Raw genomic sequence first — 121,896 nt, 5'->3', positions numbered from 1 at the left:
AGCCACACCCCCTTCAGCACCTCCCTTTCCCTAATAATTTATTTAATGTCCTAACTAGAGGCGATGTGCCTGGATATATGTATTTCCATATCAATTATCTTGCTAGGCATGAACTTTCTACCGTTCTAAGAACAGGAGGCAGTTCTTTAAAGCAAAACTTGACATATCCTCAATAGTTTTAAATGATAACAGTCTCCTACTATAAGAAAACAATGGTTCATTCTCTTTCAGGAAAGTTCTGTTTATGGGAGAACTCCAACCTCATCTGCATGAGCAAGCACTCCTATAGGCTGCAAGGTTACAAATGAAAAGTACAATGATGATATTACATGAGGCTTCTTGACTGACCACTTCATTTGTAAATTACTTTGTATCATGCTTTACTTAGCCTACAGGGTCTGGCTTTGCACAAACACAACATAAGGTGTAAAATAATCATACATTTCAGATATACGTCAGTTTAGAACACTTAAATACATCCAAAAACATGAGGTATTTTGTTGGTATATGTACAGGGCGCCAAAACAAATACTTATAGTTTAGGGAGAAATCTCAAGAGGCTTATTTAGTAGTGCATTGGGGTGTCAAACTCGATCATGTAAGAGGCCAAAATCTAAAACATAGTCTAAGATTTAACATTTATTAAACAGTCTCAAAATGGCATAACTATAACAACCATGGGGGCCCTGCTCCTCCTCCTTCTGCAGAATACCGCAGTGGAGCAGTTTAATATTTACCTGTTCCAATGCTGCTTAGAGTCTCCTACGATCTTCCTGTCCGCCACATGCTTTATGCTGCATACCTCAGGCTCCTGAGGCATGTCACATGATCGGGAGTTGGAGGTATGGAAGCACAAAGTGTGTGACTACCAGGAAGAAGAGAGGAGACACGATGCATCGCTGTTGCAGGTAAATATTACACTGTTCCTCTGTACATATTACACTGTTCCTCTGTACTACACTGCTATGTGGAGAGATGGTGTCAGGGGAAGGGGGTTGGATCCCAGTTCAGGGCCCCATGCTAGTTTTGCTGGGGAGGTCCCGTAGGTTGTTGCTGCACCCCGGCTTAAACTTACGTTTCAATCAGAAACACTGTCACCAGTGTGATCCTCTGGATGGGAAGGCAGTTTTTTTCTACTGCTTACAACGATGCACACTGGAAGCTCTTGAGGGCCACATAAAATGGCAAGGATGGCCGCATTCAGCCTGCAGGCCCTGTGTTTGAGACCGGTGGCTTAGAGTATTACTTTGCAGTCACAATAGCAGCAAGTCAGACTTCAGCCCCTTTAACTCGACTATAGAAAGAGCATTGAAATTGTTCTTATTAACTGGCATGCATGACTGCACACATATATAGTTGCATTTTACAACATCAGCCCATAAATGGATAGTAATAGGTTTCATGAATCAGCAACTCCACAACACCTTTACTTGGGAAATGTCCAAACGAGGAAGAGGTGGGCATGATTAAAATGTCTGAACACCAGTAGTAACTGTACTGAATGAGATTATATTCTATTGTCCTGTATATGAAAACAACACGCAGTATATATGCAATCTTTTTGGTTTTCAATGTTGTTGGTGTCTGTTAACTGTTGTCCCTGTAGTTTCTTATCAGCAGATAATTTAGTCCAATTACTGTTTCTGCAAAGTCCACCAGTTCTACAAAATCTGATGTAATGATGTTGACACCCATGGCACCTGGTCTCTGCGTCTTCACCCAGTTCAATATTAGTGGGAGATTCCTATGAAGGAAAATATTGGCACAGTTATGTTCGGAATCGGAATCGGAATCGGAATCATCTTTATTATCGCCAAGCACCCCAGAGGAGTACCCGGAATTGCTTGTGGTTCACATGGCAAGAGTAAATCAGGAACATATAACAACACATGTTTGCAAACATAGCGAAGGCAAGCAGGACATACATACATTTAAAGCATCCTAGTTTCAATTAGAGTCCTGGGGGGCGGGGGGGGGACAGGGATTGCTGCTGTAGGAGTCCAGTTTCAGTCAGAGTTTACAGCTGAGAGGAGGGGATGTCTGGGGGCTAGAGTGTCCCCGGGATGTAGGGCGGGGGGTGAGTTTTGAGTTCAGTGAGTTCAACAAGAGAACTGCTTGGGGGAAGAAGGTGTTCATGCGCCTAGTGGTCTTGGCGGGGATGGATCTGAGACGACGTCCCAGTGGGAGGGTCTCAAAGTATCGTCTGCCCGGGTGGGAGGGGTCGAGTAAGATTTTGGAGGCTCTTGTCTTCATTCTCGTGGAGTAGAGGAGATCTAGTGAGGGCAGTTGGGCTCCAATGATCTTTTCTGCTGTCTTTATCACTCTGTGGAGTTTATACTTGTCTTTGGCGGTTGCTCCTGCGTACCAGACGATGATGGAGCAGCAGAGGATGGATTCGATGGTCGCGGAGTAAAAGCTGGTGAGCAGGTCCCGTGACATTCCAAATTTTTTCAGTTGGCGTAGGAAGAAAAGCCGCTGTTGAGCTTTCTTCTGGGTTCTGGAGGTGTTCTGCTCCCATTTGAGGTCACTTGTAAGGGTTGAGCCTAGGAACCGAACGCTTTGGACTCTGGAGACCTCAGACCCATCGATGTACACAGGTAGGGGGGCCGGAGGGAGTTTCCGGAAGTCCACGATAAGTTCCACAGTCTTTGCCGCATTGAGAACAAGCTTGTTGGCCTTGCACCAGTTACAGATCCTCGCAACTTCGTTTCGGTAGTTGTCCTCTCCGCCGTTTCTGTCGATGAGGCCGATAAGCGTGGTATCATCTGCGAATTTGATAACTTTGACGGAGTCTGAGGCTGAGGTGCAGTTGTTCGTGTACAGAGAGAACAGGAGAGGGGACAGCACGCAGCCCTGCGGAGCACCGACGTTAGTGGTTCTTTCGCTGGAGATGCGACTGCCAAGCTTGACCCGTTGAGTTCTGTTGGAGAGAAAGTCCTTAACCCACCTGCAGAGGAGGGAATCTGCCCCAAGATGCGCAAGGTTGTTGATCAGAATGTCTGGACAGATGGTGTTAAAGGCCGAGCTGAAGTCCAGGAAAAGGACCCTAGCATAGGCCCCTGGGCTGTCGAGGTGTTCCGAGATGTATGCCAGGCTGACATTGATGGCATCGTCCACTGATCGGTTTTCCCTGTAGGCAAACTGGAATGGTTCGAGGAGGGAGCTGGTGGAGTGCTTCAGGTGGGCCAGCACCAGCCTCTCGAATACTTTCATGGTGATGGGGGTCAGGGCTACGGGTCTGAAGTTGTTGAGTTCCGTGTTCCCTGGTTTTTTGGGGACTGGGATGATTGTGGACCTTTTGAAGCAGGAGGGGACCTTTCCTTCTGATAAGGATCTGTTGTAGAGGGAGGTGAGGATGGGAGCTAGTTGGATTGCGCAGGTTCTCAAGCAGAGTGAGGATACCCCATCCGGGCCCGAGGCTTTCCTGGGATTGAGTCTGCGGAGGAGTCGTAGCACATCCTCTTCCTGTACTGCGGTCAGAGCGGGGATTCCACTGGCCCCTGGGGGGCCCTGGGCATCCTCTGTCGCGGATGCCATGAAGTCTGGAGCTGGCTGGGATGCTGGGGCCGCAGGCTGCTTGGATTGGAGGTCAAACCTACAGTAGAACTCGTTGAGATCTTCCGCCAGTTGTGAGCTGGAAGCTGCTTGGTGAAGGGGAGGTTTGAAGTTTGTTGCCGCCTTGAGACCCTTCCAGACTTCCCGCGAGTTGTTGGACTGTAGGCTGTGGCCTACCTTATTAGAGTAGGACCTTTTTGCTGCTCTCAGTTCTCTGTTCAGGGTATTCCTGGCCTCCCTGTACTCTTCTGGGGTGCCCGACTTGTGAGCCTCCTCCTTGATCTTCCGGAGACGTCGTAGGTTGCTGTTGAACCAGGGCTTATCGTTTGGGAAGACTTTGAAGGTTTTGGTTGGAATGCATGCATCCTCGCAGAAGCGGACGTAGGAGAGGATGTTTTCAGACCATTCCTCCAAGGTGGGTGCCTCCAGGGTCGGCCAGTCAGTGCATTCCAGGCATGCCTGCAGCCTCAGTTTTGCTTCCTCGGACCACTTTTTAACAGTTCTAGTGATGGGCTTTGTCGTCTCCAGCTGCCTTCTGTAAGTGGGGATCAGGTGGATCACGCAGTGGTCTGAGTTCCCTAGGGGAGCGCCTCGAGAGGCCTTGTAGGCGTTTCTGAGGGCCGTGTAGCATTTATCCAGGGTGTTGCGGTTCCTGGTGGGGCAGGTGATGTGCTGCTGGAAGTGGGGCAGTTCCTGTCGCAGGTTTGCGCTGTTGAAGTCCCCTAGGGTGATGATGAGGGCCTCAGGGGAAGCAGTTTCCCACCCCGAGATATAGTCGCTCAGTGTTCTCAGGGCATTCCTGGTGTCGGAGTCCGGTGGGATGTAGACTCCTATTAGGATGAAGGAGGAGAACTCCCTAGGTGAGTACCTGGGCCTGCAGTTGATGGCTAGGAGTTCAACGTCAGGGGAGCAGAACTTGCTGAGGAGTGAGATGTTGGTGCACCAGTCGGAGTTAATGTAGAAGCATATGCCGCCTCCTCTCGTTTTCCCGGAGAGGTCGCGGTCCCGGTCTGCTCGGAAGAGGAGGTAGCCTGGCATCTGTACAGCGTTGTCCGGGACGTTTCCGTTGAGCCAGGTCTCCGTGAAGCAGAGCACAGGGGTGTTCTTGCTTAGCGAGGGTTTGCGGCCGAGCAGTAGGAGAAGTTCATCCACCTTGTTTGGGAGTGAGCAGACGTTCGCTAGGAGTATGGCCGGTATGGAAGAGAGTAGTCCTCTTCTCTTCAGCCTCACCCTAGCCCCTGCCCTTCTCCCCCTGTGGCGGCGATTCTTTGGGCCCCTGGCGCTACTAGTTAGGAGCGCAATGTGGGAGCTGACTGTCTCCCGCAGGATGTCTCCAAATGGCCTTTCGCAGCAAACACGGGGCTCCCATTCCAGGAGTTCGGTACGGGATAGGAAGCGTACGGTTTTTGTCCCCCGTGAGGGTGGTTCCCCCGCGCTCCTGCCTAGGGCAGCAGCTGGGGCAGTCAAGCCTGGGGGGGCAGTGCGGGCAGCAGGCACAGATGCCCTATTGTGTTTTACATTTTTCATAATGGCTATAGTGTTTAAAGGGATACCTGATTGATTAAAAAAGGCAATTTTACTTACTTGGGGCTTCTACTGGCTCCCTGCAGTCGCCCTGTGCCCACGCCGGGTACTCAATGATCATCCAGTCCCCCGCTGTGGCTCAGTTTCACTTTTGGCGACTGAGCCTGTCGTCAGCCACTGCTCTTGCTCAGCCCTGGCCGTGTGCGTCCTCGTTCATGCTTTCATTGCCAGGAGCGTAGTGGCCGCTGCCCGGTGACAGGAGCGTGAACGAGGATGTGCACAGCCAGAGCTGCGCATGCGCAGTGGCTGGCGACAGGCTCTTTAGCCAAAAGCAAAATTAAGCTGCGGATTGTGGAGTACCGGCGCGGGCACAAAGCAACTGCACATTTCTCAATAGTGTCTGAAAGAAAATCTAGAAATTTCTAGAAATCATGCAACTGTCTCAAACTTCTTAAGCAGATGCAATTTCATTCTAAAACTGTTCTAAAACAGGAGGGATAAGTAGGGTTTTCAGAATTGATGCGGTCTGTGAGAGACCCCTCTGACTGAGATAGGATGTATTGTTTAAAAACACACGATTGGTTCACACGATGGCCAGGGGCCCCGGACCCCTCTCACTGGCCGGGGCCCCAAGGCCAACACACGATACCTGGAGGGGAGTGCAGGTGGGCCTGACGAGCACCTGCTGACCAATTTCAAATGTAGCTGGATGCATGTACTGCTGTGTTCTATTGCTTGTGTGTGTTGGATTTAGCATTCAGTATGGAGGCAGGGTTTTCTGGATGTGAGAGGTCCAGAGCCTGGGTGTGAGAGGTCCAGGCCCACCTGCACTCCCCTCCAGGTATCGCGTGTTGGCCTTGGGGCCCCGGCCAGTGAGAGGGGTCCGGGGCCCCTGGCCATCGTGTGAACCAATCGTGTGTTTTTAAACGTTTTCTTTCAGCTCTAGGACATGGCGGACAGGTGAGCGGTTAGGGAGGGACCCCTGTGGGAGGAATGCCTGCACGGGGCGGTCCTGCTAGGGACGCAATCTTGCGATGGCGTCCAACTGAAGCCTCCCACCTGAATGCTAATGGCTGCTAGATGTGGTATGGCAGGTAAAGGGTGTATGACAGTGCATCCTGATTGGCTGACGAGCACTTGCTGACCAATTTCAAATGTAGCTGGATGCATGTACTGCTGTGTTCTATTGCTTGTGTGTGTTGGATTTAGCATTCAGTATGGAGGCAGTGTTGGTGGGTTTTCTGGATGTGAGAGGTCCAGAGCCTGGGTGTGAGAGGTCCAGGCCCACCTGCACTCCCCTCCAGGTATCGCGTGTTGGCCTTGGGGCCCCAGCCAGTGAGAGGGGTCCGGGGCCCCTGGCCATCGTGTGAACCAATCGTGTGTTTTTAAACGTTTTCTTTCAGCTCTAGGACATGGCGGACAGGTGAGCGGTTAGGGAGGGACCCCTGTGGGAGGAATGCCTGCACGGGGCGGTCCTGCTAGCGACGCAATCTTGCGATGGCGTCCAACTGAAGCCTCCCACCTGAATGCTAATGGCTGCTAGATGTGGTATGGCAGGTAAAGGGTGTATGACAGTGCATCCTGATTGGCTGACGAGCACCTGCTGACCAATTTCAAATGTAACTGGATGCATGTACTGCTGTGTTCTATTGCTTGTGTGTGTTGGATTTAGCATTCAGTATGGAGGCAGTGTTGGTGGGTTTTCTGGATGTGAGAGGTCCAGAGCCTGGGTGTGAGAGGTCCAGGCCCACCTGCACTCCCCTCCAGGTATCGCGTGTTGGCCTTGGGGCCCCGGCCAGTGAGAGGGGTCCGGGGCCCCTGGCCATCGTGTGAACCAATCGTGTGTTTTTAAACGTTTTCTTTCAGCTCTAGGACATGGCGGACAGGTGAGCGGTTAGGGAGGGACCCCTGTGGGAGGAATGCCTGCACGGGGCGGTCCTGCTAGCGACGCAATCTTGCGATGGCGTCCAACTGAAGCCTCTCACCTGAATGCTAATGGCTGCTAGATGTGGTATGGCAGGTAAAGGGTGTATGACAGTGCATCCTGGTTGGCTGACGAGCACCTGCTGACCAATTTCAAATGTAGCTGGATGCATGTACTGCTGTGTTCTATTGCTTGTGTGTGTGAGATAGGATGTATTGTGGCAGCTTTATTGGGAACCAGAGGCGAGAGGGATATGGAGGCTGCCATATTTATTTGCTTGTAAGCAATACCAATTGCCAAGCATCTTGCTGATATTTGGCTGCATGTCTGAATCCCACACCTGAAACAAGCATGCAGCTAATACAGTCATACAGTCAGACTTCAGTCAGAAACATCTGATGTACATGCTTGTTCACGGAGTATGGCTAAAAGTATTAAAACTGGTTCATGTGATGCAATTTTTCCATCAGACGGATGATCGATAATTTCTGGCATGTCCAATCTGCTCCTGATTGAAAACTGGATCAATTTTGTGCAGTACTGATCTGAAAATAGATCCCATTCTAGATCAGAAGCTGACCGGTCATGCTCACCCGTAGATCTGATAGGAAAATTGTATCGTATGTACCAGCCTTTAGAGGCAGATTGTCAGCAGGACAGCCAGGCAGCTGGAACTGTTTAACCACTTAATGACAAGCTGACATATAAAAACCTCCTGCTATAGCCTCTTAATGGCTCCAGGACGTTTTTATAAGTCAGACCGTGCTGCTGCCGCTGTGCTGTGTAAAAATAGTGAAAAAAAAGCCACCAAAGAAAAACTACATCTTTATTTCCAAATGCTATATTGTCACCATACTTTGTACTAGGGGCATAATTGAAATGTTGTGATAACCAGAACAAATAGGCAGATAACCCCAAAAAGCCCAATTGGTGGTGAAAAAAAAAACCAAGCTATAGATCATTTCATTGTGATTAGTAGTGATTAAACTATTGGCAAATGAAAGGGATGAGCACTGAAAGGTGAAAATCGCTATTATCTGTTAGGGTAAAAACGCCTTTGGGGTGAAGTGGTTAAAATGAAATAAATATGGCTGCCTCAATATCCCTCTCACTTCAAGTATTCAGAGCACTTGAGGTAGAAATAATGTAAATCAATCTCCTGCTTTCATGAAATGTGGCTCTCCTATCTTGCACTATAGCTACTGTCTGGGCTTTAGAAGCAAGAGATGTGACTCACAGATGTGAAATGGAACTTTAGTCTAATCATGTCATGTTGGGAATTAAACAACACATACTGTACAAGATAACAGTTTAATCCCCCAGTGTGGCAGCTTTGCTCAAGTTTTAGAAGTAGTATAAACCACTTCTTATTTCGACGACAGTTTTGCACTGTTCTACCACTACAACATTTCTAGAAATTCATACAAACACCCTGTGTTACCTCTGCCCCCGTGTGTCCCGCTGTCTCCCTGTGCCTCCTTCTGTCCCCTTCTGTCTCCTTGTGCCACCTTCAGTCCCTCTGCGCCCTTGCTGCACCTCCCTCTGTACCCCTTTGGCTCCTTATATCACCCTTTGTAACTCCTCCTTGCCCCTGTGCCTCTTTCTGTCCTACTGTGCATCCCTTTGTGCCTCCTTCTGTCCTCCTCTGTGCCTGCTTCTGTGTCCTTTGTGCCTTCTTCTGTTCCCCTTTGTGCCTCCTCTTGTCCTCCTTTGTGACTCCTTCTGGCCCCTGTGCCTCCTTCTGTTAGCCTGTTTTTCTTTCTGTCCCCTTTTGCTACCTCTGCCCCCCTTTGCATCTCTCTATCCGCCTTTGTGCTTCTTTGTGTCCCCTTTGCCTCTTTGTGTCCACCTGTTTCTCCTTCTGACCCCTTTGTGCCTCCTTCGGTCCCCCTTTGTGACTCCTTCTGGCCCCTTTGCCTCTTTCTGTCCCCCTTTGTGCCTCCTTCTGTACATCTTTGTGCCTTCTTCTGTCCCCCTTTGTGCCTCCCTCTTTTCTCTTGTGCCATTATCTGTCCAAATCCACCTCCTGCGCTCCCCCAGCCCAGTGTGTAAAGGCAGAGTATAACACAGTAGAAGCTGTGCTCTCAACTCCCTGCTGAAGTCCAGCGCTGTGCCTGTGCGACCATCCTGTTTCCTGCACCCTCTATTACAGACACCTCTCATTTACACAGCCAGCTGGGGGATTACAGGAAGGGGTTGTATAAAGAAATGTGACATGATTGATGAGTTGTTTGTATCTCAGCAGCGGAGAGGCAGAGCTGTGTGAAGAAATAAGTCGCTCCTAGTACTTGTGGTAATGTGTGCCCTAATATACAGTATTAAAAAAAAAGTTGTTTTTATCGATAGTTGTCATTTATGTTCAATTCTGCTTTAAAGTAATATATTCCAAATTTGTCTTGGTCTGTCTTATAAAGTTGAGTAGGTTATATATTTTACCCATGCTGACTTGAATTTACCTGTGCACAAGGGTATTTTTTAATCCAGACTTGAATCCTCTTACAATGGTTTTAACTTGTGGTGTGAGAATGGCCTGTGATACATGGAAAGTCCCTCGTTTAGATCGTTCCCCAAGAGTTGTTTCTAGAAATTGAAGCAGCTTTTGAACGTTCGTTGTGTTTGCCCATGGTGCTGGCATTTTATTTCCTGCCCACAAAAATGGGTACTCATTCCATATATTGTAGTGGTAGAAAACCAGAACCTAATAATATATTAAAAAGAAAATGAAAACATGTTAATAGTAATAAATTCATACATATTTAACACAAGAAGCACATTTTATCTAATGGCATGAGCACAGTTGCGCACTTCTGTGTATTTTTCAGCAATACATCAATGTTACAGACTGATATGGATTGCTGAAAATGCAGAGGCACACAAGTGTGTTTAAAGACTACATAAGGAAAAACTAAAACAGAAGAGTTTTACTCACCTGGGGCTTCTTCCAGCCCCTAGAAGTCTGCCAGGTCCCACGCCAAAGTTCAGGTGTTCCTCAGTCTGCTGCTGTCCCCTCCTTAAAATTGCGAACAGCGGCTGTGTCGTGGTTTTCTGTGTATGTGCACCGGGCACCTCTCATTAACTCACCCCAGGCCACACACTTGGAATGCCCAGTAGAATAAAGCCTCTTTCACATGTGCATGGCAAATATGGATGTGCTCATATATGGGCCAAGAGCATGTCCGCTAGAAAGCTATTCGACTGACCCTGAGTCAAATAGGTAAAGAGGGTTCCTATGATGAATCAGTGGGCTTCAGGAGAATCCAGGAAGCCTCTGGATATCCAGAATCTTCTCAATACTAAGGTATGTAACTTTTCAGCATGAAAATGTTATCAGCAGAGTTTTCTGGGCCAGATAAAAGTGTTTTTCCTTCTAACTATTTTTCAGGACTTTGAACTATATTGGACTTGCTTTTTGACAAGCTAATTTGCCTAGATAACAGCTATCGTTTTTGAACACATAAAGTCAGGAAATCAGAAATGGACTTTAGACCATTTTACAGTAGGACTAGTACTACATGTACCTATGTTTATCTCATCATGTCAGTACAGGTACGCTATTAAGCCATGCCCCCCTTTTTGTAAAGGTACTTAGGAAATCATTTGCTTCCCTTCCATAAATAATGCTGGGAATGTCACTAGTGGCAAGCAGGTTCGCTGTGAAATTAGTTTATGTACTGCCAAGAGAAATATTCAGGGGGGAATAGGAGGTGAAATACAAAATATTATAAATGAACATGCTGCTGACTTTACTGGCAAGTTTTAAGCCCAGGAACCATTCTTTTTTACTGGTCAGCAATAAATACTATTTAAGTTAGTAGGTGGAACATAATACATAAAAGATACATATATTTAAAGGCTACATATTCCTTTTAATACCCTAATGCAAAAAAAAATCTCAAGCGTTATATCACATTAGTCCTGATTTAGTTAAGTTTTCCCCAAAGACATGTTTTCTCATCATGGACCCGATTCAGCGTACTAATATGTACGCTGCCAGTGAGCTGAGCGCAGGTGAGCCGAATGACGACTTACCCTGCTGCTGCTTAAATCCTCAGCGGTGTAAAATACTATTCCCTCAACTCGGAGGAAGATGAAATTCCAGTGATTGACAGAGCCACAAATTACCCTGACGGGCCCCACGCAGTACTGTATAACATTACTGCTATGGGGTGCCAAGTTTCGGCGCTGAGCGCCGTTCGCCAAGACCATATACGTCCATCGACTTCAACCAGAAAAAGTACAACACCAGCCTGCTCCCTCACATATCCCTGTTGATCCAGGGAAAGGCAAAAAACCCTTACAAGGCATGGTCCCAATTAGCTCCAAAAGGGAAAAAAAATTCCTTCCCGACTCCAGATGGCAATCAGATAAAATCACTGGTCTGGATCAACACTTCTGGGCAATACCTAGTAATTATAGCAATGGATGTCTTTCGACACAAGGAAAGCATCTAAGCACCCTTTAAATGCAGATATAGAATTTGCCATAACTACTTCCTGTGGCAATGCATTCCACATCTTAACCACTCTTACTGTAAACAGAACCCTTTCCTAAATAAATGGCTAAAAAGTTTTTTCTCCATGCGCAGATCATGTCCTCTAGTCCTTTGTGAAGGACTCGGGACAAAAAGCTCATCTGCCAAGCTTTTATATTGCCCTCTGATGTATTTATACATGTTAATTAGATCCCCTCTGAGGTGTCTTTTCTGTAGACTAAATAAACCCAGTTTATCTAACCTTTCTTGGTAAGCGAGAGCTTCCATCCCACGTATCAATTTTGTAGCTCGTCTTTGCACCTGCTCTAAAACTGCAATATCTTTTTTGTAATGTGGTGCCCAGAACTGAATTCCATATTCCAGATGTGGCCTTACTAGAGAGTTAAACAGGGGCAATATTATGCTAGCATCTCGAGTTTTTATTTCCCTTTCAATGCATCCCAAAATTGTATTAGCTTTAGCTGCAGCGGTTTGGCATTGGCATTATTTAACTTGTTGTCGATGAGTACTCCTAAGTCCTCCTCCAAGTTTGATGTCCCCATCTGTATCCTGTTTATTTTGTATGGTGCTAGACCATTGGTACGACCAAAGTGCATGACTTTACATTTTTCAACATTGAATTTATCTGCCATTTATGTGCCCATATAGCCATCCTATCCAGATCCTGTTGCAATATGTCACTATCTTTCTGAGAGTTTTGTGTCATCTGCAAAAATAGCAACATTGCTTTCTACTGCATCTACTAGATCATTAATAAATAAATTGAAGAGCACTGGGCCCAGTACAGACCCCTGTGGTACCCCACTGCTAACGGTCACCCATTTTGAGTATGATCCATTGACCACAAATCTTTGTTTTCTGTCCATTAGCCAGTTCCCTATCCATGTACGCACTCTTCTCCAGTCCTTGCATCCTCAACTTTTGCACCAGACATTTGTGTCGAAGGCCTCTGCAAAGTCCAAGTATATCACATCTACAGCATTCCCAATATCCACGTTAGCGTTCACTACCTCATAAAAGCTGAGCATGTTAGTCAAACAGGACCTGTCTTTAGTAAACCCATGCTGATGCTGATAAATAAGATTATTTTCTACTATGAAGTCTTGTATAGTATCTCTTAGTAACCCCTCAAATAGTTTGTATACAACTGATGTTAAAGTGAACCTCCGGACTAAAAATCTACTCAGCAGCACTGGAAAGGCCTGGTGTTTCTTTAACAGTTTCACAGCATCAGAACTTTGTTTTTCTTACCAAAGCATCATTTTTAGCTGCATTTTTACCTAAGCTCCACCCATCAAAGAAAAAAAGCCTGGGCTTTTTTCCCCTGATGCTGTGCAGAACATGATGGGATTTCCTATGTTGTTATTCACGTTGCCTAGCAACTGGGAGAGGTGCTCAGGACACAGGACAGTTGGAACTGTGTCTCATGCTCCCTGTCACCTCCTTTCAACCAAAAAGATGGCTGCCCCATGAAATCACAAACATTTGCCTGTTCTTTTAAAACAGGGTGGGTAAGAGATTATATTACCTATCTATTTTAATTAACTTAACTAATGTAACTTAATGACAGTATGTTTGTTTAGGCTGAAGTTCCTCTTTAAGCTTACAGGTTTGTAATTTCCTGAATCTGATTTTTTGCCCTTCTTAAATAATCGGAAAACGTGGGCTATATGCCAATCTACTGGGACTCTGCCAGTTGAAAGTGAGTCATAAATGAAAAGATCAAGGGTTTTATTGATAACTGAGCTTAATTCCCTTAGGACCCGAGGATGCATGCCATCCGGGCCAGGTGCCTTGTTTATTTTTTATTTATTTAGTCTTGGCTTCACTTCTTCCTGCGTATTTAATATTGCAATTGGAAGATTGAGACTCTTCTGCATCTGTAATTTGCAACAGTGATGTTTCCCTTGTGAAGACAGAAGCAAAGAAAGCATTTAATAACTCTGCCTTACCTTGGTCATCCACCATTGAGTTCCCACCCTCATCCTTTAGGAGTCCAATACAGTCAACCTTTCTTTTTTTTTAGAGTTGATGTACTTGTAAAACTTCTTTGGGTTAGATTTGATATCCCTAGCGATTTGATTTTCAGCTTCGATCTTTGCCAGCCTAATTTCTTTTTTACAATTTTTATTGCATTCCTTATAATTGCTTAATGTAGCCTCAGCCCCCTCATGTTTTAGGACCTTATAGGCATTCTTTTTCCACTTCATTTTATCTCTAACCTTTCCATTCATTCATAGAGGCCTTTTTTATTCCTAGACATTTCCTAGTTGTTTCCAAATGGGATACATGTATATATATATATATATATATATATATATATATATATATATATATACTATAATATTGATTGAGAATATTGATTTGTAAGTGCTTTTTCCCCGTAAGACCCAAATCGCATAAAGTGAGTAAAAAGACTGATTCAGTTTTTAATGTAATGATTGTGCTGCACATGCAAACCTAATTCAACCTGTGCATTAAAGCAATCATGCATATTGGGGGTGATTTCTATTGTTTTTTGCAGGTTTTCTCAACCAGGGTTCCTTGAGTACTCTGCAGGGGTCCCTTGGGATTTTTCCCTATCGTGGGGGAAGTATGATAGAGCACACTATAATAGGGGGTACTGTTGAAAGGAACATTAAACTGCGGGTTCTGAATGATAATGAGCACATTAATAAAAGCACCAGAATAAGGAGACAGTATAATGAGTGGCAATGTATTAGGGGGTAGTGACATAAACAGCCACATCTACTTTTAAAGACCATGCCTCCTGCACAATAAATGCAGGAGTTTTCTTCAGATGCAAATATTATTTGCAGGGTTTCTCCAGAGTAAAAAAGGTTGAGAAAGGCTGTTTTTTTTTGCCTAATTTTCTTCAGTAACATGCATCACTTATTGCCTACTGCCTAAGGCCCGGTTCACATTAGCGGTTTTTTACAGAGCCGGTCGTACTGATGTGGCCATCAGGATCAGTTTTCACAGCCAGTGTGCTGTAAACTGTCAGTTTTCTATTTGTTACAATGTAGCTGAAAAACCTTCCATTTCCGTTCCGTTGAGCAAAACGGTCCGGAAAATTAGGTCCTGCAGCATTTTTGTCCGTTCAGAGGAGCGGACCACGGAACCGTACAGCCGGTTCCGTTGGCAAATGCAGATGTGAACCGGCCTTACTCTAAGATGTGTTTTAAAAATGTTTTTAATATTTTAATAAGTAAATAGGAACTCCCAAGGCCAGTTAAATATGATATAAAAAGACACAGTAATTTAATGTTTTAACCCTCCTGGCGGTATAAAAAAATCTGCCAGGAGGGAGCGCAGCAGTTTTTTTAAAAAAAAATTTCCCCTATATCATGTAGCGAGCCCAGGGCTCGCTACATGATAGCCACTGCTCAGCGGCATCCCCTCGCCCTCTTCGATCGCCTTCGGCGATCTCCGATCAGGAAATCCCGTTCAAAGAACGGGATTTCCTGGAGGGCTTCCCCCGTCGCCATGGCGACGGGGCGGGATGACGTCACTGACGTCGGGACGTCATTGGGAGTCCCGGGCCACCCCTCGGCGCTGACTGGCACTGATTGGCCAGGCAGCGCACGGGGTCTGGGGGGGGCATGCGGCGTGACGGATAGCGGCGATCGTGCGTGGGGCGGCGGCGATCAGTGTGCTGGCGCAGCTAGCAAAGTGCTAGCTGCGTCCAGCAAAAAAGAAATTAAACAAATCGGCCCAGCAGGGCCTGAGCGGCACCCTCCGGCGGCTTACCCCGAACTACGTTCGGGGTTACCGCCAAGGAGGTTAAAACATGTAAGTTAGGAACGTCAGAAAAATTAATTCAGAAGTAATGAGCTCAGGCAGGTCTAAACCACCTTGAGGCCAGAAACCCACTAGCAGTGATTTCTAATCGCCAGTGATTTGAAAAAGCTCTTGCTGATGCAATGCTATGGGGGGATTTTTATAAAACCACATCACTAAAGTGAAATCACACCCGTAGCATTACATTAGCAAGAGTTTTCAAATTGCAAAGCGCTCAGAAAATCGCCCCTAGTGGATTTCTGGCCTAATGAGGTCCTTATAGCCTGAAGGATGGGAAACCAATACAATTAATTAACAAGACAAAAATATCCCAGGCTGGTAAAATTTCAGTCTGATTCAGATTGCACTGAGTCTGCTAAAGCTACAATAGTAGTACTGGGTCAGAATAGTGCTGTATGCTGTAACGCTATGGAGGTCTTTGTAGTGTACACTCAGGAGCGGATACAGGCCTTCTTGTCGGATTAATGCAATGCATTTGGGAAATGGTCAAGCATTGGACAAATTCTGAACAGAGCTTTAGGGGAATATCAAAGTAGGGGTTCAAATGATTACAAATTCATATCTGCATTTGGTTTTCTTTAAAAGGAATCTGAAGTGAAAATAAACTTATGAAATAATGAATTGTATGTGTAGTACAGCTGAGAAATAGAAATAGCAAATTAATAACAAAGAAACAAGTCATATATTGTTTCCAGTAGAGTTAAGAAGCTTCAGTTATTTGTGTAAAAGAGCTTCACTGAGCTCAAGAAACAAATTGGTCGCTGATTTCTGGACCACTATACATCAAAGAAACAGTGACAGACAGCTTCAGATAAAGTTCAGCAAGACGAGAAATTCAAAGGGTCATTAACTCTGCAAACCACAGTCTGACCCATATGCACTTTTCACCTGGGTTTTCTCCTAGGAGAAAATATTTCATCTTCGATTTAAAATCATTTGAATTGAAAGGTATTTTTTTGACAAGTGTAAAAACATCACCTAGGAGAAAGCTCAGGTGAAAATGTGAATTGCATTTGGGCCTCTGTATTTTAAACTATAAGACAGAGCAAACTGCAAATATGACAATACAATGCAATGCTATAAAACCGCTATACTGTATAACTGAAAATAAAAATGAGACTCATTTCTTTGCTAGTAATGTCCTATGCCTTATCCGTACTACACATACAATTCATTTTATCATGTTTTTTTTTTACTTCAGTGTCACTTTAACCAGCTCCCGGCCGCCTAACGCCAATCGGCATAGGAGCTGACTCCGTGGGGACCGCCTAACGCGGTGGGCGGGAACGTGTGCTTGCTCGCGTGTTCCCTGCTAGTGAACAAAGCGAGGATCTGTCATAAGCCTGCCAACTGTGATCGGAGCTGACAGGCTGTAAAGTAAAAAAAAAGCCAATAAACATTTGTACAGCGCTGCGATCTAGCGCTGTACAGGGGACAGCCTAGTCACTTAACTGTCCCTCCCAACGGCTCCCAATCTAATCACATACACATAGGCTGATGCCTGTGTAGTGTAGTGTATGGATCGCAGTCTAAGGACAATTTAGGGGGGTAGTGGGTTTATTAAAAGAAATAGGGATTTTTATTACAAAAAATTAATCAATTTTAATTAGAAAATCGCAGCAGCAATTAGAGACCACCCAAAAAAAGCTATATTAGTGGCAGGAAAAGGAGGTAAAATTCATTTGGGTGCTAAGTTGTATGAGCAATATATTGTTAAAGTGGCGAAGTGCTGAATTGTAGCCAAATTGGGGGGTTCGGCATATCACGTGGGAGCTTATCCACGGGTATATACGGTAGTTATAACACACTTTAAACGACACATTCCATTGCAATTTTGTATACTGTTTCCATCTGTAAATACCTGGCAGCTTTTCTCCCAGAGGTAATGTAAGGTAATATTTTCTACACATTCAGCTATACAGAGTTTACTTCCAAAGACTTCTCGCAGCATATTGACCAGATAAATATGGTGGTCATGTTCCATGGCATAGAAGTGATTGAAGTCCAGTAACACAACCTCTCTGCGGTGATTATTCAGGAAAGTGTTTATTTCAGTCAGTCCATCCCAAACTCGGGTTCCGTATAAACCATGTATGAAATAAACCTCTCTCCCCTCCTGTGGCTTAGAAGACACACGAAGATCAAAGTATCGAATGCCCGACTCCAGCTGTTCTTTAAACGTCAAGTTCTGTGTAACAGACCATTTCTTCATCAGCTTCTTCACCAGCGAAATCTTTGCTAAACGCTTAATGGATGCTGCCTGGTCCGGCCCAACTGGAGACTTTTCATCAACCCAAAAGCTGAAGGAGTCGTGCGATCCTAAAATAAAAAATATATTTGTTATTGATCTTTCAATAGCCAGTTGTTCTATATCAAATGGCAATTGGCTTTCTTAACAGATAAAAAAACTGTAGCAGAATAAAATGTTCTTTTAAGGCTAGTCCACAGTGCTCAGTTGCTTTGCAGAATAATTTTGCGTGTCAATTCACTGAACATACAATTATATGGGGTTGTTCACAGTACTGTGTTGTAACCAGTCTCCATTGCAGTTGACATAATGCGTGTACAGTGCCAAGCATACATATAACATGTTCATTTTTTCCTTTCTATCACTCTAAATGGTAAAAATAAATACAAATAATTACAATATATATATTTTAATACTGTATATTAGGGCACACATTAACACTAGTACTAGGGGCACTTTATTTCTTACAGTTATCGCTTCTCCAATCTCCAGTCATCCCCTTAGTTCTGAGGTTTATAGTTACAGAAACTGACAGACTGAACCATTTTCTGCAAAGGAAGAGTTGTTACTAAAGGTGCCCATACACTACGTTGATTTCCCGTTGAAATGCAGCATATTTGATCACTGTAATGGAATCTGCTGTGAGATCGTTAACGCAGATGTTGACCGATCTACCGATTTCCATCCGAAATCAATTGTTTCAGTTGATCTGTCCAGGTGGATAATTTTGCTTGATTGCCAGCGGGTTGGGATCGCATCGTTAGCGGCGTTCGATACGGCGATGACCGACACAGCAGTAATATCACTTGTCCGCCGGCGCAAGTCTCCAGGTCCCTGCAGTCTCTCTTCTTCCGGCGTCTTCTCCATGTTCTCTTTACTTCCTGTCCTGTGACAAGGCGCCCTCTACTGTTTTAACTTACCCTTGTCACAGGACGGGACAGGAAGTGAAGGGGAGAACAGAGGAGGGCGCCGGACGAAGTGAGAGACTGCAGGGACCCGGAGACTCACACCTGGCGGACAGGTAATATAATCAGGGCAGTAAGGCAGGTGACAGCGGCAGCTCCACAGGCTGTGAACCGATTTCAAGCTTAAATCGATTCAAAATCTGTGTGCAGTGTATGGGCAGCCAATAGATCCCTCTCTGATCAGAGAAGGATCTATCTGTTGGTCGATCTGGTGGCAGACCACCGGTGTATGGCAGCCTTAGCTCTTCAAATTATATTTCAATAACCAACTTGCTGTTACAAATTTCTACAAGTGGTGGGAATTGGTTAAAGTTTCCAGCAATTTGTGTTCATTGTCATGATTCCTCACACAGCTCCCAAAAGAATTGTATCTTCATGGATGGCAGCATAGAGTTAGGCAGAAGTGTAATAACATGACTGTAGCAAGCAGCCAGTGAGGAGTGGTGTTTACACATCTCACTGACTGCGAGTTATATTACAGAACCTTTGGCTACCTGATACCACTCAACTGATCAGCTTAGTCATCTTGCAGCTCTCCTGAATGCTGTGAGGAGCTGATAGGATAATTATAAACAGAGAAAACAGAGAGAGAGAGAGAGAGAGAGAGAGGTGCGCAATGAACTACAGTGAGTGCACCAGAATGACAGATTATTTCCAAGCTATAAAGCACTTACCAGAGACAATAGATTTATTATTTTGTCATTGCTCAATGATATGGTATGTCCCGTCTCTCTGAGAAGTAAAATATATTAACTATTGACCTTTTTTTTTTTAATCTATCCCCAGCTTTCAGAAACTTAGTTCTCTGTCAGTAAAGTGTTTTATGGCTGTAATTCATAATCAGTAACAATAACATTAGTAAGATACATTTCTTCCATAGGACAAAACAGATATATCTACGGTGCCAAATACCATCCTTCTTGTGAGTGCCAAAGGTAAGATCAAGCTGGGCATGGAATTCAAATGAGGATCGGATGTATAAAGGATTATCTGAAAATCACAATAATGAGTGGGAAAATGTACATGCATGCCTTGATCAGGGAGGGGGCATATGAATCTGCCACCAGAGTTGGTTTTAGAGGACTCATGAGCCAGCCTTGTATGGACAGGGTTTTAGCCCAATTTGACTGCATATTGTTGAAGCAGAGAACAACATTAAATGTCTGCATGCCATGCCTACCAATTGTGACAAATGAGATCAGCATCATTCTGTGATACCGTGACTCACTGAGGGCTGGTGCACACCAAGCGTTTTTGGTAGCGTTTTCAAAATCGCTGCTGCCTGTGAAAACGCTTGCTAATCTATTTCAATGGGATGGTGCACACCGGCGGTTTGAGGTTTTCCACAAACGTGGCTCCTGCAGCATTTTTGCGGTTTGCAGATGCGTTTCTGCCTCAATGTAAAGTATAGGAAAAGCTCAAACCGCTCTGAAAAACGCTAGATCAGAGCAGTTTTCCAGGTGTTTTTGTTACAGACACTGTTCAGTAACAGCTTCACTGTAACAATATATGAAATCTGCTGCACAAAAACGCTCCAAAAAACGCTAGGCATGTTTACAAAACCTCTCTAAACATGCCTAGAATCGCTCTGAAAATCTGCTTCAAAAACTTCTAGCGCTTTGCTGATCTGCTAGAGGTTTTTGGTGTGCACTCGGCCTGAATTAGGTACAAAGCTGACAAAAAATAAAATCTTCTATGAACTCACCATACTCCTAACGGAATACCTTGGGGTGTCTTCTTTCTAAAATGGGGTCATTTGTGGGGTTCCTATACTGCCCTGGCATTTTAGGGGCCCTAAACCGTGAGGAGTAGTCTTGAAACGAAATTTCTCAAAATGACCTGTGAAATCCTAAAGGTACTCATTGGACTTTGGGCCCTTTAGCGCAGTTAGGGTGCAAAAAAGTGCCACACATGTGGTATCGCCATACTCGGGAGAAGTAGTACAATGTGTTTTGGGGTGTATTTTTACACATACCCATGCTGGGTGGGAGAAATACCTCTGTAAATGGACAATTGTGTGTAAAAAAATCAAAAGATTGTCATTTACAGAGGTATTTCTCCCACCCAGCATGGGTATGTGTAAAAATACACCCCAAAACACATTGTACTACTTCTCCCGAGTACGGCGATACCACATGTGTGGCACTTTTTTGCACCCTAACTGCACTAAGGGGCCCAAAGTCCAATGAGTACCTTTAGGATTTCACAGGTCATTTTTGTTTCAAGACTACTCCTCACGGTTTAGGGCCCCTAAAATGCCAGGGCAGTATAGGAACCCCACTAATGACCCCATTTTAGAAAGAAGACACCCCAAGGTATTCCGTTAGGAGTATGGTGAGTTCATAGAAGTTTTTATTTTTTTGTCACAAGTTAGCGGAAATTGATTTTAATAGTTTTTTTTCACAAAGTGTCATTTTCCGCTAACTTGTGACAAAAAATAAAATCTTCTATGAACTCACCATACTCCGTACGGAATACCTTTGGGTGTCTTCTTTCTAGAATGGGGTCATTTGTGGGGTTCCTATACTGCCCTGGCATTTTAGGGGCCCTAAACCGTGAGGAGTAGTCTTGAAACCAAATGTCGCAAAATGACCTGTGAAATCCTAAAGGTACTCATTGGACTTTGGGCCCCTTAGCGTACTTAGGGTGTAAAAAAGTGCCACACATGTGGTACCGCTGTACTCAGGAGAAGTAGTATAATGCGTTTTAGGGTGTATTTTTACACATACCCATGCTAAGTGGGAGAAATATCTCTGTAAATGACAATTGTTTGATTTTTTTACACACAATTGTCCATTTACATAGAAATTTCTCCCACCCAGCATGGGTATGTGTAAAAATACACCCCAAAACACATTATACTACTTTTCCTGAGTACGGCGGTACCACATGTGTGACACTTTTTTGCAGCCTAGGTGCGCTAAGGGGCCCAACGTCCTATTCACAGGTCATTTTGAAGCATTTGTTTTCTAGACTACTCCTCGCGGTTTAGGGCCCCTAAAATGCCAGGGCAGTATAGGAACCCCACAAGTGACCCCATTTTAGAAAGAAGACACCCCAAGGTATTCCGTTAGGTATATGGCGAGTTCATAGAAGATTTTATTTTTTGTCACAAGTTAGTGAAAAATGACACTTTGTGAAAAAAAAACAATAAAAATTAATTTCCGCTAACTTTTGACAAAAAATAAAATCTTCTATGAACTCGTCATACACCTAACATAATACCTTGGGGTGTCTTTTTTTTCTAAAATGGGGTCACTTGTGGGGTTCCTATACCGCCCTGGCATTTTACAGGCCCAAAACCGTGAGTAGTCTGGAAACCAAATGTCTCAAAATGACTGTTCAGGGGTATAAGCATCTGCAAATTTTGATGACAGGTGGTCTATGAGGGGGCGAATTTTGTGGAACCGGTCATAAGCAGGGTGGCCTTTTAGATGACAGGTTGTATTGGGCCTGATCTGATGGATAGGAGTGCTAGGGGGGTGACAGGAGGTGATTGATGGGTGTCTCAGGGGGTGGTTAGAGGGGAAAATAGATGCAATCCATGCACTGGGGAGGTGATCGGAAGGGGGTCTGAGGGTTTGGCCGAGTGATCAGGAGCCCACACGGGGCAAATTGGGGCCTGATCTGATGGGTAGGTGTGCTAGGGGGTGACAGGAGGTGATTGATGGGTGTCTCAAGGTGTGATTAGAGGGGGGAATAGATGCAAGCAATGCACTGGCGAGGTGATCAGGGCTGGGGTCTGAGGGCATTCTGAGGGTGTGGGCGGGTGATTGAGTGCCCTAGGGGCAGATAGGGGTCTAATCTGATAGGTAGCAGTGACAGGGGGTGATTGATGGGTAATTAGTGGGTGTTTAGGGTAGAGAATAGATGGAAACACTGCACTTGGGTGGTGATCTGATGTCGGATCTGCGGGCGATCTATTGGTGTGGGTGGGTGATCAGTTTGCCCGCAAGGGGCAGGTTAGGGGCTGATTGATGGGTGGCAGTGACAGCGGGTGATTGATGGGTGGCAGTGACAGGGGGTGATTGATGGGTGGCAGTGACAGGGGGTGATTGATGGGTGATTGATAGGTGATTGACAGGTAATCAGTGGGTTATTACAGGGGAGAACAGATGTAAATATTGCACTGGCGAATTGATAAGGGGGGGTCTGAGGGCAATCTGAGCGTGTAGGCGGGCGATTGGGTGCCCGCAAGGGGCAGATTAGGGTCTGATCTGATAGGTAACAGTGACAGGTGGTGATAGGGAGTGATTGATGGGTGATTGATGGGTAATTAGTGGGTGTTTAGAGAAGATAACAGATGTAAACGATACATTTGGGAGGTAATCTGACGGCGGGTTTGCGGGCGATCTAATGGTGTGGGTGGGTGATCAGATTGCCCGCAAGGGGCAGGTTAGGGGCTGATTGATGGGTGGCAGTGACAGGGGGTGACGGGGTGATTGATGGGTGATAGGTGATTGGCAGGTGATTGACAGGTGATCAGTGTGTTATTACAGGGAAGGACAGATGTAATTAATGCACTGGCGAATTGATAAGGGGGGGGGGTCTGAGGGCAATCTGAGCGTGTGGGCGGGTGATTGGGTGCCCGCAAGGGGCAGATTAGGGTCTGATCTGATAGGTAACAGTGACAGGTGGTGATAGGGGGTGATTGATGGGTGATTGATGGGTAATTAGTGGGTGTTTAGAGAAGATAACAGATGTAAACGATACATTTGGGAGGTAATCTGACGGCGGGTTTGCGGGCGATCTAATGGTGTGGGTGGGTGATCAGATTGCCCGCAAGGGGCAGGTTAGGGGCTGATTGATGGGTGGCAGTGACAGGGGGTGATTGATGGGTGATAGGTGATTGGCAGGTGATTGACAGGTGATCAGTGGGTTATTACAGGGAAGAACAGATGTAATTAATGCACTGGTGAATTGATAAGGGGGGGTCAGAGGGCAATCTGAGCGTGTGGGCGGGTGATTGGGTGCCCGCAAGGGGCAGATTAGGGTCTGATCTGATAGGTAAAAGTGACAGGTGGTGATAGGGGGTGATTGATGGGTGATTGATGGGTAATTAGTGGGTGTTTAGAGGAGAGAATAGATGTAAACAATGGATTTGGGAGGTGATCTGATGTCGGATCTGTGGGCGATCTATTGGTGTGGGGGGGTGATCAGATTGCCCGCAAGGGGCAGGTTAGGGGCTGATTGATGGGTGGCAGTGACAGGGGGTGATTGACGGGTGATTGATGGGTGATTGACGGGTGATTGACAGGTGATTGACAGGTGATCAGGGGGATAGATGCATACAGTAAACAGGGGGGTGGTGGTCTGGGGGGGGGGGTCTGGGGAGAATCTGAGGGGTGGGGGGTGATCAGGAGGGGGCAGGGAGCAGGGGGGGGGGGATAAAAAAAAATAGCGTTGACAGATAGTGACAGGGAGTGATTGATGGGTGATTAGGGGGGTGATTGGGTGCAAACAGGGGTCTGGGGGGTGGGCAGGGGGGGGGTCTGATGGGTGCTGTGGGCGATCTGGGGCAGGGGGGGGAGAAATCAGTGTGCTTGGGTGCAGACTAGGGTGGCTGCAGCCTGCCCTGGTGGTCCCTCGGACACTGGGACCACCAGGGCAGGAGGCAGCCTGTATAATACACTTTGTAAACATTACAAAGTGTATTATACACTTTGTATGCGGCGATCGCGGGGTTAACATCCCGCCGGCGCTTCCGTATAGCCGGCGGGATGTTGCGGCGAGCGAGCGGTGACAGGCGCCGGCGGAGGATCGCGTCACGGATGACGCGATCGCTCCGCCCATGCCCTTAAATGGACCGCCGCCTCTGTGGGTGAGGCCGTCCTGAAGGGCTCCACTTCCCCGCCGCCCCTGTGTAGTGGGCGGTCGGGAAGTGGTTAAAGCCATGCCATTACAAGAGTGCTAAGAATGGATATTAAGGTAGTCTCAGGGATTGAAGAAAATAAATGTTAACGTCATGACCACAACATAATTCTACACAATTTAGTCATACTATTTTAGGTCATGCTTTGAACGATGAGAACACAGACAGGAAACAGAATAGCGTGCTTACCGTATATACTCGCATATAAGCCGACCCGCATATAAGCCGACCCCCCAACTTTTCCATGGAAAAACAGGGAAAAATGATTGACCCCCATATAAGCCGGGGGTAGGAAATGCTGGATTGGTGCAGGCCGCGTAATCCCCCCAGTGTGTCCCAGTATAGCTAGTATAGTGCCCAGTATGGATATGTAGTGCCCCAGTATAGCTAGTATAGTGCCCAGTTTAGCCAGTATAGTGCCCAGTATAGGTAGGTAGTGCCCCAGTATGGCTAGTATAGTGCCCAGTTTAGCTAGTATAGTGCCCAGTTTAGCCAGTATAGTGCCCAGTTTAGGTAGGTAGTGCGCCAGTTTAGGTAGGTAGTGCCCCAGTATAGCTAGTATAGTGCCCAGTATAGCTAGTATAGTGCCCAGTATAGCTAGTAGAGTGCCCCAGTATAGCTAGTAGAGTGCCCCAAGTAGAGTGCCCCAGTATAGCTAGTAGAGTGCCCCAGTATAGCTAGTATAGTGCCCCAGTATAGCTAGTATAGTGCCCCAGTATAGTGCCCCAGTATAGCTAGTATAGTACCTAGTATAGTGCCCCAGTATAGCTAGTATAGTGCCCCAGTATAGCTAGTATAGTGCCCCAGTATAGCCAGTATAGTGCCCCAGTATAGCTAGTATAGTACCTAGTATAGTGCCCCAGTATAGCTAGTATAGTGCCCAGTTTAGCTAATATAGTGCCCAGTTTAGGTAGGTAGTGCCCCAGTATAGCTAGTATAGTACCCAGTGTAGGTAGGTAGTGGCCGGTATTGTGCCCTGCTCCCCCCGCTGCTATTACCTGCAGCGGCTTCCTCGTCCCCGGCGGCGCTTCCTCTTCCCCGCTCTCATGCCTCTATGAAGAAATCACAGCAGCGCGCCCGGCGCTGCTGCTCTGATGATGCAGGGGGCAGGAAAGAGCGCGGCTCCCTGTAGCGGCGATCTGCATCGCCGTTACCATGGGAACCGCTCTTTCCTGCCCCCTGCATCATCAGAGCAGCAGCGCCGGGCGCGCTGCTGTGATTTCTTCATAGAGGCATGAGAGCGGGGAAGAGGAAGCGCCGCCGGGGACGAGGAAGCCGCTGCCGAAACAAGTAATAGCAGCGGCGGCGGCGGGGAGAGCGGGCAGGGGGTAGCGGGGGCCGCGGACCACGGACCACCAGGGAAGACTCGCATACAAGCCGACCCCTCAACTTTTGACCCCCTTTTTGGGGGTCAAAAATTCGGCTTGTATGTTAAGGCGTGTACACACGCCATACTGCAGCTAACGACAGGTCCGTCAGACCCTTCTGCTGGGCGGGCGTTCTGCCGACAGTAGGACGTGTATACACGCTGTCGCCTGTCGGCAAACTGATGAAGACTGTTTCTGACAGATCTGCTGTGCCTTTAGGTGAAAAAAAAATAAGGCCCTAATAAATGATATAATATACAATCATTAGTGATGTAACTATATTAACACACAATAAGATACAGGCATGCCAATCCCTTCTGTAGGTATAAGATGCTACCCCTGCCTTTAGTGATAAAGCAAAATTCTTTGGTACCAGAAGAAATCCATCTCTCTCCCTCAGCATGGGTAGAGAGAGAGAGAGAGAGGGAAAGAGAGAGAGAGAGAGAGAGAGAGTGTGTGTGTGTGTGTGTGTGATTGCCAAAGGGTTATTTTTGAGCCCCTGAAATGAAGGGTTTATGTTAAAAAATGCTTTAGTTTTCTCACATGCAATCATTCACCACACTGAACTAGATCTTAAAGTCTGCACTCCAACTGCATCTGAGTTGTTTCATTTAAAATTCATTGTGGTAATGTACAGAACCAAAATTAGAAAAAAGTCTCTGTCCAAATGTTTATGGATCCGACTATATATCTACACTCACCTAAAGGATTATTAGGAACACCTGTTCAATTTCTCATGAACGCAATTATCTAATCAACCAATCACATTGCAGTTGCTTCAATGCATTTAGGGGTGTGGTCCTGGTCAAGACAATCTCCTGAACTCCAAACTGAATGTCAGAATGGGAAAGAAAGGCGATTTAAGCAATTATGAGCGTGGCATGGTTGTTGGTGCCAGACAGGCCGGTCTGAGTATTTCACAATTTGCTCAGTTACTGGGACTTTCACGCACAACCATTTCTAGGGTTTACAAAGAATGGTGTGAAAAGGGAAAAACATCCAGTATGCGGCAGTCCTGTGGGCGAAAATTCCTTGTTGATGCTAGAGGTCAGAGGAGAATGGGCCGACCGATTCAAACTGATAGAACAGCAACGCTGACTGAAATAACCACTCGTTACAACCGAGGTATGCAGCAAAGCATTTGTGAAGCCACAACACGCACAACCTTGAGGCGGATGGGCTACAACAGCAGAAGACCCCACCGGGTACCACTCATCTCCACTACAAATAGGAAAGAGAGGCTACAATTTGCACGAGCTCACCAAAATTGCACAGTTGAAGACTGGAAAAATGTTGCCTGGTCTGATGAGTCTCGATAGAGTCAGAATTTGGTGTAAACAGAATGAAAACATGGATCCATCATGCCTTGTTGTTGTTGGTGGTGTAATGGTGTGGGGGATGTTTTCTTGGCACACTTCAGGCCCCTTAGTGCCAATTGGGTATCATTTAAATGCCACGGGCTACCTGAGCATTGTTTCTGACCATGTCCATCCCTTCATGAACACCATGTATCCATCCTCTGATGGCTACTTCCAGCAGGATAATGCACCATGTCACAAAGCTCAAATCATTTCAAAATGGTTTCTTGAACATGACAATGAGTTCACTGTACTAAAATGGCCCCCATAGTCACCAGATCTCAACCCAATAGGGCATCTTTGGGATGTGATGGAAAAGGAGTTTTGTTCCCTGGATGTGCATCCCACAAATCTCCATCAACTGCATGATGCTATCCTATCAATATGGGCCAACATTTCTAAATAATGCTTTCAGCACCTTGTTGAATCAATGCCACGTAGAATTAAGGCAGTTCTGAAGGCGAAAGGGGGTCAAACACCGTATTAGTATGGTGTTCCTAATAATCCTTTAGGTGAGTGTATATATATATATACACACATACACACACACAGCTATCCCATTACACCAAAAACACAACCCGCACCATCCAACTTGTTTTTGCCTCCTAATAGGGGCATCGACGGGGACAAACAGGGACATATCTACATATAATGTAGTAATGTGCAAATAATATGAACTAGTGCATTAAAGACTAGCTCTAATTTGGACTGACTGTGCACAGTGGCATAACAATAGCCACTGCCAATGTTGGTAGGCCCCCCTACACCTCGATCACTGGGGATGAGGCGGCAGCTAGGGGGCCCGGGAGGTGGTCCTGTTCATTAATATGCAAAGTAGGTGGTAGGTTATATACATTACCTGCCCCCGTCCTGGTTAGTTTTCAAGTGCTCTGCATTGTGTGCAGCCAGCCAATCACCATGTGGCTTCAGTCCCTGCATGGTGATTGGCTGGCTGCACGCAGCACAAGGCACTTGAAAACTAACCAGGAAACTTAGAAGATGCCAGCACTGGGAGCAAGTAATGTATTTAACCCGCTGCCTGCTTTGCATATGATTGAACAGGACTGGGCCCCCTAGCTCAGAGCCCGCCCATGACCTAGTCAGTGGTGTAACTAAGGAGCTATGGACCCCAGTGCGAGTTTTAAATTGGGGCCCCCAAGCACTCTATACATAACAATTGATACGGCGCACTAAAACCTGCCAAGGTCAGCCACAGTGTCAGAAATGCAAGAAGGGGATGGGTAACAGCTTGTTAATGATTATTATCATTAAAAGCATTTATAAAAGTGATCATTACAAGCGCAGGACCAATTAAGAGCTAATACTGTGGTTGGGGGAGGGCCCTAAGTTGACCCTCTGGCCCAAGGGGCCCGGTGCGGTCAAGACCTCTGCAACCCCTATTGCTACGCCTCTGGTCCTAGTTGTCCTCCTAAACTCTACTATATATGAATGAGTTCAGGTGTTTTTGTCCCTTTCATGGATTACAATGAGTACCGAAAGAAAACTTCGCTTACTAACTGTAATTGCATTTTCTTATATATCCTAGCTAGCTGTCCCCAAGAAATTGAATATTTCGCAGATCCATGTATGTGCAAAGGGTATAGTTCTCTTTTTCCATTTTTGATGTTAATACTTCTAGCAATTAAGGCACCCATCTTCAATAAGCTACCTTTTCTAGTGTATCCCTGCCATGGACACCAAAAATTACGATCTGAGACCCTAATCTCAGGTTGGATTTTGGATGGAAGTTTGCAACTTCCTCCCAGAGATTTTTCACAATAGGGCCACCCCATCACATGTGCCAGGCCGTGCCATCCCCAACTTGTCATTTCCAACATTTAGAATCAGATAAAAGGTTCATCAAATTCATAGTCAGGTACCATCTCGAAATTATTTTGAATTGCATGAGTTGCAATCAATGGTCTGGCACAGCCCATACATTTTAAAGATGGGGAATGTGACCCTTCATTTTGACCAGTATAGTGTAAGTTCACATTAAGGCTACATTTTATCTCCTCACTATTAACACTAACACTGTGTTTCTTGCACTGTGTCCTTGGCTGGATAGAGTTTCCTTCAGCTGTATTTGAGGGGGAATCCTCATTACTCAAGGGTGCCCTTTGGAGACTGGCCCCTAAATATGGCCCTGGCTGACTGAAGAATCACTTGTGTCATAGACAACTATAAAAGTTAACTAAAATTCTAAATGCCACGTATATTTCCAGTAATTACTTGCAAATAGCAATACAAAGGCTTTTTTTTCATCTTTTCATGTTTTATGTGAAAAAATGACATTTACAGAGAACAGTTTTCACTGTGGGAATTACTATGGAGGACTGTGTCCAGTACATCCAGCATACAGAAACAATCTTCACTGGCTCTAATACTGTGAGTAAAATGCGTTCAGAATGATAGAAAGCAAAAATATAGCTTCAAATGTGTGTAAATAATCATCAGCTGCAGCTCTGTCTGTGTGCTACTGTGTCTTTCTCTCTGCCATGTAGTCTAAAGTAAACAGTTTTCAGCCAGGTTACAATTCAGCTCTGCTTCCCGCTCCCCCCCCCCCTTCCCCAATGCAAAATTGTTACAAACAGCTGGCAGACAAGGCATTTTTTTCACACAAGCTGTGCTGAGTGACCTCTGAAAAGCTGGCTAAAAGCTCTATAGCAGGGGTAGGGAACCTATGGCTCAGGAGCCAGATGTGGCTCTTTTGATGGCTTCATCTGCCTCACAGACAAATCAGTAGAGGTTGATTCACTAAGCTGCGCCGGTCAGAAGCGCTGCTTAGTGTGGCAGCGCAAGTATAATTTTAAAATTAGGCACGCTACTGCTGTATCGTACACGCTTCCCCCAAAACTAACAGCCGCTCCAACTGTACTTGTATTTAGTTTGAAACATATTGTATGGCTCTCATGGAATTACATTTTAAAATATGTGACGTTCATGGCTCTCTCAGCCACAAAGTTTCCTGACCCCTGCTCTATAGCTATGTGGGGTTTACAGAAAATCAGTTTATTTTATAGTTGTTCATTAAAGTAAAATTATACTGTGCCTTTGTTAAAAATAAATAATGTGTATCTGAAGTACTCAACTCATTTTGAAATGTAATGTTATGAAAGATTATTATTCTTCCATTTGAATCTGAAGCCTGGTGTGTGTACCAAATAATCGAGTAGCATTTTTTCCAAGAAAGAAATGATTTTAGTCTTTGAAATTTACTAAGTGCCCAATAAGTCCCCTCTTCCTGAATGTATAATGTGCACAAAGCAGGAAGGCTCTGAAGGAGGAGTATCGGTTGCACTGAATAGAAAACTTACACACACAATACTGTATTTTTCACTCTATAAAATGCACTTTCACCCCAAAAAGTGAGAGGAAGTGTCTGTGCGTCTTACGGCATGAATAGTGCATCAAAGAGGGCCTGAGCTAGGTTTTCCACCCAAGCTGACCCCCCCCCCCCCAGTTAATGGTGCTCCCCCGAGTCCCCAGCAGAATACTCATTGCAGCAGAGGAAACTCACCTGCCGCCTGGAGTGCTCCCTTCTGTGTCTTTCCATCTTTATCCTCGGCACCGTTCTCTGTGACCCAGTGACATCGATGCCACTGTTTCATAGGGAGCAGCACCACCAAGGATGAAAATGGAAGGTAACAGGGAGTGCGCCGTTCAGTTTGCACCACTGCCGCAAGTAGTCTTCAGAGGATCTGGAGGAGCACTGATAGCTTTGAGAGGAGACAATTTGAAGGGGGGCACCTGGCGCTGGCCTTTTTGTGACACTCCACAAGACACACATGGTTCAGAATATTGTTCCGTAAGACGCATCTAGTTTATAATACTGTATTTTTTTCTGGTTTTCATTCTCTAAACCTAGGGGTGTCATACATCTGCAAATAAAACCAAGTTAAAAAATGTAAAATACGGTTTTGAATTTCCCTTGTGATGTATAGATCTGAACTGGGAGAATTGCTTTTTTATCATCGAAAGTGGACTGTCACTTCAAATGAACCCTGTTGGATTTGTTCAGGCAGTTATTCCGATGGAAAAAAAAGCCTTGAAACACAAAAGTTATATTTGAAAGAAGAGAAGGCATCAGTTTCCTATCTTACTGACAGCAGCTGATGTGTTCCTGCACAAGCAGGAAATATAGACATCATCGACACACTCTATATATCATAAACACTACAGAACAGTTTCTAAGCAGCAGCCAAGAAATCATAGAAGCAAAGCCAATAACGCGCCAGTAAAAGGTCCTTGGATTCAGGTCATTAACAATCTGCAGTTAATCCTCTAATTAACGGATTATCATTTTAGACAAACCTCTTTAACTAATCCAGTGATGGAAATGCCACGTTCAGACACACAAATTGGAAGGAACTTCAGACAACAGAGTTTCAAATTGATTTAGTTTAATCGAAATTAAAAACTAGAGCGTTTTCACGAATAATAATTGCCCACTTAAACTATTTTACTGTTTGGTCCATTCTGAGGACATGGGCGTTGTCTGTTACTTCACTATTTCAAGCACACACCTGACTGTAGTGAAAACAGGCTACAAGAAAAATATTCCCTACTGTATAGGTTGACAAGAATTCCTCTCCTAGGCTGATATATTAAGACAAGTGAAGAAAAATAAAAGACACAAAAGTGGACAACCAGTCAGCATCTATACTTCAATTAACAACTGAAATCTGATTGCTTATCTTCTCCATCTTTGCAACAAAAAAATGTTGCCATCTGTTAAAGCATCTAAAGACATGTAGCTACACAACCTCTGTCTCCTGTCTGCTCTCAGGAAGTTGTATTTGCAAAGAATCTAAAAACATGAGATCACCGTCAGCTGGATTAGACAATTGTTATCTTGTGTAAGGAGGTGCCTACAGAGGTTGTCTCGGGCCAAGCGTTAAACACTCCCCCTGGGAGGGAGGGGGTACTTATCAGGAGACTTGAATGGACTCTGCTACACCCTCAGCAAAATTGCAGGGACAACTTATTTTGAATGCTAGATTGTATGTGTGTGTGATGACCGATATAGGCCGCAATACTAAGTGGGAAGGGCTCACTTAGTAACATGGTAAGGTTGCAAAAAGGCATTCATCCACTGCAAGCTCAACCCCTGCTGATGGTATTATACATAAACACACTGAATGCTGCCCTTTGGTATTTTCATCTATAAAGCTTACAGGTAGCTACTATAGTATGTACAAATCTGTTTTATATAGTAGTGCAAGCAGTATACTTGTTGAGTTAATCATAAATCTCCCATTATCGTTCCAAGTATGTACAGTGTATGGTGGGCAGCTGATCATAGGGGAACCACCTGGTCAATCTCTGGGCAAATTGGAATCAGAGTTTATAAAAAAACATAAATAGTTGGCTTAACTCAGTGTTCATGTTTTAACAATGCATAGGACACAAAAGATTAGCAATATGTAAGAGCTAACAACAGCAATCAGACTAATGGTACCCCATACACAGTACAATAAAAAAAACTTTCAATTTCCCGTTTTTTCGACCAAAATGATCGAATCGAATGAAAGTTGAAAAGAATATTTTTTTCAATCAAAAGTAACAAAATGATTATCCCATTTTTTTCTATAAACATCCGATCAGAAATATTGGAAAATTCTTTATATATGATCTAACGGAAAAATCGAACTAAATTATCTAATCGAAAAAAAATGATAAATTGTACCATGTATGGGAACCATAAGTCTGGTTAAAATGCCTGATTCTCTCAATATTATTTCCTCCTACATGTCCTGCTTTCCTAAACTTAACATAAACAAAACAGAACAGTCCTTTTTCCATTGTGAGATTTCACTCCTCTGCCTGACATAACAACCAATGTTGATAACGCTCCAATAACTCCTGTCCCTCCAGGCTGGCTACCTAAATGTAATACTTGATTCAACTCTCATTCAAACCTCGACACACTACTCATCTTCAGTCGCCTCCACATTAAGAATATCTCAAAATGTCACCCTTTCCTTACCCAGGACACAGTAAAGTATTTCTGCATGCCTTGATTATTTCTCACAAATGGCCTCAATTCACTAAGCTTATCTCCTGTCTTTAATAACATTTCTGAGTGGTTTCTAGTGTTATCACCATGGTTATAAGGCATGTAGGGCTTGATTCACTAAGACCAGTGGTCCTCAAACTAAGGCCGAGGGCCGAATGTGGCCCCCTGTGGCTTTTTTACCGGCCCCCGCATGTATTATAGATGTGGTCATCTACATCTTTAAATATTGGTAGTCTGCATATAGAATGAAGCCAGAAAGCAGTAATTCGCTGGTTTCCAATCAAATTCCACATCAGGTGACACTGTTGTCCAACTGGACTGCAGGTTTTCACCTGGGTATGTTTCACTGTCTGGCCCACAAAGACTTCTACATCATTTTATGTATACTCCAGCCCCCCAGCTGTCTGAAGTATGTTGACCCGGCCCTCGAACCAAAATTTTTGGGGACCCCTGACTAAGACAAATAGCATGCCTTATCAAAGTTAAGACGCCTTATCAAAGTTAAGACGTCTTATTAGAGTAGCATTACGAGCGCTATGAACCCGCAGGGGCTCAGGGAAGGACAAGTGGATTGCCAATTAGCAGGCATAAGTTCGTAGCGCTCGCTATGCTACTCTGATAAGGCGTGTTAACTTTTGATAAGGTGTGTTAACTTTGATACGGTGTTCTATTTGTCTTAGTGAATCAAGCCTGTAGTATTCATTAAACAATTTACCTCAGGCAAACCTAAAGTTAACTATTATGTCTTTAACCTCCCTGGCGGTAAGCCCGAGCTGAGCTCGGGCTATGCCGCGCAGGAGGAGATCTCAGCCCCTGATGGGGCGATTTTCACCATTCAAAGTGCTGTGCGCGCAGCCAGCACTTTGCTAGCCGCGCGCACAGCTTGATCGCCGCCACTCTGCGGCGATCGTCCGCACGCAGCGGCGGAAGAGGTCCCCCCCGCCAGAGCCCTGCGCTGCCCGGGCCAATGAGTTCCAGGCAGCGCTATGGGCTGGATCTGGTGCGCCTGACGTCAGGACATCGGCTGACGTCCATGACGTCATTCCGATCGTCGCCATGGCAACAGGAGAAGCCAAAAATGGGGAGCACGTTATATACGTGTTCCCCTGTTTGCTATTAATGCCGGCGACGATCGCACTAGAGGGACACATGCGTCCTCTAGTGGTGTTTCATGTAGCTACCACTCTGGTGTTTGTAGCATTACAAAAAAAAGGATCTTTGCCCATTTGCAAAAAAAAATTAACCGCCAGGGAGGTTAAGTTAATGAGAGATCTCTAAAGTTAACATTTCAATCCTCAAAATAACTACAGAATTCTTAAAGCGGACCCAAACCAAACATTTTTTAATTCAAAATATTTAGTTGCACCACTCTGACACATACAAAGATAAATAAACACTCCTTCAAGCCTATGAGCATTTCAGTGCATGTTTTTCACCCTTCTCTTTTCATAACTAGGGTTATACAGGTGGCAGCCATTAGCAATTCCTCCTTTGCTGGACACCACCTACTCTACCAGTTTGCCGGATTCTGTCCCGGCAATATGAAAGGAAGGGAAGGGTTCCTCCAATAAATGTAAAATATTTTATATTTGTCATCATGCTGATGAAAAAAAGTCTGCTATTTATTATTATAATTTAGAAAATAGATTTTATTTCTGAAATCTTGTATTTTTAATTTGGGTCCACTTTAAGTTAAAGACAGGCTGTTAATTGACTGCATGTGAAAATAACTACAGAGGAGGTAACTTAAAGTGAACTCCAGTGAAAATAACGCAATTAAAAAAAAGTGCTTAATTTTTACAATAATTATGTATAAAGGATTTAGTCAGTGTTTTCCCCTTGTAAAACATTTCCTCTCCCTGATTTACATTCTGACATTTATCACATGGTGACATTTTTACTGATGGCAAGTGATATCAGTGGAAGGAGATGCTGCTTGCTTTTTTGTCAGTTGGAAACAGCTGTTATTTCCCATAATGCAACAAGGCTCCCACAGTGTGATGTCAGCACCTTGGTCCTGACATCACACAGTGGCAGACGCGGATCTAGAAGAGTGCAGGCATGGCATGTGCCCCAGGCGACCTCCCTCTTCAAACATCAGGGGGGGGGGGGGGTGCAGTGCTGCTGACAGCATTCCTGAGTCTACGGCCCCGTTTACACTTGCGTTTTGCCATGCAAACGGACCGGATCCTGATCTGATCAGGACCTGATCCGGATCGGAACCTTATGGTTCCGATCCGGATCCGGTCCGTTTGCATCAGGCATGCATCAGGCTGCCATCCGGATCCGTGGACAAAAAATAGCGAAATTTTAAGAAAAAAAATGTTGGGGTCAGCAGAAGGTGCACCTGGTGCACCTGTAAAATCAGGTTCCTCCGCTGTAGGCCTCACCTCCACCTCCGACATTCTGCCAAACAGCTCCAGCACGTCTGTCACTGCTGCTCCACTCCAGACATGCTTGGCCCATGTGTCCCCATCCGAAATGGCCGCTTGGATACGCATAGGAAGTGGGGTAGAACGTCAGGTTTTTGTAGGCAGTGTGTTCTGTGCTTTCCGTTCCCCATTGGTTTCTGTGTTCCGGATGGTGCTGTCAGGCTCAGGTCCGGCTCCGGTCCGGGTGCGTGGGCCGGAGATCCGGACCCAAAAAATAGCGCATGTTGGAAAAGAGTCCAGAGTCCGGATCCGCTCCGGTACGTACGGAACGGACGCGTGTGAACGTCCGCATAGACTTTACATTGCTATGCGGAACGTACGTTCCGTTTGTACAGTATGCGGTCCGGATCAGATCCGGAAAATCCGGATAGCGAACGCTAATGTGAACCGGGCCTAAGGGAGTAACAATCATCCAGCAGCCTGACCGTCTCAGTCTTTGTCATATATCTACATTAGAGGCTATTGAGAGGTGAGCTTCAAACTTTTCCCACTCTCCCTAACACAGATCATGTCTCAGTCCCCTGAGATAGTGGCAGATGCTCCCGGTCTGGAGGTTACAAGGTCTCCTATTAATTCTCCTCTCTGGCATTCACACATTCCTCAGCCTTATCTCAGTGTGCTGTTTACTTACTTGTATTTATGATACTCTCTACACTTTAACCATTATCCTGCTGGCATCTCTGTGGCCAGTTTTAACATTTCTCTTGTACAGTGTACCTCAATAGTTAAAATTCATTATATTTCTAGCTCAGTATCTATCTACTGATATTTAATAGGTTGTCAGGCTTTTATTATGTTATAATCGTCACTGCAAATGTTTCATTGCTTTCATTCATATGAGAGTGGTGGCTGCCATATTTATTTCCTTTTAAGGCTCGTTTCCACTAATGCGAATCCGCATGCGGGCACTGCACGCGGATTCGCATAGGCAATGTCAGTGGATGGGGCTGTTTCCACTTCTGCGGGTGCGGCAGCGGTTTTTGAAGCGGCAGAAATCTGCACGGCAGAGCCGTCAGATTTCGCGTGCAGAAGGAATGTGCACGAATCGCCGCTAATGTATCTTAATAGGGAAATCGCATGCGGGGTGACCATGCGTTTTTTGACGCGAAACCGCATGCGATTTCGCATAGGTAATAATGTTAATTTACACCAGCAGTGACATGGTTAAATTCGCATATACCTTACCTATGCGGAATCGCATGCGAAATCGCGGCAAAAACGCATGCGGAATCGCACCCGCATGCGATTTCGTCCGCGGTGGAATGCAGGCGATTCCGCACCGCACTAGTGGAAACGAGCCCTTAAACAATATCAGTTGCAGGGAAATCGTGCTGTTCTGCATGGTCACCTGAAACAAGCATGCAGCTAATCTTGTCAGATGTGTTATAGACCTTTGATCTGCATGCTTGTTCAGGGTCTATGGCTAAGGCCTTTCATTTGCCTTTCAGTTTTCAGCTCGTGTTTTTCTGCATACCAAGTGTGTTTCTATGCAGAAAAACGTGTGTTTTTTTCACAACAGCTAATGTAATTGATACAGAAAACTGACAAAATGAGCAGAATTATCATGCAGAATGTCAGTTTTTTTTCTGTGCAAGAAAAACACATTTGATTAACATGAGTTCTTCTGTGCAGAAAACGCGTATGAAAACAGTCAAGTATGTTCCCTGCCTTAAAGGGAACCTGAAGTGAGTAAAAATATTTCAAATAAACACATAACGTAGCTGCAAATGAAGATTACATACTAACCTCACCATCAGTTCCTCTCCATTTTCTTTTTTTTTAAAGATTCTTCTCTCCATTTTCTTCTTACAGTGATCCCTTCAAGTTCTGACAATAGTTTGTCAGAACTGAAATATACCAGTTGCTGTCAGTTATATATCAGCAGCTGTCAGTTACAACTGAATGTGCAAGGTAATGTCCATGTTTCCCTATGGCTCAAGTGGCGATATTCCAGTTTAACAGAGTGTTGACCAGCAAGCTGTTAGGGGGTAATGGCCATTTTTAAAATGGAGGACCGAGAAATCAATTGATCACAGTGGACAACGTGGACGCAGGAGAGGAGAAAGAGATTGAGTAGTAGACTACACAGGAGGTAAGTATGACCTGTGTATTGTTATTTTTACTTTTTATTTTCAGTTCAGGTTCTCTTTAAAGTACTCGAGGCAGAGGATCAAGGATAGCCTAATTTATTTCATAGTGACTGTTACATTCTGGTATTTGTGTGTGCGCATGTGTTCTTTTTGCATGATGGGGTTAGCCTGTCCAAAAAGGTTAGACAAGATGCTGTTGATTGTAGGTGTGTGTGTGTGTCTGTGTGTGTGCGTGGGGGGGCGCAATTTTAGTATTTGCCATGGGCGCTGTCTTACCTAGATACGCCACTGCACAGGGGGAGGGGTTTCACCACAATATCAGCCATACAGAGTCTACTGGGAAATGGCATCAGCTACTGATTGGGATGAAGTTCATTCCTTGGTCACGGTTTCTCTTTAAGGACTGAAGTGATAAGATAACTCTCTCACTGTGAAAACTTATCTGTACACCTTAATAAGGCAAGCTTCTTTAGTGAATTAACACTGAAAATACTGATTGTTGTGTGGTGGTAAGTTTTCTCTTGCCTTATTATCACAAGCCTGATCTTAGTGAATTGAGGCCATTGACTTCTGCAGCACACTCCTGTGTGGATACCTGCTAACCAACTGATGCTAGTCCACCTGACCTCTGCAGTACAATTAATTTACCTTCCCTCTCATTGCTCTAATGTGACCCCTTCTAACATTCCCTCCATTGGCTACCAATCACAGAAAGGATAACATCAAGATCCTTACGCTTAATTATTTACTGAAGCCAGTGAGATAAGTGTCTTCTAGCCGGGCTCCCAGTCATGGACGAGTGCATCTGTACTTGTTGGCTACCTATACTGAGGCAGCTATACCTGACTACCTATACTGGGGGCACCTATACCTGGCTACCTACCTACCTATACTGAAGGACACACTAGCTGTGCAGTAGAGGGTAGTGGAACACAGGAACAGGAGAAACCTCTATAATAAAACCCTAACTGTCGCTGCGTCCAGCAGCTGTCCCTGTGTCCCAGGTTTTTTGCTACTGCGCAATCGCGCAGTAACGGACAGCTGGGCGGGACCAAGGAACGAGGCGGGCGAGCGAGGTGGGCATGTGCGCGCGGCGGTTGCATGTGAGGCGGGCGCATGCACACTGGCAGCGTCGGCTGGAAAAAGACATAGAGCCCGTTCTTAAACGGGCTTGGGTCTACTAGTATTTGACAATACATGTGTGGCCACCATAGCCTCTTTTAGGACACTATTTCTAGACATATTAGCCATACTAATGAATTTTGGATTTATGTTTTTGTGCCCTAAAACAGAAAGTGAATAGGTCCTGAGATCAACAACACCAAGTAAGACTGTACTGTGGATGTACAGTCTTAAATACCTATTCATTTGTATAAGTATCTATGGCAGCACCTTTTCTACCGCTAGGGCCGTGCAGACGCAGTGGCCTGCAACAGGCTCAGTCTCCGAAATCGAAACTGAGCCGTGGCAGGGGACCAGAGGATCCTAGAGTACCGACGTGGGCACAGGCTGACTACAGGGGGCCAGTAGAAGCCCCAGGCAAGTAAAACTGCATTTTTTTCCTGACTTAAAGGACAACTGAAATGAGAGGTATATGGTTGCTGCCATATTTATTTCCTTTTAAGCAATACTAGTTGCCTGGCCAACCTGCTCATCCTCTGCCTATGATACTTTTAGCAATAGACCCTGAACAAGCATGCAGCAGATCAGGTGTTTCTGACATTATTGTCAGATCTGACAAGATTAGCTGTATGCTTGTTTCTGGTGTACTTCAGACACTTCTGCAACCGAATAGATCAGCAGGGCTGCCAGGCAACTGGTAATGTTCAACAGGAAACAAATATGTCAGCCTCCATATTCTTCTCCTTTCAGTTTTCCATTAAGTATCCCTTTAAAGAGACACTGAAGCGAGAATAAATCTCGCTTCTTGTCTCAGTCAGCAGGGGCATGTGTGCCCCTGCTAAAACGCCGCTATCCCGCGGCTGAACGAGGATCCCTGACCCCCCAACCCACCCCCTGCAAAATCAACGACGAACTTGGTCGTAGATTTTGCTGCTCTTCAGGCAGGGCTAACGGCTGCAGCCCTGCCTCTCAGCGCAGTCTATCAGCGGAGCATCGCCGCCTCTCCCCTGCCCCTCTCAGTGATGGAAGACTGAGAGGGGTGGGGGAGAGGCGGAGATATGCGTTGAAAGACGCGCGTGACGCAGGGCTGCGGCGGTTAGCCCTGCCTTAATCCGGAATAGGGGATGCGCTGCTCGGAGGGGATTTCGGGGGGTAAGGGACCCCCGTTTAGCCGCGGGATAGCGGCGTTTTAGCAGGGGCACACATGCCCCTGCTGACTATGAAGGACGCATCCGGGGTTTTAAAAAAAACAAGATCTACTTACCTGGGGCTTCCTCCATCCCCTGGCAGCCTATCTATCCCTCGCCACAGCGATCGCGCAGGTGCAGAAGATGCCGACCTGACGAGGTCAGCATCTTCAAAAGAGCTAAAGGAGGTGCCCAAAGATATTCTGTTCTCTAAATCATAAAATATAGGTGTAGCTTTGGTCTTATCTCGTTAAAAGAACAAACTAATTGGTTAGATACATTTTAATGATGCACAAAAGACAACGCGTTTCACTGGTACTAGCCCGCTTCCTGAGGTCAATAACAAGTACCTAAGTCTGCAGCAGTCACGGGTATGGGCGCCTCTTAAATAAGAGACCCGTGACTGCTGCAGACTTAGGCACTTGTTATTGACCTGAGGAAGCAGGCCAGTACCAGTGAAACGCGTTGTCTTTTGTGCATCATGAACCGCTTCCTATCCAGATGACATGAAAATAAGTCTCTGCACTCTCCTACCTACAAAAGCCTAGCTAACACTGTTTATTTATATCTGACCTGATAACATCACTACAGAGTTGTAAAGTAATGACAACAAACCCCTCTCCTCCTCACAGGGAATTCAATGGTAGAGTTAATTAGTAAACAAGTCTGAAATACACATTCCAGAAGCAGACAGTAGCAGATTGTATACATTACTTAATTGTTACATCTAATACAGTATCAAAACAAATGAACTGTTTAAATAAACAGGAGAAATAGACCAATACAATTTGTGGTTTTATTGTACAATATAACTGTTTACATTAAAACTATAATGTATGAAAATGGATAAATTATGTATTTTTTTTACTTTTCTAATTTTCCTTTTAAAATGCATAGAAAATAAGGAAATTACTAAAAACAAATATCAGCCACAAAAAGCCTAATTTGTCCTGAAAAAACAACAATATATAGATCATTAAGTTGTGATAATTATTGATAAAGTTATTGCCAAAGTAATCAGAGCTGAACTGAACTGTGAAAATGACCAGGGCAGGGAAGTGGTTAAAATTTAACTACCCAATTGGTTTGTTCTTTTATGGAGGTAAGTCCAAATCTACTCCTATATTTTATGATTCAGAGAATATAATATCTTTGGGTGCCTCCTACAGTTTCTTTTAATAATAGTTCAACCCCTCGGGGTAAAGTATTGGACACCCCGTGTTTCAATTGACCAAGGAGAGTGGCCAGCCAGTAGCTGCTCAGCCAACCTGGGATACCAAATGGGAATGGTTAATTTCCCGTAGGCTTTGTAGGTGGTTGCAGGAGTACAACCCACTGAGAATATTTTATTACTCTGTTGCTTATCCATATATCTAACGATACTGCACCATCGGGCTCCTGGTCTCTCTCATTACAGAATCTTGGCGGTTGGAAACTCAACCACCAGGAGTCATCCTAAATCTGCAACAGAGGGGATCTTGGGACACTGGAACCGCAGATGTGGGGCCAGACAGATAGGCTGCCAGGGGCTGGAGGAAGCCCCAGGTAAGTAGATCTAGTTTTTGTTAAACCTCAGACCTGTCCTTTAAGGGCTCTGCCTTTGACATGGGAGACCAGGGTTCGAACCCTGGCTAGGGTTAGTACCTATTCAGTAAGAAGTCCTTGGGCAAGACTTCCTAACACTGCTAGGTAGGTATTTACATTTTTTTTTACAGATCAACAGGAACAGGAAGCCCCATGCGTCGCTGTCTCCAGACGAGCGGAGGAAGATGAGAAAAGTGGTGGAAATACCGTTTTTGGTGCATCAATCCAAAACTGTGTTATGTTGAGCAATAATACAACGCTCTGAACCCACTAAACATACAACTATATGGATCCATTCATACCAGTGCTCAGTGCATTGTGTCAGACACAGGGCGTAGTTAGTAAGCAGTAGATGGATGCCACATGTAGCTTATTACAGCTGGCCAAACATACATGCGTACATGACACTGACAGTCCCAAGCACTGCAGCAGCCTGTAAATGCTTGCTGGTTTTACAAAGTAGTTGCAAGCTATGACTGCAGTTCTATCATTCATCCATCTGAACTAGTCCTAACTGTTGCTGGGCAAGGTAACTACACAGCAGGCTAATATTACAGTGAATTAACTCTGTGTGATGACATCAACAATAAGATAGTTGTTCCATTGGAGGTAAAAAACAGACAGCATAAATCATCAGCTATTGGAAAGACGTATAAATCATCAGCTATTGGAAAGACTGGAAACAATGTAATAGGCATATCTATTACTCAAGAATGCAGGCAGCATCACATTTATTTCAAGGTTTGCTAAACATAGGTATTAAATCATTGTTCAAATCATAAATTGTCAAACCAGGCCAAATTGAATGTTTGTAGATATATCCCTTGACCTCTAAGCATGACTCTGCTGGCTGAAGACTGATTGACCAGCTGTAAATTTGTAGCTGAAGGAGATCAATTTCACCATGACAGTATAGCAGTAAGGGCTCAGCCACAGCATAAGCGCTTTTCTGAGCGCTTGTGATTGATTAGCGCTTTCTGAGCGCTTTTTAAAAATCGCACCCATTCACTTTCATTAAAATCGCATTAAAAATCACGTAAAAATCGCAGCGATTTTAATGAAAGTGAATGAGAGCAATTTTTAAAAAGTGCTCAGAAAGCGGTAATCAGACACAAGCGCTCAGTAAAGCGCTTATTGGGCTTGATTCACTAAAGTGTGATAACTGCTATCAAAGCAGTTATCATGCAACCTGCAGTGTTACTTCGCGTAATCAGCTAAGGTTTGAGAGCGATCACGTGCGCCTTTCACATGAAAAGCGCACGTGATCGCATGCAAACCTTCGCTTATCACGCAAAGTAACGATGTTCACGCGCAAACCTTTGCACGTGGCAGCTCGCGTGATAACTGCTGTGATAGCAGTTATCCCACTTTAGTGAATCAAGCCCATAGTGTGGCTGAGCCCTAAGAAAAGGTTGCAAACTCCCTCAAAGGGGCAAAAGGCATCCAGGGGCGCAGATATTTGTCTATGCAAGTTAGCCACTTCAGCCCGCGGGATGTTTTCACCTTGTCGTTGAGAAGAATTTTCACATTTCAGCGCTTTTCCCATTAATTCCCCAATAACTTTATCACTACTTATCACAACAAAATGATCTATACCTTGTTTTTTTGCCACCAATTTTCTTTGGGTGGTACATTATGCTAAATATTATTTTATTCTAAATGCATTTCAATGGGAATAATAAAAAAAAATGGAAAAAAATCATTCTTTTTCAGTTATTGGCCATTATAGTTTTAAAACAAAACGTGGATGAAAAAAAACTATGGATAAAAGCTTCACATTTTATTTGCCCATTTTCCCCGGTTATTGCAATGTTTAAATTATATCCCTAGTACAATGTATGGTGATAATATTTTATTTGGAAATAAAGGTGCATTTTTTCAATTTTACATCCATAACTATTTACAAGCCCATAAATAACAGTAGTAAACCCTCTTGACATGCATATTAAAAAAAATTCAGTCCCTAATGTATGTAGGTGTAATTTTACTATTTGGCTACAAGATGTCCTTGCGCATTATTTTCTATTAGAGTACAATAAGTACACAAACAGGAAGTAATGCGTTACTTCGGAAGTGGCGCAGGCATCTCATTGATGCTGGCGATCATGGGGACCTGAGGGGAGATGAATGAATGGGAATGAAGTTCCCATTCAGTAATGTAATGATCAGCGGCGGAAGCAAGCAAATGGGAGGGAGTGCGGCGGCACGATGCTACCAAATCTGAGAATGATCACTGTTTTTGAACAAAAACAGTGATAATTCTTGATGTACAAGAATGATTGGCTCAGGGGACTTCTATTCCCTGCCACCAATCCACCCTGTCTCCGTGACCATCGCAAACGCACGTGAACGCCGGCTTCTGCCCGCACAATCGCACAAGCAGCCCCACAAACTGCACAGATGTGAGTCTCACGTCCCCGCAGGTTAAATAGTTAATGAGAAGCGAATGATGAAAATTGCTCTGGTATTGAAATTATAACTCTAAAGATTTTTAATCATAGAAAAACACAGATTTTGATGCTATGAGGGGGTTGGAGGGGCGTGGCTAGTGGCGGCGGCAGTTACCACAGTATAGCAAGTACAGTTAGCCCAGTTAGCCAGTACAGCTAGTACAGTTAGCCCAGTATAGCTAGTACAGTTAGCCCAGTATAGCTAGTACAGTTACCACAGTATAGCAAGTATAGTTAGCCCAGTGTAGCAAGTACAGTTAGCCCCGTATAGCTAGTACAGTTAGCCCAGTATAGCTGCCCCATTGTAGCCAGTAGTTACCCCAGTATAGTGCCCCAGTGCAGCTAGGATAGGTGCCCTCTCCCCCCTGCGGCCGCCGCTCCTGTTACCTTATGAGCGGGCGGTCGCTTCCTTCCTTATATTCCCCCAGGTGCTTCTCTCCTCGGTTGCAGCATCGCCATCTCGTAATACAGCAGCGCTTCCCGCGCGGCTGCTGTAAAGAAGGGAACGAAACAGGGCAGCGGCTTCCTGTAGCGGCCATTGCCGTTACCATGGGAACCGCTGCCCCGCCCCCTTCCCTCCTTACAGCAGCCACACAGGAAGCGCTGCTGTAATACGAGATAGGAGAGGGGCTATGGGGAATATAAGGGAGGAAGCGGCCGCCGCTCTTAAGGTAACAGAAACGGCGGCCGCGGGGGGGGGGAGAGGAAGAAAGGCCAGATCCGCCGCGGCCCCCCAGAAATTTGCTCACGGACCCCCAGGGGGCCGCGGCCCCTAGGTTGGGGACCTCTGCACTACACTACACATACAGTTTTGTGCCTTCATTAATTCTATGCATAGCACAATGCAGACAGAAATGCAGTGGTTAATGGGACTTCAGGCATGGAACCCACTACAAAGTGCTATCGCTAATCGGAATCGCTATCGTTTTTAATGAGCGCTTTGTAAGCGATTTCATGAGCGTTTTCTGGCGATTTTAATAGCGATTTTAAAAAATGTAAGGTTTTTGCCAGCTATTGTGTAGCGATTTGCGATTTTAATTCTGATTGGTCTTTTCAATTAATTTTCATTTTTTCTTTTTTACAGTGTGCAGTAATTTAAAAATGCTAGCAAATCGCTCTGTGTAGGTTTTGATGAGCGATTACACCAGCATTTATACACTTTACATTGCAGAAATGCTAATGCTCAAAAATGCTGCATGTCCTGCGCAGTACAGTCCTGATGGCGTCAGCGTGGCCACGTGAGCCGCACATTGGAGAGCAGAAGAACTTGACCTGGAAGCCGACCTGGCGAAGTCGGCTTCTGCAGCGGAGAAGACCGGGAGCCACCGGAGCTGCGGCGAGGGTACAGGACAGCTGCCAGGGGCAGGAGGATGCCCTAGGTAAGTGGATTTTAATCTTTTATTTAGCCTGGAGGAATCCTTTAAAACAAACTGTTTACGGTTGCCATGGTTTCAAACAAAATTACTTTAAAATGTATGCTTCTATTACAAACATAGAGCAGCTGCAGTCTGAAGAGTTTTTTTCTTTTTTTTTGTAAAAATGGTTTTCGTAGCACTGATATTTTATATCAACAAATAAAAATGGGGTTATAAATAGCATAAATTGTCCAAATCAGGTGTCAACAACCTGTCATGATCTGCCCATGAATTGGGGTTTAGGTAATGCATGGGGCCCAGAGACGCTGTGCAACACAGATGGCCGTGCAGCACCAGCTGTGCAACACAGATGGCACCGGCTGTGTTGCAGCGCTAAGCCCATTTAGTTATTTCGAATGGGACAGCACTGTGTTGTGCACACAAATGCATGCAGCAAGGCCAAAGTGTGCCTGTCAGACAGTGCTGTCTATGCACTGTCTGATGTCACTGAGTAGCATGTACTGATACATTTGGCTGATTTAGGGTTGCAACGGTATGAAATTCCACGGTATGATAACCGTCAAAAACAATACCACGGTATGACGGCATTACGGTATACGGTTTAAAACAATTATTTGGACCCGGGGCCCCCCTCTGTAGCCAGTGGTAGGTGGCCACAGCATAGGTAGCTAGGGCTAGGTGTAGCCAGTAATAGGTGGCCGCAGTATTCATAGCCAGGGATAGGTGTAGCCAGTAATAGGCGCTCGCAGCAAAGGTGGCCAGGGATAGGTGTAGCCAGTAGTAGGTGCTCGCAGCAAAGGTAGGCAGGGATTGGTGTAGACAGTAGTAGGTGCTTGCAGCAAAGGTGGCCAGGGATAGGTATAGCCAGTAGTAGGTGCTCGCAGCAAAGGTGGCCAGGGATAGGTGTAGCAAGTAGTAGGTGCTCGCAGCAAAGGTGGCCAGGGATAGGTGTAGCCAGTAGTAGGTGCTCGCAGCAAAGGTGGCCAGGGATAGGTGTAGCCAGTAGTAGGGTGCTCGCAGGATAGGTGTAGCCAGTAGTAGGTGCTCACAGCAAAGGTAGCCAGGGACAGGTGTAGCCAGTAGTAGGTGCTCACAGCAAAGGTGGCCAGGGATAGGTGTAGCCAGTAGTAGGTGCTCGCAGGATAGGTGTAACCAGTAGTAGGTGCTTGCAACAAAGGTAGCCAGGGACAGGTGTAGCCAGTAGTAGGTGCTCACAGCAAAGGTGGCCAGGGATAGGTGTAGCCAGTAGTAGGTGCTCGCAGCAAAGGTGGCCAGGGATAGGTATAGCCAGTAGTAGGTGCTCGCAGCAAAGGTGGCCAGGGATAGGTGTAGCCAGTAGTAGGTGCTCGCAGGATAGGTGTAGCCAGTAGTAGGTGCTCGCAGCAAAGGTGGCCAGGGATAGGTGTAGCCAGTAGTAGGGTGCTCGCAGGATAGGTGTAGCCAGTAGTAGGTGCTCACAGCAAAGGTAGCCAGGGACAGGTGTAGCCAGTAGTAGGTGCTCACAGCAAAGGTGGCCAGGGATAGGTGTAGCCAGTAGTAGGTGCTCGCAGGATAGGTGTAACCAGTAGTAGGTGCTTGCAGCAAAGGTAGCCAGGGACAGGTGTAGCCAGTAGTAGGTGCTCACAGCAAAGGTGGCCAGGGATAGGTGTAGCCAGTAGTAGGTGCTCGCAGGATAGGTGTAGCCAGTAGTAGGTGCTCGCAGCAAAGGTGGCCAGGGATAGGTATAGCCAGTAGTAGGTGCTCGCAGCAAAGGTGGCCAGGGACAGGTGTAGCCAGTAGTAGGTGCTCGCAGCAAAGGTGGCCAGGGATAGGTGTAGCCAGTAGTAGGTGCTCGCAGGATAGGTGTAGCCAGTAGTAGGTGCTCGCAGCAAAGGTAGCCAGGGACAGGTGTAGCCAGTAGTAGGTGCTCACAGCAAAGGTGGCCAGGGATAGGTGTAGCCAGTAGTAGGTGCTCGCAGCAAAGGTGGCCAGGGATAGGTGTAGCCAGTAGTAGGTGCTCGAAGTATAGGTGTAGCCAGTAGTAGGTGCTTGCAACAAAGGTAGCCAAGGACAGGTGTAGCCAGTAGTAGGTGCTCGCAGGAGAAATGTAGCCAGTATAGGTGCTTACAGCAGAGGTAGCCAGGGACAGGTGTAGCCAGTAGTAGGTGCTCACAGCAAAGGTGGCCAGGGATAGGTATAGCCAGTAGTAGGTGCTCGCAGCAAAGGTGGCCAGGGATAGGTGTAGCCAGTAGTAGGTGCTCGCAGCAAAGGTGGCCAGGGATAGGTGTAGCCAGTAGTAGGTGCTCGCAGAATAGGTGTAGCCAGTAGTAGGTGCTCACAGCAAAGGTAGCCAGGGACAGGTGTAGCCAGTAGTAGGTGCACACAGCAAAGGTAGCCAGGGACAGGTGTAGCCAGTAGTAGGTGCTCGCAGGATAGGTGTAGCCAGTAGTAGGTGCTTGCAACAAAGGTAGCCAGGGACAGGTGTAGCCAGTAGTAGGTGCTTGCAGGAGAAGTGTAGCCAGTATAGGTGCCTACAGCAAAGGTAGCCAGGGACAGGTGTAGCCAGTAGTAGGTGCTCGCAGGAGAAGTGTAGCCAGTATAGGTGCTTACAGCAAAGGTAGCCAGGGACAGGTGTAGCCAGGAGTAGGTGCTCGCAGGAGAAGTGTAGCCAGTAGTAGGTGCTTACAGCAAAGGTAGCCAGAGATAGGTGTAGCCAGTAGTAGGTGCTCGCAGCATAGGTAGCCAGGGATAGGTGTAGCTAGAAATAGGTGGCCGCAGCACAGAGAGGCGGGGGAAGGGAGAGGGGACGCAGCAGCAGGGATAAATACTCACTTGCTGGCAGCAAGGTCCTTCACCGATGTATGGGCTTCATTCTACTTCCTGTTCTTGCATCATCTTGTAATAGCACCCGGGGGCGCTGTTTCAGGGAAATGTGATGTAAGAACAGGAAGTACAATGAAGCTAGTACATCGTTCAGGACGGAGCTGCTGCCTGCAAGTGAGTATTTGTATTCCCGCCGCTGTTCGTGCGCTTGCCGCTGCGTCGCATCCCCACCGCTACATTACCCCGTCCCCCGGTCGCCCCGCCCCCCAAAACGAGATTGTGCATGGTATGGTTACCGTGCACAATCAAACCGTGGTATATCATAAAACCGGTATACCGTGGCAACCCTAGGCTGATTGTGTACTCAGGCCCTTAGGCCTCGTTCACATTGGGTGCATTCAGAAAAGTATTTAAGGGAATGCGCTGATGCACGTTTCATAACGCGTTTCAGTGCATTGTAGTGCATTTTTTTAAGTGGACCCATGCATTTACATGTGCTTATTTATTCATCATGTTTTGCTTATTTGATGTAGCAGTAGTCAATAAAGATTGATATTAACCTACCGCGATCCAGCGCAGGTGCACTAGCCGCTCTTCATTCGGGTTAAGGCGGAAATAGCCAAACCCGATCGATCTGCTCTACTGTGCAGGTGCGAGTCCTTTTGCGCCTGTGCAGTAGAGTGAATACGATCAGGCTCAGCTATTTCCACATAGCTTGAACGAAGAGCCACTGCTGCGCCTGCGCTGGATTCCGGAGAGGTAATTAAATCCAGCCTTGTCAAGCTTGTCGGGGGAGGATCCAGTGCAGCCAGCGCTGTATTCCCTGAAGCTACAGGGGAGGGGGAAGCCTCATTGGGACCCCCGAGGCTTCCTCCTCCTGAGGTAAGTATCCCCCAGAGGGTTTTTTTTTTCTTTACAGAGTCTCTTTAAAAAGTGCACCCATTCACTTGCATTGCTGTGCAAATCACAGCGCAATGCACAGAAATGCATGCAACACCACGTTTCTCAAACAGACAGTAACAAAGCGCACAGATGTGAACTTGCTACATTAGACTCAATGGAAAAAGCTGTACCTAGCAAAGCGCACAGCACAATGCGCTGTGAAAAGCATGCAGAATTGTTCCTAGTGTGAGCTGCGCTGACTCTCTGTCTCCCCTCCATGCAGAGTGTGTGTAAGGAAGCAGCTGACAGCAGTTAAGGTAGCTACTATTGATCCAACCTTTGTCATCCAATTTTACCAAATCTACGTAGTATAAGGCTTCTTTCACACTAAGACGTTGCGTTAGGTGCTACGTTAAGGTCGCATAACGTGCACCTAACGCAACGCATGGTGGTGGTGGCAGAGGACGTTAGCAAAGAGCCGCGTTACGCATGCGCTGGTGGAGACCACGTGAGCGGAACACTCCGCATCCCGTCGTCCCGCCAGTGACGTCAGCACAGTGCAGTGAATATTAATTAGCCATGTGGCTAATCACTGCGCCTGTGCAAGCAGGCTAACGCGGCAAAGCCGCTCTAACGCCGTAGCATGCTGCACTTTAGATTGACGTGCAGTGTTACAATGTAAAGCAATGTGGGCACTGTGAACAGCCCATTGCAGTTACATTGCTGTGCGTTGGGGAGCGTTACAGGCTGCACTAATGTGCGCCTGTAACGTCTCACTGTGAAAGCAGCCTTAGGCTAAATTGAGTTATTGAGTTGAATTACATAAAAATAGTACGATTTGATGAAAAAGATTGGATCATTAGTGGCCACAATTAGCCACCTGATCGATCCGCCTCTTATTATTCAGCTTATAGGCCTCCTCTTCCGCATGGATTCTTCCAGATGTGATACTTCTGCTTGATTACACCATTGGGAACAGGTGTACATAACTCAGAAAGATCCAAGAGGATGATGAAGCCAGTGTTCTGGATTTAAAGAGAAACTCCGACCAAGAATTGAACTTTATCCCAATCAGTAGCTGATACCCCCTTTTACATGAGAAATCTATTCCTTTTCACAAACAGACCATCAGAGGGCGCTGTATGACTGATATTGTGGTGAAACCCCTCCCACAAGAAACTCTTAAGTAAGTACTCCTGGCAGTTTCCTGTCTGGGAACCTTGCTGAATTGTGGGAAATAGCTGTTTACAGCGGTTTCCAACTGCCAAAAAAGCATGCAGCAGCTACATCACTTGCCAACAGTAAAAATGTCACCATGTAATAAATGTCAGAATGTAAATCAGGGATTTAAAAGATTTTACAATGGGCAAACACTGACTAAATCATTTATACATAATTATAGTAAAAATGAAGCACTTTTTTATCACATTATTTTCACTGGAGTTCCTCTTTAAAGACAAGGTTTGCAGCAGAAAGGTAACTGCTTCTCAGCTTCTTTACACACACTCCGCAGATGTATGTGTGTGTGTGTGGGGGGGGGGAGAGGGGGAGAGAATGGGGTGGAGAGAAAGTACAGAAGCCACTCTAAAAGGCACTGGCACTATTAGTTGCCAACATGACACAGGTCCTAGTAAGTGGCAATATAAATGGAAAGCACTACCAGTAGACAACATAACACAAGAAGCACTATCAGGGGGCAATATAAACAAAAATCACTTAACGGGCAACTGAACAAAGGAGGCTCTATGGCACCATAAAACCCTTGAAATCACACCCTCTCTATTTGACCTCCCAAAACCCCAACCATTTAGGAAAGTTAATTTCTGCTTATTTAAAAATTACAATATATACCAATTTGGATGTGGTAAATATAGCTGCTTTGTACTGTCAGACATACCATTTCTAAACAGAGTTTTTCATTATTCCAGAGATATGCTATCAAGCACTCTTTACCTAAATGCTCTTCTTAAAATGAATTAGCAATGATCCTATCAGTCATATTCATTACTATTGCTCTACATATAAGCTGTACAGTACATGAAAACTACACCCACATGCATAATATATACCTGGTATAGCCAAGGTGGAAAGCGGTAACGTTATTAAGCACGCTGGAAGAGCTCCCATCCAGTCTTCATAACTTTTCACAGCCATCATTATGATTCTCCTCTTGTATGTCGCAGTACTTTCAACCCAATTTCAGTCACTGCGACTCGAGTATTCCATGTTCTCTGGACCTGAGAAGGCGCAGCAGCTTACGAGGCTGACAGCAGGTTGGCTTTCTGCCAGCACTTCCTGAAACATAACCTGCAGCTCTTCCGCATTGTCAGAACCAGAGACAGCTCCGTGTGTGTGTGACGGCTGCGGCAGAGCTAAGAGACTTATCATTTCTCAGCGCTGAGTAAGCTGGGCTGTACCGTCATCAAGCATGTCACACGTCTCCAATAACAGAAGCCTGACATGGCTGTAAGCACGCCACCGTGTGGTGAAATAGAATGCCTAGTTTCTAGCAAATGGACTCTGGGAAGCAGCATGCTGGGCAACCTTCATGTCCTAAAACAGTAGAGAAGGAAAAAGATGAGCACAGCCGCACCACGAACGACTATTAATGACAAAGATTAAGTTTATACCTAGGCTGGGACCACACTTGCTTAAAATGGTGAAATTACATGTAATGTTGATCAATGGTAACGCGCAAAACAAAACAAACAAATGGCCATTTTCCACAGATGCAAGCAGGGGCATAGCCCGGTGGCATAGTGGTTAGCCCTCTCTCGCCTTGCAATGCTGGGTCCCTGGTTTGCATCCCAGCCAGGTCAAAATCTGTAAGGAGTTTGTATGTTCTCCCCGTGTCTGTGTGAGTTTCCTCCGGGTAGTTAATTGGCTTCCCCCTAAAACTGGCCATAGACTAGATACATACATAGACATAAGACTACAGTAGGCATGGGCGCCTGCAGAAAATGTTCCAGCAAAAAAAGGGCGAAGAGGGGCGGTGTTGTGTGTGGCGACAAAAAATGGGGTTACGTGCCAAAAAATGGGTGTGGTCACGAACCAGAATGTGGGTGTGGAGACAAGTTTACGTGGGACATTAGATTAGGACAGTGGTGGCGAACCTTTTGAAGGTCGAGTGCCCAAACTGCAACCCAAAAGTCACTTTACTATCTCAAAGTGCCAACAGCAATTTAAACTAAATACAAACGTTTTAACTCATACACGAACATTATGGAAAATGCAAGTTGAAAATAAACTGTGAAGATAAACAATTTCATCCATCCGCCTCCTGAAAAATGTGTTCATTTTTTTTAGAACCTCCCAGTTTCATTTTCGGTTTTAAAAAGCTGAAAAAGTAGGTTTAATGCTATTGTCTCATATGATGATGATCCAGCTTTTTCCATAGTCTCGCAGTTAGCAATCATGTGACCCCCATCAAGACAAATTCAGCAATCATGAGGCCCCCAACATGACCAACTGAGCAATCATGAGGCCCCCAACAAGACAAATTTAGCAATCGTGAGGCCCCCAACAAGACAAATTCAGCTATCTTGAGGCCCCCAACAAATCATGAGGCCCCCAACAAGACAAATTCAGTAACCATGAGGCCCCCAACAAGACAAATTCAGCAGTCATGAGGCACATAAATAGACAGCATTTCACATAAATAGGCAGAGTGCCCCCTTAATATGGTAGACACCTCTCACCTGGCAGCAGTTCCCCAAAATACACTCAATCTGACAGCAGTGGTTCCCCAAAAATAGGTAGCCCCAGGTCTATAGGTGTCCCCAGAATAGGTGGCCAGCGGTATAGATGTCCCCAGAACAGGTAGTCAGGGGTAGAGATGTCCCCAGAACAGGTAGCCAGGGGTATATGTGCCCAGTATATGTAGGCAGGGGTATATGTGCCCAGTATATGTAGCCAGAGGTATATGTGCTCAGTATTTGTAGGCAGGGGTATATGTGCCCAGTATATGTAGTCAGGGGTATATGTCCCCAGTATATGTAGCCAGGGGTATATGTCCCCAGTATATGTAGCTAGAGGTATAGATGACCCCAGTATATGTAGTCAGAGGTATATGTGCCCAGTATATGTAGCCAGGGGTATATGTGCCCAGTATATGTAGGCAGGGGTGTATGTGCTCAATATATGTAGGCAGGGGTATATGTGCCCAATATATGTAGCCAGGGGTATATGTGCCCTGTAGCCAGGGGTATATGTGCCCAGTATATGTAGCCAGGGGTATATGTGCCCAGTATATGTAGCCAGGGGTATATGTGCCCAGTATATGAAGCCAGGGGTATATGTGCCCAGTATATGTAGCCAGGGGGATATGTGCCCAGTATATGTAGCCAGGGGTATATGTGCCCAGTATATGAAGCCAGAGGTATATGGCTCAGTATATGTAGGCAGGGGTATATGTGCCCAGTATATGTAGGCTGGGGTATATGTAGCCAGGGATATATGTGCCGAGTATATGTAGCCAGGGGTATATGTGCCCAGTATGTGAAGCCAGAGGTATATGTCCCAGTATATGTAGGCAGGGGTATATGCGCCCAGTATATGTAGGCAGGGGTATATGTGCCCAGTATATGTAGCCGGGGGTATATGTGCCCAGTATATGTAGCCAGGGGTATATGTGCCCAGTATATGTAGCCAGGGGTATATGTGCCCAGTATATGTAGGCAGGGGTATATGTGCCCAGTATATGTAGCCAGGGGTATATGTGCCCAGTATATGTAGCCAGGGGTATATGTGCCCAGTATATAAAGCCAGAGGTATATGTCCCAGTATATGTAGCCAGGGGTATATGTGCCCAGTATATGTAGCCAGGGGTATATGTGCCCAGTATATGTAGGCAGGGGTATATGTGCCCAGTATATGTAGCCAGAGGTATATGTGCCCAGTATATGTAGTCAGGGCAGGGTATATGTGCCCAGTATATGTAGCCAGAGGTATATGTGCCCAGTATATAAAGCCAGAGGTATATGTGCCCAGTATATGTAGTCAGGGGTATATGTGCCCAGTATATGTAGGCAGGGTTATATGTGCCCAGTATATGTAGGCAGGAGAGGGGTAAATGTCCCTAAAATAGGTAGCCAGGTGTGCCCCTAGCAGGAGGGGAGCAGCGCAGAGAAGAGGGAGAGCTATGGGCACAGTGGGAAAGGGCGGACGTCTCCCCCACCCCTTCCCTCACCTTAGGGGGCTCTCCCTCCCTCGCTGTCCCCTCCGGAACGAAGTGTCGTGCAGCGCTGGGCAGCGGGCGGAACTTACCTCCGTCTCGTTCAGGCGCCGGATGGATTTGCCGCTAGTCTGGTCTGGACCAGACAGCGGCACCAGAACTACCGGCGCTGGATCGAGACGGAGGTAAGTTCCGCCCGCTGCCCAGCGCTGCACAACACTTCGTTCCGGAGCAGACAGCGAGGGAGGGAGAACCCCCTAAGGTGAGGGAAGGGGGGGGGGGAGACGTCCGCCCTTCCCCACTGTGCCCATAGCTCTCCCTCTTCTCTGCACTGCTCCCCTCCTGCTGGCTGCACGGGCACGTGGCCAGGGGGGGCTGCGGGCGGCCAGGGTCGAGCAGATGCCCGAATTTGCCGTATGTGCAGACGCCCATGACAGTAGGGATTAGATTGTGAGCCCCTCTGAGGGACAGTTAAGCGACAAGACAATATATACTCTGTAAAGTGATGCGGAAGATGTCGGCGCTATATAAATACTAAATGATAATAGCCAGGGCTGGATTTAGGCCAAGGCCACCTAGGCCATGGCCTAGGGCACCACAGGAGCAAGGGAACCAAAGCAGCAGGCTAAACTAGAGCAGCATTTGCAAGCTTGCAAATGCTGCAATGTAGGGAGATCAGGTGAGCACCTGACAGTGGTACCCTGCTGCTAGCCGCCTGTGCAGCAGCCATCTTGCTCTCTGTGCACATTTGCATTGTGACTATGGACTTGGGCAGCATTGGAGATGGAAAAGAAGAGAAACCTTCTGCACTGGAGACGAGTGACACTTGTGGTGTGCTGTGGTGTGAAGGCGAGCTGGCAACCCATACTGAAGGTGGGTGGGAAAAGGAGGGATTAAAGAGAGTCTGAAGCCATAATAAAAATTGCTTTTTTCCTTATATTCAGAAGGGGCATGTTTGCCCCTGCTAAAATGCCGCGATCCCGCGGCATAACGAGGGGTCTTTACCCCCCAAATCCCCCCTTCTATGTCCGGGGAGCGCTTCCGTGTGAGGCAGGGCTATGGGCTGCAGCCCTGCCTCACACGCGTCTATCAGTGGCGGATCTCCGCCTCTCCCCGCCCCTCTCAGTCTGCCTTCGCTGAGAGGGACGGCGGAGAGGCGGAGATCCACCACTGATAGACGCATGTGAGGCAGAGCTGCAGCCCATAGCCCTGCCTCACACGGAAGCGCACAAGGGCAGCAAAATGATTTTGCAGGGGGGATTTGGAGGGTAAAGGACCCCCGTTCTGCCGCGGGATAGCGGCGTTTTAGCAGGGGCAAACATGCCCCTGCTGAATATAAGGGAAAAGGCCATTTTTATTATGGCTTCAGACTCTCTTTAAGGGAGTCATCTGGCTACCCATACTGGAGGGAAGGGGAGAGGGGTCATTACGCTACCTATACCAAAGGGGGGCGCATGGTGACAGTGGCCTTGGACGGTAAATAGTAGAAATTCGGCCCTGGGCGTAGCTACAAATCATGGGGCCCCCTTGAAAACTTTGGGCCCTCAATGTTCTCACACTTTCTCTTGCCTGCCTCTGGTAACCCTCACAGCCTCAAGTCCATCTTATGGTGCCCATACATGGTGCAAGAAAAATATTTCATTTTCCCATTTATTCAAGCAAAACAATTGAATCAAATTAAAGTCGAAAATAATCTTTTTTTTTTATCAAGAAAAATTAACGATTGTCCCGTTTTTTTTTCCGATAAAAAATCCAAACGGACATGTTGGAAAACTATTTGATGTAACAGAATAATCGAACAAAATTATCTAATCGAAAAAAATGGTACCATGTATGAGCTCCATTACAAGGGTCATAAATCACGAGTGGCCATCATAATCATCGCACCCATAACAAGTGTAGCCACAACAACACCTGATCTGTAGCATGGACTATCAGAGGAAGTGAAGTGGTGGTTGGGGCCCCCTTACAGTTCTGGGCTCCCTGCGGTCACAGGGGCTGCTCCCCTCTAGTTATAAGTATATAACATCTGTGTGTGTGGAACCATGGTAAATATATAATAAATATAAATGGTAAATATATAATAAATATTCAAGAAGAACTGTAATGAAAATTGCGTAGTGAAAAAAATTGTTTTTGTTTTTTTTTACAATCAATTACTTTATCAATTATTTAGTCAGTGATTACCCATTCTAAAATCTTGTTTCACCCTGATTTACATTGTGAATTTATCATAGTGGTAACATTTTGAGTCCTGTCAGATGCAGCTCTGCAGAATGTTCATTTATAGCTTTTAGATTTTACAGAGCCACATCAACCTAGCATGCAGACAACCTGTTTCTGACTTTTGGTCTTCATCACTGCATGGCAAGGATGGATATGGCTCTATTGGGTAGGGCTTGGACCATTATAAAAGAATACCCAAGCAGCTCAGGGTGACCCAGAACCACTAGGGCTAGTATAGCAGACTAAAGGAGGCCAAAAAGCCCCTGATGAGTCACAGCATGATGAAACTAGTAGGGCGGAGCCTAACAGCCGAGGAGATGCGACCTACACATGGAGACTGTTTATGATATGTGCATTTTAAACTGAAGATTGTCTCTGAACTTGATGCCACTGTCGAAAACCTGAGCGGTTCTTGTCTTTTTCATGATTGCTAACTCAGTAAAGGACCAGCCCTTAAAGCTATCATATAAATCCGGTATAGCGGGGTCTGAACCCTCTATAACAGTAATTATAGATTGACAGTATACCTTGAAATGAATCGGAGCACTCAGTATATGATTTTATATAAAAAATTGTATTTGCTTGTCATACAGCATATATACAAAATATGAACAGTTCTAAGTAGTGTTTCCTTCTAACAGTATTCCATCTCATCATGGCCTATATAGCCAAGTGATCATCAATCTTCCAAGTACATTCAAAAAAGAATCTAACAGCTGTGTTATGTAGAATAACATCAAAACTAGTCTCGTCTGTATCAATAGCTGTGTATCTAGTAGCTGTGTAAAACATGTAGTAATCTTCTTAAAGAAAAATCATAAAAATAACTTCTAAAAAAAACTTCTTGCTAACATCTTAGAACATAATGCTGAAAAATTAATAAGGTAAATCACCAGAACATTAACCACTTCAGGATTCTGCGTACGCATAAGTACGCCCCTGAATCCTGAAGCGGTTTCCATGGAAACATTCCATGTCAGTTCACGGAGGGTGTCTCCATGAACCCCCTGCGAGCCTGCGATCGCAGCTCACAGAGTAAATGTAAACAGCGGGGAACATCTTCCCCGCTGTTTACATACATACGGCGCTGCTGCGCAGCAGCGCCATAAAGGAGATTGTCGATCCCCGGCCTCTGATTGGCCGGGGATCGGCGGCATCTGATAGGCTGAAGCCTATCTGAGGCGGCGCAGGACGGATTTCCGTCCTGCGCAGCCCATAATGAAGAGGGGAGGGAGGGAAGGAGGCAGAGGGAGGAATAGCGCTGCGAAGGGGGGCTTTGAGGTACACCCCCCCAGCTAGGCACAGCAGCGTGGCGGCGATCAGACCCCCCCCCCAGCAGGACATCCCCCTAGTGGGGAAAAAAAGGGGGGGAAGTCTGATCGCCCTGTCTGATATCTGATCTGTGCTGCGGGCTGAACAGCACAGATCAGCCAAACCACCCGAAATCCGGAAGTGGTTAATCATATTACCCCTTCTCTGTCATCTCTTCAGCATCTAGAACCACGTGTGGGATGGTAGCTTCTGCCTCGTGTGTCTTCTCAGGTTGGGCTTCTGCAAACTATGAGCTTTCAGCTCCTACTTTTATAGTGATTGGATGCAATATGGCTGCCTAATCTGGAATTTCCCTAATTCCCTGGTTCTGATTGGCTAAAGCTTCCGTGCGTCAATGCTTTATCATGTTTTGAATACCTAAATCATAATATTATTGTTTATAAATTCTGATTAGGTCATTTCGGACGCAGTTAATTAAAAATGGACGTCACCAGCCATCTTGTCTGCAGGTTGACTTTTTTCCCCAGACATTAAGACTAAACAATGTCATCCATGACGCATTTCTGATAATGTCCCCTTCTGCTAATTAGTTTGGAATGTGCCTCTTCTTTCCCAGAAATAAGATTGGTCAGGTTGACACTAACACAGACCAGTAATAGTCTTCAGCAATGTAAGGCTTATTGAAACATACAGGGCTTCTAATATACTTATTTAAATATGAAGCTTATTATATAATTCTTCCTAACACAATCACATAAGATATAATTGCATATTAAAATGTAATAATATAAAATCATTTTCTGTATTTTTGCCTTTCTTATGAAGAAATAAATATAATACTTTCACCCGCCAGATGTCACCATTGAATCATCTTTAACTAATTGGAAAAACCCTGTATATTTGTTTTATATCTTTCATATTTTGACTTTCTCTGGCTGGGAAATGTTATTTTTTCTTGCTGGCTGCAATGGCCTTCAAGCAACAGAACATATAAACAATCCTCTAGCTTACAAGTTAAAATAACCTTATAAAAGTTTCACTGTCTCTATCACTGGCAGAATCCAGTTTACATGTAATTCAAAGTAATACATTCGTTTATATGTAATTATAGGTTTAACAATAACTTATTTCTTTAGGACTGTATTGATTGATATTTTGACTGTATTGAACTGTTGATTGACTGTATTGAATATTTATATTAATCATATTTATATGTAATAACTGAGCAAAGTGTATATATATGTCTGCTGCAGTAATGTGAATTTAAACTGGTTTTCTGTCTTCCACATACTGCGCTGTGTAACCTTGACATTTGAAAGATTCTTATAACAGACAAAAATGTTTTGGCTTCTGTAACCAAAATAATATAATAATTATGAGTTCCACTGTCTGCAATATGCTGAGATGTCACAGAGAAATATTTTAAAAAAGTCCTCTAACTTTACAGTTTACAATGAAATTTTGCATAGAACATTAAAACTTATAACATACACGACAGCTTTTCCTGCATAAATAAAACCGCTAGAATTCTGACACCATGATATATTGAGGATCAAGGAAAGTGGGATTACTGGTCTGTGTCAGGTCAGCCACTGTAAGGGACTTACCTCTGGGATCCAGCGTCATGGCCGTCTCTGCCAAGAGCGGGTCGCGTCCTGGCACTTCCGTATGTCGGCACTGCTGCTTTCAATGCGTGGTGCGCGCGATCGGGCGCGCGGACGCCTGCCGCCCGCCCCCCCGATCAGTGAATGGGAATATAATTCCCATTCACCGATCTAACTTCCCCGCAGAAATACCGACGCTTTCTCTCCAGAGAGCGTGGTATTTCTGCCCCCAGGAAACAACTCCTCTGAATTTTGGTTCCTGGATGCGAGATCGTTCGCATCCAGGACTTTTCTCACTGTGGCCATCTTGTGGCCAAATAGTAAACTGCACCCACATACATTTTTAATTAAAGAATTTGCTTATTTTACATGTAAAATAAGCAGTTTCCCTCCCACACCAAAAATTACCCACATACATTTTTTATTAAAAAAAATAAATAAAAAAAGACAATTAAAAAAAAAAAAAAAACATAAATAGTTACCCAAGGGTCTAAACTTTTTAAATATACATGTCAAGAGAGTATGTTATTATATTATTTAAAATTATAAGCTTATAAATAGTGATGGACGCAAATTGAAAAAATGCACCTTTATTTCTAAATGAAATATCGGCACCATAAATTGTGATAGGGACATCGTTTAAATGGTGTAATTAACGGGACAGATGGGCAAATAAAATACATGGGTTTTAATTACGGTAGCTTATATTAATTTCAAACTATAATGGCCAAAAACTGAGAAATAATGAATTTTTTTCATTTCTTTCTTAATCTTCCTGTTAAAATGGATTTAGAAAAAAATAATTCTTAGCAAAATGTAGTACCCAAAGAAAGCCTAATTAGTGGCGGAAAAAACAAGATATAGATCAATTAATTGTGATAAGTAGCAAGAAAGTTATAGGCGAATGAATGGGAGGTGAACGTTGCTCGGATGCATGAGATTTTCGGCACTGCGGCGCTGAACCGGTTAAACTTTGCTGTGACAGTTGCATGTTGCCCGTGATAGCTCTAGCTTGCTGGGTGCTCTGTTTACCTGCTGTTATTATTAGATTATCTGGACTTGGACCTCTGATTGTTTACTGGATCTCCCTTGTCTGCAGCCCAAACCAACCTATTGCCTGGATTATCGTTACGACTGTTTTCTGCCTGGTATGACCTCGGATCCGTTCTTGACTTCTCTTCTGCCTGGCCCTCCTGTACTGCGATATCTCTGTTTACCCCTGTATGATCTTGGACTGGTACTGGACTCTGCTACTCTGTATCAGTGTTTAGGCCCAGAAGTTTATTTGCTCACCCTGCATTCAGGTCCAATACCTTGCACACTAAAGGCCTGGGTGTAACCGAAGTCGGGTAGGTGTTGTCTCTCACCTATCGTTCAAGCGGGGATGCGCCACATAGGGTGAAGCGTGTGGAGATAGATTGGTGCATTGGAGCTGATTGGTGAGTGGATATCCCTACAGGCCTAACAGCCACACTGTCTGGTGAGAGGCTTTATTTTATATAGAAGTGTGTGATCACACGATGGGTGAATAGCGTTTGCTGGGAGCACTAGTGGTAAATAGGTTCTGTTTATCAAACAGTATCGCACTATTGTTGCCTTTCTTACTTTTACAAGCACTGAAGGACAGTACATCGTGGTTGGAAAGTGGATGTTGCTGGCTGGGCCAAAAGTGTTTTTGCTGATCAGTTGATGTTGGCCACGAGTTCTGGTGAGCGCATTCTATTTTATTGGTTTCAGTGGATTTGAATGAAGAGGAAACTGTTAATCTTCATTTGGGACTTATGAATGAGGCCTATGAGATGCATAATTTATGAAGGACTTTTATGCTGCTAAGTTGCTATATTCATTTCTGCTATTTGATTCTGACTGTTGAGAGCCAGACCGATTGCTTTAACAAAGAGATTTGCATATTCATTCGTGATGCATTGTGGGAACCACGGTTCCTCACTTTAAGCTGAATTATTGCATATACAGTACCTTTTGTTTTAAGAAGGTAGATTACACTCTAATGTTTTATAATTGATAATCAACACTCAAATGATTCTGCATGACTTTAGCACCCAAAACTGATAACCTAATTCTTTCTAGATAAATATGCTGAGGATTTGCACTCTAATACAGTTCTTAGGACAAAATATCAAGAAGGTTCTGTTTCTGTTAAAGTCCCTGCCAAAATATATGCAGATAAACAGAGATCCAGCAGGCACTCCAATATATTCTTATTTCAAGCTTTAACAAATCCAAGTTCCAGAACCCCAGAGAGCCCCTTTGTCAAGCACAATAAATGCCAGCTCAAATAAGGGCTGTCTTATTCTGCAGCAGCTGTGCGCACAGAGAACATCATTTGGGCTCAGTACTAGAGACAGTCCTTATTTCAACTGGCATTTATTGTCCTTGTGGCTGTAAAATACTAGAGTGGATTTAATAAAACTTGAATTAAGAATATTATAATATATAGGGTAAAGTGCTCAAAAGTTCTAAGTCTCTTTTTGTTCAGGATCTTCAGCTCTCACTTTAAATAGCATGTGGGGAATGGTAAGCCACAGGGCTTCCCCCCGTTGTGAAAGGACTCACCGGATCCACTGGCCAAACGGGCCCGTCAGCGCATCAGGGGTATTGACCACCCCTCAGCCACCACGGCAATCACAGCTGCCGGTGGCCCAGGAAGAGGGTGGGGCAAAGGTCGCTGCTGGATTGGTGAGATCGGTGTGCTGCAGTAGGTGACCTGTACGGATCTGCAAGAGCCCAGCTGTGATTGCCGTGGTGGCTGAGGGGTGGCGCTGACGGGCCCGTTTGGTCAGTGGATCCGGTGAGTCCTTTCATAACGAGGGGAAGCCCTGTGGCTTGCCATTCCCCACATGCTATTTAAAGTGAGAGTTGAAGATACTGAACAAAAAGACACTTTGAACTTTTGAGCGCTTTACCCTATACATTATAACTTTGTTTCAGCTTATCACACTAAGCAGGGAGCGCTCCACCTACTTTTGCTGGGTGTTGTTGTTCAGCATCATTGTTTAAATTTGCATTATTTGTGAGCGCCATTTATGATATTGTTTTATTGAATTAAGAATATATTGTAGTGCTGGATCACTAATTCTTTCTAGGCCACAAACAGATCAGTTAGTTAGAGGACCTAGACTCTTCCACAGAAGAGGAGGAAAACACAGAGAAACCCACCCTGTGTGTATTTAGAGATAACATGCTTAATTCTCCCTACCTGGAAGTAATCAGCCACTGTAACTTGGTAGTTCAGGTAGCAGGAGTCCCTTCTCAATGGAGTGGAGATGCCTGTGAAGAAGAGGAGACCAGGAGCCTGATGGTACAGTATCGTTAGGTACAATATATCACAGAATATTGTGGGTAGTAGATACTCACAAGAGTGGATTGCAATCCTGCAACCACCGTATGCACATGCGAAAATATAACCATTCCTGCTCGGCGTCCTGGAACCTTCAGGAACTGGGCAGTCACTCTCCTCCTCTGATCCTTTCTAAGTAGTGAGGCATTGACACCTCACTTGGAGGTGTAAAGTACTAACGGGATTTGGATTGTTGGGGAGGCGCCCAATATATAATAGGGTAGGTGGACCCTTATTCTATAGCGATATATATATATATATATATATATATATATATATATATATATATATATATACTGTATATAAAGTTAAAAGCACCCTCGCACCACACGGCTCATAGTAAAGGTTATCTGTGTGTACTGACATGAGAAAGCGGGCTGAGACCCGTGAAACGCGTTGTCTACAGCATAACATTTTTTATAATAAAGACTCCTTTTTCCAATCTACGTGAGTCTTCATTGGAGGTAAGATACTATATATATATATATATATATATATATATATATATATATATATATATATATATATATCTGTAGAATATAGGTCTACCTACCCTATAATATATTGGGTGCCTCCCCAACATTCCCAATCCCAATTGTAATTTGAGCTGTCATCTTTGTCTGATCTTTGCCGCAGGTGTGCCATTCAGACAGGCTATATGTAAACACAGGAGGTTTACAGTTTCTGTGCTCCCATGAATGCAGGAAGTAACCACTCTTCAGCATCTCAGTAGGAATTCTGTGGGCTGCAACAAATAAATGTGTTTCTTTAAGGCTGGGAATACACTAGGGGGAGCGTGAAAGGATGCATTTTGCTGCATATAAATTTGTGCAGTTTTTGTCATAATTGAAGTGCATTTTGAGTGTGTTTTGTTTCGCAAATGCATTTTGCTTGCATTTTACTGTGTTTGTGTTTTGCACATATGAATGCCAAGTGCATTTTTGTGCATTTTGTATGCGTTTTATGCAAATTTTTGGAAATGTGGCCAGTATAAAAACACATTTTCAATGTCCTCTCTGGCTCATCACTAGGAAGTAAACAGGAATCGGAAATACGTCTACAAATTTGTTTTTTTTATTTAAAAAAAAAAAGCATGAAAAAACACATTAAAAACTGAATAAAAAACTCTTTACCTCTGCGTCACCATTGACATACATTATGTGCGTTTTAGAAAAATATGCAGCAAGTTCTGAGTTTCAAAAACGCACTTTGCAGAGCGCAAACACATGCGTTTTTTCATGCAACCCTTTGCCTTACATTATGTGCGTTAACACTAGCATTTTACGCAATGTTGACGTTTCTGCCTAGTGTGTTCCTACCCCCTAAAGGTTATTATGGTGTTGCTTATCTTTTAGAGCAAAGAGGAAGTCCTGGATTTAGGTCCACTTTAAGTATTGTAAGCATTTCGGGTGATAAGAAATTCAAGATTCAAGACTTTATTAACTGCCAAATCAAAGTCTGTGGAAAAAATGTGTGCCAGACAGTTATAAGTTCAAAGCACAGACACAGAAACACATGCCAACCGTGAAATTACTAATAAGCTTAGTTCATATTGCAAAAACACAATTTTGCAATGCAATTTCCATAACGATTATTAAAGGAATGTGTATTTTGGCTTCAAATAATGATATATGTAGGAAGATTTTTATTACTTAAAAATCGAAATTTGCTGTGAGAGCAACTTCATAGGGTGACACTGCACTAACACTTTGCTGATCATCGGTAATCAGCAAACACAACTGCTCTGGTGTGAAGCAGCCCTAAGGGCCAGTTTCCACTACAAAGTGATGCGAATGCGGCTACCTAGCCGCATCGCATCACTTCCGCATCTCCTGATGCAGAAGTGTATTGGAGGAGATGGGACACGGCTACGGGCGGATGCGGCCGTGGGAGAATCTGCAGCATGCTTCCTCCTCGCCTCGTGGTCTCATTGTTCCAGAGACCACCAGCGAGGAGGAAGCCATTTGTAAGTTACAATCCACACTGCTTTTTTTTGCCCACAGCCCCCCTGATCTCCCACACCAGCCTTCATACCCCCCCTGATCACCCCAGCAGACCCCTGCCAGCACCCTTGCACCCCTCTAAAAACCCCCACCCCCCACTAACTATTGACGCTATCCCTTAGTTTAGGTCCCTAACTGCCTCCTAGTCACCCCTGATCCCCCCCCCCTACCTTTAGATCACCCCCAGACCCCATCCCAGACTACCCCCCTGTATACAGCTACCTTACCCCCTGATCCCTCTCTGATCACCTGTCTATCACCCCTCAGCACCCCCACCCATCAGAGCAGACCCTAACTGCCCCGCGGGGGCAACCGATCACCTGCCCAGACCCTCGATTGCCCTCATACCCCCCTCCTGATTACATCCCCTGCGCATTGTTTACATCTGTCCTCCCCAGCAATCACTAACTGATTTGTGATCAGTAACCCCGTGTCTGCCTCTCATCAGATCAGGACACAGTCTGCCCCGTGCGGGCTCCTGATCAACCCCCCACCCCCTCAAATCGCTCTCAGAACCCCCCCCCCTAATCACTGTCCGAGTGCATTGTATTTGACTGTGCTGTGATTGTATTCGATTGTGCTGCGATTGTATTTGATTGTCCCGTGATCTGCTTCGATTGTCCCGTGATTGTTTGATTGCCTCTGAGACCCCACTTCCCAACAACCCCCACCCCACCACCACCCCCACCAGCTTCCGAGTGCATCAGATTTGATTGTGCGGTGATTGTATTCGATTGTGCTGTAATTGTATTCGATTGTCCCATGATTGTTTGATTGCCTCTGAGACCCCACTTCCCGCCACACCCAACCCCCCCCCCCCCCCCACCACACCCAACCCCACCTTTCCCCCCACCACCTCCAACCACCACCTTCCGAGTGCATCAGATTTGCTTGTGCTGTGATTGGAGTCGATTGTGCTGTAATTGTATTTGATTGTCCCGTGATTGTTTGATTGCCTCTGAGACCCCACTTCCCACCAACCCCAATACCTCTCAAATACTCCCTTTTGCTAGGTAGGTGCTCTTTTTTTCTGGGTAGTCTCGGAGGAAACACCCATAAATTTAGCAATCCACAATGGCAAGAAGGGGGATTTCCGATGAGGAGGTATACAGGTACATGGACCAGTCGGATGAGAGCTTTTGGGAAAACTCATCCGACGAATCATCCGGGTCCGAATTTGAACCTGTGGAAAGCAGTGGTTCTCTGACCGAAAGTGATGACGAGGCTTTGGTCCCGGCTAGAGCCAGGCGTACCAGACCCCATGTCGTTAGACCGCAGGTGGCGCAGGATCCGCCTCAAGGGCAGCAGGGTGGTGCTAGCGCTGATGATAGTTTTCTTGGTGAGGCAGGCACCAGCAGCGCAGCATCTCCTGGACTTAGTACCAGTACTTCTGTAGACCCTGGTGAAGTGGTGAGCACCAGCATGGAAGTAGAAACTGGTACGGTGGCAAGTGCAGTAGTACCCCCGTCGCAGCCACCAAGAAGACGACGGGCCCGTAGTACCCATAGACTCCCAGAGGTGCTGGCACATCCAGATTGGCAATCCCCTGATTCCGCCGCACCCGTAGTGCCCCCTTTCACCGCCCAGTCTGGAGTCCAGGTGGCGACAGCTCATCTAGGAACGGCCCTAGACTTTTTGCAGCTGTTCATCACCCAGGTTCTCTTGGACTTAATTGTGGTTGAGACCAACCGTAACGCCACACAATTCATCACCGAGCACCCGGAGAGCAGCTATGCCCAGCCTTTCCGGTGGAAACCAGTCCAAGTTTCCGACATTAAATTTTTTGGGCCCTTATCCTTCACTTGGGACTAATGAAACAGAATGTATTGCGGTCGTATTGGTCTACGAACCCAGTACATCATGTTCCCTTGTACCCTGCTGCCATGTCCAGGACACGATTTGAGTCCATCCTGCCCTTCCACGACGACAAAACCTGTCATGAAAAGGGCCACCCTGCTTATGACCGGCTCCACAAAATTCGGCCCCTCATAGACCACCTGTCATCAACATTTGCAAATGCTTATACACCTGAACAGAACATCTGCGTAGACGAGTCCCTCTTACGCTTTACCGGGCGCCTTGGCATCAAACAGTACATCCCAAGCAAGCGCCCCCGGTATGGGGTGAAACTGTATAAGCTCTGTGAAAGGGCCACAGGCTATACATGTCATTTTAGGGTCTATGAGGGAAAAGACTCAAAATTGGAGCCGGTCGGATGCCCTGACTACCTGGGGAGCAGTGGAAAGGTTGTGTGGGACTTGGTGTCACCCTTGTTCCAGAAGGGGTACCATCTTTATGTGGACAACTATTACACAAGTGTGGTCCTCTATCAGCACTTAAAGTTAGAAGGAATCCAGTGCTGTGGCACTGCGCGTCCTAGTCGCCAGGCCTTCCCCCAACGGCTCGTTACCACCAGACTTGAACGGGGGCAGAGGGCCGCCTTGCGTACTGAAGGCCTGCTCGCGGTGAAATGGAGGGACAAGAAGGACGTTTACTTTCTGTCCACCATTCACACAGACACGACAGTCCAAATTCAACGGGCAACTGAGGTCATTGAAAAGCCCCTTGTCGTCCACGAATATAATGTCAACATGGGAGGGGTGGACTTCAATGACCAGAGGTTAGCGCCCTATTTAGTTTCCCGGAAAACAAGACGCTGGTATAAGAAAGTGTCTTTTTATCTGATTCAATTGGCAGTTTACAACAGCTTTGTTCTGTACAGTAAGGCTGGGAGAACTGGATCTTTCCTTCAATTTCAGGAAGAGATCATTCTGGACATCCTGTATCCAGGAGGTGCCAGCCCCCCCCCTCCCCCCCCCCCCAAGATGCAACTAGCCAAATGCATGGAAGGCATTACGCCTATCAGATTCCGAGTACCCCAGGTCAACGCATCCGAAGAAAACGCTGTCGTGTCTGCAGCAGTTCTAGAAGAAGGACTGACACCGTTTTTTATTGTCCCAAATGTCCTGACCAGCCTGGCCTATGCGTAGGGGAGTGCTTTGAGAGGTACCACGAGCAGGTACACTATTAGAACCTAGGGAACTCCAGACACAGGAGTAGGCACACACTCAGTGGTCTTTCGCACATTGTCCCAGGGGGAGGAGAGGTAAGCTTGAAAACCAAAAAAACAGGTAAGAATAAAAGTCGGAAGAAGGATCGGTTTCCATGCTTGATATTGCTGATCTGCCCTGGGTTGGCGATATAAGACAGCATGTTTGAATTTCCCTTGAGTGTGGACACCCCCAGTTTATATGTGATTTACTTTGGGCCTATGATGATGCTTTAATGCCACACAGAGTCATCTCTATTGGCAGGCATATTGCTGTATACTACAGGCATAATGCTGTATACTAAAGTTCTGAGGCCCAGTCACATAAGTTGGTGGCTCACCCTGAGTGCAGGGTGGCACGGGGTGTCTCTCTCCTGAGGTTATCACTGCCATTGATGTGGAGCAAGGTATGTTTGCCGTTCATTTTTCCTTTCAGCCCAGAGTGCATTACCCGTATACCCAATATAAGGAGTATAGCAGAAACTCCTAATACTGGCCATACATGTAATGTTTGCAAAGACCCTAAAATGCCAGGACAGACTCCACAAATGACCCCATTTTGGAAAGAGAACACCCTAAAGTATTCTGTAAGGTGCATGGTGAGTTCATAGAAAATTTTAGTTTTTGTCACAAGTTAGCAGAATTTTTTTTTTTTTTTACAAAGTCATTTTCCGTTAACGTGTGACAAAAAATACAATTTTCAATGACTTCACCATTCCCCTCATGGAATACCTTGTTGTGTATTCTTTCCAAAATGAGGTCATTTGTGGGGTTTCTTCAACTGTCCTGGCAAGTGAGCGGGGTGCTAAATTTTGAGCACCCGTGTAAAGCCTAAAGGTGCTCATTGGACTCTGGGCCCCTTAGCGCAGTTAGGGTGCAAAAAAGTCCCACACATGTGGTATCGCCGTACTCAGGAGAAGTGGTGTAATGTATTTTGATTTGTATTTTTACATATACCCATGCTGGGTGGGAGAAATACCTCTGTAAATGACAATCTTTTGATTTTTTTTTTTTTTTTTTTAACACACAATTGTCCATTTACAGAGGTATTTCTCCCACTCAGCATGGATATGTGTAAAAATACACCCCAAAACACATTGTACTACTTCTCCCGAGTACGGCGATACCACATGTGTGGTACTTTTTTGCACCCTAACTGCGCTAAGGGTCCCAAAGTCCAATGAGTACCTTAAGGGCCCGTTCACACTGCACGCGTTTCCAGCCGCGTTTTGGAAACGCGTGCAGGTGGCCAAAACGCACGACATCAGACATTGCATAGAGTGCAATGTCTGATGTTCACACTGCATGCGTTCCGGACCTGTGCGGTCCGGGAACGCATGCTGCACGCAGATTTTGCAAAAACGCGTGGCTGTCCTATTCACTTTTCAGTGATGGGATCAGCCACGCAACGCACACAAACGCGGATGGCCATGCGTTCGTACGCGTTGCGTTCCGCACGCATGGCCATCCGCATTTCTGATCTGAACGGGCCTTTAGGATTTCACAGGTCATTTTGCGGCATTTGATTTCCAGACTACTCCTCACGGTTTAGGGCCCCTAAAATGCCAGGGCAGTATAGGAACCCCACAAATGACCCCATTTTAGAAAGAAGACACCCCAAGGTATTCCGTTAGTAGTACAGTGAGCTCATAGAAGATTTTATTTTTTGTCACAAGTTAGCGGAAATTGATTTTTATTGGTTATTTTTCACAAAGTGTCATTTTCCGCTAACTTGTGACAAAAAATAAATTCTATGAACTCCCCATACTACTAACGGAATACCTTGGGGTGTCTTCTTTCTAAAATGGGGTCATTTGTGGGGTTCCTATACTGTTCTGGCATTTTAGGGGCCCTAAACCGTGAGGAGTAGTCTGGAAACAAAATTTCTCAAAATGACCTGTGAAATCCTAAAGGTACTCATTGGACTTTGGGCCCCTTAGCGCAGTTAGGGTGCAAAAAAGTGCCACACGTGGTATCGCCGTACTCGGAAGAAGTAGTATAATGTGTTTTGGGGTGTATTTTTACACATACCCATGCTGGATGGGAGAAATAACTGTAAATGACAATCTTTTGATTTTTATTTTTATTTTTTTACACACAATTGTCCATTTACAGAGATATTTCTCCCACCCAGCATGGGTATGTGTAAAAATACACCCCAAAACACATTATACTACTTCTCCTGAGTACGTTGATACCACATGTGTGGCACTTGTTTGCACCCTAACTGCGCTAAGGGGCCCAAAGTCCAATGAGTACCTTTAGGATTTCACAGGTCATTTTGCGGCATTTGATTTCCAGACTACTCCTCACGGTTTAGGGCCCCTAAAATGCCAGGGCAGTATAGGAACCCCACAAATGACCCAATTTTAGAAAGAAGACACCCCAAGGTATTCTGTTAGGAGTATGGTGAGTTCATAGAAGATTTTATTTTTTGTCACAAGTTAGCGGAAATTGATTTTTATTGTTTTTTTTCACAAAGTGTCATTTTCCGCTAACTTGTGACAAAAAATAAAATCTTCTATGAACTCACCATACACCTAACAGAATACCTTGGGGTGTCTTCTTTCTAAAATGGGGTCATTTGTGGGGTTCCTATACTGTCCTGGCATTTTAGGGGCCCTAAACCGTGAGGAGTAGTCTTGAAACGAAATGTCGCAAAATGACCTTTGAAATCCTAAAGGTACTCATTGGACTTTGGGCCCGTTAGCGCAGTTAGAGTGCAAAAAAGTGCCACACATGTGGTATCGCCGTACTCAGGAGAAGTAGTATAATGTGTTTTGGGGTGTATTTTTACACATACCCATGCTGAGTGGGAAAAATCTCTCTGTAAATGGACAATTGTGTGTAAAAAAAATGAAAAAATTGTCATTTACAGAGATATTTCTCCCACCCAGCATCGGTATGTGTAAAAATACACCCCAAAACACATTATACTACTTCTCCTGAGTACGGCTATACCACATGTGTTGCACTTTTTTGCAGCCTAACTGCGCTAATGGGTCCAAAGTCCAATGAGCACCTTTAGGCTTTACAGGGGTGCTTAGAATTTAGCACCCCCCAAAATGTCAGGACAGTAAACACACCCCACAAATGACCCCATTTTGGAAAGTAGACACTTCAAGGTATTCAGACAGGGGCATGGTGAGTTCGTGGCAGATTTCATTTTTTTTTTGTCGCAAGTTAGAAGAAATGGAAACTTTTTTTTGTTACAAAGTGTCATTTTCCGCTTACTTGTGACAAAAAATAATATCTTCTATGAACTCACTATGCCTCTCAGTGAATACTTTGGGATGTCTTCTTTCCAAAATGGGGTCATTTGGGGGGTATTTATACTATCCTGGAATTCTAGCCCCTCATGAAACATGACAGGGGGTCAAAAAAGTCATAGATGCTTGAAAATGGGAAAATTCACTTTTTGCACCATAGTTTGTAAACGCTATAACTTTTACCCAAACCAATAAATATAGGCTGAATGTTTTTTTTTTTTAATCAAAAATTTTTACTTTATTTGAAAAATGTCAGCACAGAAAGTAAAAAAAAATCATTTTTTTGCCAAAATTCATGTCTTTTTTGATGAATATAATAAAAAGTAAAAATCGCAGCAGCAATCAAATAGCACCAAAAGAAAGCTTTATTAGTGACAAGAAAAGGAGCCAAAATTAATTTAGGTGGTAGGTTGTATGAGCGAGCAATAAACCGTGAAAGCTGCAGTGGTCTGAATGGAAAAAAAGTGCCTGGTCCTTAAGGGGGGTAAAGCCCACAGTCCTCAAGTGGTTAAAAACGTGTCCCCGCATGCAGACGGATCAGTTTTATTGTTAGGTTAAGCTGCTATTTTTAACATCGCTATCCGTGGCTCCGGTTTTGATCAGGAATTAAAAACGGAGCCACAGTTACGTTTACGGACCTAGTGTGAACTAGCTCTAAGTGTTTATGCATAAAATAAAACCTTGAGATATCTTAGGCCCCATTCACACTTACAAAACGCAAAACGCTAGCGCTTTTTGGCGATTAACGCCATTCACACTTAGGGCGATTTTCCACGATCGCGTGTAGCGTGTCTATAGCACTAAACGCGATCGCCAGGAAATCGCCTGAAAATGGTGCAGGATACAATTTATGGGGGGCAATTTGCGTTAATCGCCGGCGATTAAAGCAAATCGCCCATGTGAGAACAGGCCCATAGGTTATTAGCGCTTGAGCGTTTTGGCTCTAGTGTGAATGGGGCCTAAGAGTCATTTCAGGAGTAGAAGGACAAATCCAATTGTTTATCTCATTAGTTTATTTTCATCTTTGGTCCACGTTAATGTGTATCTATTTGCATTGAATACATATAAGTATGTATAATAGTATTATTTTACTCTACCTTTTGGGCAGTTATTCAGTTAAAGCTCCTTTTAGTTTATTTTTGAATTCATACATACTTTGTAGATTAACAGCTTTTTGATTTATAATTATCTGGTTTATTGATGTCTGGCATTCTATGGATACGCATGTTGTACTCCTAAATGAAAAGGAATTGGGGGGTTGGGGGAGAAACTACAAAACAACTGTCAAGTCCTCAAATATTACTACTGTGTATTATGTCTTTGCCCTCTGCATATCTTGCCTTCTCTGCATACAATTTCTGTTGATACCATTCCTTATAGCAGCCACTAGGTTGCAGTGTTGTATAGTATTTTGGTGTAGTAACAATAACATTTCTGTAGTGTATTTCTCTCATAGGGCCCATAGGACTCAAAGCGCTTAGGCTCTCTCAGATTCAGTAATTGGTAGTATGAAGTATTAACTCAACAAAATTATAGTTCTGCAAATGCCTGACTGAACAGGTGGATTTTTAGTATGGATTTAAAGATGTCCAGATATGGAGCTGTCCTAATCTGCTGAGGTAAGGAGTTCCATAATGTAGGCGCAGCATGACAGGAGTCTCTGGGACCAAAAGATTTCAGGTGGACTCTGGGTATGACTAGATTATTGGAGCCTGTGGATCTAAGATTGTAGGGATTGCTATGCAGCTGCAACATTTCTTTCATGCATCCAGGGCCCAGATTATGTAGTGGTTTAAATGTCAGTAGGCCGCTCTATCTAGTAGTATATGCATTCACCTCAGTTATTATATTGATAGGATTGCAGAATTACCATTTATTGGATTTACAGTTAGGAACCTCTTTTTTTCTGTTTCCTTTATCCCTTAAATCCAGACTTCTCTCTTGCCCAGGAAGCTTCATTCACTACATTATTTGCCAAGCCTCTGCAGCAGTGACTTTATGTAATAATGGATGATGTGTTGAATATCAATTACTCATTTTTGATTTAAGATTTTTTAAATATAATTTATTTATGCATGCACACCCAGTCATTTCACATTATCTTTTCTGGCAGGTTTTATTGTTTAATGATTTAGGCTTGATAATTGAATATTTATTATATACTTACCATGGGTCCACAAGACATATTTTAATTGTTTTATGTACTTTATTTCAATTTTGGTCTCTTATCTTTATTAAGATATACTAAACATAATTTTTGTAATGAATAGTTGTTTGTGGTGCTACTGATCTTTCTCCTTCGCTGCTTTTAGGTTTATAGCCTCACACACAGCGGCATACATTATTTGAATATATTGCATAAAATATAAGTTTATCTACAAACTTCTATAAGTACGCGTTTGCTTTTGCTTCGACCATGACTGTAATTTAGAAGATTCCAGCTGTTCTGTCAATCAAAGATTACTAAATCAATAAAATCTACATTTTTTTTTCTTTTGTGGCCTCAGAAATTACATTGGCAGTGCTATTAGAAGTAGCACTCACACCTTGTTTAAATCCACCTAGGACATGGTCTCCATGGGTTTATCTACTGGGGAGCAGCCTCCCAATCTGTTAAATGTATCATATTCCTGTGCTGTAAGAGACTTGCTGTCATTTTATATTGTTTTTTGACAGTAGGTTTGCTATCATAACAGAGGATTCTCAGCTTTAAATTTAGATGCTCATCTTTGCAAAGGTGTTTTTTATGTTTTGTCACTTGTTTTCAGGAGTTGGTGAATGACTAAAGACACTCCAGACCTGCTTTGCACAATGCTACCACTGTGCTACACTACTCATGTCCAGGATGTATAGAACAGTGCTTTCTTTTAAATACATTATGAAGATTATCCAGTTACAAAGAAGCAGAATTTTTGTTAAGCATTGGTTTAATCCATTGAAGCATCTGATGAAGACCACTCTAGTCCAATACGCATCTTGTGGCACACTCACAGTATAGACGTCATCACGTGAAAGATGATGTGCAATATTAGCCATCACCCCAAGGGTCATTGTCAAGGGTCATCCATCCACAAAAGGTATTAACCTCCCTGGTGTTATTATTTCCAGATTTAGGGTCTAAAAGCCATGCAATTTTTTTAAAGGCTTTTAGACCCTAAAAACAAGAAGAAAAACATACCTCAGAGAGGTCTGCAGAAGCTCCTGCATGAAACTCACTCACGCACGGGATTACCCCTCTGTTCTGTGGCTTTCCGTCCCAAGCCTGACTCAGTATTACCGCTAAGGAGGTTAAATTACTTTGATTTTCTGTAACGTTTGAGGAATTCTCGCTGACACCGCAGAAATCTTCCACAAGCGTATAATTTGGGGGAACCCAGTAAAAGGTGCAATGCACCTGTAGAGGGAAATTCCTGTCGACAGGGGGAGCTGTGGAGTGCAGAGGAACAGCTCCTCTGCCCTGTCACACACGCCAGACAGGAATTGCACGAAGGGAAGAAACGCAGGGCAAGATAGCCCTGAAAGAGATTGAGCAAAGGGACAGATTGTATGTGTGTGCACCAAACTAGTCGCCAACCCGCGACGGTACACACACAACAGCAGATATGAAGTAGGAACGCAATCGATGGAGAGGCGATTGCCAGAGGTGACACAAGGCTACAGCAAGGCAGAGCACGAGAGTAGCAAAGGCACAGCAAATCATACAATGAGGAGAAACGGAAAATAACAAACGCTAACTAAACGCGAACACCGCACTCATTCACAACAGTGCACGCGTTTTATGCGCGGACCCCACGTGATAAGCACAACAGGGACAAGCACGCCTAACTAACCACCGACAGACAAACATAAAACAGAGGACGCGAGCGCTTGCTTAACGGTACCTCACCGAGCCTCCAGCAAGCGTTCGTAGCAGACAAGACAGATACACGGAAACAGGAATACGTAAGAGATACGATCCACTGCTCTTACCGTCAGAGCGAGTGCGATCCAAGTAAGGCAACAACAGAACAGAGGGGCCTACCAGTAACAACCGCTGCTCTGGTTAGCACCCCACAGACAGACAGAACAGGCAATACAAATAATGCAATCATAACTGCACTAGGGAAACCTGCCTAGTGCAGTCCCAGGAATTACTCTAGGCTAATCTTCAAACAAAGAGCAAGGCTGACACTCCAGGCGAGTGTTCCACAGGACTAACTCTTATGACCAGCCACTTACTGTGGGAAACAAAGCTCTTTATAGAGCAAGCCCACAAGGGATGTGGCTAGGCAATCTGCATGACAAACGTATGCAAATTCCTCAGCAGCAAGCTGCACAACTGACAAAAGGTCTCTCTTCCAGAGACCTGCAGAATGCAGACCTGAACAGTGGTCAAAAGGCTGCCTGCCTGCGCAGGCAGCCACGCGGATCCTCACATTTTCATACTTTTTGTGATTTGAAAAGATACAGGAGCTAATAGAATGGAATGAGTTTTTATTAAATGAGTGTTACAAAGGCAACACTGTTGATCCCTGCACTAGCGGTAAGCATGTGCTCTCCCAGGGTGTGGATTCTAAGTGGCTGCAAGTCTTCACCAGAGCACCCTGAAAGGCATGATGAACCATCACCCCTGGTGGGCAATGGACTACCTTGCTGCCTGGTAGCCACTTAGGTCATGACCCCTGTAATTGCCCCACCAGTCACAGAAATAATAGGAGCTTCACAGGGCACCAACTGTAGAGGGTATAGATTGGGGTCTGGTGGAGAGGTAGTCAAGATAGGCTAATGGTCAAGGCTGGCTGCAGGAAAACAATGGTCAGAACAAGTCAAAAGTCAAGGATGGCAGCAAGGTAACAGAATTGAGGTAGTGCTGCATGCACATGTCTGGAAAGTGTATGCACACATGTGCCAAAGAGCAGACAAAATGCTGTAAACTGCCCAAGTGTGCATGTACAGAGAAAGCAGGACTGTGCTCAGACAGGTAAACTGTAACATGTGCCGGGGGTATTTACTAATGAAGATGACAGTCACAGCTCAAAAACATTTCAGTACATGGATTAGGTTAGAAGTCAAAGCCAAGTCAGTGCAAGCATAGTTGAAAGTAAAGAGAAGCAGAGTCCCTCTGAGCAGAAACAGGATCATGCCTATAAGTAAATTAAAAGTTACAATGAGCAATTAGTGCGGACTCAAGGGATGAATTATAAGCCCACAGCCAGCCACGGTGCCTACCAATAACTTCCAAAGCAGGTGAGTGCTTAACTGCAACTCCTCATATGAACAGGTCACCCAAAGAAAAAAGCAGGGTGAGTAGATTTAAAGGCACGTACACATGCCATACTTCCGCAAACGACGGATCCGCCAGACCATCCCGAGGCGCGGACGTTCTGCTGACAATAGCAAGTGTGTACGCGCTGTCAGCAGACTGATAAGGCTGTTTCTGAATGATCCGCTGAGCTACTGTCAGCAGAACGTCCACCCAGCGGGAGGGTCTAGCGGACCCATCGTTTGCGGAAGTATGGCGTGTGTATGCGCTTTAAGAGAGGAACATTGGACAAGTGGACTGGAGTCTACACAGAAGTAAAAGAAATGTCCAGCAAAAAAAAAAAAAAAAAAAAATTGTAGAAGCAGAGCAACCCCAGATAGTTGTCATCTGTGGTTTGGTCTGGTTCAGAGAAGACCAAACCACAGTGACCGCTAGGGTCCTGGCTGGAGGAACATCCTACAGATAAGTTACAGTAATTGGCTTCCCCCTAAATTGGCCCTAGACCAGACATGGGCAAACTTGGCCCTCCAGCTGTTAAGGAACTACAAGTCCCACAATGCATTGCAGGAGTCTGACAGCCACAGTCATGATTTATAAAGGCAAATGCATTGTGGGAATTGTAGTTCTGTAACAGCTGGAGGGCCGAGTTTGCCCATGCCTGCCCTAGACTGTGAAGGTCATATGGTCATGGCAGGGATCAGATTGTGACCCCTTCCAAGGAATAGATAGTCACAAGACTATACATAAACTCTGTAAAAGCGCTGCAGGAGATGTAGGCTCTATATAAATAATACTACTACAACTAATAATAATAATAATAATACTCTATACACTATACACTGTGCATCTTCACATTTTTACTGTTTGTAAGCACAAACAACTGAGTCTAAACAGCTGTGAAAAACACATTTTATTTTCCTATATTCTATAGTTAGTCTTTCATTTTATTTTAAAGAGCATCTTCCTTTAACATAAATAAAATGTTTCCTGAAAACGTAAATCTAGAAATTATATATGGATTTTTTTATTTTTATAAACAACATACACAGTAGTGTTTAAGTGGATGCATTCAAGACTATACTGTTCAAAAACATCTGCAATAGGTAAGTTTAAAAAGGAAAGTATAGGCGGTATAAAAGTCACAGTGAATACTGAAGTGAAACAGCAGTTGACACTCCTCATGTAAACCATTTCTGGCCCTGGCAAGTCATGAGCCAAAAGTTCTCCTAGCATGTTTATATTCAATGACATCAAACTGGTTTAATCAAACCAAATAGCTGCTGATACTAGTTAGCGGCTGGGTAACAGTTTAGCACATGCAGTCTTTAATTGGCAAGAAGTAGTCCCCTCCTGGGTCAGTGGAAATCTGCTTGTGCAAACATCTCCATAAGGTAGGTTACACAACAAGGACAGAACACTTAGGTGTAGTATATTGCCTATGCCAGTGTTCCCAAACCCTAGCCTCAAGGCCCACCAAGAGTGCATGTTTTGTGGAAATCCACAAAGGTCCATCAGCTCTGCTGAGAAAGTAATCATCCCACCTGTGAATATGGTGAATATGCGCAGTTTCTTTCCTGCACAAAATGCACTGTTGGTGGCCTTGAAGAAAGGGTTGAAAAACTCTGGCCTATGGTAGGATCTATTTTAACATATTCCTTTTATCCTAAAGTTGTAAGCTTATCTATTAAGTCATCAATTGTGTAGACCAGAAGCTTAATGTCATCTTTTTCACTCATACGATGTTGAGCATGCTTGCGAAGAATGACATCTACATCTGTACTGAGTATTCGGTCAGCTATTTGCATGGATACATGCCAAGGGACTACCTCATCTTTCATGCCATGGATCAGCCGAACAGGTGTGGTTATGGGTATTGGACTATTTAACAAGCAATGATTTTCAGCTTCTTTTAAAAAGGAATACGGTATACTGTAAAAGCCACTAGCGCTGTACTTTAAAGGTAGGTTCAATTCACCTTTTTCTTCAGCTGCCTTCCTTTCCTGAAAAGAGAAACACATAATAGACATATCTCTCTTTGATATCACATATGTTATGTTATGCATACATTTGGAGCTACAAGAAGTGTTTGAGAGAAAAAAAAAACAATGTAATTTACACTTTCTTAAAGGGAACCTGAACTGAGTAAAATTATTTAAAATAAACACGATGTACCTGCAAATTAATATGACATACTTACCTCGCTATCAGTTCATCTCAAAAGCTCACCATTTTCTTCTAACAACGATCCCTTCCAGTTTTGACAAGATTTTGTTAGAACTGAAGTATATCAGTTGCTGTCAGTCATATCTCAGTTACTGTCAGTTATAGCTGAAAGGACAACTGATGTGCATGGTAATGTCCATGTTTCCCTATGGCTCAAGTGGGCGATATTACAGTTTAACAGTGTGCTGACCCGAAAACTATTACAGGGTCATTGCCATTTTTAAAATGGAGGATGGAGTATTCCATCGATTACAGTGGACAAACAGGACGCTGGAAAAAAGGAAACGATTAAGGAGTAGACTACACGGGAGGTAAGTATGACATGTGTATGTTTATTTTAGCTTGTAATTTTCAATTTAGGTTTTGTTTAAAGCGGACCCAAACCAAACATTTTTTTTAATTAAAAATATTTAGTTGCACCACTCTGACACATACAAAGATAAATAAACACTCCTTCAAGCCTATGATCATTTCAGTGCATGCTTTTCACCCTTCTCTTTTCATTATTAGGTTTATACTGGGGGCAGCCATTAGCAATTCCTCCATTGCCGGACACCATCTACCACACCAGTTTGCAGGAAAAATCCCGGCAATTTGAAAAAGGGAGGGGTTCCTCCAATAAATGTAAAATATTTTATATTTGTCAACATGCAGCTGAAAAAAGGCTGCTACTTATTATTATAATTTAGAAAATAGATTTTATTTCTGAAATCTTGTATTTTATCAGCAATTATTATCAGCAATACAATGTTTGATGATTCACTTCCTTTGCCTTGAAAAAGTAAAGTCATCCATTTCATTTTGTGTGCTGGCCCTCTCTTTAGTGGATACTTTGCTTACTTGGTAGCACTATCCACTAACTAGCTGCAGCATTTATACCTTGGGCAAACCACTGTGGTCTGAGCATTGAATCAATACAGGTTCAAATGTGGAGAAGCTGCCTAGAGCAACTAATCAAGTTTCAACCGTTCAATTAAATAAAGATTTTGATTCTTTTGTTTTGGAGTTTTGACAAGTACTCCATTTGTGCTCTCTCTTTATACACATCTTAATAAATTAACACAATTGATTTGTTTTCAAACCTTGATGGTAAAAATGAAACAAAATGTTCCTTAAAACCATTCATAGCTCTAGTACAAACTTTTTTTTTTTTTTCACAATACAAAAATTCTAATTTAAAGAATACCTGAAGTGAGAGGGATATGAAGGCTGACAAACTGTATGTATTTTATTTTAAACCACATAAATAACAATAACATTTTTTATACCTGGTTGTCATGCTGATCCCCTGCCTTTATACTTTTAGATGTTGCTGACTGATATCTGACTGGAATAGCCTCATGCTCGTTTCAGAGGTTTGATTTAGACACTACTGATGCCTGAATGATCAGGAGAACTGCCAGGAAACTGGTATTGTTAAAAGGTAAATACATATGGCAGCCTCCATATCTCTATTACTTACTTTAGGTGTCCTTTAAGGCTGTTAGGAGTCAGTGGTCATTGGGAACCCTGTGCAAACCCTTTTATCTCCTTCCATACACTCGTTTCTCAAATAAAACGAGAAGCAGAACACAGTTAAAGAGTACATGAAGTGAGTAAAAAAAACACAACTTTTTTTTTTTTTTTTACTCACGGCAGTCAAATAGGTTTCTTCTGGCTGCAAGCACAGCTGGACTACCACATATGGACTGGCATGGGAAAGTGAGGTCAGCACACACCTAGTAGAAGGCCTGGAACCCACTAGGAGCGATTTTCTGGGCGCTTTGTGATTTGAAACAAAAAAAAGAGGGACACCGAGAGCCCAATATAGTGTAGTATGCACTGGTAAATGAAGGTGTGTGGAAAGAGTATGTGCAATATACTCAAGTCAGGGTTACCGCATAGGCAACCACTGTAAAGGCAAGTGGGGAGATTAGGCCTGTCCCCACTCAGGATTAAGAAGTCGCTCTCTGTAGATCAAGGAAAAAAGGGGTAACAACCCTCCACCAAGGGTGGATATGTATAATGTAGTATGGATACAGAGGCGCCAGAAGGATAAAAAGATCTAAAACGTTTAAAAGTGAGGAGGTAGTGGTGGACTTACCTCCTCCAGGCAGACACAAAAAAATGCCAATCAATTTTCAGCAAGACAATTTATTTACATACTCCAGTAAAATACAACGTGTTTCTCGGAAGTAATCCGCTTCCTCAGGCAATAAGATGGAGCATATACAAAACAGGTCTGGTACTATGCCATGCGCTCAGAGGCATTGCAGTGCATTAGCAAGAGCTTTTCAAAATCACTGGCGCTTAGAAAAGGCATCTAGTGAGTTTGAGCTCGAAGGAAGCGTTGGTGCATGGAGGAAGAAAACCCTGCAGCTTCGTTATACTGGGCATGTGCTGGTCAGAAAACGAAGCAGGATCTGATCCCGTGCTGCAATGGTGGGCTCTATGAGGATCCGGGAAGCCACTAGATCATCCTTAGGCTTCAATCTACTGAGGTATCCACCTTTTTATTTGTTTTTTTTACTAACATTAGGAGTGCTTTAACTTCATGGGGAACACAGAACCAATGCCAAAACCCATGGTACACACTTCCTACACTCCGCCAGCTGATCCACTGGCTGTCAGTAACTAGGAAGGCGTGGCTTGGCAGAGAACAGTGAGCCCAACACCACTGCTGGAGATAGATGAGCCTATCGTCTCTAGACAAACAGAAGGGGGCAGTGTGAGACATCAGCCTGCTGTCAGACGTACAGTGGATACTGGCCTTGCAACTTGAACTTTAGACTGTTTATTGCAAAAATGATACACTTGCAACATAAATTATAAATGCATATCATTATAATTCTATGAAATGTAATTACAAGATTGGGCTTTCATTGCTAATACATTTCAAGTTAATTTTTCACACATGTAAAGCTAACTAAAGCATGTAGAAATGTATGTATTACCTCTGCTGGAAGTTGATTAAACGTGGTCACAAAGTGGTCTGCAGCAGAAGCCACGCCAACGAGGGCTGCAATCTTTTCTGGACGAGCTAGAGCAACAAGGAGCATCAACCATCCTCCCATACTTGACCCAACCAATATCTTAAGAAGAAAATGCAAGCATTACAAATACAAGAGAATACGGCAGTAAACATTAAAATGAAAGATAGGATGTGCTCCTAATTAAGGCCAACATCATGCTGAAAACTACTGCTTGCTTCCAATATGAATCTTTGAATAAAATCTTGAATATCATTGGCTAGATCACAGGTGTCAAACTCAAGGCCCATGGGCCGAGTGTGGCCCTCCTTGCCATTTTATATGGCCCTTCAGAGCTTCAAATGTGCATCATTCTAAGCCTTAATATAGAATATAGAAGAGCACACTGGTGACAGTGTTTCTGGTTGAAACATTGTCAGTTTGAGCTGGGACGCAGCAGCAATCCACTGCCCCCCTAGCAAAATTAGCATGGGACCCCCCACCCATGTCGCTGGTAAAACACAAACCTACACACCTCCCCCACTCCCCCAACACACCAGCTCCCTGCATAGCAGAATAGCGAAGCAGAGCAGTGTATTCTTTACCTGCTACAGCGCTGCACCAGGTCTCTTCTATTCTTCCCAGCAGATGCAGCTTTGTGCTTCCATGCCTCCAGCACCCGATCACATGACATGCATTGGGAGCCAGAGGTATGCAGCATGGGGAATGTGGCTTTCAGGAAGATCAGAGGAGACCCGAAGCAGCACCACAACAGTTGAATATTAAAACTGCTCCACCGAGGTATTCTGCATAAGGGGGGGGAGCAGGCCCCCCATGGTTGCTATAGTTCTGTCACTTAGATTGAGACTGTCCAGTAAATGTTGAATCTTAATCATCTGGCCCGCGACTTGGAATACGTTTTAGATTTTGGCCCCTTACACGATTGAGTTTGACACCTCTGGGCTAGATACAGTCACTGAAATCCTTTTAATAATAAAACTACCCTATTTTGTATGTAATTCTTTTTGAAGGCACATTAAAGTCATTTCACTAAACATTTTATGTCTTGACTGAGAGGTGAACTCTGTACTAACAGACTATCTATATTACTAACTGCGCTTGACTTAGCCTTTTTAAGACCAACACCAACTTTCTTTCTCAACGTAGTTGACAAATAAATTCACCTAGGACTGGAAGAATAATGTATAGTACATAGTGCTGAAGCCACTTTTACCCCGAGGAGGCATGCCCTGCAATCAAAACAGCTGTTGGCAGTGTTGATTATTGTTTGGTTACACCCTACAGTATGTACCCTCAATAACGAGTTTCCCTGGTAACTGTCCTGAAATCCTCTGTTTCTTCATTACACATGAACTGTGTGATAGAGACTATTGGCCATTGAAGGGCACTAAACTGCAGCATGGATATTGGTAGAATTTGCAGTGGGGGCGTTTAGGGTAGGCATTGGTCTAGGGAGGGCTTGCTTGATGATAATGTCAGGTTTATTGTTAATTACCTGTGGATTTTGCAGCGCCGTGAAGGGGGAATGACCGTTAGGGTTAGTAATTAGTAGAGCAAGGGTTAGTATAAGACCAGGGTTAGCTGTTAGTATAATAGCTGCAAAAATTACCAATAGGTTGCTGAATTAGCAACTGACTATAGAGGAATATCTGTAGTGTTATCAATACTCCACAAGAAGGTTTCCCCGGCACCAAAATTAGCATGGTTCCCTTCTTAGATGTATGCGCGCTTCAATGTGTAAGAATAGTTTGCAACATAGAATTGGAACTGTTACACACACACCAATTAAAGAGCAATTGCAAACATAATCAAAGTCCACACCCTTTTCTTTTCTTCCCCCAAGTCCATCTCCAGTCACAGAAATTAGACTATACAGCTTTCAGTGTGGACTGACAGATATTCAATAGCCTATTAATACATATATAATTATAATAGACACAAACTGCGCCTGCCAGCAAACAATATCAAAATACAATAAGGTGTAATCAGTAACAGATGCTTCGATCGAGTGTTCGCTATCACAAGTCCTTGGATAACAGTCAGTAATGATGTGACAGCGCTCCTCTTCCTTTCTACAATTCAAACAGAGATAAACAACCGCACATAGTGCATTACTGTAATCATAGAACACAGATCCCCCACACGTGCATATGTGCTCAAATGTGCATCACTCGTGGTCTCTACAACCCCTCCGCACTAGCAGCTCACCAGATGGACACCACCTCACAATCCAGGTGGGTCTAGCACTTGGCCTTTAGAGCGGCCAACTCCAATGACAGCTTCCACAGCTCCTTTGTTCACAGTTAGATAATCCGTATTTAATGATTAGTTCCACATGTAAAAGATAGTGTAAAAACACACATAGCGTAAAACAGTTTAGCTAAAAGTTATGGCCTGCGCAATATCAGCGCACTCACGTATATAGGAGGATATCAGGCATCTCGGGCATTGCAGCTCAACAGTAAAGCTCCTCTGCTGGCGGTGTCGGCGTCCCGATTTCCCCGCTTCTCGTAGCAGCCTGTCTCCTAGATCCCAGTGACGTCAGCGCTCCTGGTCACGCCCAACGCTTTTCGTCCAATGGACTCATCAGGGGCTGATGTCACTAGGGCGCCGACGTCTCTTATACCCGGGGCTGGCCCTAATGCGCAATCCATGGGCGCCTAGGGCGCACTGCATATTCACATCCCCTCGTTCCTAGCTCTTACGTCATCAGTGGCCGTCTGGAACGCTATTGTTCCGGCCCTCCCTGATGACTTGGGGCTCTGGTTTGAGTTAGTGCCATCTTGTGGCAGATCCACTAACTTCCACTCATTTAGCTAAAACTGATTTCAATCTAAGTTAATGCCATCTTGTGGCCCCTTAGCTAACTTCCTTATAGATTCCACTTGTTAAGCTAAACCTGCCTTGAAAATGCCTCGTGGAGATAATGGACGGTATGTAAATATGTAATTAGAGATGGGGATAAAAAATTGTTTATAAAAAAATCCATTTGTTTAAAAAAAGGGGGGTTTAAATTAATGATGAGGGTTCCAATGTTCTCAGGTCCTGTGATTTTTGTTTTTTATTTTTATTTACTATTCTTCATTTTTTTATTTGTTCTAATTTAATAAAAAATGCTAAAAAATGATGGAATAAATCCTTCCCTCCCTCCTGCATGTTCCCTTCACAGTAAGGGACTGATTGGAAATAACCATCATAACCTTCCCTATTAAGCTACAAGGGCCAGCAATACCCATATTGGAGAGGGCTGAGAATATAGAGCTCAGTGTTATTGTCCTTAGTTTCAATTTTGAATTGATATTTTAGAGTTTGTTACTTAGGCCACTATTCTCTAAGTTTGGTGGGTTAATTATTTATCAGGCAGTGGTTATTTATTCTTGGGCTGCAATCCCTTGCCGGAATCCCCTGCTAATGGATAGCAGCCATCACTTTGAACCCAGTGTTTGACACCTCCTCAGTTTACATGCTGCTGTGCCTACATTGGCACCCGCCTACTGAGGGAGAATGCTGTGTGTCTCCATCCCACCATATACTGTGCCCTTATTTGGCCTCTATGCCCACTCCCCTTAGCTAGTGTGGTGATGTAAGCAATTTAATGACCCCCATTTTAAGTCTGTAGAGGAGCCACAGGATTCTCAGTGTCCAGATTTCATACATCATTTGTAATAAAACAGTTTAAATCAAACTCTACATTGAGTCCCCCCGGGGACAGTGACCGCATATTAAATATCCACCTCCCCTCCGCTTGGGAGATATCCCTCACTACACTTGAGCCCCTCCACCTCTTAACATGTGACTCTACCCCCATAAACCTCAGTCCAGTAGGGTCTCTATTGTGATGTGTTTTAAAGTGGTTTGAAACACTATGTGTGGCCAACCCTTTGATTATGTTTGCCACATGCTCCCCTATCCTTTTATGCAATGATCGGGTGGTGCGCCCCACATACTCTAGCCCGCAGGGGCATTTGAAAACATATATCACCCCTTTGGTACGGCACGTGATGCACTGTCTTATCCTATGTTGGTAACCTGTGTTTTTCGCAGTGAGAGTGTCCCCTTTGCAGGGCTGTGCCTCTCTACAACCCCTGCAGTCCCGGCAGGGAAAGAATCCCCTTTGACCCAGAAGATTGGCCGTGTTCACCTTCGGGGGATCCTGGAAACTGGGGACTAGCTTTGACCTAAGATTGGGCGCCTTCCGGTATATGAATCCGGGTTTTTTTGGGAGTGCCCTCCCTATTGTCCCATCCAGTTGAGAATGCGCCAGTGTTTCATAATTATAGACTCAACATCTCTGTATTGATGGCTATAGTCAAACAGCAAGTCAAAATCTCTACTCCTGACTGCTGATGGTTGTCTGTCTTGTAATAGGTCAGACTGTTCCATTAATTTTTTAGCATTTTTTATTAAATTAGAACAAATAAAAAAATGAAGAATAGTAAATAAAAATAAAAATTAAAAAATTAAAAACAAAAATCACAGGACCTGAGAACATTGGAACCCTCATCATTAATTTAAACCCCCCTTTTTTTAAACAAATGGATTTTTTTATAAACAATTTTTTATCCCCATCTCTAATTACATATTTACATACCGTCCATTATCTCCACGAGGCATTTTCAAGGCAGGTTTAGCTTAACAAGTGGAATCTATAAGGAAGTTAACTAAGGGGCCACAAGATGGCATTAACTTAGATTGAAATCAGTTTCAGCTAAATGAGTGGAAGTTAGTGGATCTGCCACAAGATGGCACTAACTCAAACCAGAGCCCCAAGTCATCAGGGAGGGCCGGAACAATAGCGTTCCAGACGGCCACTGATGACGTAAGAGCTAGGAACGAGGGGATGTGAATATGCAGTGCGCCCTAGGCGCCCATGGATTGCACATTAGGGCCAGCCCCGGGTATAAGAGACGTCGGCGCCCTAGTGACATCAGCCCCTGATGAGTCCATTGGACGAAAAGCGTTGGGCGTGACCAGGAGCGCTGACGTCACTGGGATCTAGGAGACAGGCTGCTACGAGAAGCGGGGAAATCGGGACGCCGACACCGCCAGCAGAGGAGCTTTACTGTAGAGCTGCAATGCCCGAGATGCCTGATATCCTCCTATATACGTGAGTGCGCTGATATTGCGCAGGCCATAACTTTTAGCTAAACTGTTTTACGCTATGTGTGTTTTTATACTATCTTTTACATGTGGAACTAATCATTAAATACGGATTATCTAACTGTGAACAAAGGAGCTGTGGAAGCTGTCATTGGAGTTGGCCGCTCTAAAGGCCAAGTGCTAGACCCACCTGGATTGTGAGGTGGTGTCCATCTGGTGAGCTGCTAGTGCGGAGGGGTTGTAGAGACCACGAGTGATGCACATTTGAGCACATATGCATGTGTGGGGGACTTGTATTCTGTGATTACAGTAATGCACTATGTGCGGTTGTCTATTTTTTGAATTGTAGAAAGGAAGAGGAGCGCTGTCACATCATTACTGACTATTAATACATATAACTGTTCTAATTATAATTCTGCACCTGTCATCCGAAAAGAGCTGCACAGATGTCCTATGCTATGCTCTCTGACTTCAAACTACAGCTGGCATAGCTGATGAAAAAGCAGGTCAAGAAATCTCTCTGCACCCCCCCCCCCCCCCCACCTCCCAAAACTGTAGATTTACTATGAGCAGAGGAACACCATTCCTTCATCATGCTCTTGCCCCATTAAAAAGAGCTGTATCCACTTCCTGTAAGGAGGACAGGAAGTGCAGAAAATTAACTCATTTATTTGCCCACTTGACACAATGCAAACTGATTTTTCTATTGTCACAGCCGGCAGAACGTCTCTCTGGGTTTCAGAATAAAAAATTGCTAGAGAATTCTAAAGCAACATAAAAAAATAAATTCAACAGATCATTTTCCTCTAGAGCTAGAAATTATGGAGCCCTAGCACTTTCTGTTCATGTTGTCAATTTATTCTTAAACACTAATCTTGATGAACATTTTAAAATATCAAAAGCAAATAATGTTTCAGACAACCCTGACAGATATAAAATGGAAAAAATTTCAGCAACACTGTTTTAGCAATGCAGATTGGAAATGTTGGATTGTAGCTTTAAATCAATGGTAATAGTAGGTTAGGCAGCTGGGTCACGTGACACAAGTATGCGCTTTCTTGACCATGTAACCCAGAATCAAGGTCTAGTTAGGTCTCGTGCTAGTTAAAGAGAATCTGTATTGTTAAAATCACACAAAAGTAAACATACCAGTGTGTTAGAGACATCTCCTATTACCCTCTGTCACAATTTCGCCGCTCCCCGCCGTATTAAAAGTAGTCAAAAACAGTTTTAAAAAGTTTGTTTGTAAACAAACAAAATGGCCACCAAAACAGGAAGTAGGTTGATGTACAGTATGTCCACACATAGAAAATACATCCATACACACAATCAGGCTGATACAGCCTTCCTTTTGAATCTCAAGAGATCATTTGTGTGTTTCTTTCCCCCTGCAGCTCACTGAAGAGTTACAAGCTGATTGTTTGTTTACTCTTGCAGACAGCTCTGCCCGGTTGTCTGTAATTCTGCAGTATGTGACTCATCAGTATGTGAACAGAGGATTTATCCAGCTTGTAAAAGATAAGAGAGCAGAGAAAAGCTGGCTAATGTAAATAACACACACACACACAGGGGAGTGTGCATAGAGAGGGGCCTGCAGTGGGGGCATGCATAGCAGATCACACTGAAGAGTTGGCAGCCTTCCAGACACAGGAGGACAAGTCCGACAGGGGAAAGATAAGCTGATTTATTACAGAGATGGTGCTAGTATAAAGTGCTGCAGTAAGCCAGAGCACATTATAATAGGTTTAGGAACTTGTAGGATGGTAGAAAACACAATGACATTGTTGTTACAGAGTCCCTTTAACAAGCAGCTTTGGCTTGCTAAGCAGGTGCTGCCGATCTCACCCATGGGCAGTACATCCGCACTTATATACGAAGAGTGTGGCCGCAAACTAGAAGAGTGTCTCGCCAGCAGCGGTGGGGTGGAGGAGGATGTAGGAAGAATATGGAGCAGAGGCTTCCTTCTTTTATCGTGAGTATCTAACTTTTTTTTCCCGGGGGCAATACAGGTTTGCTTTAACTCAGGTTAAAGTACAGGAAGTTGCTGGACATTTATTAATTAAGCATTAAAAGGCTTAATATTTCATAAATGGCAATCTTCTAAAGTGGAGAGGTCATGCAATAGTGTTGTACATAAAGCAACAAATGATGGAAATTGTGTAAATACAATGCTATGTGGTAGCAAAGCAAATGTACCTGCTCCACCACACCATATTGCCATTCCTACTAGCAGGATTTGTAAACATCCCCTGCTTCATGCTTTAGGTTCTGTTTCCCATCAAGGGCCCTATGAACACAAAAGCTGTGTGTTGTCTCACTACTGCACACATTTGCTCCAGGCTCTTCTCTTCTTTCCACATTCCAAAAAATACTAGTAGGTCAACTTGTTTCACTGAAAAAAAAACTGAAATGAAATGCTGACCCCTTGAAGGAACAGCAAATTACAAGTTAAAGGAACATACACACACTAGATGGATGTCGCCCAATGGGGATATGGACCCAATCCGTTGGGCTACATCGTTGGGCACAGGCTGCATAGACATGTAGTTAATGTTGGTGTGGTATAAACTGTGAAAGAACTCTGGCACATGAATGTATATGTTACGGCCAGAACCCGAAGTGTGGCCACTTTGCGTTCTGGCCAGCCACTTCGGGTTCTGGCCGGCCAATGGCTTCAATTCATCAAGCATTACCGCATTCGGTAATGCTGAAAACAGCTGAGTTAACGGAGCACTTAAGAAAATGTTAATTCATCAAAGCTGTTACCGAATGAGAAGCTGAAATGACAGAGCAATGAGATAAATTACCGACTTGTGCTCAACACATGTCAGCAAATGTCAGTAAATGTTAATTCATCAAGGTTACCACATTCGCTAGCACATTCGGTGTTTATCTCCAGCTCTCCCCTGTCCTTACAGGCTTCGAAAGCCTTCTGTGTGAATGTTTTCATGATTAACAGGAGCAGGCAGCCAATAGAAACAGCCCCTGTTCTCCTGCAAGTGCCGCTGATAGTTGCTGATAGGTCACACAGGCTTCTCCACACAAGCTTCCAGACCCCCCAGGCAGTGAGCAGAGAGAACAGGACAAAAGATATCCCCAGATGTCCTTCTGTGGTCTAATCCTTTGAGTCCCTGTTTGAATATGCAAAGATGCAAGTGGTGAAATCACCAAGCATGGCATTTGTAATGTCTCCAGGAAGTTTATCTACGTTGTGGCAAATAAGTAAAATGTTAAGAAACACTGATGGACAGATTCAGAGCAGCAGAGGCAGTATAAGTAACAGTAAATATAACACATTTACATGTAAAGGGATGTCTGGATGCCTTCTATTGTTATCAGCTTGTAACAACACAGAGACATTCCAAGCTGCTCTGCACCACTCTGCTGTTATCCAACAGCCTTTGATGAACTGAAGCCGTAGTACTTCGGTAACTTAACGAACCTCTACCACATGTGTGAAAATATTGATGAATTAGCACAGTGAAGTGTAAAATACCGAATGCGGTATTTTAAGGACTGGGATTTTGTTATCGAACACCCTTTGATGAATTGAAGCCAATGTGCGAAGTGGCCGCAGCGCAGCGGCCAATGTTAGAAATGTAATGATTACAATAAGTTCAATGTATTTTACGGCCGTCTCGGTGCGGCCAAATGTATTACAACTTGGTTAATTTAATGAAATTAAGCCGGCGGCAATGTAATAGATGAAGCTGCCGGCTTTCGCACTGCCTCCTCTCCTAATTCCCCCCCCCCCCCCCCCCCGCCTCTCTCCTCTCCCTGCCTCCTATACAATACGGAGGAGCCGGGGACATGCGTGTCCCCGAGAGTTGTTCGTCACGGCAGGGGAATCCTGCCGTTCCTGCACAGCGGGTGCTGGCAGAAGCAATGTCTGCAGCCTCTCCGCTCTGCTTTCCCTGCCGCGACGAACGACTCTCGGGGACACGCATGTCCCCGGCTGCTCCGTATTGTATAGGAGGCAGGTAGAGGAGAGAGGCGGGGAGGGCGGGGAAGGGGGGGGGGGGGGAGGAGGAGAGGAGGCAGTGCGAAAGCCAACGGCTTCATCTCAATAAATTAACTAAAGTTGTAATACAATTGGCCGCAGCGAGACGGCCGTAAAATACATTGAACTTACTTAAATCATTACATTTCTAACATTGGCCGCTGCGCTGTGGCCACTTCGCACATTGGCCGGCCAGAACCCGAAGTGGCTGGCCAGAACGCGAAGTGGCTACACTTTGGCTTCTGGCCGTAACATATACATCAGCCATTTGCAGCTATAGCACACTGACTGGAAAAAACTACAGCCTGAGCAGGCAAAATGTCTAAAGAAAATGACTGAAGAAGCAAGACAGGAAAAGAAACAAAAACACTAACTGAATACCAAAAAAATCTCACAAGAAGAACGTGTTAGGGCCCGCTTCCACTATCGTGAATCTGCATGCGTTTCCTGCATGCAGATTCGCACAGCCAATACAAGTGGATGGGCCTGTTTCCACTTGTCAATTTTCCTGAGCGTTTTTCTGTGCAGGATTTTTCTGCACGCCAGAGCCCTCAGAATTCGCCTGCGTGTGGAATGCATGCAAATCGCCGCTAATGTATTTAATAGGGAAATCGCCTGCGGCTTTGGTATGCGAATTCGCATGGAAATCAATGGAAATGCACACCAGCACTGCCATGGTTAAATTCGCATACAGCGTCATTCATGCGAATTGTCATGCGAATTCGCATGAAAATTCGCATACACCCACATGCGAAATTTGCATTCGCATGCGAATTTTTACCGCGGCGATTCGCACCGCACAAGTGGAAATGGGCCCTTAGTATAAAGCTTCACATTTTGATGTATAATATTATCCAAATAACCTGTGGTCCTTCAGACACTTCGTCCAGAATAGCAAGTACATCTTTCTTCCATTTGCCTATTGTACACTCTTTTATGTCTCCTTCAGAACTACCACATCCAGTGTAATCAAACCTAAAAATGAAAAAAACATTATGAAAAGGACATTCCATTTCAAATAAACACACATTTTCTGACTAACCTGCTTTTAGATTGTGGTGGGCAGGGCCGGATTTGTACTTTTTGCCGCCCAAGGCCCACTGTCACCACCCGCCCCCTGACCAACAGCATCCCAGGTACTGGTGTTCCTAATGCCTCAGAACAGAGCTTAAATTGAAACTGTTGCGCACGGGGGTGGGGGAATGGCTGTTCACTCACCCTTCACTGCTTCCGTGCCCTCTCCAGCTACTTTCTCTATCCCCCAGAAGGAGGTAATGGAGAAAGAAGCTGGAGAGCTGAAACACAAAATAAAGGGCAGGGCACAGAGGTAGCGATAAGGGTGAGTTAAACCCTTCTTGCTGCCATGCGCAACAGTTTCAAATTGAGATCTGTTAAGAAGCATTCGGAACACCAGTACCAATCGGCACACTGATCCATACTTCCAACAAAGTAAAACTGTCACCTCCTGCAGTTAGTGAGATTTTAAAGAATACCCGATACCTGGGGCTTCTCCCCCCAATCCTTACAGGTCCCTCTGTTTCCTCCTGGTCCCCTCTGTTGTGTCACCATCCCCCTCTTAAGGCTCGCCAGTCATGGGCTACCATGCAAGGACCTCCTCGATTGTGCTCCCATGGCTTTCTACTCATGTACAAAATGTTCCTGGCCACGACAGCCTGGGCCACATGCACAGTTACCCACAACTGTCTAGTGGGCAAGCTTTTGGAGGGTGACATGGGACAAAGTAATGGACTGAGAGGAAACCAAGGGGACCTATAAGGCAAAGGGGGGCTGGAAGAAGCGGCATCCCCAGGTAAGTAAAATAGAATTTTTTTCCATTTCAGGACAAAAAAGCAACTACCCCATTCACAACTACCCCATTCACAACTACCCCATTCACACCTAAAAATGAAACCACGAACGTTTTCATGCGCTGGTTTTTTCCCCCTCCTGGCGCTCCACTGAGCACTGTTTTTGTAAAATCCGATTTTCTAAGCGCATTTTGAAAGAGGTTTTGTAATTCACTCCCTGATGCAAGTCAGGAAGTGAACTCTTTGACCCAGAAAAGAATAAATACTATGGGCTTGATTCACAAAAGGGTGATAACTGAGTTATCACGCCTAAAAGCTTTGCACGTGCAAACCAGGGTGCTAAGTAGTTTGCACTCTAGTTTGCACATGTAAACTATGGTGCAAATTACTTAGCACCCTGGTTTGCACGTGCAAAGCTTTTAGGCGTTATAACCGAGTTATCACGCTTTTGTGAATCAAGCCCATAGTATTTATTCTTAAAAACGCAAACGCAATTGCTGCACAAAGCGATTTTGTGAGCGTTTTGTGTTTTTCCTATACCTTCCATTATAGCAAAAAGCCTCAAAAATCGTACAGGCACCGCTTTGCTGAGTGGATCAGAAACGAACCACTCAGAACTCTCTCATAGGGAATCATTGCACAAGCGTTGCGCTTAAAAAAAAGGCGGAAAAGGCCCCTAGTGTGAACGAGCCCTGACAGCGCTCACACACGCGATGCATGGAGTCCATGCAGCTAAAAGGGTGTGTACAGCAGCTGCATCCAGGAGTGTTCAAAGCATGTGCAGTTTGGATGCTCTTGGCCATGGCAGCTGTGCACAGCTGAGTAGGAGCATGGAGTGGATACAGCATTATGGGGCCACAGCAGATCAAGGCAAATCTGAGTATGGGGACTAGTAAGATGCTTCCAGGCATGGCTACCTTTTAAAATTTACAAAGAGACATTTGTTTTGTTAGGTGGAGGGGGGATGGGCACTGAAAATTGAAAAAGAACGTCATTGAGAGTAATTAAACAGAATAGTAAGTAGTTTCCACGTACTTACTGATAACATGCATTATCTGTCTGCAGCTCATAATTCAGCACTTTTTCTCCCCTTCATTCTTCACCACCACACACAGGCAGGAGCAGAGCTTCTGGAATACATTGCATCAGGGGGATCTCGATCTGTGCCTGGGGCTCTGATTCATATCAGACCCAGCAGCACCACGAGACCTCCTCATCAGCACTGTCCTGGCTGCCTCTGACATCACTGACTTCAGCTTCAGGGGATCTCGATCTGTGCCTGGGGCAATGATTCATATCAGACCCAGCAGCACCAGGAGACCTCCCCATCAGCACTGTCCTGGCCGGGCTGCCTCTGCCGTCACTGACTTGCATTTATAGACAGTGGGTTCTGCAGCCGCGGCTCTGCCCACTGACTGTAGAGGCAGCGCTGACAGAGGGGATGATATGCCTGGCAATAGGGAGATCATAGTGGCGCAGTGCAAGCGCACATTTGCTCGCTGCCTCCACCACGTCACTTGTAGCCGCCAGCCGGAAGTCGCTCCCGCTAGCTGCACACAGACACAGGATCAGTGCTGAGCACAGCGGGGCGGCTAGGGTCGGCTATCGATCTTCTGCAGCAAGGCAATGACTGGTGACAGGTGCAGTCAACCTGTCATCCGCCCCATGGTTAAAATTCGCCCTAGTCCTGGGCTTTGGGGGCCTTTCCCTAAATCTGGCCCTGGTGGTGGGGGCTTTTTTTGGTACTTGTTAGCACCCTGGGTAAAATAAAACATACCACATTTTAAGTATGTTGGTTTAGTGGTTCTGAATTACAGCCTCTTAAAATGTATTAGGCCTCGTTCACATCAGGGCCGTTTCTGTGCGCTTTCCACAGCGCACTGCCCTGTGCGTTCAGCAAGGTATTCATTTGTCCATGTGACTAAATGTAGCTGGTTCACATCTATGCGCTGCGCTGAGCAGCGTTACAGAAACGTAGGGTTGCATGCATTTCTGTGCGCTGAGCTGTAAAGCGCACAGCAATGCAAGTGAATGGGTCCGCTTTTTTAGCGCATAGAAGCGCGTACAAGCGCATAGAAGCGCATGCGTTTTTTTACCCCTAATTGGAGAAAAAAATACATTTACATACAAAAACAAAGTTTTATTGACAACTGCTGCTGCTACAGTAAGCAAAACGTGCTTTAAAGAAGCGCAGCGCAACGCACAGAAACGCGGACTAAAGCGCGCACAAGCGCATGCGTTTTTTACCATGCACTTTAACACGTTTTTCAGCGCAGCAGATGTGAACGAGGCCTTAGGAATCACATAGACCAATGTCATTCAAGCTGGTATTGTTTGGTTTCAAATTGAGATGGGGGTTGGGCAAGCCTCATTTCAAAGCATTTTAATTGGATGGCATATGAAAAACAATTGTAGGTTTACAATTTAAAAATGTCAGTTTCATATTCTCAAATGGCCCCACCAGAAAGAAACTGATAAGATTCCTAGTTTGTACTTAGTAGGAACTCTTAATGTCACTCCCATACATGCCACATTTAAGTAGTAGGTAGCAAACTCAAATGGGAGAGAGCACTGTTATGGTAATGTGAGAGGACAAAGAAAGCTTTATGAGATCCAAAACCTTCCTACAAGTAAGTATCCGACTTTAAAAAATGAAAAACACTTCACATTTGCTGTAAAGAAGGTACCCAACATGTTATAGGTACAAGCAAGTTTACTAAAAACTGATCAGGTCGAATGGGAAATAAGCTGTGGTATAAAAAAATATAAAACCGTGCTGAAAGATATTGGTGAGCACACAAAGTATTGACACTTTGGGCAGAATTTTGACATTCTTCACTTAGGAGTGTACTCACTTTTGTTGCCAGCAGTTTAGACATTAAGGGCTGTGTGTTGAGTTATTTTAATGGGACAGCAATTTTACACTGTTACACAAGCTGTACACTGACAACTTTACATTGTATCAAAGTGTCATATCTTAAGGAGACTCTGAAGTCTCTTAAAAATCCTTTTTTATCACAAAATATTGTATAACATGTTAGCCCTAACTAAACCGCTGTACACTATCTAAATCCCCCTAACTAGGGACGCAATCCAGGCAGCGCTTCCGTGAGAGGCAGAGCTATGAGACGCAGCTCTGCCTCTCAGAGACACGTGTAGAGGCAGAGCTGCAGCTCATAGCTCTGCCTCACACGGAAGAGCACAGGGAAGCAAAATCCACGACCAAGAAAGTCGCGGATTTTGCAGGGGAGAGGGAGGGCGCGTTTGGGGGGGGGGGGGGGATTTAGATAGTGTACAGCGGCGGGATGCGGCGGTTTAGTTAGGGCTAATATGTTAAACAATATTTTGTGATAAAAAAAAGGATTTTTAAGAGACTTCAGTGTCTCTTTAAGTGTTGTCCCATAAAAAGATAGTAAGGAAAAAAAAGTGTGTGTAAGGAGTACTTTTGTGAGATACTGTAAAGACAACCCTAAAGCATTCTTCAAACAGCAGTAAATATGCTAATTACCGAATATACGAGTGTCCCAGAGATTTGCAGAAATCTTCAAGAGCCACTGCTTTCTGCCCATTCATATCTGATGCAAAACCAGGCAAGAAAATGACTCCAGGGCTTTTGCCTTTAAGTTTCTGGTATGCCAGTTTGGGTAAATCCTGGCGCACTAGATGCTGAATTGATGACTTTGACCTGGAAGCTTTACAAAAATTGCAACTGTTAGATATAAATATACTACAGCCAAAAAAGAAGGCTAAATACGTAGAATTAATGCTGATTAATAAAACGCTTGTAAACACAGTCTCAAGAAAACCAGTCATTACTGGGTTTATACAAAAATCTGAATAATGTCACCGAAATATTAATAAAAATGATCTAAAACAGAAGTTTTGTAAATTAATTCCAATAGAAATTACCTATTATAAGGTGTCCATCCAAAGATACCATTTTGATTGTACGAGATTACCAAATATATGTAGTAGAGGAGTAAACTGAGTAAATATTTTAACGGCTATTTTAGGTAGTCTGTCATATTAAAATAGAAGTGATAAGATTGTATACTCAAGATTGTATCGTTAGTAAGTACCTAGTCTGCAGCCATTTGTTAAGTTACAGACATTTAGGATTTCTATTAACAGCAGAAGCCCACTATCTAGTAGACAGTGCTCCTCCCATCTACTTGTGTGACTAGCCACTATTTAGTGCACAGTGCTAATTTCTCTACTTGTGTGACTAGCCACTATTTAGTGCACAGTGCTCATCTCTCTACTTGTGTGACTAGCCACTATTTAGTGCAGTGCTCATTTCTCTACTTGCCTGACTAGCCACTATTTAGTGGACACTGCTCCTCCCATTTATCTACTTGTGTGACTAGCCACTATTAAGTGCACAGTGCTCATCTCTCTACTTGTGTGACTAGCCACTATTTAGTGCAGTGCTCATTTCTCTACTTGCCTGACTAGCCACTATTTAGTGGACACTGCTCCTCCCATTTATCTACTTGTGTGACTAGCCACTATTTAGTGCACAGTGCTCATCTCTCTACTTGTGTGACTAGCCACTATTTAGCGCAGTGCTCATTTCTCTACTTGCCTGACTAGCCACTATTTAGTGGACACTGCTCCTCCCATTTCTCTACTTGTGTGACTAGCCACTATTTAGTGGACACTGCTCCTCCCATTTCTCTACTTGTGTGACTAGCCGCTATTTAGTGGACAGTGCACCTCATTTCTCTACTTGTGCGACTAGCCACTATTTAGTGGACAGTGCTCATCCTATTTCCTCCTATTTCTCTACTTGTGTGACTAGCCACTATTAAGCGGACAGTGTGACTAGCCACTATTTAGTGCACAGTGCTCATTTCTCTACTTGCCTGACTAGCCACTATTTAGTGGACACTGCTCCTCCCATTTCTCTACTTGTGTGACTAGCCACTATTTAGTGCACAGTGCTCATTTCTCTACTTGCCTGACTAGCCACTATTTAGTGGACACTGCTCCTCCCATTTCTCTACTTGTGTGACTAGCCACTATTTAGTGGACACTGCTCCTCCCATTTCTCTACTTGTGTGACTAGCCACTATTTAGTGGACACTGCTCCTCCCATTTCTCTACTTGTGTGACTAGCCGCTATTTAGTGGACAGTGCTCCTCATTTCTCTACTTGTGCGACTAGCCACTATTTAGTGGACAGTGCTCATCCTATTTCCTCCTATTTCTCTACTTGTGTGACTAGCCACTATTAAGTGGACAGTGCTCACTCATTTCTCTACTTGTGACTAGCCACATTTAGTGCACAGTGGTCCTCTCATCTACTTGTGTAACTAGCCACTATTAAGTGGACACTGCTCCTTCCATTTCTCTACTTGTGTGACTAGCTGCTATTTTTTTTCAAAAATTTAGGTTTATTGAGGTATCAAGTTGAAACAAAGAACCACATTGCAAATTATACATGTCTTAAACATACACTGTGAAAAGGTCATATGAAACAACTGGCTCAGGGCCATTTGTACCAAATTTTGATGTGGGTGGAGTATCGGGGGGGAGGAGAAGCAAGGGGAGAGGGGAGGGGACAGGGGGAGGTGGGAAATAGGGGGGAAGAAGGGTAGTAGGGGAGGGAAGGAAGTGTAAGGGAGGGAGGTGCGGGAGGGAACAAAACACCAACGTTGGTATTCAGCACATATTAAAATAATCAGTAACAATCAACACCTTAGCATGCATATTATGAGAAATTAAGCTGGCCTAGGTTGAGTTAGAGCAGTATTCTTGCAAATGAGATGGGTGTCGCTTAGGTCAATCAGGACACCTCCAACTCTAGACCAGAACTACGTCTGACTGCATGAAAATTGCAACAGAGCTTGAGGGTAAACTCTTGTATACGTATGTGTACCAATTGCCATGCAAGATAGAATAAAACTACGTAAAACTGTGTGTAATAACCTTGGTTTGGAGTCATTACTATTATTGAAAGCAGAAGAGGAGAGTGGAGGGGAGGATGTAGAAACGCCCCAAGGGGCTGAGTAGGGATAATATGAGAAGCTAGCTCAACGGCGGGTGATGGGTGAGTTCAGATATGACTACAGGCTTCGCCTAGGGCTCCAGTGGGTCTAATGGTGGGGGGGATGAGACTAGTTGTGGAGAAAGCTCTGAAGGGCTGGGGAATCTCTGAACTCCACCCAGATCGCCCATCTAGCGGTAAATTTGTGGGGATTTGCTTGGGTTGCGGAAGCAAGTTCGTCTATTCTCATTATATGATTAATAAATTAAATCAGATCTGGTAGGTCAGGTGGATCCTTCTGGAGCCATTTTCTAGCGATTAAACCTCTGGCTGCTATCAAAATGAATCGGAACATTGATTTTTTAGCCTTGGATATGGATCCGGGAAGGATGGAAAGGAGAGCAACCTCAGGGGAAGCGGGCAAAGGGCTTAGGTACAGGATTTCATGAAGGTTGAACACCTTCTCCCAGAAACTTCTAAGTTTGCTACAGGACCACCAAATGTGAAGGAAATCCCCTAGTTCATTATCACATCTCCAGCACCGGCCAGAAGTATTAGGTTGGAATTTTGATAATCTGAGAGGGTCTCTATACCATCTAGTGATGAGTTTATAGTTCCTTTCTTGAAAAAGGACTGAGGGGGACATCTTGTGAGCCAAGGTAAAAGCTTTATCCCAGTCCTCCGTGTTAATCTGCTTTCCAAGGTCATTATGCCAAGCATCCATCAACCTCTGCAGAGACCCCTCCCCAGAATCAGAGTTCAAGATACTGTATATTTGGGAGAGCTGGTGTTCAGGTCTTGAGGCCAGTGAGCAGAGATTTTCAAAGGCAGTAAGGGATCTGTGTATGTTGCCTCTAGGCTTCAGTGACCGGTAAAATAACTTGAATTGATGGCACAAGAACCAGTGATGTAGTGTCTTATCTGAGGCCATTGTTGTCTTTGTCTACCTAAGAAGGAATCTAAGCCCATTCCAGGGCCAAAGTCAGCATAGTCTAGAATGGGTGTAAGGGGACCAGGTATCGAGGATAATTTATATTTGTTTCTGATTCTATCCCAGCGCTCTAGTATCGTTCTGGAACAGAATTGGAGAAGGGAATGATTGGGGTCTCTTGGCTCTGGGAGTCCAGAGTAACGCCCTGAGATCAACAGGGTCAGCGGTTGCCTTAATAGACACTCACTGTTTCTGTGTTCTGTCATGGAAGCAATCCACAATCAGGGACAGCAGAGAGGACTCGTAATACTTTTGGAAGTTGGGAAGGCCTAGCCCTCCGTCTTCTTTAGGTCTAAATAAAAGATTGATATTTGTACGGGGCTTTCTCCCCTGCCAAAGGAAGCAGCTGAGCTTAGATCTTAGTTGGGTAAAGAAAATGTTAGGGATAATAATAGGAATAGCCTGTAGGACATACAGAAGGCGAGATAAAATATCCATTTTGATTACATTTGCTCTGCCTAGCCAGGGGATATGTAGATTCCTCCACGAGTGTAGGTCCCTGAAGATTTTGTCAGTGAGTGGTGGGAGGTTTAGACTAAATAAGTTGGAGAGTTGGTGTGGGATATGTATCCCCAAATATTTGATAGAGTCTTTGACCCATCTGAAAGGGAAGGGGGACTGGAGGGTCAGGGCCGTATTCTGGGGCAATGAAATATTGAGGATCTCAGACTTGGAGAAATTAATTTTAAAGTTACTCATATCCCCAAACTCATTAGCCTCTTTGAGGAAGTTGGGCAGGCAGATTAGCGGGTCAGTGATGTAAAGTAGAAGATCATCAGCGAAAAGAGAAATCTTGGCCGATGATTCACCATATCTCATGCCGCCAATATCTGGGTTATCCCTGAGGGCCCTAGCGAAGTGCTCCATACAAAGAATGTAAAGGAGGGGCGACAACGGGCACCCCTGCCTCGTCCCATTTTTGATGTCGAAGGCGTCCGACAGGATCCCATTGACACGTACCCGGGCAGAGGGGTTGCCGTAAAGGCTCATAATTTTATGGAGAAGATTATGGCCAAGGCCTATTTGGGCTAGGGTCTCTTTAAGAAAGCACCAATGGATCCTGTCGAACGCCTTCTCTGCATCCACTGTGAGAATACACATTGGGATTTGATTGGATTGTGCTCTGTCTATGAGGGAAACAGTTTTAATTATGTTATCTCTTGCCTCCCGGGTTGGAGTAAACCCGGCCTGGTCCGGATGGATAAGTTCAACTAAGTGTTCTTTAAAGGGAAGGTTCAAGCAAAATAAAAAAATGAGTTTCACTTACCAGGGGCTTCTTGGACCTTCCCTTTAAGCCTTGACTAGCTGCTACTTTAGTGGACAGTGTTCCTCTCATTTCTCTACTTGTGTGACTAGCTCAGAAAATGACTAGCTCAGAATTTAAACTTTTAGCACCTAAGCTAAAATTTCTTAGGTTGTGTAAATTGGGGAACAACGTCATCAATGTAACCTGATGCATTAAAACCTGGGGCTATGAAGTGCAAACATTCTTAGTTGATTTTAGCTACAAGTCTCAAAAGTTCAGAGGACTAGCACAGAAAAAGATAAGCTGCTACAGTAATCTTTACAATGTACATAGTGCTCCTATTGTTTTATCTCACTATTAACTGAAAATTAAAAAAAATGATCCGATAAGAAATTGCTTATTCAGTTTACCTATACTGTTTGTATTTGATTTTTTTTTTATCAAACTAGTTCAGTGTTAATTTCCCCTACCTACTGCTACAGCTTACTGTCCCTCCCACAGCAAAAATCACCTAGACAACAGGCTTACATCACCATGTTAGCTCCTTGGGGGAGGGGTCTGAAGAGAGATTCAAGTACCTTCTGGTCCTTGTATTATTATATTATCCGAAATAGGAAGCTTTCTGTTACTTGCATGCTGAGATAAGCCTCTTACTGTAGCTAGAAAAAAATTCCCACAATCCCGTTGGCACTGCACAGTTCCTGTAGTTAGACAATGACACCCGGGCCAGGTAAAAAGAAAGAAAAATATTGGGGGACATGTAGGGACCTATTTTAGAGAAGGAATGGGGATTTTTTTGGGAAGGCACAAACTTTTTGAGGGGCATATTGTTTATTTTTTAATTTTACAACCCTGAAATCATCCAGTTTTGAGAAGCGGTTTGTTCATAGAAAACACAGCCTTTGCACAGAGTTCCTAACAGACTGTCAAATGGAAAAATCAAGGCCTGCTGCCATTAAAGCGGACCCAAACCAAACATTTTTTTAATTCAAAATATTTAGTTGCACCACTCTGACACATACAAAGATAAATAACCACTCCTTCAAGCCTATGAGCATTTCAGTGCATGCTTTTCACCCTTTTTTTCACTAGGGTTATACAGGTGGCAGCCATTACTTCTGAGCTTAGTAGGAGGTTTTAGATCATGAGTGTGTTTGTCATCAGCAATCCTCCCGCACAGGGGCTTCGTCTATGTGAAATCTCACACCAGCTGAGTTCACCTCCCCTGTGACATCATCAGTAGCAGCCTGTGTTTTGTTTTTTTCATCTCCTCCACCAGTTTGCCGGAAATTCCCGGTAATATGAAAGGTAGGGAGGGGTTCCTCCAATAAATGTAAAATATTTTATATTTGTCATCATGCAGCTGAAAAAAAGGCTGCTATTTATCATTATAATTTACAAAATAGATTTTATTTCTGAAATCTTGTATTTTTTAATTTGGGTCCACTTTAACCACTTCCCGACCGCCGTATAGACAATTGGCGGCCGGGAAGTGGACCCCGCAAGGACCGCCGTATAGACAAATGGCGGCGGTCCTTGTAGGGGCATGGGCGGCGCGATCGCGTCATTCGTGACGCGCTCGGCCGCCGGGGACTGGCTCCGCCCACCTCACGCTGTAACCCGCCGGCCGTTCGGAAGCGCCGGCGGGTTACTAGCTCCCGGATCGCCGCATACAAAGTGTATAATACACTTTGTAATGTTTACAAAGTGTATTATACAGGCTGCCTCCTGCCCTGGTGGTCCCAGTGTCCGAGGGACCACCAGGGCAGGCTCCAGCCACCCTAGTCTGCACCCAAGCACACTGATTTCCCCCCCCCGCCCCCTGATCGCCACAGCACCCCTCAGACCCCGCCTGCCCACCCCCCAGACCCCTGTTTGCACCCAATCACCCCCCTAATCACCCATCAATCACTCCCTGTCACTGCTATTTTTTTATTAGCTCCCTAACTGCCCCCTGCTCCCCCCCCCCCACCCCTCAGATTCTCCCCAGACCCCCCCCCCTGTACTGTATGCATCTACCCCCCCTGATCACCTGTCAATCACCCATCAATCACCCCCTGTCACTGCCACCCATCAATCAGCCCCTAACTTGCCCCTTGCGGGCAATCTGATCACCCATCCACACCAATAGATCGCCCGCAGATCCGATGTCCGATCACCTCCCAAGTGCAGTGTTTACATCTGTTCTCTACCCTAAACACCCACTAATTACCCATCAATCACCCCCTATCACCACCTGTCACTGTTACCCATCAGATCAGACCCTAATCTGCCCCTTGCGGGCACCCAATCACCCGCCTACACGCTCAGATTGCCCTCAGACCCCAGCCCTGATCACCTCACCAGTGCATTGCTTGCATCTATTCCCCCCTCTATTCCCCCCTCTAATCACACCTTCAGACCCCCCCTTATCAATTTGCCAGTGCAATATTTACATCTGTTCTTCCCTGTAATAACCCCCTGATTACCTGTCAATCACCCCCTGTCAATCAGCCCCTAACCTGCCCCTTGCGGGCAATCTGATCACCCACACACACCAATAGATCGCCCGCAGATCCGACGTCCGATCACCTCCCAAGTGCAGTGTTTACATCTGTTCTCTACCCTAAACACCCACTAATTACCCATCAATCACTCCTATCACCACCTGTCACTGTTACCTATCAGACCAGACCCTAATCTGCCCCTTGCGGGCACCCAATCACCCGCCTACACGCTCAGATTGCCCTCAGACCCCAGCCCTGATCACCTCACCAGTGCATTGCTTGCATCTATTCCCCCCTCTAATCACACCTTGAGACACCCATCAATCACCTCCTGTCACCCCCTAGCACACCTACCCATCAGATCAGGCCCTAATTTGCCCCGTGTGGGCTCCTGATCACTCGGCCAAACCCTCAGATCCCCTTCCGATCACCTCCCCAGTGCATTGATTGCATCTATTTTCCCCCTCTAACCACCCCGAGACACCCATCAATCACCTCCTGTCACCCCCCTAGCACTCCTATCCATCAGATCAGGCCCAATACAACCTGTCATCTAAAAGGCCACCCTGCTTATGACCGGTTCCACAAAATTCGCCCCCTCATAGACCACCTGTCATCAAAATTTGCAGATGCTTATACCCCTGAACAGTCATTTTGAGACATTTGGTTTTCAGACTACTCACGGTTTTGGGCCCGTAAAAAGGCCAGGGCGGTATAGGAACCCCACAAGTGACCCCATTTTAGAAAAAAGACACCCCAAGGTATTCTGTTAGGTGTATGACGAGTTCATAGAATTTATTTAGCGGAAATTGATTTTTATTGTTTTTTTTTTTTCACAAAGTGTCATTTTTCACTAACTTGTGACAAAAAATAAAATCTTCTATGAACTCGCCATACACCTAACGGAATACCTTGGGGTGTCTTCTTTCTAAAATGGGGTCACTTGTGGGGTTCCTATACTGCCCTGGCATTTTAGGGGCCCTAAACCGCGAGGAGTAGTCTAGAAAACAAATGCCTCAAAATGACCTGTGAATAGGACGTTGGGCCCCTTAGCGCACCTAGGCTGCAAAAAAGTGTCACACATGTGGTACCGCCGTACTCAGGAAAAGTAGTATAATGTGTTTTGGGGTGTATTTTTACACATACCCATGCTGGGTGGGAGAAATCTCTCTGTAAATGGACAATTGTGTGTAAAAAAAATAACAATTGTCATTTACAGAGATATTTCTCCCACCCAGCATGGGTATGTGTAAAAATACACCCCAAAACACATTATACTACTTGTCCTGAGTACGGCGGTACCACATGTGTGGCACTTTTTTACACCCTAAGTACGCTAAGGGGCCCAAAGTCCAATGAGTACCTTTAGGATTTCACAGGTCATTTTGCGACATTTGGTTTCAAGACTACTCCTCACGGTTTAGGGCCCCTAAAATGCCAGGGCAGTATAGGAACCCCACAAATGACCCCATTCTAGAAAGAAGACACCCAAAGGTATTCCGTTAGGAGTATGGCGAGTTCATAGAAGATTTTATTTTTTGTCATAAGTTAGTGGAAAATGACACTTTGTGAAAAAAAAATTAAAATCAATTTCCGCTAACTTGTGACAAAAAAAATAAAAACTTCTATGGACTCACCATACTCCTAACGGAATACCTTGGGGTGTCTTCTTTCTAAAATGGGGTCATTAGTGGGGTTCCTATACTGCCCTGGCATTTTAGGGGCCCTAAACCGTGAGGAGTAGTCTTGAAACAAAAATGACCTGTGAAATCCTAAAGGTACTCATTGGACTTTGGGCCCCTTAGCACTGTTAGGGTGCAAAAAAGTGCCACACGTGGTATCGCCGTACTCGGGAGAAGTAGTATAATGTGTTTTGGGGTGTATTTTTACACATACCCATGCTGGGTGGGAGAAATACCTCTGTAAATGGACAATTGTGTGTAAAAAAAAATCAAGATTGTCATTTACAGAGGTATTTCTCCCACCCAGCATGGGTATGTGTAAAAATACACCCCAAAACACATTATACTACTTCTCCCGAGTACGGCGATACCACGTGTGGCACTTTTTTGCACCCTAACTGTGCTAAGGGGCCCAAAGTCCAATGAGTACCTTTAGGATTTCACAGGTCATTTTTGTTTCAAGACTACTCCTCACGGTTTAGGGCCCCTAAAATGCCAGGGCAGTATAGGAACCCCACTAATGACCCCATTTTACAAAGAAGACACCCCAAGGTATTCCGTTAGTAGTACGGTGAGTTCATAGAATATTTTATTTTTTGTCACAAGTTAGCGGAAATTGATTTTTATTGGGTTTTTTCACAAAGTGTAATTTTCCGCTAACTTGTGACAAAAAATAAAATCTTCTATGAACTCACCATACTCCTAACGGAATACCTTGGGGTGTCTTCTTTGTAAAATGGGGTCATTTGTGGGGTTCCTATACTGCCCTGGCATTTTAGGGGCCCTAAACCGTGAGGAGTAGTCTTGAAACAAAAATGACCTGTGAAATCCTAAAGGTACTCATTGGACTTTGGGCCCCTTAGCGCAGTTAGGGTGCAAAAAAGTGCCACACATGTGGTATCGCTGTACTCAGGAGAAGTAGTATAATGTGTTTTGGGGTGTATTTTTACACATACCCATGCTGAGTGGGAGAAATCTCTCTGTAAATGGACAATTGTGTGTAAAAAAATGAAAAAATTGTCATTTACTGAGATATTTCTCCCACCCAGCATCGGTATGTGTAAAAATACACCCCAAAACACATTATACTTCTTCTCCTGAGTACGGCAATACCACGTGTGGCACTTTTTTGCAGCCTAACTGCGCTAAGGGGCCCAAAGTCCAATGAGCACCTTTAGGCTTTACAGGGGTGCTTACAAATTAGCACCCCCCAAAATGCAAGGACAGTAAACACACCCCACAAATGACCCCATTTTGGAAAGTAGACACTTCAAGGTATTCAGAGAGGGGCATGGTGAGTCCGTGGCAGATTTCAATTTTTTTTGTCGCAAGTTAGAAGAAATGGAAACTTCTTATTTTTTTATTTTTTGGTCACAAAGTGTCATTTTCCGCTTGTGACAAAAAATAATATCTTCTATGAGCTCACCATGCCTCTCAGTGAATACTTTGGGATGTCTTCTTTCCAAAATGGGGTCATTTGGGGGGTATTTATACTATCCTGGAATTCTAGCCCCTCATGAAACATGTCAGGTGGTCAGAAAAGTCAGAGATGCTTGAAAATGGGAAAATTCACTTTTTGCACCATAGTTTGTAAACGTTATAACTTTTACCCAAACCAATAAATATACACTGAATGTTTTTTTGTTTTTTTATCAAAAACATGTTTGTCCACATTTTTCGCGCTGTATGTATACAGAAATTTTACTTTATTTGAAAAATGTCAGCACAGAAAGTTAAAAAAATAATTTTTTTGCCAAAATTCATGTCTTTTTTGATGAATATAATAAAAAGTAAAAATCGCAAGCAGCAATCAAATGGCACCAAAAGAAAGCTTTATTAGTGACAAGAAAAGGAGCCAAAATTCATTTAGGTGGTAGATTGTATGAGCGAGCAATAAACCGTGAAAGCTGCAGTGCTCTGAATGGAAAAAAAAGTGCCTGGTCCTTAAGGGGGGTAAAGCCCACGGTCCTCAAGTGGTTAAAGTGGACCTACAGTCACAACTTCCCCCACAGCTCCAAATAGATTGCCCACACTCTTCTAGGAACAAGTTCATTGTAAAAAAAAAAAAATAATAATAGTTTAAAGCACCGAGCTTTCCAGATTTCAGACTGTTATTTTACCTTTGAATGTAAGAAAGTTTTCTTAAGAGCCAAAAAATAGAAAGATAGTTACATAGTTATTTTGGTTGAAAAAAGACATACGTCCACCGAGTTCAACCAGTACAAAGTACAACTCCAGCCTGCTCCCTCACATATCCCTGTTGATCCAGAGGAAGGCAAAAAAAACCCTCACAAGGCATGGTCCAATTAGTCCCAAAAGGGAAAAATTCCTTCCCGACTCCAGATGGCAATCAGATAAAATCCCTGGATCAACATCATTAGGCATTACCTAGTAATTGTAGCCATGGATGTCTTTCAGCGCAAGGAAAGCATCTAAGCCCCCTTTAAATGCAGGTATCGAGTTTGCCATAACGACTTCCTGTGGCAATGCATTCCACATCTTAATCCCTCTTACTGTAAAGAACCCTTTCCTAAATAAATGGCTAAAACGTTTTTCCTCCATGCGCAGATCATGTCCTCTAGTCCTTTGAGAAGGCCTAGGGACAAAAAGCTCACCCGCCAAGCTATTATATTGCCCTCTGATGTATTTATACATGTTAATTAGATCTCCTCTACGGCGTCTTTTCTCTAGACTAAATAAACCCAGTTTATCTAACCTTTCTTGGTAAGTGAGACCTTCCATCCCACGTATCAATTTTGTTGCTCATCTCTGCACCTGCTCTAAAACTGCAATATCTTTTTAGTAATGTGGTGCCCAGAACTGAATTCCATATTCCAGATGTGGCCTTACTAGAGAGTTAAACAGGGGCAATATTATGCTAGCATCTCGAGTTTTTATTTCCCTTTTAATGCACCCCAAAATTTTGTTAGCTTTAGCTGCAGCGGCTTGGCATTGAGTACGATTATTTAACTTGTTGTCGATGAGTACTCCTAAGTCCTTCTCCAAGTTTGATGTCCCCAACTGTATCCCATTTATTTTGTATAGTGCTAGACCATTGGTACGACCAAAATGCATGACTTTACATTTTTCAACATTGAATTTATCTGCCATGTATGTGCCCATATAGCCATCCTATCCAGATCCTGTAGCAATATGACACTATCTTCCTGAGAGTTGATGATTCTGCACAACTTTGTATCATCTGCAAAAATAGCAACATTGCTCACTACTGCATCTATAACTAGGCCATTAACCACCCTGGCGTTCTATTAAGATCGCCAGGGCGGCTGCGGGAGGGTTTTTTTTAAATTAAAAAAAAAACTATTTCATGCAGCCAACTGAAAGTTGGCTGCATGAAAGCCCACTAGAGGGCGCTCCGGAGGCGTTCTTCTGATCGCCTCCGGCGGCCAGAAGTAATATGGAAGGCCGCAATGAGCGGCCTTCCGTGTTTTGCTTACTTCGACGCCATGGCGACGAGCGGAGTGACGTCATGGACGTCAGCCGAAGTCCTGACGTCAGCCGCCTCCGATCCAGCCCTTAGCGCTGGCCGGAACTATTTGTTCCGGCTGCGCAGGGCTCAGGCGGCTGGGGGGACCCTCTTTCGCCGCTGCTCGCGGCGGATCGCCGCAGAGCGGTGGCGATCAGGCAGCACACGCGGCTGGCAAAGTGCCGGCTGCGTGTGCTGCTTTTTATTTCATGCAAATCGGCCCAGCAGGGCCTGAGCGGCACCCTCTGGCGGTAATGGACGAGCTGAGTCGTCCATACCGCTAAGGTGGTTAATAAATAAATTGAAGAGCACTGGACCCAGTACAGACCCCTGTGGGACCCCACTGCTAACAGTCTCCCATTTTGAGTATGATCCATTGACCACAACTCTTTGTTTTCTGTCCATTAGCCAGTTCCCTATCCATGCACACAGACTCTTCCCCAGTCCTTGCATCCTCAACTTTTGCACCAGACTTTTCTGGGGAACAGTGTTGAAATCCTTTGCAAAGTCCAAGTATATCACATCTACAGCATTCCCAATATCCATATTAGCGTTCACTACCTCATAAAAGCTGAGCATGTTAGTCAAACAGGACCTGTCTTTAGTAAACCCATGTTGATGCTGAGAAATAAGATTATTTTCTACTATGAAGTCATGTATATTATCTCTTAGTAACCCCTCAAATAGTTTGCATACAACCTAGATGTGCAGCCTATTAATATGGAGGCAGAGGGGTTTGGATTTAAAGAATACAGATGACTCTTCATTAAAGGCAAAGGGTTCAAAGGCAAGTTGGATAACTCTATAGTTAATAAGAAGATGGGAGACAGGTTTTTGATTGTATGTTGTGCCAGGCTGTAGTCCTGCTTACAAACTTTTTAATTTTATTGGTCCAGGGGTTGATAATGAGCAATACGAGTTGTTACCAAGTACAGCTTATTACTAGCATAGCAAGCAAGTTTCAGGGAAGCCAATATTCCAGAGGAAAAAAAAAAATCTGTGACTTAACGTGAACCAGAGACAAAGCACCCTCATGTATATTACTATACAGGTAGTCCTCATTTAACGAACGAGATAGGGACTGTAGGTTCGTTCTTAACCTGAATCTGTTCTTAAGTCGGAACATTGTGCCATCTCTGTCCCCTGTACCTCCTCTGTGCCCCTGTGTCCCCCTCTGTGTCACCTCTGCCCTCTGTACCTGCTTATACAAGTTTAAAAGCCATTTTTCTTTGATTTTTTTTTAAATTGATTTTCTCAAAAACTACGAGTCCAATTTGAAAAAAAATGTTTGGCTTGTTCCCATGTAAACAGAATATTCATGCTGTTCGTAAGTCGGGCATTCGTAAGTCGGGGACTACCTGTATATATCAGTGGGAACCTTAGAGGAAACAACTACCCAGCCCTCTGTTTCATTCTTCACTGCTCAGCCTGCTTATCAGCCCTGATAAAATCCCTGACTGAGCATTCAATCTGGCTTTGCTCAGGAATCATTATAGCTCAGTCATTATAGCAGAGCCACAAGGGGGCAGAGCCACAAGCTATAATGATTCCTGAGCAAAGCCAGACTGAATGCTCAGTCGCTGATTTTATCAGGGCTGATAACAAGCAGGTGGAGCAGTGAAGGATGAAGCTGAGAGTAGGGTAAGTGTTTTCTCTAATGTCCCCACTGATATATATATATATATGTTACGGCCAGAACCCGAAGTCTGGCCACTTCGGGTTCTGGCCGGTCAAATCTAGAAGTGGCCGTCTGATGCGGCCAATATTAGAAATAAACGTTTCTTCCGGACATTGGCCGGCCAGAACGCGTTCTGGCTAAGTGTGGCCGGCCAAGTCCCGATCTGCCGCTCACCTCTCCCTCCCCTGATGCCGCTAGCCACTGCCAGACCTCACATCAGGACGACCCGGACCAGAGAGGTAAAGAGAGGCAGAGCAGCGCCGCACACACGACCCGCAAGACGCATACACTTCCATGCAGAGGTGACGTCATTGCTCACTTCCGCATGTGAAGTGTATGGGTCAGGGCGGGTAGTGTGCGCGCTGCTCTGCTCCTCTCCGCCGCTCTGGTCACCCTGATCTGGGGTCTGGAAATAGCGCAGGCTGCCCCCCCCCCCCCCCAGTCATGCAAAGCAGCCAGAAAAGCCCCCACAGCCATGCAAAACTACCCCAGCAAGGCACAGTGCCCAGCAAAGCGCCCAGCATTTACCCCCCAGCCATGCAAAACGGCCAGCAAATCCCCCCCCCAGCCATGCAAAACGGCCAGCAAATCCCCCCCCCCCCCCCCCAGCCATGCAAAACGCCCAGCAAATCCAAAGTGTCATGCAAAAACCCAGCAAATTCCCCCCTCAGCCATACAGAAAAGCCCCCACAGCCATGCAAAACTACCCCAGCAAGGCGCAGTGCCCAGCAAAGTGCCCAGCATTTACCCCCCAGCAAATCCCCCCCCCCCCCAGCCATGCAAAATGGCCAGCAAATCCAAAGTGTCATGCAAAAACCCAGCAAATCCCCCCCCCCCCTCAGCCATACAAAGCGCCCAGCAAATCCCTCCCCCCAGCCATGCAAAGCAGCCAGAAAGGCCCCCACCCCCCACAGCCATGCAAAACTACCCCAGCAATGCACAGTGCCCAGAAAAGCCCCCCCCCCCCCCCCCGGCCATGCAAAGGGCCCAGCATATCAAACCCCAGCCATGCAAAAACCCAGCAAGTCCCCTCCCCCCAGCTATGCAAAGCGCCCAGCAAATCCCTCCCCCCAGTCATGCAAAGCGCCCAGCAAAGGCCCCCCCTCCCCTCAGCAAAGCTTCCCACCCCCCCCCCCTCCAGCCACGTATAGCACCCACCTGACTGCCACAACAAAGCAGCTAATTTAAAAGCACATGATGTTAACAATATGCCTGCTCCCAAGAAAGCAGGATGTAGACACACTGCAGATTTATTGCAGGATTTGTATCAGTTGTAACTAACAAATAGAAAGAAGTTCCGAGTGCCATTCATGTTTCTGGACTTTGGCCGACTGACTTTGGCCGGTTCTAGAACTGGCCGGCCAATGTCAGAAATTCCCAGCATTTTGGACTTTGGCCGACGTCAAATCGGCCAGTTCTAGAAACGGCCGGCCAATTCTAGAATTGGCCGATTTCTGGTTTTGGCCGTAACATATATAGTAAAATACATGAGGGTGCTTCGTCTCTGGTTCACTTTAAGAGGTTGAATTTGGTCAGTTTGAAAAGTCTGGATTTGCAAAATGTTATCTTAAAATATGCATCAGCTTAAAATTATTAGCATCTTCATTGGCTATCTCTATTGATTTTAGCAGGTCAGCAGGTGGCAGGCTGGCAGGAGGCCTGCCTGCTATTGGTGGTGGTGTCACCAACTGGTATTGTTGGTCCATACAATATCACAAAAAGGGAGTTCAAAGCTGGAACATTCAATATATCCAAACAATTTATTAATCATATCTGCATACAAAAATATCCCATAGCATATATAAAAATCCCACCAATAAAAACATTGTGGCTGCCTGCATAGAGCAACTGATTGCAAAATATTGTAATTAGTCCTGGAGTGCACTCCTTATAAAGAATCAAAAAATCTTCAGTCCCATATAACAGTCAATCTACATAAAAGTGACATCCAAGAGAGAGGAGGTTAATCTTCATCCTCAACCCAAGTGCTACCATAAGCACGCCTCTATATGGTATTCAGCGTTGTCTCCGGGATCGCCCAGCTTAGTTTGCGTGCAGTGACACACGTAGACGCAGCAGGGGCGAGAGGAAGCGCACGGAGGCACAGGGAGGACAAGAAACCACCCAATCTGCGTCACCGGCTCATGTGACGGGTTTCATCCTATTGGACTCCGTCACACATCTAAGTTAGTCCAATAGGATGAAACGCGTCATTTTAAAAAGTGGATAAAACGATACCCCACATGCCATATTTTATTACCAGCTCAGCATGTGACGGACCGTTATCACCAGCCTGCATGTCTGCGGCAATCGGATGCGTTTGCTAGGGCGACAGTTTGGGGGCCATAGTGCTGTACAGATGCATCGCTTGGCAACGGCCGAGTGATACATCTGTTGAGCACTGGGGCTCCAAACTTTCTCCCTAGCGATCACATCCGATTGCTACAGGCGGCAGTCATTAAAAGTTTATAAACAGGTATAGGTGTTGCAGGGGTTAATAGGCTAGGTTGGGGTTATTTTGTTTTTTTTACCTCATTTTCATATATAGGTATATTCTTCAATAAATTCCACACTGACTAGCCGCATTCCTGCCACAGAAGGAGTTATTTTTACCCCTAAAACACCCTTCCTAAAATCCACGACTTTGCAGGTCGCAGATTGTGCTACCATGAAGAGGCAGAGCTGTGTGCAGTAGCTCTGCCTCTTTTCCAGTCAATCTCTGCCGATCTCTACCTCTCTCCGTCCCTCTCAGGGAAAGAAGACAGAGGAGCGGGGACAGGCGGAGATCGGCAGAGATTGACTGGAGAAGAGGCAGAGCTACAGCGCACAGCTCTTCCCTCTTCTAGGAAGGAAAATTCTGTGATCCCAGAATCTATTTAGGGCATTTCTGGGGGACTTAACACTCCTTCTGCCATGGGTATGCGGCAAGACAACTTGGATTTTAATGCCGATGATGGATGCACAATAAAAAGAGGTAAAAAAACATCTACTTCAGACTCTCTTTAAATTAACTGGAGATTAAAAAGAAAGAAAAAAAAACACTTTATTTTATTGGGTCCATGTCACTTTAATTTTTTTTGTAACTTTTCTTTCCCCTAACTTTATTGAATGATTGCTGCTATTAGCTAGCAACAAACATTTACAGGACCGTGCACGTGCAGGAGTGCACACGATCACGTGCGGCGGGTCTTAAAGAAAACCTGTAACTTCAACAAAAAGTTCCCCTGGGGGATACTCACTTCAGTAGGGGGAAGCCTCCAGATCCGATCGAGGCTTCCCCCGTCCTCCTGTGTCCCACCGAACAGCGGGCATGTAAATATTTACCTCCCCGGCTCCAGTGCAGGCACAGTATCTGCTCTCCGCTCGGAGATAGGCGAAAATACCCGATATATATCAGCACGCTCTACTGCGCAGACAAAGATCGGGCAACAGAGATCGGGTATTTCCGCCTATCTCCGTACAGTTTGCCACAAAAGCGCCCCCGCTGGAGCCAGGAAAAATAAATAATTCTGTGCTTATCAGTGCTTGTCGAGGGAGGATACCGGGACACTTCGTGGGAGCCAGCGCTGGACTGCCTGCAGCTACAGCGGAGGGGGAAGCCTCATTGGGACCCTGAGGCTTCCCCCTACCGAGGTGGGTACCCCCCAGGGGAACTTTTTTTGGTTACAGAGTCTCTTTACAGCAGGATGTAGATTCTACATCCTAGAACCAATAGCAGCTCTAATTAGAACGTAGAATCTACATCCTGGAACAGCAAGCAGATACCAATATTTTGTTTATGTCAGAGCTAGTTCTTTTCTCAAAATAATTAGTGTCTTTTCATGCACGACACATAAGTCTTCAAATTAAATAAAGTGCGCCAAAATCCAAAAATAAAAATCACAAATGATTGTGGAAAATTGCAGGCACAAGTGTGTTCCCAGCCTAAAGGAACAACTGTATATGCCTGAAGGGATTGGAACAAGATCCCTTGGGTGACAGTTCAGGGGCCAAGTCCTTTACAATGCCTTGTTCTGCTATAGCAGAGCAATGCGTCTGTTGCTATGCAGCATTAGGACGTGCAGCATAAAACAGAGTGTCAGAAAAGGTCAACAGAAGAGCTATGCGTCGGGTGTCACTGTCATTTTGGATCTTTAACCCCCCCCCTGGCTGTAATCCTGAGCATAGCTCGGGCTAAGATTCAGATGCTAGGAGTGGTAAGCCAGAGCTACGCTCAGGCTAGCTAAATTAGCTAAATTAGCTTACCTGGGTTCCGCGTGGGATCGGTGCCGCTCAGCGGGACTCCAGGCTCCTATTGCCGGCCACCAGGATCCCCATCTCCTCTTTACTTCAGCGGCATGACGTCATAGGGGGCGGCGCTTCATTTTAAAGTGGACCGATCTCTTGCACAGGACAGAAGGAAATGAAGAAATGCGCCTCGAATGTATGTAGCGAGTTTAGCCTGTCTAATTCCCCCTCTGGACCTGATCACTTCCACAGCACAGAAGGTAAATATAGAGAAATGCACCCAGTATGTATGTAGAGAGTTTTTAGCCTGTCTAATTCACCCTCTGGACCCCATCACTTCCGCAACACAGAAGGTAAATAGATAAATGCACCCAGTATTTATGTAGAGCGTTTAGCTTTTCTAATTCCCCCTCTGGACCAGATCTCTAGCACAGGAGAAATGCACCCAGTATATATGTAGAGAGTTTAGCCTGCCTAATTCCTCTTCATTTGTCTCTAATTACAAGTTGTAATTTCTCTGTAAAATCTCTCCCCTGTGTCACCTGACTGCCATGGTAGAGATGGCAGATAAGCTGATTTGAAAGCACAGGATGCTAACAAGTTAAGTTAAAGGGACTCCGAGCAGTGCAGAAACTATGGAAAGATGCACATCATTTTAAAGCTCTCTTTCTCCTGTTTCCAATTATATATAAACCACCACCCTACGTCTTTTAGTTTTCGCTATTTTCGCGATTGAAATTGCCGCGGCCGCGATTTCGATCGCGAATATAGAGAAAACTAAAAGGTGTAGGGCAACGATTTAGGTGTTGTCAGAAAGAGGAGAAAGAGAGCTTTAAAATGATATCCATCAAGCCATAGTTATATTGTATTACACAGGACGACACTTTCCCCAGTGTCAGCAGCTCCATTCTGCTGAATGCAGCTGCTGACTTTGACAAAAAGTCGCCATGTGTAATACAATATAACTATGGAAAGATGGATATCATTTTAAAGCTCTCTTTCTCCTCTTTATGACGACACCTAAATCGTTGCCCTACGCCTTTTAGTTTTCTCTATTTTCACGATCGAAATCGCGGCCGCGGCAATTTCAATTGCGAAAATAGCGAAAACTAAAAGGCGTAGGGTGGGGGTTTATATATCATTGGAAAGAGGAGAAAGAGAGCTTTAAAATGATGTGCATCTTTCCATAGTTTCTGCACTGCTCGGAGTCCCTTTAAGTGCTTCTGCTGATCTGCCTTACTGTTACCAATTTTTGCCTGGATTTTGACTACTCTCAGCCTGCCGCCTAAGACTGATAGCAAAGGGAAAAAAGTCTGAAAGGAATCATGCTTCTACTGCCCCGATTGTGATATCGCCCTCTGTGCCATTCCCTGCTTCAAAATATACCACACGTGGGATTTGTATTAGGTACCGTATATTCCGGCGTATAAGACGACTTTTTAACCCCTGAAAATCTTCTGCAAAGTGGGGGGTCGTCTTATACGCCGGGTGTCAGGCACGGGTGTCAGTATTTGTTCCAGGCAGAGCTTTAAATTACGTCCCGGGTGCAGCCAGCATCCTTGGCGGTCCTCTCGTGTCCTGGGTCCCCCTATTTCCTCCACTGTCCCCCTGCATCATCCATGCCTGTGTCCCGTGTTTGAAAAATCAGTTTCCATTGTAGCTGCAAACCCAATAGCATCTTGCGAGCAGACACTCTCGTGGGTAACAGGGCAGCTTCCTGGTTCCAGGTCACCTGACTGGTGACTACGCACGCATCACCAGTCAGGTGACCCGGAACCAGGAAGCTGCCCTGTTACCGAGGCGAGCGGCTGTTCGCAAGATGCTATCAGGTTTGCAGCTTTCAATGGATACGGATTTTTCAAACACGGGACACAGGCATGGAAGATGCAGGGGGACAGTGGAGGAAATAGGGGGACCCAGAACACGAGAGGACCGCCAAGGCTGCTGGAGGATATAGTGGGACCCAGAGAGAGGACCTTTCCACCAAGACTGCTGTACCCGGTATGTAATTTAAAGCTCTGCCTGGCACAAATACTGACACCCAGTTCTATCAAAAGCACAGTCCAATCTCTTTTCCCTCCCCTGGGTGACTTCCCAGTACTATGTTACGGGCTACAAATGTCGCCGCAACACACGGCGCGCACGTGTTGCAGCGACAGGTCGCCCGTGAGTATGCGGCGTTGCCCGGGCGCCCACCCCGAACCGTCGCTCGTCGCTGCTGTCGCCAGGCGATTGGCGCGGTCAATCGCCTGGCGACAGTTGCCGCCGCACCTCAGCCGCAACTGTCGCTAGTCCGCGTGAGTATGCGGACTAGCGACAGCAACACCCAGGGAATACGATCAACTTCCGGCGGGGGGAGGAACAGCGACAGCTTCCGTCGCATTAGTTGCCAGGTCCCTCCGCCGTGTGTATGCGGAGGGACCTGGCGACGAGCTGTCGCCGGCCTGTCGCGCACACGCTCACGTGTGTTGGCGACAGGCCACTTTTGCAGCCCGTGAGTATGGGCCATAAGGGTCTTTACACACTGAATCTATTTTGAACCATTGCAAGAGACAATATTATCACATCCCTACGTAGTGCAATATTTCTATGGCACGTTCACATAGGGTGCAGTAAGTCCTGGACAACGTGAGCATTTACCGTGGTAGTGAAGCAAACTTTAATTGCACTGTATGATCGCACCACACATTAATGCGCGATGAGACTTTTCCGTCCTGTTGTGTATTGATGGTATTATTACACATCCAGCAAAGTGAAAGGTCCCTTAGGCTAGACTCACAGAGGGTGTTGTGTTGCGTTCCCATGACAGCAGGAATGTAACAGAATGGGTAAGTGGCACCACATGCAGGGCTGTGGAGTCAGTAAAAAAAAAAACAATCATCCAACTCCGACTCCTCAGTTTATGAAACCACCGACCCCCACTCCAGGTACCCAAAATTGCTCCGACTCCTCGACTCTGACTCCACAGCCCTGACCAAACATCACATACAGTGAAGCATGTAGTCAATGAAAATTGTGTTTCACTTAACATGCACATTTTGCAGTAACACACTGAATGCAGTGTATTATGAAGTCGCATGCCGCTATACTGCAATGGTTACGCCACATAGGCGGTGCACTGCAGTGCGACAAGCCACATTACGTCATGCCGCACCACAACACCCCACTGTGGGCACAGTATGAGAATTAAATGAGAATGCAAATTAATAGAAATACATATTATTTGATCACCTCAACAAAAAAAACAAAACAAAAAAAACCACACCTCTAAAAGCATTAATAAAAGTCAACGATGTCTGATAAGATACACTAATTCTGCAGGCACTGTCCTGTTTTGACATTTATATGTGATAAACATAGTAAAAACAATGCATAGCAATAATGTCTGCAAGACATGAAGTAGTGGAGAGCTTAGTGTGCGTGTGTCAGGTACTACACGCCTAATAGTACTACAGAGTGACAGGTAACCGAAGTGGCACATCTGATACACGTGGGGGGCGCTCACCTTGGGGTTGTCGGATGACGTCACACTTAAGAAGCGTTCGCCGCGTACACATTGCTAGAGCACATATGCGGAATGTCCGCAACGCTCGCGCCGCCATCCTTTCTCTTGGCAGAATGGTAGTTCAACTTGCCCCACCCCTTGATGTACCCGGAAGTTCACCACAAGTCTTGTTTCTCGACAGAGGCGTGTGGAGGCTCTCTGCCTCATGTCCTGTGACCCACACCAGCGTTGGGCCCTGGTTGGAGGTGTCGTGTGACCCCCTCCCCGTGTTGTGTTCTGCAGGGGGTCTTAAACATGTCTGACACATTTATTGCGTTGCAGCTGTTTGAGTAATAATAATTTAAAATATATAAATCCTGTTAAACGAGTGTTACGGTTTAACGATGAAAAGCAGCTCCAGGTTAATATTGCTGGTAGAAAGAACGTGATTCCGTTTTCTATATATTTTTATATAATTTTCGTTTAAAGGTGCATCAGTTGTAACAACTATAATATAGTTTAAAAAAATGTAATTCTGAACACAGTTTGCGCAGTTGGCAAAGTGAATGCATACAACAACAAATAACATTTGTAAAGCGCTTTTCTCTCATGGGACTCAAAGCGCATAAGCATGGCTCCGACCATCGTGGAACAGAGGAAGAATTTTATAAGTCTGGAAATGCCAGGCTAAACAGGTGGCTTTTCAGTCTGGTTTTGAATATCTCTAGGCAGGGCCGGCCCTAGACTTTTTGCCGCCTGAGGCAAATTTTGAAAAAATTATTGCTGCCGCCCCCCCCCCCCCCGAGCTGGAGGGGTAGCGGGCAGGACGGGGGTATTGGGCCTAGCGGCGGGGAGCGCCTGGGTCCCCTGTCCTCCGCTCCCCTCCAGCCTTAAATAGATCAGAATCGCTACTCGTAAGAGGCAGTGGGCGGGGAGGACTCACCTCTTCCTCGCTCGATCCAGCGTGCGCTCCACTGACATCACTTCCTGCAACGCCGTCCACTTACAATACAGTGGGCGGCGTTGCAGGAAGTGACGTCAGTGGAGCGCACGCTGGATCGAGGAAGAGGTGAGTCCTCCCCGCCCACTGCCTCTTACGAGTAGCGCTTCTGATCTATTTAAGGATGGAGGGGAGCGGAGGACAGGGGACCCAGGCGAGGGAGGGGGGGGTCCGACCCCCCTCCCCGCCGCTAGGCCCAATACCCCCGTCCCGCCTGCTACCCCTCCAGCTCGGCGGCCGGCTCCCTGCACCCACCGACGGGCGGATGCCGCCCCTAGAAATGTGCCGCCTGAGGCAAAAGTTTCACCCCGCCTCATGAGCGGGCCGGCCCTGGCTCCAGGGATGGTGCTGTCTTTACTGGATGTGGCAGGGAGTTCCAAAGAGTAGGGGCAGCATGACAGAAGGCTCTATCTCCAGATTTTTTGAGGTGCACTCTGGGAGTGACCAAGTTTATAGAACTTGCTGATCTGAAATTGTGAGAGGTGTGGTGCAGCTTCAGCAAGTCCTTCATGTATCCAGGGCCCAGATTGTGCAGGGATTTGAATGTCAGCAGTCCAATCTTGAAGAGTATTCTCCATTCTACTGGTAGCCAGTGCAGTGAGCAAAGGATCGGTGTAATGTGACCGTGGCGAGGCTGGTTTGTTAGCAATCTGGCAGCAGCATTCTGCACTAATTGCAGGCGACGCAGGTCCTTTTTGGAGAGGCCAGCATAAAGGGCATTGCAGTAGTCCAGCCGTGATGTGATGAAGGCGTGGACTAGAGTTGGAAGATCCTCTGGGGGAATCAGATCTTTGCAATGTTCTTCAGATGGAAGTAGGAAGATTTAACTACAGATGAAATTTGGTTTCTGAAACTCAATTTCCCATCGATTAGTACGCCAAGGCTGCGCACAAGGTTGGAGCTGTTTATGCCTGAATTCCCAATCCTGATTGGTGTTGCTTTAGGATAGAGCTGTTTTGATGGCGAGCGCTGGCTTTGGACAAACAGGACCTCAGTTTTGTCCGCATTCAGTTTCAACCAGTTATCATTCATCCATGCCTGTAGCTCAGCTAAGCAAGAGTTTATTTTTGGAGTAGGGTCTGTTCCACCAGGTTTGAAGGACAGGTATAGCTGTGTGTCATCGGCGTAGCAGTGGTACGTCAGGCCATGACGTCAGAGATGCTCATCCGAGCTAGGATATCCGAGATACTCGGATATCCTAGCTCTTTTTTCACTATAGTATTAGCTATCCGGGCTGTGCTATCCGAGCGCATTCGGTTAGCAATCAGCTATCCGGAGCTATCCGAGCTCGAATACGGAGCTCGGATAGCATCATCAGCGGGTGACGCCACCTCGAGTCCTCACAAGCGAATCAGAGGGCTCCCAGCCCTCTGACTGCAGCCAATCACAGAGGGGGAGCCTGGCCAAGCCCCCCTCTATAAATAGCGGGCGGCATGTTGCCTCACTCGTCCTGCTTGTGACTTACTGACTGACTGTACTGAGAGACTGCTCCAGTGCTTTTTGTCTGTGCAAGTAGTGCATTTATTGTTCAATACACCAAGTGTGTTTACACTCCAACACTTGATATTCACCTGTATTGCTTTGTATTGTAGATAGATTGTATTTTAGGCAGTTTAGTTTGTGTGATTAGGGACTAGGGAGGGAGACTGTCACTGGTGCTGCTGCAGCTGCAGCAGCCAGCTAGGCCCTGTGCCTAGGCAAGGCAGCCTGCCCTGCTCTGTGCTCTAGTCTCTAGTTACCTGTGCTCTCACCTGTCCTACTCTACTGTACTACTTCTGTGTTAGATAGATTATTGTACTATTTTGTAGTTAGCAAGGCCCAGCTTTACTGCTATACCTGTCCTGTATCTGCTCTCTGTAATCTAGTCACACCTGTTCTATTGTTTAGCTAGATTCTTCTATTGTTTAGTTAGTACTGTAGTGTACTCTAGTCTGTGTATATGGACCGTACGTCACCACGTTATACTTGTATCTTTGTGTGCGCAGTGCATGTCTGCGCTGTCCGCACCCTCTCGTTAGTGCTACACCCGTCCTATTGTTTATATTACTTGTATTGTGTATTCACTGAATTGTACTGTACTGTAGTCTGTGTATAGGGACACCGTCAGTCAGAGTTAGCTAGGGTCTTTGTGTGCGCACTGCGCACTCTCTCGTTAGCGCTACACCGATCTCTGCTGTAGAGTACACCTGTCCGTCACCTCACACACCCACCACCACCAGTCCCACCCCATTAAAGTACCCCACTTGTCCCACCCGTCTTTACATACATAACTTTTTTTTTCATTTGTATAATATTAAAAATAAACGATGTCTAGCACTGGCAGCCGCGGTTTGGGCAGGGGCAGCAAGGGCATCGGCAAGAGAGGAGGTCGTGGCAGCCGCGCCACCACCACCACCTTGCGCAGTTCTGCATCTGCACCAGTGGCTATTCCGCTATTAGCCACTGGCCGTGGACGCCTTGGCTGCCCAACAGCTGGGAGTCACGCTGCAGAGACACAGCAGCAGCGTGTGGCGCAGATGTTCCTCCCGCCGCCAGGTCGTAGCCGTCCTCTTGAGGAGAAGGACGCAGACTCTGTGGTGGAACTGATGGTGGATGAGCAGGCCACCATTAGCTCTGGAACCGAGTCCTCCACCCCCGCCACCACTCCTGTTCGCAAGAGCAGCAGCAGCCGCCCAGCATTGCCTGGGGAGGAGGAGTGCAGTTCTCCAGCCCCAGCGGGCAACACCAGCACCCTGTCACTCAGCACCTTCTTCTTATCCCCAAGCACAGCGAGGCTATGGAGTGCTGTTGCGGCAGAATTGGAGGAGGAAGAAATGCTGATGGGCACTTTGGGGGATGATGCTTTAGACAGTCAGACAGTGGTGAGTGTCCATCAGCCCATGCATGCAGAAGGGGAGTTTGTGGGGTCATCCCAGCAGGACATGTTTGCGGAGGGGGAGGATGATTATGACAGGGTGAAGGACAGAGACTGGGTGGCAGATCCTGGGGATGTCATCAGCTCTGAGGAGGAGGATGCGTCTGCGGGCCTTGCTAGAAGGATCGGCATCGCAGACATAGGCAGGATCAGAAGTGGGCGTGGTATGCAGGCCACACAGGGTGCTGATCCGGAGAGTTCTGCCAGTGCCACCAGCCGCACCAAGACCCCCCCCCCCCCCCCCCCCAACCACCACAGGGAGACCAGCGGCAGCAGCACCTTCGAGCCAAAGGGGAAACTTCACCTCCCCAATTTGGAGTTTTTTTCACCCTGCCATATGTGGTTGGAAGTATGTCACCTGCAACCA

At 45.1% G+C, this 121,896-nt stretch overlaps 2 protein-coding genes across 2 annotated transcripts; both read right to left on the bottom strand.

Annotated features, from left to right (window-relative positions):
- Window positions 1-332: 332 nt before the first annotated feature.
- Window positions 333-62,731, bottom strand: PLCXD2 (phosphatidylinositol specific phospholipase C X domain containing 2). Its single transcript, XM_068265495.1, has 5 exons — window positions 62,543-62,731; window positions 51,120-51,603; window positions 17,158-17,615; window positions 9,460-9,701; window positions 333-1,744 (listed from the first exon to the last, which is right to left on the bottom strand). Exons 2-5 carry the CDS (start codon window positions 51,205-51,207, stop codon window positions 1,588-1,590), a joined length of 945 nt encoding a protein of 314 aa, XP_068121596.1. The 5' UTR covers window positions 51,208-51,603; window positions 62,543-62,731; the 3' UTR covers window positions 333-1,587.
- Window positions 62,732-77,246: 14,515 nt separating this feature from the next.
- ABHD10 (abhydrolase domain containing 10, depalmitoylase) lies at window positions 77,247-117,781 on the bottom strand. The gene is made up of 5 exons (XM_068265494.1): window positions 117,637-117,781; window positions 95,855-96,038; window positions 91,402-91,513; window positions 81,403-81,540; window positions 77,247-78,246 (listed from the first exon to the last, which is right to left on the bottom strand). Exons 1-5 carry the CDS (start codon window positions 117,731-117,733, stop codon window positions 77,905-77,907), a joined length of 873 nt encoding a protein of 290 aa, XP_068121595.1. The 5' UTR covers window positions 117,734-117,781; the 3' UTR covers window positions 77,247-77,904.
- Between the last annotated feature and the right edge of the window lie 4,115 nt (window positions 117,782-121,896).

This window comes from Hyperolius riggenbachi, chromosome 2, assembly GCF_040937935.1.
Source record: "Hyperolius riggenbachi isolate aHypRig1 chromosome 2, aHypRig1.pri, whole genome shotgun sequence".
NCBI lineage: Eukaryota > Metazoa > Chordata > Amphibia > Anura > Hyperoliidae > Hyperolius > Hyperolius riggenbachi.
This window is presented reverse-complemented; position numbering and strand designations above follow the sequence as displayed.

Bases quoted from the DNA above. Each gene is read 5' to 3' on its own strand.
- PLCXD2 (XM_068265495.1), bottom strand. From the start codon at position 51,207: ATGATGGCTGTGAAAAGTTATGAAGACTGGATGGGAGCTCTTCCAGCG. The intron at 17,616-51,119 runs GTATATATTATG...TTTTTATTTTAG, and splicing joins TTCCACCTTGGCTATACCAG to GATCGCACGACTCCTTCAGC. The intron at 1,745-9,459 runs GTAAATTCAAGT...TTTCCTTCATAG, and splicing joins AAAAATACCCTTGTGCACAG to GAATCTCCCACTAATATTGA.
- ABHD10 (XM_068265494.1), bottom strand. From the start codon at position 117,733: ATGGCGGCGCGAGCGTTGCGGACATTCCGCATATGTGCTCTAGCAATG. The intron at 96,039-117,636 runs GTGAGCGCCCCC...ATTTTTGTAAAG, and splicing joins CGTCATCCGACAACCCCAAG to CTTCCAGGTCAAAGTCATCA. The intron at 91,514-95,854 runs GTAATTAGCATA...TTTCATTTTTAG, and splicing joins CTGGGACACTCGTATATTCG to GTTTGATTACACTGGATGTG.